The sequence below is a fragment of the Schistocerca americana genome, chromosome 3 (genome assembly GCF_021461395.2).
Source record: "Schistocerca americana isolate TAMUIC-IGC-003095 chromosome 3, iqSchAmer2.1, whole genome shotgun sequence".
NCBI classification, from domain to species: Eukaryota; Metazoa; Arthropoda; class Insecta; order Orthoptera; family Acrididae; genus Schistocerca; species Schistocerca americana.
Window position 1 is genome coordinate 886,650,339 of NC_060121.1, and position 121,896 is coordinate 886,772,234.

The window sequence follows — 121,896 nt, forward strand, 5'->3', positions numbered from 1 at the left end:
GTAAATTTTGTTCCCTCCAAATGGGACAAAGAATTTAAATGACAGATATACCACATTACATAGAATCAAATCATGACATCGAAGTTTTTACAAAGAAAGGAGTATACAGTTTTTTGTTATCGATTCAATCTAACAACAATTACAGAAGCTTAACGATGTAACATCAAATAAAACAATAACAAAATAAATCAGTACAGCACTAGAGTTATGGTTCACAAAATGAACGTTTCAACGCAAATGCAGATGCTAGCCAAGATTGCTTATAGCGCTGTTGTATTTCACTACAAACGGTACCTGTGCTACTTTCTCGTTACATTGCAAGCGTCAGTCGTTGTGGGAACAGTATTATCTGTACTTGTGAATACACTACGTCGGAACCGAGCGAGGTGGCGCAGTGGTTAGCACACTGGACTCGCATTCGGGAGGACGACGGTTCAATCCCGTCTCCGGCCATCCTGATTTAGGTTTTCCGTGATTTCCCTAAATCGTTTCAGGCAAATGCCGGGATGGTACCCTTGAAATGGCACGGCCGATTTCCTTCCCAATCCTTCCCTAACCCGAGCTTGCGCTCCGTCTCTAATGACCTCGTTGTCGACGGGACGTTAAACACTAACCACCACCACCACCACTACGTCGGAACGTGGACAAATTTTTGGTGCTCATGTGGTGGGTGTTTCCGTAACCGACGTAGCTGAACTGTTTTGTGTTCAAGGGGCACCATATTGAAGATTTATACCGCATAGAGAGAAAGCGGAAAAACGTGTTCCGCTAACTCAGAATGTAGACGAAAGTCTGCGTTGAATGATCGTAACAGACGGTCATTGAAAAGGATTGTCGTGGGAAATAAGAGAACGACAGGTACAAAAGTCACTGCAGAACCGAACGTCGCACTCGTGAACCCTATCACCACCAAAACAACATGAAGGGAGCTCCAGAAGCTGGGGATCCGGCGCGAGCAGGAATTCCAAAACCACTCATCGGTGATGAAAATGTCGGTAAGACGTGGTGCCGAAGCTATCAAATCTGGACTATGGAGCAGTGGAAGGAAGTCATTTGGTCGGACTCGTCTTGTCTCACACTGTTTCCAACTTCTGGCCGAGTTTACGTCCCAAGAGTGAAACATTGCGGAGGTACAGTGATGACATGGGCGGCCATTTAGTGGTATTCCATGGGCCCCATCTACATCTACATCTGCATTTATACTCCGCAAGCCACCCAACGGTGTGTGGCGGAGGGCACTTTACGTGCCACTGTCATTACCTTCCTTTCTTGTTCCAGTCGCGTATGGTTCGCGGGAAGAACGACTGCCGGTAAGCATCGGTGCGCGCTCGAATCTCTCTAATTTTACATTCGTTATCTCCTCGGGAGGTATAAGCAGGGGGAAGCAATATATTCGGTACCTCATCCAGAAACGCACCCTCCCGAAATCTGGACAGCAAGCTACACCGCGATGCAGAGCGCCTCTCTTGCAGAGTCTGCAACTTGAGTTTGCTAAACATCTCCGTAACGCTATCACGCTTACCAAATGACCCTCTGACGAAACGCGCCGTTCTTCTTTGGATCTTCTCTATCTCCTCTGTCAACCCGACCTGGTACGCATCCCACACTGATGAGCTATACCCAAGTATAGGTCGAACGAGTGTTTTGTAAACCACATCCTTTTTTGATGGACTACATTTTCTAAGGACTCTCCCAATGAATCTCAACCTGGCACCCGCTTTACCAACAATTAATTTTATATGATCTTTCCACTTCAAATCGTTCTCAGATATTTTCTAGAAGTAACTGCTACCAGTGTTTGTTCCGCTATCATATAATCATACAGTAAATGATCCTTCTTTCTAAGTATTCGCAATACATTACATTTGTCTATGTTAAGGGTCAGTTGCCACTCCCTGCACCAACTGCCTATCCGCTGCAGATCTTCCTGCATTTCGCTGCAATTTTCTAATGCTGCAACTTCTCTGTATACTACAGCATAATTCCGCGAAAAGCCGCATGGAACTTCCGACACTATCTACTAGGTCATTTATACACTCCTGGAAATTGTAATAAGAACACCGTGAATTCATTGTCCCAGGAAGGGGAAACTTTATTGACACATTCCTGGGGTCAGATACATCACATGATCACACTGACAGAACCACAGGCACATAGACACAGGCAACAGAGCATGCACAATGTCGGCACTAGTACAGTGTATATCCACCTTTAGCAGCAATGCAGGCTGCTATTCTCCCATGGAGACGATCGTAGAGATGCTGGATGTAGTCCTGTGGAACGGCTTGCCATGCCATTTCCACCTGGCGCCTCAGTTGGACCAGCGTTCGTGCTGGACGTGCAGACCGCGTGAGACGACGCTTCATCCAGTCCCAAACATGCTCAATGGGGGACAGATCCGGAGATCTCGCTGGCCAGGGTAGTTGACTTACACCTTCTAGAGCACGTTGGGTGGCACGGGATACATGCAGACGTGCATTGTCCTGTTGGAACAGCAAGTTCCCTTGCCGGTCTAGGAATGGTAGAACGATGGGTTCGATGACGGTTTGGATGTACCGTGCACTATTCAGTGTCCCCTCGACGATCACCAGTGGTGTACGGCCAGTGTAGGAGATCGCTCCCCACACCATGATGCTGGGTGTTGGCCCTGTGTGCCTCGGTCGTATGCAGTCCTGATTGTGGCGCTCACCTGCACGGCGCCAAACACGCGTACGACCATCATTGGCACCAAGGCAGAAGCGACTCTCATCGCTGAAGACGACACGTCTCCATTCGTCCCTCCATTCACGCCTGTCGCGACACCGCTGGAGGCGGGCTGCATGATGTTGGGGCGTGAGCGGAAGACGGCCTAACGGTGTGCGGGACCGTAGCCCAGCTTCATGGAGACGGTTGCGAATGGTCCTCGCCGATACCCCAGGAGCAAGTGTCCCTAATTTGCTGGGAAGTGGCGGTGCGGTCCCCTACGGCACTGCGTAGGATCCTACGGTCTTGGCGTGCATCCGTGCGTCGCTGCGGTCCAGTCCCAGGTCGACGGGCACGTGCACCTTCCGCCGACCACTGGCGACAACATCGATGTACTGTGGAGACCTCACGCCCCACGTGTTGAGCAATTCGGCGGTACGTCCACCCGGCCTCCCGCATGCCCACTATACGCCCTCGCTCAAAGTCCGTCAACTGCACATACGGTTCACGTCCACGCTGTCGCGGCATGCTACCAGTGTTAAAGACTGCGATGGAGCTCCGTATGCCACGGCAAACTGGCTGACACTGACGGCGCCGGTGCACAAATGCTGCGCAGCTAGCGCCATTCGACGGCCAACACAGCGGTTCCTGGTGTGTCCGCTGTGCCGTGCGTGTGATCATTGCTTGTACAGCCCTCTCGCAGTGTCCGGAGCAAGTATGGTGGGTCTGACACACCGGTGTCAATGTGTTCTTTTTTCCATTTCCAGGAGTGTATATATTGTGAAAAGCAATGGTCCCATAACACTCCCCTGTGGCACGCCAGAGGTTACTTTAACGTCTGTATACGTCTCTCCATTGAGAACAACATACTGTGTTCTGTTTGTTAAAAACTCTTCAGTCGAGCCACACAACTGGTCTGATATTCCGTAGGCTCTTACTTTGTTTATCAGGCGATAGTGCGGAACTGTATCGAACGCCTTCCGGAAGTCAAGGAAAATGGCATCTACCTGGGAGCCTGTATCTAATATTTTCTGGGTCTCATCAACAAAAAAAGCGAGTTGGGTCTCACACGATCGCTGTTTCCTGAATCCATGTTGATTCCTACAGAGTAGATTCTGGGTTTCCAGAAACGACATGATACGCGAGCAAAAAACATGTTCTAAAATTCTACAACAGATCGATGTCAGATATAGGTCTATAGTTTTGCGCATCTGCTCGACTACCCTTCTTGAAAACTGGAACTACCTGTGCTCTTTTCCAATCATTTGGAACCTTCCGTGCTCCTAGAGACTTGGCAGTACACGGCTGTTAGAAGGGGGCAAGTTCTTTCCCGTACTCTGTGTAGAATCGAATTGGTGTCCCGCCAGGTCCAGTGGACGTTCATCTGTTGAGTGATTTCAGTTGCTTTTCTACTCTGCAAGGTTGTGTTACGGTCAAGGAGTGTGTGACCATTTTGGTGGATCACATCCATCCCGTGGTACAATGTTTGTTTTCCAATGGTGACACTGTATTCCCAGACGACAGGGCCCCCTGTGTCCAGGCTGGTTTTATGAACACGAGGATGGCCTGTCGCATTTCCCCAGGCCACACACTCACCGTATCTCAATATTATTCAGCCCTTATCCTCTATTTTGCGCAGAAAGGTGCATGACCGCTATCCACCTCCATCACCGTTAACTGAACTTGCCACTATTTTGCAGGAAGAACGTTATGTGATTACCATGAACACCATGTTGTTGTTGTCGTCTTCAGTCTTGAGACTGGTTTGATGCTTCTCTATCCTGTGCAAGCTTCTTCATCTCCCAGTACCTACTGCAGCCTACATCCTTCTGAATCTGCTTAGTGTATTCATCTCTTGGTCTCCCTTTACGATTTTTACCCTCCACGCTGCCCTCCAGTACTAAATTGGTGATCCCTTGATGCCTCAGAACATGTCCTACCAACCGGTCCCTTCTGCTAGTCAAGTTGTGCCACAAACTCCTCTTCTCCCCAATTCTATTCAATACATCCTCATTAGTTATGTGATCTACCCATCTAATCTTCAGCATTCTTCTGTAGCACCACATTTCGAAAGCTTCTATTCTCTTCTTGTCTAAACTATTTATCGTCCATGTTTCACTTCCATACATGGCTACACTCCATACAAATACTTTCAGAAACGACTTCCTGACACTTAAATCAATACTGGATGTTAACAAATTTCTCTTCTTCGGAAAAGCTTTCCTTGCCATTGCCAGTCTACATTTTATATCCCCTCTACTTCGACCATCATCAGTTATTTGGCTCCCCAAATAGCAAAACTCCTTTACTACTTTAAGTGTCTCATTTCCTAATCTAATTCCCTCAGCATCACCCGACTTAATTGGACTACATTCCATTACCCTCGTTTTGCTTTTGTTGTTGGTCATCTTATACCCTCCTTTGAAGACACTGTCCATTCCGTTCAACTGCTCTTCCAAGTCCTTTGCTCTTTGCGACAGAATTACAATGTCATCGGCGAACCTCAAAGTTTTTATTTCTTCTCCATGGATTTTAATACCTACTCCGAACTTTTCTTTCGTTTCCTTTACTGCTTGCTCAAAATACAGATTGATTAGCAACGGGGAGAGGCTACAACCCTGTCTCACTCCCTTCCCAACCAATGCTTCCCTTTCATGTCCCTCGGCTCTTATAACTGCCACCTGTCCGCAGCTCGTGGTCGTGCGGTAGCGTTCTCGCTTCCCGCGCCCTGGTTCCCGGGTTCGATTCCCGGCGGGGTCAGGGATTTTCTCTGCCTCGTGATGACTGGGTGTTGTGTGATGTCCTTAGGTTAATTAGGTTTAAGTAGTTCTAAGTTCTAGGGGACTGATAACCATAGATGTTAAGTCCCATAGTGCTCAGAGCCGTAACTGCCATCTGCTTTCTGTACAAATTGTAAATAGTCTTTCGCTCCCTGTATTCTACCCCTGCCACTTTCAGAATTTGAAAGAGAGTAACACCACACAGGATCTGTATTTATCTCTTCCACGAAGATTGGAAGCTGTTCTGGACTCCACCGGGTTTCCTACATGGCATTAGGCATTGTCTTGTATTATGTTTGTAAGTTTCCTATAGTTTTTTCCATCACCTGTGTTAACTTCTGTGGCTTCAATTGTTGTACCGCCTAAGAAACAATTGTTTCGTCGTCTCGACCACGACGTGTTTATCTAAGGCTATGTATTCACTGAGAAACACCGGTTGTGTGGTCTACTTGCAAGACTCAGTGGTATCAGACAGGAAAATTTAATGGTGAATGCCTACTACCATCAATTTTTGCAAATAGAGTGCAAATTTGGCCCCTACAACTGAATACATGGACTCAAATTTTAAAAAAAGCTAAATAATTATTTCACAGCGAGAAAAGAATTTTCGGAGTTACTTTGTCAGTTGAATTAAATTCGCTGACATGAAATGTATCGAATCGATAAGTATGAACGTATTGTGGCTCAGTTTTTCTGACCTAATTTACAATGAAATGAACACCCTTAGCTGCTTACAGGCGTTGATATATGTCAACGGGGACAATGAAAATGTGGGTCCCGACAGGGACTCGAACCCGGGATCTCCTGCTTACATGGCAGACGCTCTATCCATCTGAGCCACCGAGGACATAGAGCATATCGCGACTGCAGGGATTTATCTCTGGCACGCCTCCCGCGAAACCCACATTCTCAACGTATTGTCCCGCACTACATTCGTAGTGCCCCCGCCCATTATACTCATTACTCGAGGCGCGTTGTCGATTCCCGTAAGAGTTCGGGCACTGTTTGTGCATTCGCACAGAAGAAGAAGATGGTCAAGTGGCCGGTGAGCCTTAAATATATACAGGGTGAGTCACCTAACGTTACCGCTGGATATATTTCGTAAACCACATCAAATACTGACGAACCGATTCCACAGACCGAACGTGAGGAGAGAGGCTAGTGTAATTGTTTAATACAAACCATACAAAAATGCACGGAAGTATGTTTTTTAATACAAACCTACGTTTTTTTAAATGGAACCACGTTAGTTTTGTTAGCACATCTGAACATATAAACAAATACGTAATCAGTGACGTTTGTTGCATTGTAAAATGTTAATTACATCCGGAGATATTGTAACCTAAAGTTGACGCTTGAAGCCTCCGACGTTCAGTTGCGTGTTGTAACAAACACGGGCCACGGTCGGCGAGCAGCATCTGCAGGGACATGTTTACGATGACGACCGTGTTTACGAGTGTGGTTGTAGTGCACTGTTGTGGTTTGGTCTAGCTGTCGCAGTGTCCGCATGTAGCGCTTGCTGCTATTGTTATTCTGCATTCGTCTCCGCACGCAGACCAACTGTAGTACACCGTGTTACCAGACGTCTGTGATAGTGTAGTGTTGTAGGAACTGTGACCATGGTGTATTCGAACTCTGAAAAGGCGGAAATGATACTCATCTATGGCGAGTGTCGACGAAATGCAGCTGAAGCCTGCAGGGTGTATGCAGAACGGTACCCGGACAGAGAGCATCCAACGTGCCGCACATTGCAAAACATCTACCGCCAACTGTATGCAACAGGTATGGTCGTAGCACGCAAACGGGTCCGTAACATGCCCGTCACAGGAAAAGCGGGTGCAGTTGGTGTGTTAGCTGCTGTTACCATGAACCCACACATGAGTACACGGGACATTGCGAGAGCCGGTGGACTGAGTCAAAGTAGTGTCATGCGCATACTGCATCGCCACCGCTTTCACCCGTTTCATGTGTCGCTACATCAGCAATTACATGGTCATGACTTTAATCATCGAGTGCAACTCTGGCAATTGGCATTAACAGAGAATGCGTTGCAGTTCTACCTGTTTACCGATGAAGCGGGTTTCACAAACCACGGGGTAGTGAATCTACGGAACATGCATTACTGGTCCGTGGACAATCCTCGCTGGCTCAGACAGGTAGAGCGACAGCGACCGTCGACTGTAAATGTATGGTGTGGAATCATTGGCGACCACCTCATTGGTCCTCACTTCATTGCAGGGGCCCAAACAACTGCAACATACATTGCGTTTCTACAGAATGATCTGCCAACGTTGCTCGAAAATGTCCCACTGGAAACGCGACGACGTATGTGGTATCAGCATGATGGTGCACCTGCACATTCCGCAATTAACACTAGGCTGACCCTTGACAGGATGTTCGACGGGCGTTTCATAGGACGTGGAGTATGCATAAATTGGCCAGCCCGTTCTCCTGATCTTACACCTCTGGACTTCTTTCTGTGGGGTACGTTAAAGGAGAATGTGTACCGTGATGTGCCTACAACCCCAGAGGATATGAAACAACGTATTGTGGCAGCCTGCGGCGACATTACACCAGATGTACTGCGGCGTGTACGACATTCATTACGCCAGAGATTGCAATTGTGTGCGGCAAATGATGGCCACCACATTGAACATCTATTTCCCTGACATGTCGGGACACAATATATTCCACTCCGTAATTGAAAACGGAAACCACGTGTGTACGTGAACCTCACCCCTCATGGTAATGTACATGTGCATCAGTGAAAAAGACCAATAAAAATGTGTTAGGATGTGGACGTAATGTGCTGTTCCAGTATCTTCTGTACCTAAGGTCCATCACCGTTCCCTTTGTATCCTTACGTAATTCGGTGGTCTCCGATACACACGATCGAACAGCGGAGGAGTGGTACTCAAGCGTCAACTTTAGGTTACAATATCTCCGGATGTAATTAACATTTTACAATGCAACAAACGGCACTGATTACGTATTTTTTATATATTCAGATGTGCTAACAAAACTAACGGGGTTCCATTTAAAAAAACATAGGTTTGTGTTAAAAAACATACTTCCGTGCATTTTTTTATGGTTTGTATTAACCAGTTACACTAGCCCCTCTCCTCACGTTCGGTCTGTGGAATCGATTCTCCAGTATTTGATGTGGTTTACGAAATACATCCAGCGGTAATGTTAGGTGACTCACCCTGTATATACTAAGATGGTATCTGTTCTTTCGGACATGTCCGAAAGAACAGATACCATCTTAGTATATATATATCACCTAATTTAGTTCATATTATTTCACAACATTGCATTTGTTACAATTCATTCTCATCGGTTCCATCCACATTTGTTTATTTGTCATATAGAAAACTATGATCTACAATTACAGTAACAAATAAAAAATACTTATCACATATTTTACAAAGAAAAATTAATGATAAAAAATTAAGCAGAGTTTAAAATTGTGCACTTTACAAAACGCAGAAAAGTGGTATTTTGTGACTACAGTGTAAGTGAGCAGCAACTGGAATCAGTCAACTAGTGCGAAAACGTGCATGTAGCAATGGAATGATCATACAGGCTCGAGATAAGTGGCAAACTGCGGATAATTCTTCAGCATCCGCATAAATGTCTCCATCTTGTGGCAAGAGTCTTAAATCGCCATTTTTTGTGTAACTGATTCGCGAAATATTAGTACGTCTTGTATCCCAAAAGTTAATTTGACAGAAAGTACACATAATTTGTCATACCACTATTTTCCACTCAGTTTCTTTTCGAAGATAAGCTTACTTAGACATCGAGTATATACAAAGGAGGCTACATCTTTTGGTGTTATTAATATGAATACTGATTTCACCTTTCTTGTAAAAAAATTTGAAATTGAAATCTGATGTCACTACATCCAGCGTATACAACGAGTTAAGAAATAAAACTAGATAACATTTGCCGAAGATATATTTATTGATATACCAATAATGTTAAGTAGATACTGAGAATTAAAAATCTGAAACAGAACATAAACTCTTGTAAACCGATAAAGATAAGCTTGCAAAAAAGCGCAGGTCATGCTTGTTTTCGAGAAAGTTGGTCGAACATACGCACAAAACTGTAGACCCATATCTCTGATGTGATTTGGTGTAGAATTTTGGAACATGTTATATGCTTGCTTATCATGGCATTTGTAAGAAGGCCGGAGAACTAATCTGTAGGACTGTAGGAATCAATATGGGTACCGGAAAAAACGATCGTGTGAAACCCAGCGTGCTCTGTTCGTCCAGGAGAACCACAAAGCAGTAGACAGAGGCACCCAGGTAGATGCCGTGTTCCTTGACTTCTGTAAGGCATTTGGTGCAGTTCATCACTGGCGCCTAGTGGACAGAGTACGAGCGTGCAGAATATCAGACGAACTATACGACTGGACTGAGGAGTTTCTAGCAAACGGAACTCGCCACATCATTCTCAATGGAGAAAAGTATCCAGACGTAAAACAAATATCGGGCGACCCCAATGAAATATTGTTGGACCATTACTTTTGGCAGTATACACAAACGAAATAGTGAAAAATGCCGGTGGTTCCATAAGGGTGTCGGGGTTGATGCCGTTGTATACCGTGAAGTCGCGACGCTAGGAAATTTTAGCGAAATGCAGAAAGACCTGCAGAGGACAGACGCTTTGTGCAGGAAGTGACAATATTGGCCTTCACCGTAAACAAATGTAACGTACTGCGAATACATAGACGGAAAGACCCATTATTGTTTGATTACACGATTGCCGGACCACCACAGGAAGCAGTTACATCCATTAAACATTTGGGAGTACGCATACGGGGCGGTTTGAACTGGAACGGCCGCATAAAACTAATCGCAGGTATGTCAGGTGCCAAACTGAGATTCATTGGTTCAAATGGCTCTGAGCACTATGGGACTTAACATCTGTGGTCATCAGTCCCCTAGAACTTAGAACTACTTAAACCTAACTAACCTAAGGACATCACACACATCCATGCCCGAGGCAGGATTCGAACCTGCGACCGTAGCAGTCGCGCGGTCCGGACTGAGCGCCTAGAACCGCTAGACCACCGCGGCCGGCGAGATTCATTGGAAGTGTAGTTCACCTACAAAGGAAGTACCTTACCAAACCCTCGTTCGTCCTATTCGTTAATCCCGTTCATCAGTCAGGGATCCGTATGAGGTGAGATTGATAGAAGAAACTGAAATTCGACCAATATATTGCTTCCTCTCGCATATATCTCGCGGAAAGACCACGAAGGTAAAATTAGACAGAGTCGAGCCCACAATGACGTTTACCAACGGTCATTCTTCCCGCGAACCTTTCCCGACTGGAACAGGGGAGGAAGTGACAACGATGAATGAAGTACCCTCGGCCACACACCTTAAGATGGCTTGCGGAGTAGAAACGTAGTTTTAGATAACCAGCAATAAAGCAGATGATCAGTATTGCCCGAAGTGGAGAAACAGGTCATAAACTTATGAAACGGAAGGTTAATTCAGTGACGGTGTCAGGAAAGTAACAAGAGTATAATCCTACAGATATTTGATAATGAAACTGGTATAGGCATTCGTATTCAGATACAGAGATATGGAAACATGCAGAATGCGTCGCTGCGGTCGGCAACGCCTATACAGGGTGGTCCATTGATCGTGGCCGGGCCAAATATCTCACGAAATAAGTGTCAAACGAAAAAACTACAAAGAACGAAACTTTTCTAGCTTGAAGGGGGAAATCAGATGGCGCTATGATTGGCCCGCTAGATGGCGCTGCCATAGGTCAAACGGATATCAACTGCGTTTTTTAAAATAGGAACCCCCATTTTTATTACATATTCGTGTAGTCCCTAAAGAAATATGAATGTTTTAGTTGGACCACTTTTTTCGCTTTGTGACAGATGGCGCTGTAATAGTCACAAACATACGGCTCACAATTTTAGACGAACAGTTGGTAACAGGTAGGTTTTTAAAATTAAAATACGGAACGTAGGTACGTTTGAACATTTTATTTCGGTTGGTCCAATGTGATACATGTACCTTTGTGAACTTATCATTTCTGAGAACGCATGCTGTTGCAGCGTGATTACCTGTAAATACCACATTAATGCAATAAATGTTCAAAATGATATCCGTCAACCTCAGTGCATTTGGCGATACGTGTAACGACATTCTTCTCAACAGCGAGTAGTTCGCCTTCCGTAATGTTCGCACATGCATTGGCAATGCGCTGACGCATGTTGTCAGCGGATCACGATAGCAAATATTCTTCAACTTTCCCCACAAAAGAAATTCGTGACGTCAGATCCGGTGAACGTGCGGGCCATGGTGCTTCGACGACCAATCCACATGTCTTGAAATATGCTATTCAGTACCGCTTCAACCGCTCGCGAGCCATGTGTCGGACATCCATCATGTTGGAAGTACATCGCCATTCTGTCATGCAGTGAAACATCTTGTAGTAACATCGGTATAACATAACGTACGAAATCAGCATACAGTGAACCATTTAGATTGCCATCGATAAAATGGGGGCCAATTATCCTTCCTCCCATAATGCCGCACCATACATTAACCGCCAAGGTCGCTGATGTTTCACTTGTCGCAGCCCTCGTAGATTTTCCGTTGCCCAATAGTGCATATTATGCCGGTTTACGTTACCGCTGTTGGTGAATGACGCTTCGTCGCTAAATAGAACTCGAGCAAAAAATCTGTCATCGTCCCGTTATTTCTCTTGCGCCCAGTGGCAGAACTGTACACGACGTTCAAAGTCGTCGCCATGCAATTCCTGGTGCATAGAAATATGGAACGGGTGGAATCTATGTTGATGTAGCATTCTCAACACCGACGTTTTTGAGATTCCCGATTCTCGCGCAGTTTGTCTCCTGCTGATCTGCGGATTAGCCGCGACAGCAGCTAAAACACCTACTTGGGCATCATCATTTGTTGCAGGTCGTGGTTGACATTTCACAGGTGGCTGAACACCAGCTGTTTCCTTAAATAACGTAACTATCCGGCGAACGGTCCGGACACTTGGATGATGTCGTCCAGGATACCGAGCAGCATACATAGCACACGCCCGTTGGGCATTTTGATCACAATAGCCATACATCAACACGATACTGACCTTTTCCACAATTGGTAAACGGTCCATTTTAACACGGGTAATGTATCACGAAGCAAATACCGTCCGCACTGGCGGAATGTTACGTGATACCATGTACTTATACGTTTGTGACTATTACAGCGCCATCTATCACAAAGCGAAAAAAGTGGTCTAACTAAAACATTCATATTTCTTTATGTACTACAATAAAAATGGGGGTTCCCACTTTTAAAAAACGCAGTTGATAGCCGTTTGACCTATGGCAGCTCCATCTAGCGGGCCAACCATAGCGCCATCTGGTTTCCCCCTTCAAACTAGACGAGTTTCGTTCTTTGTAGTTTTTTCGTTTGTTGCTTATTTCGTGAGATATTTGGCCTGGTCACTATCAGTGGACCACCCTGTATAAGACAGTTCTTTGTATCTGTTACTGTTGCTATAATGGCAGGTTATCAAGATTTAAATGAGTTTGAACGTGGCGTATTACTCCACGCACGAGCGATGGGATACAGCATCTCCGAGGTAGCGATGAAGCAGTGATTTTCCCGTATGAACATTTCACGATTGCACCGTGAGTATCAGGAATCCGGTAAAACATCAAATCTCCGATATCGCTGCGGACGGAAAAAGATTTAGCAAGAACAGGACCAACGACGACTAAAGAGAGTCGTTCAACATGAGAGTAGTGCGATCCTTCCGCAAACTGCTGCAGATTTCAATGCTGGGCCACCAACAAGTGTGAACGTGGGAATCATTCAACGAAACAACATCGATAGGACCTTTCGGGGCCGAAGGCCCACTCGTGTTCCCTTGATGACTGCACGACACAAAGCTTTACGCCGTGCCTGAGCCCGTCAACACCGACAATGGACTGTTGATGAGTAGAAACATGTTTCCTGGTCGGACGAGTCTTGTTTCAATTTTTATCAAGTGGATGGACGTGTACGGATACGAAGACAACCTCATGAATCCATGGAACCTGCATGTGGGCAGGGGAATGTTCAGGCTGGTGGAGGCTCTGTAATAGTGTGCGGTGTTTGCACTTGGAGTAATGTGGGACCCCTGATACGTCAAGATAAGACAGGTGACACGTACGTAAGCATCCTGTCTGATCAACTGCATCTATTCGTGTCCATTGTGCATTCCGACGAATTTGGGCAATTCCAGCAGGACAACGCGACACCCAATACGTCCAGAATTACTACAGAGTGGCTCCAGGAACACTCTTCTGAGTTTAGACTTTACCGCTGGCCACCAAACTCCCCGGACATGAACATTACTGAGCATATCTGGGATGTCTTGCAACGTGCTGTTCAGAGGAGATCTCCAGCCTCTCGCACTCTTACGGATTTATTGACAGCCCTGCAGGATTCCAGGATTCATGGTGTCAATTCCCTCCAGCACTACTTCAGACGTTAGTCGAGTCCATGCGACGATGTGTTGCGACACTTCTGCGTGTTCGCGGGGGCCCTACACGATATGAGGCAGGTGCACCAGTTTCTTTCGCTCTTCAGTGTATATTACACTGTACTGTCGTATTTCATTTGTGTTTTATGGTGTTTAAAACAGTATAAAAATTCATTCATATCTTGTATTGTTTAACAACAATAGTTCAGAAAGCAATGTGTGAATCTGTTTTTACTTTTTATAACATAGATTTTGCGATTTCTATAGAATTCTGAGATTTTTCTCTTCCTAATTGTAAATTAGCTACTACAAATGTGGACTAATGACCAAAAGTTTTCTTTATAATTTTACTAGAACTCCGAAGTTTTGTTTAAGAGGTTAAGATTGTAAAATTTTTGTTATGGTTGAACAAGCAACGAGTTCCCTATATTTGTCGTTCATTCGTATGGTGCTGTCCTGTAATTTCCACTTTCTTATGTTATGTAGACTTGAACTGTATGCAGGAAATCACAGTACATATTTTGTATTGTATATTGTACAAAACGTGATATACATTTTAGAAAAGAGCTACTGTACAAACATGTATCACATCACACTTCGTACTCAATTACTGCAGCCAATGAGGAATACTAACAACTGCAGAAATATTCCTCATGCTAGGTAAGCAAGCTCATATTTTAAGTTAGATAAAAGAACGAGCACTATCAGTATACAAGTAATTTTTTTGAAGCGTCGGGTGAACGTTACAAGGGATGTGCACATGCGCCTATAGTGTTATGACGTGCACGAATCTATCATTTATATTTTCACCGCATGTATTTGAACATATTAACATTTCGATTTTATTTACAAAAGAGATTTAAACACTGTTCCTCAAGAGTATTTTTTGTCAGATCAGTCCCTAACAACTCACTCTACTTCGAAAATGAGACTGACGTTCTGAAATACTGTTCTTCACAAGACAATTGTGTTATTTTTTCACGATTAATTTATTCTGGTCGGATGTGAGTCTAATCCGCAACTGCCAAAATTTGAACTAATTTGAAAGATGGCAACAGGAATGTTTCTAAAACCAAACTAAAATTAATTTATATTTCGTTGCGCAGATATTTTGAAAATCAAGCAGAGGGAAATGAGAGAAAGTGAGGCAGAGAGAAAAAGAGCGAGAGAGAGGCAGGGAAATAAATAGTGTGTGTGTGTGTGTCTTTATAAGCAAGTAAAAGGAAAACGACAGTTTGTTTCCATTCACATTGCGTTGGATATTTTATTCATTTTGCACATTTCATTTCAGGCGGCGTGTTTTCTCAGGATTTCTCGTTGCGCTGGGCTTCAGTCGACAGGCAGTACTGGTACAGAAGAAAACGTGCGTCATACTCTGCTACAGGCGGTCGTGGGATGACTGAATAAACAGTTCGTAGGAAAGCCCGTAAGGTTGGCTCGGTAGGTGGCGGGAAATGCTTTCCATATAGGCGACGAACTGTCATATTTTAAAAACAAATGACCATCACACCGGACAACGGCCGCGTGCAAAGACTGAGATTTCTGTATCATAATACAGGGTTTATCAAAAAGAATCATCTGATTTGGCACATCTGTATTTCTGAAAATAATGATCATATACAATGAATTTTGTTTTTTGATGAACGGGAAACTCAAAACGTTTTTTTTCATATCTTTTCATAGGTGTTCAATATGACCCCGTTAAGATGCACAGCATATTTCAGTGCACACACACACACACACGCACACACACACTCACTGGTCATACCGGACTCGAGAGTCCATTACCGCAGCAACGTATTTTCGCCATCTGTCCCTGTCTTGGGCTATTTCCTTCCATTCACCTTCAATACCTAGGCTCCTCAAATCAGCCTTCACATTGTCCTCCCATCTACGCCTCGGTCTCCCCACAGGACGTTTTCCCTCTATGTGCCCTACCAGTACTCTGCGCGCTGCCGTGTCCTCATCCATTCGAGCTACGTGACCCGCCCATCGCAGCCTACGTGATTTAATAATACTGATTATGTCAGGGCTTGAATAGAGTTCGTGAACCTCTTCATTATGCAGTTTTCACCACTCTCCGCTAATGTAATCCCTTTTTGCTAAGAAAATTTTCCTCACAATTTTGTTTTCAAATACTCGAAACGGCTTTTCATTTTGCACAGTGAGAGACCAAGTCTCACATCCATACAGCATAACTGGTAGAATAATAGTTTTGTATATTCTAATCTTTAAATACCTAGACAACATTCGTGATGAAAGTAATCTATTTAGTGAGAAGTAGACGCATTTCCCGCCTGTAATCTCTTCTTCAGTTCGGATTCAGTCTCATTTCTCGAAGTGATGTCCACGCCTAGATACTTAAATGTGTTCACTTTTTCAAACTGCATGTCTCCAACTCTTAACATTTCCTGATCTACTGTTGTTGGTATTCTAGTAGTAACCAGGTATTTAGTTTTGTCTTCACTTATCCTTAGACCTACATCTTCACTAGCTTTGATTAACGCATTCGCATTTGCTGTTACAGATTCTTTCCTATCGCTAATGATGTTTAGATATCTGTATACCCTAATATCTTAATATTTTCATTTAACTCCACACCCTCTGAATTAGCTGCTGCCATTCGTACAATATATTCTAGGACTAAATTAAAAAGTAGCGGAGACAGGGCATCTCCCTGCTTAAGTCCGTTCTTTAGTACAAATTCTTCTGACTCCAGTTTCCCCACGCGTACTCTACCTTTTGTGTTTTTCAAACTCGCTTCTATACGTCTAACATACTTCTTTGGTATTCCAAGTTCCAAAAGAATTCTGTACAATTTTGATTGCAATACTAAATCATATGCTTTTGTAAAATCTATGAAAAGTTTATGAACTGGTTTATTGTATTCCCATTTCTTTTCCAAAATTTGACGCAGGGTGAATATTTGGTCTATAGTTGATCTGTTCCTCTGAAAGCCAGCTTGGTAATCCCCCACAATTTCATCTGCATATGGTGTAAGCCTGCTTAGCAGAATATTCGAGAAAATTTGGAACATACTGGTAATAGCGATATCCCTCTATAATTACTACAATCCATTTTGTCGCCCTTCTTAAAAATTGGGATCAGAATCGACTCCTGCCACTCTTCAGGTGACATCTTTGAGTTCCATACTTTGGTTATCACTTTGTGAACTACTTCCACCAATTTCTGTCCCCCATTTTCAACTAATTCTGCAGTTATGCAATCTGATCCTGGTGGTTTATGGTTTTTCAATTTGTTGATTGCATCACTTACTTCCTTTAACGTTGGCTCAGGTATCTGGGGTTCTGCCGTATGTATTTCGTACGCCTGCTCATTTCCTGCTTCCTGGTGTACATTTAATAGATGCTCAAAATACGCCCTCCATTTACTTAACATAGCACTGGGGTCTCTCAGTATTCCACCGTCATCCCCTCGAAGTGCATTTGTCCTAGCCTTGAACCCCTTCCTATACCCATTTATGTCTAGGTAAAGTTCCCTAATGTTTTTTTTTGTTTTACTGTTTGTTTCATTTTTTAATTTGATTGTTCAAATAATCCCTCTTCTTTGCCCGTAGCCTACGACCAACTTCCCTTCTCATGTTCAAGAACTCCTCTCGTTTTCTGTCTCCCACTCTATCCCAATCTAATCGCGCTTTTTTCTTTTCCTCTACCAATTTCTAGCATTCCTCATCAAACCACGGTTTTCTCCTGTTCTTCTTAAGTGTACCTATTGTGACCTTCGCTGCCTCTTTGATATTATTCCTCACAGTGATCCACTGTTTATTTACATCCTCGTCTTGATCTTCGTGTGTCCTGAGAGCATCAAACCTATTTGAAATTTTTATCATGTACCTTCTTCTAAAGTTTTCATCATTTAGCTTGTCAGTGTGGAACCTAACAAGTTCTGCATTGTGACACCTTGACGTTGCTATAGGTAGCCGTTGGTGAACTTTGGCAACTACAAGAAAATGATCAGAATCGCAGTCTGCTCCCCTGAAAGTCCTAACATACTCTATGCTAATGTGCCATCTCCAGTCTACAAGAACATGATCAATTTGGTTTCGGGTGTGTCCATCCGGAGAGACCCAAGTTGCTTTATGAATGTCCTTCCTTTTGAAATATGTGCTCTCAACAATCATGTCTTTTGAAACAGCAAAATGAACCACCCTTGTGCCATTATCATTCGAAATGTTATGCAAACTTTCTTTCCCAATTTTAGGCCGCAATGCTTCCTCCTTCCTTATCTTCACATTAAAATCACCTATGATTAATTTTGTATCGTACGAGGAGAACTCATCCCACAGTTGATCTAGTTCTTCATAAAAGCTGTCTTTAATAACCTCTTCGGTGTCCTCAGTTGGTGCGTGTACATTAATTACTACTAGTCTATTCCACCTTCCGGACAACACTATACCTGATAGTCGGTCACTAATGAACCTTATATCTCTGATTGCGTGAGGCACTTTTCTCCGTACTGCGAAACCTGTTCCGAAACTGTGAGCTTCCGCATCTCCATAGAAAAATGTATAGTTACCCCTCTTTATGCTACTCTCCCCCTGCCACCGAGTTTCTTGAATAGCTATAATGTCTACATCGTATGTATCTAATTCGTCTAAAAATGTCTGGAACGTTCCTGGCCTGTTCAAACTTTTAACGTTCCATGTTCCCAACCTGAAAGTTCCTTTCGACCGGAATCTCTTCGAAGTGGGTTCTGCCCGGAGATCCGAATGGGAACCTAGTCTACCTCCGGAATACTCGTATTTTACTTCAAATGGACCCATGCCCATTAATGTTACTGATTCCTGATGAATAGATTTGATAGTAAGAGAAGAAGAAACAGGGATGGTTCATCACGCCATCGCCTGCTCCCCACCGGCTGTCCGCGACTGTTTATTTTTTGTATTCGCAACTACCCTTCATATCTGAAGCCCATATCCCCTATCCACAACCTGGGGACGCGCTGTGCCGTGGTGGTAGGGGCCCACGAGACAGATATTTCAATGCGGTATTCAAATTGTTCCCACACTCCAGCGAACATGTCTTGAGTTACAGCTTCCACAGCTGCTGTTATGCGATGTCTCAGCTCATTCATTGTTGCTGGTAACAGAAGCACATTAACAGAGTGTTTTATAAACCCCCACAAGAAATAATCACATACAATCAGGTCCGGTGACCTCAGAGGCCAGTAATGTAAAGTCATTTGGTCGAGGGCGACCGATCCATCGCCCAGTTATCCTTTGATTTAAAAATTCCCGGACTTCCAGATGCCAGTGTGCCGGTGCCCCACCCTGTTTGAAAATGAAGTCATTCGAATCAGTCTCCAACTGTAGGAAAAGAAAGTTGTCAAGAATGTCGAGATATCTGCTTCCTGTAACAGTGTTCACGGCAAAGAAAAATACACCATAAATCTTAACTCAAATAACTTAATAGTTAAGATTTTTTTTTAAGTTGGATGATTCTTTTTGATGCACCATGTGCAACTCGAGAGTTTGCTCTTTCGAACAGTACGTTGTTCACGCACATATCTGAAATAACACAATAGTTATGATTTTTTTTAATCGGATGATTTCTTTTAATACACCCTGTACTTGGGTATATTACCACTAATTCTACGGGGACGTGCTGAAAAGTAATGCCTCTGGATTCTCTATGTGGAAACTATTAGAATTTTTAAATACATCGAAATTTATTAACATGCAATATCTTTAGCATTCATGTCTACATATTTACTTCTCAGTACAGTCACTTTAACGACGAACACTTTTCTCCCACTGAGAGACCAGTTTGTTGATGCCGTCACTGTAGAATGTTTGACATTGTTGACGGAGCCACAACCTCACCTCTGCTTGCACCGCTTTGTCACTATGAAAGTGAAGTCCTCGAAGGTATTCTTTAAGTTTGAGAAATAGATGAAAATCAGCTAGGGAAAACTGGGACTGTATGGAGGATAGTCGGTGACAATGAATCCAGGACGTCGGATTGTTGTAGATGTCGCAGCGCTCGTGTCTGGCCTCGCATTGTCATGCTGAAGGAGAGGGTGCTCCGTGTGTGGACGGTTGAAGGTCGATCACAGCTTGTGTCATGGTGCAAGGTGGCCTGGTCTCCTGACCTTCATTTCTTACATATTCCGTCCTCACAATCGTATTCTGCACATCAAGACGCTTCATTCGAACCCAAACTCGATAAGGTAGAGTCAGTTTTGTATGAATTCATGTAAGTGATATGCAAATCTAATAAGTAAATCGCAAGTGCGCACCGACGTTGAAAAAGTCGAGGCTGGCGTAAACAACATGACGGCCACAGGACTTTTCATTCTAAAGAGGCAACCAGCCCGCTGGGAGGCCCGTCCCTTCAGAGGGTTGGGTCAACATCATACCTACTTCGTTCTGGAGCGACCGCCCAGAGAGAGGACAGCTTTTGCCAGAGCAAAGGGATAACGATCCCTGTGTTCGACTGAAAAGCAAAGTCCGCTACATTGTGTGGGAGCACCCAGAAGATGCATTTTTTGACAGACTGAGAGCGTAGTTACGTTCTCACAGGAGGACAGTATATCCCAAACGGAGATGCTACGTATTTCCGCATTGGTCGACTAAAACAATACGTCATTCTCCCGTTTAAAAGAGCAACCCTGATTGGCAGAATATTTCTGACACAAAGAGCCAGAGGAGTGAGGGAAGACAGCGAATGATATACCCTTGCAATTTTTCCAGAAAAAGGGGCCATTCCATTGTCACTCTTGGAGCAGGAACACGTAACGAGAGTGAGTGCGCTCGTACGTGTACGCAAAGAGCAAAGAACAAAGTCTCTCCTGAGAGAGCACCTATGTCGTTAGCGAATCGGAGTGATACTCTATATTTAGTCGCTCAGATTAAGCGTTGTTCACTGTGTTGGCTGGCACACTTATTGTGCGGTGTGTGAACATGGACAGAGTACTAGGTAAATGCCTGCAAGGGAATATTGAGTGGCATCGCAGTGGACTGGTTATCTGACTGGGATACCACGCCAATAGTTATACTAGGGGCGGATAGGAGTCCTTGACTTCATCAAGGCGTAGGGAGAGTTTGATTGGCGAAGGTCAATCCAGATAGAAAGAGATAGTTGTGCTATTTGTCAGCAGCGAGCGACGCAGGTAGCAGTCGTTGCAGCTCACAGTATTGTGCGCTGTAGCATATGTGAGCCCCATCTGTCCTCCATAACAGTACACTCTACTACATTTCTCATGTGACAGCCTTGACCGTACCTAGAAAAATTATTCAAATTGTGTAGGCACGGCTCTAAGCCTTCAGCCGAGTAAGTAACATTCTTAAAGGAAAGGAAGAAAAGAACCTTTCCATACTTTGTAAAATAATAGCATTCCTATCCATAAGAGGCAATCTACTGTTCCGAAAAGAACCCGGAAATTTATTATTTTATAAGAAAAAGTTTCACTTGATTTCTCAGAATTTTTTGCAATAAATAATATTTTTCGTTTGTTTAATGTTTTTCTTACACTAACTAGCAATACCCCAGTACCCAAGTATTCCACTAGTTACGTAAGAATATAGAATATTTTTGTGTCTTTTCCTTACAGCGGATGACTCTACAAGATATTTGCTGCTGAATGTTTTTCAAGCAGTTCTTGTTAGTACATTAGGAGCGTCTGTCTGACTTCTGTAGTAGTGTGAGGTGGAAATTGTTTCTTGCAGGAGCCAAAGGGTACTTGTTGGATCAATCCATTGCGCAACTTGACAAAATAAAACCCACACACTTACAACGGGCCAGGAAAATCCACCGAGTAATATGCATGACATGTAATACCTCAAACGGTAAGGAGAACAAAATAAAAAATGTAGAGATTTTACTTTTTAAGCACGTCCTCGTAATTACCAAGACACTGGTATTTTACAGAACTATCGGTGGCATTTTGCGAACCCAGAATAAGTCGAAGATGTCATGAAACCTCTTGAAAACAGGCAGTAGTAGAATTTTGCACAGCACAGGAGCCTTTGGCGATCGGGCCTGCTTGGGGCCACATCTCAGGTACTTGCACGAGTTTATTATTGTAGCTAACATTCGGTTAGAGTGTAGTTAGTGCCCAAGTGTTCTGAATACTGCACCTAATGATATGGACCTTGATCTGTGCAGTTCAGCACACATAGGTGTAGAACAACTGTGCGTAGGTTCTCATACACTATCTGATCAAAAGAATGCAGACACCTATTACTGCACGTTAACACTCTGCCGTCCGCACGTCTCGTACAAATTTATTCGCTTGGCGCCGGCAGCGCCAAGTCGGATTACTTGGCTTGTCGCTGGCCGCTTTTCACCTTTCCGTTGATGACAAGCTTCAAGCACATGGAGTTTTGCGCGCTTTAATTTTCCGAAAATCCTCTATTTTGCCGTATCGTTCCACAAACTCGAATTTTCTTTTCAAGTAACTTCTCTGCAAGTTCTACACTGTTATAATAATTATCCATGCAGAGGTGATGCCACTTTCCATCAGAAGGTGTCAATAGTTCCGTCACTGTTTTTGCTAAAGGCTGTCCAGCGCCGGAATATATCTTGAATGAGGAAATGTATTCCGTACTCGAATCACACAGCATCCGAATGAGTATGCCGTATTTCGCAATTTTCGACGGATTGTGAACTTTAAAATTTAACCGCCCACGCCACGGTAACATTCCTTCATCAATTGAGATGTTTTGACTTGGATTAAACGTTTCTTTAACTTTTTGGAAAAATAATCAATTACGAATTGCACTTTGACAAGCCGGTCGGCACTATCCAGTTTATTATTACTGTCGGAAAAATGTAAAAATGATAATATTTGTCTGAATCGGTTGCGGGACATCGTTTTGCGAAATATCGGTGTGTCTATCAACGGATTCGTTGACCAATAATCATCGATCCTTGTTTTTCTTACAATTCCCATAACGATAGCAAGCACAAACCATTTTCTAAGTTCGGGTCCCGTAACGTCGACAAATTTGGCATTTTTTCAATCCAGTTTCCTTCTACTGCAAATTTGACCGTAATACTTCGTGGTGTCGTTGCTAATACATTCAAATAGATCGTCCCAATCTATTATTGTACGATGTCCTCGACGCTCTGTGTATATTTGGGAAATATGTTTGGACCCGGGGATCCTTCAAATTTATTATTGGTCCTCAATAAATCAAAGTCTGGCCACTGTGTACTGTCTTCTTCGTCTGATTCAGCCGAATGAGTTAGCAATCGTAGCGTTCGCCGAATTCTTCTTGGACGTATTTCACTATCTTCCTATGATTCTCCTTCACTTTTATTTTTTTGATATCCAGTGTCTTCTTCCCAAACAGCCACGTCGTCCGGAACGTCAGACAAGACGTCCGCGCATTCATCGTAAATAATCCTATTGTCTCTTTCGTCCGCCATGATGAAAGGGCACAGGTACTTATGAAAACAAAACACTTGTTGACTTGTGTAACTTATTGTTACCTAAACAAAACACCAACAGAATGCAAAAGATGCTGAAGTGCTGTCGCCGGCCACTGCGCGATATTATGCTCACGACACCACTCCGGTGTCGCCGGACGGTATAGTTTTAATATGGGTCGTGTTCACACTTGGCCTCTATGACGGCTTGACCTCTGCTGGGGACATTTTCAATTACGTCTCTGAATGTGTGTGGAGGAACAGGCAGTCCACTCTTCTTCAAGAGCTGAAACCGGACAATGTACTGCTGATCGACACTGGGGTTCGGAGCGAAGTCGACTTTCTGTTCCATCGCGCTCACGCCGGGACTCTGGGCAGATCAGTCCAATTCAGGAACGTTGTTATTCAGGAACCATTGCATCATAGATGCTGCTTCGTGACAGGGTGCATTGTCATGCTGATACAAACAGTCATCCTACCTCAACTGTTCCTCTACTGTGCACAGCACACAGTGCTCTAAAATTGTTACATGGCAGCTTTTTTTCAAAAAACTGTCGTGTAACGTGTTTATCAATCCTACATACACTATGTGATCAAAAGTATCTGGAAACCGCCAAAAAACATACGTTTTTCATATTAGGTGCATTGTGCTGCCATCTACTGCCAGGTACCCCATATCAGCGACCTCAGTAGTCATCAGACATCGCGAGAGAGCAGAATGGGGCGCTCCGCGGAACTCACGGACTTCGAACGTGGTCAGATGATTGGGTGTCACTTGTGTCATACGTCTGTACGCGAGATTTCCACACTTCTAAACATCCCTAGGTCCACTGTTTCCGATGTGATAGTGAAGTGGAAACGTGAAGGGACAGTTGCAAGTACTATTGTTTACTGTACTGTTGTTTATTTACTGCTGTTTCTTATTTATGTAAATGATATGCCTTCTAGTATTACAGGTGATTCAAAAATATTTCTGTTTGCTGATGACACCACCTTGGTAGTGAAGGATCTTGTGTGTAATATTGAAACATTATCAAATAATGTAGTTCATGATATAAGTTCGTGGCCTGTGGAAAATAATCTGATGCTAAATCACAGTAAGACTCAGTTTTTACAGTTTCTAACCCACAATTCAACAAGAACTGACATTTTAATCAGACAGAATGGGCATGTTATAAGCGAGACGGAACAGTTCAAGTTCCTAGGCGTACAAATAGATAGTAAGCTGTTGTGGAAAGCCCATGTTCAGGATCTTGTTCAGAAACTAAATGCCGCTTTATTTACCATTAGAACAGTATCTGAAATAAGTGACATTTCAACACGAAAAGTAGTATACTTCGCATATTTTCATACACTTATGTCATATGGTATTATTTTTTGGGGTAATTCTTCTGATTCAAAAAGGGTATTTTTGGCTCAAAAACGGGCTGTTCGAGCTATGTATGGTGTAAGTTCGAAAACCTCTTGTCGACCCCTATTCAATAGTCTGGGAATTTTGACATTGCCCTCACAGTATGTATTTTCTTTAATGTCGTTTGTTGTTAGCAATATTAGCTTATTCCCAAGAGTTAGCAGCTTTCACTCAGTTAATACTAGGCAGAAATCAAATCTGCATGTGGAATGCACTTCCTTGACTCTTGTGCAGAAAGGAGTGCAGTATTCTGCTGCATCCATTTTCAATAAGCTACCACAAGAACTCAAAAATCTTAGCAGTAGCCCAAACACTTTTAAGTCTAAACTGAAGAGTTTCCTCATGGCTCACTCCTTCTATTCTGTCGAGGAGCTCCTGGAAGAGCTAAAAAATTAAGCAAATTCCAGTGTTACATTCTTGATTTTCTTTATTTAAACTAACGACATGTCGCCTGAATATGTTTCTTATATTTCATTTTATCTGTTTCTACAATCGTGTTATAATTTCATGTATTGACTCGTTCCATGACCATGGAGACTTCTCCTAAATGAGGTCCCACGGAACAATAAATAAATAAATAAATAAAATAAATAAACTATGACAGTTAGGCAGGAGATGACAAAACTTGGATTTCATGGTCGAGCGGTTGCTCATAAGCCACACATCACGCCGGTAAATGCCAAACGACGCTTCGCTTGGTGGAAGAAGCGTAAACATTGGACGATTGAACAGTGAAAAAAATGTTGTGTTGAGTGACGAATCACGGTACACAATGTGGCGATCCGATGACGGGGTGTGGGTATGGCGAATGCCCGGTGAAAGTCATCTGCCAGCGTGTGTAGTGCCAACAGTACAATTCGGATGCTCTGGTGTTGTGGTGCAGCTGTGGTTTGTTTTGCGTGGCACTATCACAGCACAGACCTACATTGATGTTTTAAGCACCTTCTTGCTTCCCTCTGCTGAAGAGCAATTCGGGGATGGCGATTGCATGTTTCAACACGATCGAGCACCTGTGGTTACACGACAGTAACATCCCAGTAATGGACTAGCCTGCACAGAGTGCTGACCTGAATCCTATAGAACACCTTTGGGATGTTTTGGAATGCCGACTTCCTGCCAGGCCACACTGACCGACATCTATACCACCCATGACTGAAGCTCTTCGTGAGGAAATGGCTGCCGTTCCCCAAGAAAAATTCCAGCACCTGACTGAACTTATGCCTACGAGAGTGGAAGCTGTCATCAAGGCTAATGGTGGGCCAACACCATATTGAATTCCAGCATTACCGATGGAGGTCGCCACGAAGTTGTAAGAAATTTTCAGCCAGGTGTCCGGATACTTTTGATCACATAGTGTACATATCCGTCTGGTAACTCAAGTCAAATCTCTAACGGTGCATGTGAACTACAAGCATAATTAATCCCCATCTCTGTTCATCGTGGTGCAGTGATGGAGTCTTGCAATTATTGCAGCCTTGGGGCTTCTAGCTGGATTACGAAAGCGAAATTTGACTTGTGGGATCGGCAAATCGTAAAAATGCTTTGTACTGGAAGCCAGTTGTACTGTGCCACCCTTTAGATACCGCTGACTGGTCAGAGATATCCCATATGAACAGGATCCAACAATACTGACACATGTAAGTCAAAAGCAACCTCAGACAATGTAGATTACTCTCGGAATACTACATAAGTTGTACTGACAAGACCTTACCTACAATCAACGACGTAATCAGAGTGACTTGAAATAATCGTTTCTATTCACACAACGATATTACGTAAGATTTGATATTCAGCTTCTCACGCTATAAATCACACTATAGGTCCCTACGACATCACTATGTTCAAAGGAATGGGCACAATAACACCTTCGTGGTATAATGGAGGCTGTGGTAGCTATTTGGATGTTACACATCTGGCCATTAAAATTCCTACACTTCGAAGATGACGTGCTACAGACGCGAAATTTAGCCGACAGGAAGAAGATGCTGTGATATGCAAATGATTAGCTTTTCGGAGCATTCACACAAGGTTAGCTCCGGTGGCGACACCTACAACGTGCTGACATGAGGAAAGTTTCCAACCGACTTCTCATACACAAACAGCAGTTGACCGGCACTGCCTGGTGAAACGTTGTTGTGATGCCTCGTGTAACGAGGAGGAATGCGTACCATCACGTTTCCGACTTTGATAAAGGTCGGATTGTAGCCTATCGTGATTGCGGTTTATCGTATCGCGACATTGCTGCTCGCGTTGGTCGAGATCCAATGACTGTTAGCAGAATATGGAATCGGTGGGTTCAGGAGGGTAATACGGAACGCCATGCTGGACCCCAACGGCCTCGTATCACTAGCAGTCGAAATGACAGGCATCTTATCCGCATGACTGTAACGGATCGTGCAGCCACGTCTCGATCCGTGAGTCAACAGATAGGGACGTTTGCAAGACAACAACCATCTGCACGAACAGTTCGACGCCGTTTCCAGCAGCATGGACTATCAGCTCGGAGACCATGGGTGCGGTTACCCTTGACGCTGCATCACAAACAGGAGCACCTGCGATGGTGTACTCAACGTCGAACCTGGGTGCACGAATGGCAAAACGTCATTTTTTCTTATGCATCCAGGTTCTGTTTACAGCATCATGATGGTCGCATCCGTGTTTGGCGACATCGCGGTGAAAGCACATTGGAAGCGTGTTTGCGTCATCGCCATAGTGTGATGATGTTATAGGGTGCCATTGGTTACACGTCTCGGTCACCTCTTGTTCGCATTGACGGCACTTTGAACAGTGGACGTTACATTTCAGATGTGTTACGACCTGTGGCTCTACCCTTCATTCGATCCCTGCGAAACCCTACATTTCAGCAGGATAATGCACGACCGCATGTTGCAGGTCCTGTTCGGGCCTTTCTGGATACAGAAAATGTTCAACTGCTGCCAGCACATTCTCCAGATCTCTCGCCAATTGAAAACGTCTGGTCAATGGCGGTCGAGCAACTGGCTCGTCACAATACGCCAGTGACTACTCTTGATAAACTGTGGTATCGTGTTGAAGCTGCATGTGCAGCTGTACCAGTACACGCCATCCAAGCTCTGTTTGACTCAATGCCCAGGCGTATCGAAGCCATTATTACGGCCAGAGGTGGTTGTTCTGGGTACTGATTCCTCAGGATCTATGCACCCAAACTGCTAGAAAATGTAATCACATGTCAGTTCTAGTATAATATATTTGTCCAATGAATACCCGTTTATCATCTGCATTTCTTCTTGGTGTAGCAATTTTAATGGCCAGTAGTGCACTTCGTGCCACACGGCAGAGCGGTGAGCGCAGGCTACTGCAGGGACGTTCTGGTGCGACAACTACCTCGTGGCGTTAGGGAGAAACGTGCGCGTCTTGTGATTAGCGCAACCTTACTACACGAAAACGCAAAACCGCGCAGAGCAGAATGCTTGTGGCGGCTACTCAGGCGCTGGGGCCGCAGAGAACTGGAGCACCCCTATCGCACTCTCCTGACTATTCGCCCTGTGACGTTTATTCCATACGAGAGGCAAGGAAACCACTACGTAGTAGGCAGTTCACGACACCAGAGGACATTGCCAGTGCTACCCGACAACATATGCCTCAAGTCAGACATGATGCACCAAGTGGCGACGGAGATGGTACTTAGCGCCTCCCACATCTTTGGCAGTGTGTGGTGAATGTTCCAGGGGAACACTTCGATGTTCTTTAGACCGAGCTTTGTCATGTCAGCTGTACGTCTGCCGCGCAATAACCATTTTCCACAATGAAACCAGATTTGTCCTGCACACTACCGTAGTAGTAATGTGATGCACAATGTTCGCGTATTCCTCTGCGTTCAATAAGCAACGCCCCAACTTAAAAAAAAAAAAATCCATTAATATACATAGACAATCGTACTTGTTGATGCTTCACATTTGATGTTTGTTCTGTGCGCCGGTGAAGTTTCGAATCGTTCTGGCAGATGGCAGAGCCGTAGCACAGCGTCAATATCGCGTCTAAATACGACTTACATTACAAGCGTGCTGCTATTGAGTTCTTGCGTGCAGAAAAAGAAAGCGTAGTGAACATCCACAAACATATGTGTGCAGTGTATGGCGATGTTGCAGTTGATAGGCGTACAGTTGGGCGATTGGCAAAGTAAGTTACAGCCTCAGGAAATGCACAAACAGAGCTCCATGATCAGCAACGCTCTGGACGTCCTGTCACAGCCACTGCTCCAGACATGCTGGATCGTGCGGATGCCATTATCCTGCCGACCGGCGCATCAGAACTCGACAATTGGCTCCAGAGCCGTCGGTCAGCACTGGAAGTGCGTGTGTGTGTGTGTGTGTGTGTGTGTGTGTGTGTGTGTGTGTGTTACAGCCTCAGGAAATGCACAAACAGAGCTCCATGATCAGCAACGCTCTGGACGTCCTGTCACAGCCATTGCTCCAGACATGCTGGATCGTGCAGATGCCATTATCCTGCCGACCGGCGCATCAGAACTCGACAATTGGCTCCAGAGCCGTCGGTCAGCACTGGAAGTGCGTGTGTGTGTGTGTGTGTGTGTGTGTGTGTGTGTGTGTGTGTGTGTTACAGCCTCAGGAAATGCACAAACAGAGCTCCATGATCAGCAACGCTCTGGACGTCCTGTCACAGCCACTGCTCCAGACATGCTGGATCGTGCGGATGCCATTATCCTGCCGACCGGCGCATCAGAACTCGACAATTGGCTCCAGAGCCGTCGGTCAGCACTGGAAGTGCGTGTGTGTGTGTGTGTGTGTGTGTGTGTGTGTGTTACAGCCTCAGGAAATGCACAAACAGAGCTCCATGATCAGCAACGCTCTGGACGTCCTGTCACACCCACTGCTCCATACATGCTGGATCGTGCGGATGCCATTATCCTGCCGACCGGCGCATCAGAACTCGACAATTGGCTCCAGAGCCGTCGGTCAGCACTGGAAGTGCGTGTGTGTGTGTGTGTGTGTGTGTGTGTGTGTGTTACAGCCTCAGGAAATGCACAAACAGAGCTCCATGATCAGCAACGCTCTGGACGTCCTGTCACACCCACTGCTCCATACATGCTGGATCGTGCGGATGCCATTATCCTGCCGACCGGCGCATCAGAACTCGACAATTGGCTCCAGAGCCGTCGGTCAGCACTGGAAGTGCGTGTGTGTGTGTGTGTGTGTGTGTGTTACAGCCTCAGGAAATGCACAAACAGAGCTCCACGATCAGCAACGCTCTGGACGTCCTGTCACACCCACTGCTCCATACATGCTGGATCGTGCGGATGCCATTATCCTGCCGACCGGCGCATCAGAACTCGACAATTGGCTCCAGAGCCGTCGGTCAGCACTGGAAGTGCGTGTGTGTGTGTGTGTGTGTGTGTGTGTGTGTGTTACAGCCTCAGGAAATGCACAAACAGAGCTCCATGATCAGCAACGCTCTGGACGTCCTGTCACACCCACTGCTCCATACATGCTGGATCGTGCGGATGCCATTATCCTGCCGACCGGCGCATCAGAACTCGACAATTGGCTCCAGAGCCGTCGGTCAGCACTGGAAGTGCGTGTGTGTGTGTGTGTGTGTGTGTGTGTGTGTGTTACAGCCTCAGGAAATGCACAAACAGAGCTCCATGATCAGCAACGCTCTGGACGTCCTGTCACACCCACTGCTCCATACATGCTGGATCGTGCGGATGCCATTATCCTGCCGACCGGCGCATCAGAACTCGACAATTGGCTCCAGAGCCGTCGGTCAGCACTGGAAGTGCGTGTGTGTGTGTGTGTGTGTGTGTGTGTGTGTGTTACAGCCTCAGGAAATGCACAAACAGAGCTCCATGATCAGCAACGCTCTGGACGTCCTGTCACAGCCATTGCTCCAGACATGCTGGATCGTGCAGATGCCATTATCCTGCCGACCGGCGCATCAGAACTCGACAATTGGCTCCAGAGCCGTCGGTCAGCACTGGAAGTGCGTGTGTGTGTGTGTGTGTGTGTGTGTGTGTGTGTGTGTGTGTGTGTTACAGCCTCAGGAAATGCACAAACAGAGCTCCATGATCAGCAACGCTCTGGACGTCCTGTCACAGCCACTGCTCCAGACATGCTGGATCGTGCGGATGCCATTATCCTGCCGACCGGCGCATCAGAACTCGACAATTGGCTCCAGAGCCGTCGGTCAGCACTGGAAGTGCGTGTGTGTGTGTGTGTGTGTGTGTGTGTGTGTGTTACAGCCTCAGGAAATGCACAAACAGAGCTCCATGATCAGCAACGCTCTGGACGTCCTGTCACACCCACTGCTCCATACATGCTGGATCGTGCGGATGCCATTATCCTGCCGACCGGCGCATCAGAACTCGACAATTGGCTCCAGAGCCGTCGGTCAGCACTGGAAGTGCGTGTGTGTGTGTGTGTGTGTGTGTGTGTGTGTGTTACAGCCTCAGGAAATGCACAAACAGAGCTCCATGATCAGCAACGCTCTGGACGTCCTGTCACACCCACTGCTCCATACATGCTGGATCGTGCGGATGCCATTATCCTGCCGACCGGCGCATCAGAACTCGACAATTGGCTCCAGAGCCGTCGGTCAGCACTGGAAGTGCGTGTGTGTGTGTGTGTGTGTGTGTGTGTGTGTGTTACAGCCTCAGGAAATGCACAAACAGAGCTCCACGATCAGCAACGCTCTGGACGTCCTGTCACACCCACTGCTCCATACATGCTGGATCGTGCGGATGCCATTATCCTGCCGACCGGCGCATCAGAACTCGACAATTGGCTCCAGAGCCGTCGGTCAGCACTGGAAGTGCGTGTGTGTGTGTGTGTGTGTGTGTGTGTGTGTGTTACAGCCTCAGGAAATGCACAAACAGAGCTCCATGATCAGCAACGCTCTGGACGTCCTGTCACACCCACTGCTCCATACATGCTGGATCGTGCGGATGCCATTATCCTGCCGACCGGCGCATCAGAACTCGACAATTGGCTCCAGAGCCGTCGGTCAGCACTGGAAGTGCGTGTGTGTGTGTGTGTGTGTGTGTGTGTGTGTGTGTTACAGCCTCAGGAAATGCACAAACAGAGCTCCATGATCAGCAACGCTCTGGACGTCCTGTCACACCCACTGCTCCATACATGCTGGATCGTGCGGATGCCATTATCCTGCCGACCGGCGCATCAGAACTCGACAATTGGCTCCAGAGCCGTCGGTCAGCACTGGAAGTGCGTGTGTGTGTGTGTGTGTGTGTGTGTGTGTGTGTGTGTGTGTGTGTGTGTTGTGGCTTATGGGCGCTCAACGTCGAGGTCATCAGCGCCCTGACACACATTAAAAGGAACGAATGTGGACAGACCTATTAAAACTGAAGCACACACGCAAAGAAAGCAGGAAAAGAAGGAAAATGCTACATAAGAAAGTAAAACGTAAGGAAAGAATGTCACAGGAAATTGTCATTGGCTGGCCACTTACATAAAATATGGGCGAGCTTTTCGCACAGTGAGCAAATTAAGATCCTCTCCCTAAAATCTTTGTAAAAACTTTTGACATGGCACAGAACTTTAAAACTTTAACCACATTCGTCCGAGTGTTGGCTAAAAGAGATGGCAGGTCCGCTGGCAAGTCAGCCGCGGCCCGCTGGTCAGAAAATAAAACGCAATCCAATAAAACGTGACGCACAGAGACCTGGACGCCACAAGCACCACACATTGGAGGGTCCTCTCGCCGGAGCAGGAAGCCATGCGTCATAAGGCTGTGGCCTATCCAAAGCCGAGTGAGGACAATCTCGTCCCGTCGACGAGGCTGAAAGGAAGTACATCAAAAAAGCGTTGTGGGCTTGACTATACGGAGCTTATTGTCCGTCACTTCCAGCCACTCACCCTCCCACCGACGCATGACTCGTGAACTCAACAGCGAGGTGAGTGCGTGCAGGGGGATAGCACACACTGTATTCTTGCACAACTGCATCAATGGGGCTTTCGTGGCCGCCTCCCCATTTTCGTTCGGTCTTTCCTGTCTCAGCGGTTTTTTCGGACCCGAGTTGGTAACACACTGTCTGATCGCTTCGAGCAAGAGAACGGTGTCCCCCAGGGCAGTGTTTTAAGCGTTACCATCTTTGCCATAGCCATCAACAGTATAATGTCTACAGTGAGGAGTCCAGTACAGTGCTCCTTATTTGTGGACGACTTTTCTGTTTTCTGTTTCTCCTCCAGTGTTGCAACCGTGAGCCGTCAGTTGCAGCTAACAGTGCGGCGGTTAGAGGAGTGGGCTGCAAAGACGGGTTTTCGGTTTTCTGCCGATAAGTGTATGTGTGTTCATTTTAATCGTTCTCGTCGTCTTTTTACTTTGCCTGCCTTGCATATAGGGGATACTGTCCTACATTTTAGAGACTCAGTGCGGTTTCTGGGCCTAATTTTTGACTCCAAGTTGTCATGGCTGCCACACCTACGAGACTTGAAACCCTGAAGACACTGAACATCCTCAAGTGGCTGAGGGCCACAGGTCTTGGGGAGCGGACAGGGCGCGTCTCCTTCAGTTTTATCGGGTTTTTGTGCGTTCACGGCTGAACTACGGGTGCACAGTGTATGGGTCAGTGAGGCCGTCTTATTTGCAGATTCTTGACGCTGTCCACCATGCTGGGATTCGACTGGCCACGGGTGCTTATCGGACCAGTCCCATACCCAGCCTCTGTGCTGAGGCTGGGGAACCGCCACTTGCCATCCGGCGGCAGCTCCTGCTGGTGCGCCAGGCTTGTAAGTTTCTTGCAGCTCCAATCTCGCCTGCTCACCATATTGTTGCTCATCCACCTCTGGACCGCATTTTTTCCCAAGTGCGTCTCCAATGATCGAGACTCTCGGATATTCAAAGAGGTGCTCACAATGGGTTCCAGGAATACTCGCAGGGGACCACAAGATTAAAAGAAACGACATTCCATCTGAGTTGTAGGAGCGTTTTGAGACCAACGGAGAGACCTCTCTGTCGCGGAGCAGCGCGGGGTAGCCGGACGGTCTACGGGCATCTCGCCATGGATCGCGCTGCTCTCCCCGTCGGAGGTTCGAGTCTCCCCTCCGTCATCGGTATGTGTGTTGTCCTTAGCATAAGGTAGTTTAAGTTAGATTTAAGTGTGTAAGCCTAGGGACTAAAGACCTCAGCAGCTTCGTCCCATAGGAACTTAGCACAAACTTCCAAATTTACTCTCACATTTCGTTACGGGGGACGAAACTGGGTGCACCACTTTACGCCGGAAACAAAAAAGGCAGTCCCTGGAGTGGCATCATCCTCATTCACCACAAAAGAAGAAATTCAAGGCAACCCACTCTGCCAGAAAAGTCGCGGTGACAGTCTTCTGGGATTCCATTAATTCAGAGGCATACGTGAAGACTCAAACTCAAGAATCGTTTCTGACGTGTCCGATCGGAACCAGCAGAAATCTTGCTCCAACATGATAATGCACGCCCATACACAAGTCTGAGAACCCGGTAACACATCGCCAAAATGGGTTGGACATAATTGTCTCATCCACACTACAGTCCATACCTGGCACCCTCGGACTTCCATCTCTTTGGGCCGCTTAAAGAATCTCTACAGGGAACACACTTTGAAGATGACGAGAGTGTCAGTCATGCAGCGAAAACAAGAACTTTTACCAGCAGGGAATAAGTGCTCTTCCACAATGTTGGCGTATGGACATAGAACGTGATGAAGACTTCGTAGGAAAATGGAATATGAACAAGACATGTTGATCTATATTTCGCCAAATTCTGATTCTTAACAGTAAATATGTTCTGAGAATAAAATGTGGGGCATTACATATTGAACGACCCTCGTAATTGGTTCAAATGGCTCTGAGCACTATGGGACTTAACATCTGAGGTCATCAGTCCCCTAGAACTTAGAACTACTTAAACCTAACTAACCTAAAGACATCACACACATCCATGCCCAAGGAAGGTTTCGAACCTGCGACCGTAGCAGTCACACGGTTCCGGACTGAATCGCCTAGAACCGCTCGGCCACCGCAGCCGGCTCCTCGTAATTCCCATTTCGTCTTTCATCTGTATACTTTTGCATTTTCCAGCCGCGTTGGGACCTGCAAGGCAAAAAATAGTTGCAGCGAGTTGGACCCCAATCCTTTTTTGACCTCTCTGATGGCCCAGGGACGAGACCGCTGTAGTTGGCTCTGGAGACATTGTCAAGGAATGGAAATGGCTCTAAGCACTATGGGACTTAACATCTGAGGTCATCAGTCCCCTAGACTTAGAACTACTTAAACCTAACTAACATAAGGACATCACACACTTCCAAGCTCGAGGCAGGATTCGAACCTGCGACCGTAGCAGCAGCGCGGTTCCGGACCGAAGCGCCTAGAACCGCTCGTCCACAGCTGTCGGCCATTCTCAAGATCGTTAGCTATCCAAACACTAACCAGTTCTTGCATACATCAATAAACAGTGCGCTGTTGCCAAGCATAATCCACTCCCGCTGTACCTATCCACACTCTCGCAGAGATTTTCTTTTTCCACGATTTGTCATGGTTCTTTCCTTTCTCTGCCCTAAACCGTTGCGCTTTAAAAGCTTTCTCTCTACTATTTCGTAGCTGATACCACATCAACGAGTGTACGCACATGACTTGTGGACAGCATCACAGACCCACATCATGGAATCCTTGATAACAGCTACCTCTGTATGCATAGGTGACAGTGGAACTTCTATGATGATCGCTCTGGAAGTTGAAACGCGTATGTATTTAGTACAGCGATGGCGAGGCATGACAGAATCTCTGACCAGAGAGTTATTTATCGTTGCTAGTCTGCGCTTGACCGCGCGAGAATGCAGTTGCATGTAGGGAGTCGGCAGTAGTAGTCTAGTTGTTGTACGTAGCGAGTCGCGAGAGCATGTGGTTCGTTCGTGCTAGTAGCGCGCACGAGACAGTCGAAGTTGTGTGTGAGGAGTCGGCGGGCGTCGACATGGGTCTCTGGTCAAGATTCGGGATGAGGTATATTTTTAAATAAGGTAATGAAGCAGCATTGCGCACATCAGATAATGTAATGTATATTTATTGTAATTAATTTTCAACAAGTGCCCCAATAATAATTTATTTTTTAAAGCATTCTAACAAAAGAACCATTTAATTGAAAGAATATTTCCCATGCATTTCCTTAAAGAAAAAACTTACTTAAATTCAAAGAATATTTGCGATGCATTTCCTCCAAGCTATGGCGAAAAATAAGAGCAGATGCAGTTTTAGTGAGGTAAGAAATCAATTCTAATATTGCACAGGGCCAAAGATCGACTTTTCGGTCTATTTGCGTTTTCATTGTCACTGAGATTTCATTATCATTAATTTGTCTTTCATTATTTTGTGGGGAGCTTATACTTGGGTCAGATTGCGATTCTTACATTTAATTGTCATTGTCAGTAGATTTCATTGTGGGAAGGTTACACTTGGCTCCATTTTTTATTAACTTTGTTATTTAATAATTTCTGTGGGGAGGTTACACTTAGCACGATGTGTATTCTCATTTAAACATTGTCGTTAGATATCATTGTGGGGAGGTTACACTTGGCGACATCCGGCCAGGATCGTATTTCTTCGAGAATCTTCTAAGAAACAGTCAGACATCTGCTCTTATTTGCTTAAATATAATTAGCATTTGGCGCAACGCTTTTACTAATTTTATCACTTTCTTTCCTCAGATCATCGGCAATTCGTGGCTCTGTTGTATTTGTGGTATTATGAATGAAATTACCGACTTAAGCAACGTGACCGATAGTAATTGTGACACGCGGTGTAATGATGACAATCCTGCTTTCACCGACAATCAGTGCGTTCCAACCTCTAATGATGATTATTATCTTACTGATGAACAAACGAACTCAATTGTCTCCTCTGTTAATTTGACAACAATTGATGACGCGGGGTGTTCTGTTGGAATGAGCGCTGCCCAGCTTAACACACCCGGTTTGGAAAATTCAAATAACGTACAGACAAATTTTTCTAATGAAAATGGACAGTGTACTGAAAGTACGACGGATCCATTTAATTCCGAAATAGTGACCGACAATGTAAATTCGACTGGCAAACCTTTGTGTAAATCTCAGAATAACCAAATGGTTACAGAAAGCGAGACAATTCCAGATCCACCATTAAACAGCACAGAGAATAGAAATGCTAATCTTGTGTCGAATCCAATTATGGCATTGTTGCTACAAATGACTAAGCAGTTTAATGAAAAATTTGATAACAATTCCAAACAACAGAGTGAAAATTCCAAACAAATTAAAGAAGATTTCAAACAACTTAGTGAACAGGTCAGACAACAGAGTGAAGATAACAAACAAGATAACGAAAAACTCAAACAATAGTTCAATGAAAAATTAGACAACAATTCCAGACAGCTTAGTGAACAAATTAGAGACGTTGCTGCGCAATGTCATGATACTAAGGAACAGTTGCGCGAGGAAATTGAGGCTTGTTCAAGAAAAAGTAGCGAAGAAATTAGGTCTGTTGCTCAGGAATTAAGGGAAATGCAAACAGCTGCAACAGATACACTTAGAGACAAAATTAGCGGAGTCGCTAAACAATGCTCTGAAAAAGCTACACAATTACGCGACGAGTTTAAAGCAATAACAGCAGAACTTTCGTGGACAATGGATGCTAAGATAGACGCGAAATTCGACCAACAGAACACTCAGATTGACGAACGTTTTAATCAACACATACAACACAGTGATACGCGTTTCCGTAAATTTATTCAGGATCAAAATAAAGTAAAACGTCAAGTAATGGAAACAATCACAGCACAGAGACAGGAAGACAAACGTAAATTGTTCGCGAAAGCGAAGACATACATAGACAACAATATTGCTTCAGTGTCCGACGAAATTAGTACCATCAAACAGTCGAACACAGAATTAAGTGACGAAATTTCCGATCTTAAATCGAAAACAGACACATACACAACAGATTTTCAAACAGTGACCGACAGACTCGAACAATTAGATCTAACACAGGATTCCGATGTCGTCAAAGCTGACGTTAAAAAACTGAACGAAATTACACGTAAGTTGCAAAAACAGATTAATGCCTCTGATTCTAAAGCCGATGATGAGGTAAAAATACTGACTGAAAAATGTGATGAACTGGCCAGTCGTATTGACGTTATTGAAAGTAATAATGACAGCAAATCAGACGACACTTCACCGGTTTCATTTAACCAAACACCTGAATTCCAAAATTTACAGCAGACAATTAATGAGATCGATTCGTCTAATAACACGTTGCGTAGAAAGTTGTCAAGTTTACAACAAGAAGTAACAGAGATAAGAAATATTTCAGTTAATAACACATCACAGCAGACACCACTTTGCGAACATTTGTCAGACTGGCGCAGCGCGTATAATTTGGGTAATCTACAAAGAGTACCGGACTTAGATTCAGAGCGGACACAGACAAATATATTCTCACACAAACCTGAACGTGTTCTCAAATTCAGTGACGAGAACGTTGATTACGAGCAGTTTTTATCCGTAATAAAATCTAAGGAATTTAATAATGACAGAGCACAGATACACGATTTGCATTGTATAAGACAATTTATTTTTGTACTTTCACCGCTATTGCCTGTAATGCGGAAGCTGGCTTTGAACCCGATAAGACAATTTGCTATTGTACTTTCAACAGCATTACCTGTAATGCAGAAATTGGAATTAGCAAGAATGCAGCAATTTGTCTTTGGAATTTTACCGCTATTGCCTGTAACGCAAAAGCTAAAATTTATTTGCAGTGCGTAATTGACCTCAGGGGATTCATTACGCTTTAATGAATATGTGCCGTAGCGTGCATAGGGCCCTGAGCTGTAGTGGTGCTGTTTCATCTTTAGTTTTCTGCACTGCTGCCTTCTCTTCTACTATCCTTTATATCTATCAAAACAGCTCTTTAACTATTGCTCTATCTAGAATTAAGAATAAGTAATGAAAACCCGATAAGACAAATTTTTACCGAATGTGACAATTCTCATTAGGCACTCCCGTAATGACAACCATGAGATTTTAATAACAGATAAAATAGTAATCATCAGTATGTGTAAAATTATTAGTAACAGGAACCACATTTTTGTAACAATAGATGTTTTCCACCACAACAGCGTGAAAGTCAGCCGCTTAGTATACGTAACCAACAATGCAGTCTACAAGGTCAACCAAACTTTCATGTTCGCCGCGTGCACGTATAGTCTCACCTCCAACAAATAGTAACGCACAGCAGCAAGGAAATAACTACGTATAGAAAACACAGTATTTCAATTCCTATCGCAATGCACCGTCCTAATCATCATCATTTCATCCCCATCGACGCGCAGGTCGCCGAAGTGGCGTCAACTCGAAAGACCTGCACCAGGTGAACGGTCTACCCGACGGGACGCCCTAGCCACACGACATTTCATTTCATTTTTACCGTATAGAAGTGACTATCATGACCAACGTAAAAATAATGAGCACAATTTTCAGCGTACATTTAATAACAGTCGATCTTTTCAGCAGCAAGAACATCAGCAACAACACATTATCATGAATGATCCAGACAATAGGTGTCGTCCATAGCGTAATACGTCAGGAAGAGTTAACAGAACAGTTCAAATACTGGATATGCCACAGCATCCTTCCGTAAAATAAATAACAGCACGTACGATAGAATTTGACCACATACAGTACAGGTTGCATATTCCAGCAATAATTTTGACACGCAGAATCTTGTTCACGAAAAATGTTATTAATTTTGACGCCATCCGACACACGTTTGCATGAAAAATATTATCACGACGTACGTAGACGACATTCTTATTGCAGAAGCTGGTCTGAACACAATATGATTCTTGAACATCTGTTACAAACTTTTCGTGCACAAGGACTCACAGTTAATCTCAGTAAATCGCACTTTGGCAAAACTTCTATAAAATTTCTTGGACACGTAATTTCAGCAGAAGGCATTGCGCCTGACCCGGAAAAACTTCAAGCTCTACGTGACATTACTGTTCCTACGACGAAAAAACAATTACGCAGCTTTTTGGGTTTAGTTAACTTTTTTCGTAAATTTATTCATCACTCTGCTTTAGACACACCTAGATTATGCCAATTAACAGGTAAAAATGCTATTTGGTCCTGGGATAAGCAAGTACATTCTGAATTCATGAACCTGAAACATGCTTTATTGAATGCACCACTTTTATCGAACCCAGACCTTACCAGAAATTTTTCCGTTGCCACAGATAGTTCTAACACCGCTTTAGGCGTACACATTTTTCAGGAAATTGAAGAAGACGGCTCTACAGTAATTGAAAACATCGCATTTGCAAGTCGCATTCTGTCACCTGCTGAACGAAATTATTCCGTTACAGAATTGGAAACATTATGTGTTGTTTGGGCTTTCACGAGATTTAGGCACTTTCTTTATGGCAGACATACCACCGTTCACACAGATCACAGAGCGATACAATTTTTACTTTCGGCTAAATTCACTCACAACAGATTAAGCAGATAGAAACTTTATTTACAGGAATTTAATTTTACAATAGTTCACATTCCCGGCACACAAAATGTTATAGCAGACGCACTTTCTCGTTCTCTCAGCAACAATCAGCAAGACGTCGCAACCAACTTCTGCAAAGCAAATTTCAGCGTTATGTACATTCAGCAAGTTGCATTTGAAAATTTTATTTCGTCGTCATTACAGGACATAGCAAAAGAGTAAAATAAAGACAACGTGTGGAAAGAAATTAAACACTTTTGGCAAGATAAGAATAATGTTACGATTAGGAACCATTACACTGTACGCAATGACATTCTGTTTCGCCGCTCTCACCCTGACAGCAATAATTGGTTACTATGCATTCCTGACGAACTGGTTAACAAATTAATATGGTATACTCATTTAAGTTACGCACATTATGGAGCCAGAAAATGTTTTCTTATACTGAGACAGAACTGTTATTTTACCAACATGGAGAAACGTATACGACGAGTTTTAGCGTCTTGTAAAATTTGCCAGAAAGCTAGATCAGACACGACTTCACATATTCCTCCATTATATCCCATTGTACCTGTTAAATTAAGACATATGGCCGCAGTAGACATTTTTGGTCCAATTCCCAGAACTAATAGAGGTTTTTGCTACATCTTTGTCGCTGTTGAACTCACTTCAAAATTTGTTACTTTCACTCTGTTACGCAAAGCTACTGCTAAAACCGTTTCGAAAGCATTTGTAAAGCATTTTCTATTTCATGTAGGGCATGTGATGAAAGTAATTTCTGACAATGGATCACAATTTCGTTCTGCTATATGGACACGCGTTACGAGCTAGAAACATTTCTCCGATCTATATATCCAAGTACCATGCTTCTTCGAACCCCTGTGAACGATTAGTGAAAGAAATTGGTAAACTGTGTAGAATATACTGCCACAAAAGACATATTGATTGGGACACACACATATTCTCATTCCAAGATGTAATTAATTCCATACCAAATGAATCGACTATGCTATCTCCGTCTGTTATACTGAAGAATACTGAACCACCTAACAAAATTAAAGAATTAGTAACATTTCCTACATCTCGTCGACTACGACACCATGAAATAATTAACATTGCGCTGAACAACATCAAACGTGCCGCAGAGCGCCGGAGAAGACAGCAAAGACAGGTTTGTACACGCCGTGACTTTCACATTGGACAGAAGATATTAGTACGTACACACTATTTATCCAGCAGAATAAAAGGTAAGTGCAATAAATTTGAACTTCTGTACGCAGGTCCATATCGGATTCGCAGTATTCCTCACCCCAGTGTTGTACACGTTGAAACTTTGAGAACCAGAAAAAGTAAGGGGAACCACCATGTATACAATGTTAAACCCTTTATTGAATGAAACCACTTTATGATGTAACGTGCTACGATGCCATTTACTAATCTTTATGACCACTTATGCAATTATAATTATGTGACTAATTACTGATAATTATCGTATTTTTCTTGGCAAGTGCCCGGCAAGGTAAGGTTAGCAGGTCGCTTTTCTTGTCGTTACACATCAGACTGTGCATATTTTCCAGATGAATTTACACATTTTATGAGCACTTATGCAATTATAATTACATGACTAATTACTGATGATTATCGCATTTTTTCTTGGCAAATGCCCGGCAAGGTAAGGTTAGCAGGTCGCTTTTCTTGTCGTTACATATCAGACTGTGCACACTTTTTTTTTTCAGAGACACTTACGTATTTTATGAATAGTTATGCAATGTTATCTAGTGACATGGTAATTGTGTTACACTTTTTTCTCCATTAAAGTCTTTAATTCTCGCCTCTATTAACTACACTACATACAAGCTGCACACAACGAACGTCACATTTTTTTTTTCTTTCTTATGTATATACGATTATTTCATGTTTTGTTTGTATGCACTATGAAATGGTTAAGATATAACACACACCAGTTGACTTTGACATTTTTTGCCCTATGACATCTCAAGATCGTGACTGTTTTACATTTTTTGCTGCTGCATTGTGATATTCTCTGTACATTTTTGCCTTTGAACACTGTCTATGCTTTTGACATATTACGTTTTCTGTCATGTTATGCTGTATGCTTAATTATGTCACTATAAACCAGTCATTATTTAGTAAGTATATGATGTAAATGCACGATATTAATCTTTGTTCATCATTTTCAGAAAGAAATAACGTGTAAAGGAAATAAATTAAACAGAGATGGGAATTTCACCTACGGAATAAACGAAAGAAGATGCAATAACTTTATGAGGAAGAGTAAATGGATCAGAATTAACAAGCATTAACAAGAATATAATGTATACATCGTAAAATAGCAGTCTTAACTAATTTTTTCTTTCAGAATACAAGGTGATTGATGCAGGCTGTCAGACAGAACTACACATCTTAGTTTTAGTGATGAAATATGCTAGAGATAAAGAATAGTTGTATAATGAGTAATGAAGTGATTTTTTGCAGATGATAATGAATGCTGATGAATAATGATGAAGAATATGCTACTATGAACAATGAAGTTTTTTCTTTACAAAAATGGTTCAAATGGCTCTGAGCACTATGGGACTCAACATCTGAGGTCATAAGTCCCCTAGAACTTAGAACTACTTAAACCTAACTAACCTAAGGACAGCACACACACACCCATGCCCGAGGCAGGATTCGAACCTGCGACCGTAGCAGTCCCGCGGTTCCGGACCGCAGCGCCAGAACCGCTAGACCACCGCGGCCGGCCTTTTTCTTTACAGGTGATGATGATAATGGAGTTATGATGATATGGATAATGAAGTTTTCTTTGCAGATGAGGATAATATTGAAGTTATGTATTTATGGTATGTAGTTATTTAAGTATTTGTTGCAGTTCGCTTTGACAGCAGGTGTTATATTGCATAGTATAATGATTGAAGGTTTTGGAAAGGACAGCTATGGAACACATTTTTATACACATTTCACTACCTGTTAATTCGAAGTTCACTACTTTTCAGCGCAAAATGCATTTCTTCTTTCAGCTTAATAATCCATTTTTTTATATATTGTTGCAGGAGAATTAATGTGCTATAAGTAGTTGTTCATTAAATCTATGTCATTTATGAATGTGATTACATGTACTCTACTTGTTTCATAACCTTGCTACAGCTGACTCATGACGAAAGACGTTACACATCTTCATTTGCAGCAATAACTCAAAAGCAAACAAAGTAATTACCAGTCCCAAATAATGCTACTGGTTTAAGAGAGTTCTGAATAATACTGATCAGCTCTGAATAATATGTCACTTCAATGATGACTTTTGATGTTTTGTAACTGGCCAATGAGTGCCAATAATTAGTGTAACTAAATGAATTATGTTAATACTATGCCATTCATTAGCTCCTTTTCAATGATGACTTCTGATGGTTTATAATTGGCCAATAAGTGCCAATGTTCACTATAATCAGTTAATTTTATGAACATTATTCTGTCATACTGAATATGCTTTGTAACTGACCAAGGACTGCCACTGTTTATTGTAATACGATTACCCATGATGCCAATAATTGCTATAATCAGTTAATTTTATGAACATTATTCTGTAATACTAAATACATGGTACAGAAATGTTCAATAAGTGGGCTATGAATGCCGCGAACTACTACTGTAATTCTCAATGAAGACTACTATGTGACTTAATGTCCTTCACCTTCTGAGCTAACTTCCCTGAATTACTGCAATATCCATTTGTCCTGTATATCCTCTTGATCATGGAGCACTATATTTGGTTTTTGCACTAATTCTACGTTGGTGTGCCTCGTAAAAGCATGGTGTTGACACGACATGCTGTCCACCACCGTGAGCGATGGAGACGTTATTATGGTCCCACTGTTTGGTGTACCTAATGTACTACATGGAATATTACTACGACATTTCAGCGTCTTGGGTACGCTGATAAATACTTATGGGAAAAGAACTTCAAATTGTCTCACTTGGTGTTGTACTTCTGTGGAAAGATATGGACTTTCAGTGCAGCTGCGTGCAACCTAAAGTGCTAGAACCATGATGCAATCCTTCCCTTTCCTATCCTAATTCTTGTAACATGGTAAAATTCATTTCTTTTGCTAACTTAATTTCTATTTATATACCTTTTGTGATTTGCTGATATATTCTCAACTGCAGTGCATATGCACTTATGTCACTTGTCAACATGATTTTTTTGCCATTATGTTTATTTGTTGTGAAAATGCTAAAGACATTTTTTTCGATTTGTTGATATATTCTGAAGTACAGTATATGTGCACTCTTGTCATTTATATTGTATATACATTTTGTGATTTGATGATTTTTTTGCCATTACATTTATTTGTTGTGAAAACGTTGAAGAATTTTTCAGTGCATGTGCACTTATATCATGTGTTCATATGTTTTGTGCTGAACGTCAGTAAGTGTGCACTTTTGTCATTTATCAATATGATCTGTATATACATTTTTCTGATTTGCTGATACGTTCTGTACTCATTGTATATATTTTTTGCCACTGTCTGATGTTTTGTACTCGGTGCATGTGCACCACATTTAATTTATGTTCTACATCTGAATATTCTATGAATTGTAAAAGTTAATTAGTTAAGAAAAAATTTGTTGCTCATGGCAAGTCCAAATGACTCACCATCGCTGCCAAATTATTGCCCCCCCCCCCCCCCCCCCCCAGTGGAGGGTTATGAAACGCGTGTGTATTTAGTACAGCGATGGCGAGGCATGACAGAATCTCTGACCAGAGAGTTATTTATCGTTGCTAGTCTGCGCTTGACCGCGCGAGAATGCAGTTGCATGTAGGGAGTCGGCAGTAGTAGTCTAGTTGTTGTACGTAGCGAGTCGCGAGAGCATGTGGTTCGTTCGTGCTAGTAGCGCGCACGAGACAGTCGGAGTTGTGTGTGAGGAGTCGGCGGGCGTCGACATGGGTCTCTGGTCAAGATTCGGGATGAGGTATATTTTTAAATAAGGTAATGAAGCAGCATTGCGCACATCAGATAATGTAATGTATATTTATTGTAATTAATTTTCAACAAGTGCCCCAATAATAATTTATTTTTTAAAGCATTCTAACAAAAGAACCATTTAATTGAAAGAATATTTCCCATGCATTTCCTTGAAGAAAAAACTTACTTAAATTCAAAGAATATTTGCGATGCATTTCCTCCAAGCTATGGCGAAAAATAAGAGCAGATGCAGTTTTAGTGAGGTAAGAAATCAATTCTAATTTTGCACAGGGCCAAAGATAGACTTTTCGGTCTATTTGCGTTTTCATTGTCACTGAGATTTCATTATCATTAATTTGTCTTTCATTATTTTGTGGGGAGCTTATACTTGGGTCAGATTGCGATTCTTACATTTAATTGTCATTGTCAGTAGATTTCATTGTGGGAAGGTTACACTTGGCTCCATTTTTTATTAACTTTGTTATTTAATAATTTCTGTGGGGAGGTTACACTTAGCACGATGTCTATTCTCATTTAAACATTGTCGTTAGATATCATTGTGGGGAGGTTACAAAGTGTAGACGTGCAAAGGATTCATAATTCTCAAAAAAAAAATTGCTCCAGATCCAGTGCCTAAAAAAATATTGTGAAGGACCTGAGGCACCATATTTCGCAAGTCTTAAGAGCTTCGGCAGTACCCCACTGTATTCTGTTTCTCATACATGGCGCACTCCAGATGCCAGCTGGCGATCGTGTCAGTATGAGCGGAACTAGTGCTGTGCGCTCATCCAGAATAACACCCAAGTCTGTTTCTTCCTTCTCCAGGTAACCCTCTGACATGACCGACGCGGAGCAGTACGTGTCGGCGAGCGCCGGGCAGCGCCAGTTCGCAGCCCAGGTGCTGGACCAGCTCTGCTCCAGCCTGGACTGGTCCCACCGGCTGGAGCGTCCAGAGTCCAGCAGTCTCCCTGTGCTGGACGTGGGCTGCGGCCCTGGAGACGCCACGGTGCTGGAACTGCTGCCACGCCTGCCCTTCGGCGTCCGCGTCGTCGCCGCGGACTCTTCCCCTGACATGCTGCGCAAAGCCGCTTCGAAGTTCCCCGAGTCAACAGTCGACTTCCAGCTTCTCGACATCGGCACGCCGTACCTCCGGGAGTCCGAGGTGTGGCGACTGGGGCCCTACTCCAAGGTCTTCTCATTCTTCTGCCTGCACTGGGTGCCAGATCAGAGGTACGCATCTACACACTGAGGTGACAGGTGTCATCGGATACCTCTTAATATCGTGCCGGACCTCCTTTTCCCTGGCGAAGTGCAGCAATTCCACGTGACATGACGTCTAAAAAGCTCACGCTATTCGTTCACGAGACTCAGAGGGCCATAGACACGAGTTCCCAGGTAGTTGCTGTGTTTCTTGACTTCCGCAAGGCATTCGATACAGTTCCCCACAGTCGTTTAATGAACAAAGTAAGAGCATATGGACTATCAGACCAGTTGTGTGATTGGATTGAGGAGTTCCTAGATAACAGAACGCAGCATATCATTCTCAATGGAGAGAAGTCTTCCGAAGTAAGAGTGACTTCAGGTGTGCCCCAGGGGAGTATCGTAGGACCGTTGCTATTCACGATATACATAAATGACCATGTGGATGACATCTGAAGTTCACTGAGGCTTTTTGCGGATGATGCTCTGGTATATCGAGAGGTTGTAACAATGGAAAATTGTACTGAAATGCAGGAGGATCTGCAGCAAATTGACGCATGGTGCATGGAATGGCAATTGAATCTCAATGTAGACAAGTGTAATGTGCTGCGAATACATAGAAAGAAAGATTCCTTATCATTTAGCTACAATATAGCAGGTCAGCAACTGGAAGCAGTTAATTCCATAAATTATCTGGGAGTACGCATTAGGAGTGAATTAAAATGGAATGATCATATCAAGTTGATCGTCGGCAAAGCAGATGCCAGACTGAGATTCATTGGAAGAATCTAAGGCAATGCGATCCGAAAACAAAGGAAGTAGGTTACAGTACGCTTGTTCGCCCACTGCTTGAATACTGCTCAGCAGTGTGGGATCCGTACCAGATAGGGTTGATAGAAGAGATAGAGAAGATCCAACGGAGAGCAGCGTGCTTCGTTACAGGATCATTTAGTAATCGCGAAAGCGTTACGGAGATGATAGGTAAACTCAAGTGGAAGACTCTGTAGGAGAGATGCTCAGTAGCTCGGTACGGGCTTTTGTTGAAGTTTCGAGAACATACCTTCACCGAGGAGTCAAGCAGTATATTGCTCCCTCCTACGTATATCTCGCGAAGAGACCATGAGGATAAAATCAGAGAGATTAGAGCCCACACAGAGGCATACCGACAATCCTTCTTTCCACGAACAATACGAGACTGGAATAGAAGGGAGAACCGATAGAGGTACTCAAGGTACCCTCCGCCACACACCGTCTGGTGGCTTGCAGAGTATGGATGTAGATGTAGATGTAGAAGTCTCTGGAAGTATCCTTCAGAAATGTTGAGTCATGCTGCATCCATAGCTGTCCGTAATTACGAAAGTGTTGCCGGTGCAGGAGGTTATGCACAAACTGACCTCTCGATTGCGTTCCGTAAATCTTCAATGCGATTCATGTTGGACGATCTGTGGAAGACAAATCGTTCGCTCGAATTGTCCAGAATGTCCTTCAAACTAACCGCAAACACTCGTGACCTGGTGACTTGACATCCTTATTTGGGAACATGAATTGCCGAACATAACCGTTTCCAGTCAATGATCGGTTCAGTTGGACCGTAGGACACTGTCCATTTGATGTAAACATAGCCCACACCATCACGCAGCCACTACCAACTTGCACAGTGCCTTGTTTACAACTTGAGTCCTTGGTTTCGTGGAATCTGCGTCACGCTCGAACGCTACCATCTGTTCTGATCAACTGAAATCGGGACTCACCTGACCAGGCCACGGTTTTCTACTTGTCTAGGCTCCAACCAATCTGGTGACGGGCCCAGGAGAGGTATTGCAGGCAATGTCGTACTGTCAGCAAAGGCACTGCTGCCATAGCCCAGTAACGCTAAATTTCACCACATTGTCCTAACGGATATGCTTGTCTTACGTCCCACATTGCTTTCTGCAGCTGTTTCACGATGTGTTGTTTCTCTGTTAGGACTGACAAGTATACGTAGACGCCATGGCTCTCGGTCGTTACCTGAAAGTCGTCGGCCACTACGTTGTCCGTGGTGAGAATTATGCCTGAAATTTCGTATCTTCGGCACACACTTAAAGCTGTGGATCTCGGAATACTGAATTCTCTAACGATTTCCGGAATGGAATGTCCTGTGCATCTAGCTCCAACTACCATTCCCGTCGTGCGCCCATAATCTTGTGAGAAACCTTTTCACACGAATCACCTGAGTATAAATGGCAGCTATATAAGGCAACAAGTGCTTGGTGCAGTTGTTAGATCGGTTGCTGCTACTACAATGGTAGGTTATCAAGATTTAAATGAATTTGAAAGTGATGTCATAGTCGGCGCACGAGCGACAGGACACAGCATCTCCGAGGAAGTGATGGAGTGGGGATACGACCATTTCACGAGTGTACAGCAAACGTCAGGAATCCGGTAAAATATCAAATCTCCTACATCACTGGGGCCGGAAAAAGATCCTGCGAGAACGGTACCAACGACGACTGAAGAGAATCGTTCAATATGACAGAAGTGCAACCCTTCTGCAGATTGCTTCAGTTATCAATGCTGGGCCATCAACAAGTATCAGCGTGTGAACCATTTGTTGTGTACATAGTTCCGCGTAGTCAGCGAGTACACAACTTTCCTACTAGAGCGCGCCCCGCTAAGCACAACAGCGCAGGCGCAGCGTTCGTCCATCTCCACACTACGAGATGGCGCTGCCATAGAGACGGACCAAATTCTGCTTCTGCCGATCCGCGTATTAATAAGTAACGCAGCCAATGAGATTGCTGCTTACGTAGAACCTTTTCTCCTCACAGATCACACTCACGCAGTGATACACGAACGTGCAAGGCATTATAACGAGTATACAGACCTCTGATTAGTCAGTCTGCATTTGTCTGTACCAGTCTGCATTTGTCTGTACCAGTCTGTAGTCAAGTTTCAGTCTGCACCTAATAAGATTACCATATTCCTGTAAATAGCCATGAAGATAAATGCTTAGACACTTTTGCCAAGTATCAAAGATATATGTGAGAATAAGATTAACGTACCAATACCAAAGGAACTCCAGATTGTAAATTGTAAATAGCATCCAGAACCAAGTTAAGTAATTTTTATGCTTGTTATTATTTTAATAAATGTGTGTGAAAATTAATCAATTTCTGTTTAAAGTTGGTCACGGTCAATCTGCTACTCTAAGCATGCAAGTGCCATTTATATCGTCTGACCTAATGGCAGAAGATAAACACGTCACAATAAGACCACAAGACATATTGCTGACACTCGCCTACTTCGTTAGAGCGACAAGTCAAATAATCTGATGGTGTGTGTACTGAAGGTCTTACAGTACGCTCACCACACCATTCAACGAAACATCATCGATATGGGCTTTCCCAGCCGAAGGCCCACTCGCGTACCCTTGAAAACTGCACGACACAAAACTTTACGCCTCGCCTGGGCCTGTCAACACCGACATCAGACTGTTGATGACTGGAAACATGTTATCTGATCGGACGAGTCTCGTTTAAAATTGTGTCGAGCGGATGGACGTATTCGAGTATGGAGAGAACCTCATGAATCCATGGACCCTGCATACCAGCAGGGGACTATACAAGCTAGTGGAGGCTATGTAATGGTGTGGGGCGTGTGCAGTTGGTGTGATATGGGACCCCTAATACGTCTAGATATGACTCTGACAGGTGACAAGTAGGTAAGCATCCCGTCTAATCACCTGCATCCATTCGTGTCCATCGCGCATTCCCACGGAGTTGGGCAATTCCAGCAGGACAATGCGACACCACACACGCCTAGAATTGCTACAGAGTGGCTCCAGGAACACTGTTTTGAGTTTAAACACTTCCGCTCTCCACCAAACCGCCCAGACAGGAACTTTGCTGAGCATATCTGGGATGCTTTTCTACGTGCTGTTCAGAAAAGAACTCCACCCATTCGTACAGTTATTGGTTTATGGACAGCCCTGCAGGATTCGTGGTGTCAGTTCCCTCCAGCACTGCTTATTAGTCGAGTTGTTGTCACGTCGCGTTGCGGCGCTTCTGCGTGCTCACGGGGGCCCTACACGATATTAGGTGGGTATACCAGGTTTCTTTGGCTCTTCAGAGTATATCTTGTGCAAGCAATGCTAACGCCATCTGTGTACATTCATGTAGCTATCCCATGACATTTATCACCTCACTGTATTACTAAGTGGCTAACCTGTTTAATGATTCAGGATGTTAATAGTTTGCCGGCCGGGATGGCCGAGCGGTTCTAGGCGCTACAGTCTGGAACCGCGCGACCGATACGGTCGCAGGTTAGAATCCTGCCTCGGGAATGAATGTGTATGAACCATTTGAACCATGTTAATAGTTTCCGGGGTCAACAGTATTTCATGATTGAAACTGTGGTTAAGTTTATATGAAAATACAGAATCGGGAAAGAAAGGGAAGGGATGGATGGGGATTCGTGACTTCCAGCCGGACAGGGCATTGTGGTAATGCAATACCGAATGCTGAAAATATTGTGTAGGACAGTTATCACAATGCGCTCTGCAGCGGGAAGTCACGAATACCCACCCATCCCTTCCCTTTCTTCCCCTGTTATCCATTTTCATATAAATTTACCATAACTTCAAACATTTACGAAATTTTTCCTCTTTGACCCGCCTTTCTCCTATACAAAATGATGAAAGTATGTAAGTTAATCGCTTACTACATTTTGATGTTCATGAAGTAAAATTTGTGCATGAGGCATGATGTTTTAATTTATTAGTTCTTATCTTATAACTCTATTAGGGGAAGATTTTGTATACGGTATCCACATATGTTGCTGAATGTGCCTACAAAACTGAATCACTGTATGACACACACTTCAGCAGATGTGACATCATAAATACAGAGATGCGTTAAAAACTAGCTGTCGTTTAAAACGGAGCGCAATTTATCCAGACTAGACAGACTTAGCGTTTGGTAATGAGAGCACTTAGTGCCTTCCAACAAAATTTAAACATACAATAATTTCAGACGTTTTCGAAGCTTCTTTTCTCTTACACCTGTAACTTCAAATTTTAACACATTAACTCATAAAGTAAAGTAATCGGAAATTTAAACCAGTTTTATACATGGTAGTTGGATTCTTCGATGAATCTGAGGCTTACACTCGCGAAAACCAAGTCGGCACTCGATGCGGTAGCCGATGGCAACGACAATGAACGCGTTTCATATTTACTGTCGATCCCATCAGTCACCACTCTGACGACGTGGTTTGCGCGAACAGTGCAAGGTTTAGACAAAATAAGTGAACATTAGGCTAACACGGTGCAGAGTCGTCTTTGGCTTTCACAGTAAAGTGAATGTTGCTGGAATATGCACATAGATCCTGAATGTTTTCAATACCGATTTACTACATTCATCATAGACAAACTTTGCCAGCTATTGAGAGATGCTGCTGGACTCTAATGAGTCCTTAGTTCTTATTCCGATACAGTTTATAAATGTGCTTGTGGAGGCGAGAATAGACTTTTATTTCTTTTTCCAAATTACTTACATTCCTCTATACGAGGGGCGGTCGGAAAGTTTCTTGCCCGAGATAGTTACCGTAATGTCTAGCATAAACAGCACCACCTACTTTTACGGTGACCCTTCGTGGGTATGCAAGTCAAATTTCGCGGCTCCAGCCTCGTAGTTTTTGCCGCTAGGATGCGTTGTATACCGTAGTGTAAGCAAAATGGCGAATATCGAGAGAGTCAAGAACCATGATATAATTGAATATCTTCATTTGAAGGGAATAACACGAAAGGAAATTTCGGAGGACATGCGGAATACACTTGAGGACAGTGTTAAGTCTTATGCAACAGTAAAAAACTGGGTGTCCGACTTCAAACGTGGAAGAACGAGTGTGGAAGATGCGCCAAGGAACGGAAGGCCTGTCACCGTTGCCACTGATGTATCAGTGACTGCAATTCACGATACGATTTTTCAGGATCGTCTAACAACGTTGCATCACATTGAAACCACATTTGGAATCTCCCATGGGCGTGCTCATGACATTGTTGTTGGTATTTTGGGAATGTGTAAAGTTTCATCTCGGTACGTTCCGAAAGACTCGAAAGCAGATCAGAGACGGGAGCGTGTGCTGTGTTGTGAAGAAATACTCCTCCAATTTGAAGCGGATGAAGACGGCTTTCTTGCAAGGTATGTGACAATGGACGAAACTTGGGCTCCCCTCTTTGATCCTGCGACAAAACAATAGTCACAACAATGGAAACATCCTTCATCCCCTACCCGTAACAAGTTGCGGGTGCAAAAAATCAGTCGGTAAGGTGATGGTACCGGTCTTCTGGGTTGCAGAAGGGGTAATTATGGTGGATTACTTGGAAAAGGGCGTAACTACCAATGCATCATACTATTGTACCCTCCTGCCCCGTTTGACAGAAGAGATAAAGAAAAAAAGTCGCGGAAAATTGGCGCGCGGAGTTCTTTTGCATCAGGACAACACACCGGCGCACAAACCCTCGCAGCTGCGTGATTGCGGGTTCGAATTGTTATGTCATCCGCCATATTCTCCAGACTTGGGTCCATCAGACTTTTTTCTTTTCCCAAACCTAAAGAAAAAGACCTCAAAGGACGACGATTTGACAGTGGTGATGCTGTGAACACATTTTCGGACTCAAAATCGAAGACCTTTTAGCTGAATGGTTTCCAGAAGTTAAGTGAGCGAGCCCGCTAGTATATTAGTGTACGCGGGTTTTATACTGAAAAATAAACTGGTGTTATGAAATTTCTGCCATTCTTTATTTGTTAGGTTAGAAACATTACGACACCTCTCACCCCCCTCGTACACTGTTGTGCAAAACTTCAGGACGAAAATAATCTTCGCATGACGCGTCACTGGCAACCAACACAGCTCGATGAAACTTGGAGCACACATAGAAAGAAATTATTGTACAGGATATAAGGAACCGGGAAGAAACACGCGGCGAGACAAATAGAAAAGCACTTCTTTATATATATATATTTTATTTATTTTTTTTTTTTTTTTTTTTTTAGTTAAACTCCTTCCTTCCCTATAGCCCTACCCTTTCCTCTCCAAAATTGCCGCCATCCTCTAGTGTCGACGCAGCACGTAAAGCATGGTGCTGTTAGTAGCAAGACTCATTGCCATAAACCGAAAATAAAAGCGGAGGCATATTTTGATAACCATGAACCATTGCAACTTTCAGAAATCTTGCAAAAGTAATGGTATATTTCCGGTCAGATTCCGCCAGGCGATGCTGGCTCCACAGGTAGTCCATGAAAGAGACAGCATCGGTGAGGGAAAGGTCATAGATCGTGAAAATGGTGTGGCCCAAGAGCCACACCATTCCGTTACGTCGTGTTCGGGGGTTGATCTGAATATCAGGTGTAAGGAACCAGTCGATTGACACATTGTCTGGTGTCGTCCCACCGATCAGCGCTAATAGCACACGTGCAAGGTCCCACACTTCTGTGACGTGAGGGCATAAGAGACGATGCTCTCTGGTGTCTACGTTACCACATCGGCCGCAAGCAGCCGAGGGCCGTAGGCGGATGGCCGCCAGGCGATGATTAGTGAGTATTAAATTGTTTACGACACGATACCATAGCGCTGAAAGTTCCGTGGGAAGGGCTGGGTTGTTGATATTAGCCCAAGCTTGGTGCCAGATGACCGACGGTCGTCTGTCCTCTAATTTATGTGGTGTGGGCTGGCTTCGAAGTGCCTGGTAAAGGCGCTTCGACGTGCGTGCCTTGTCAGTGGCCACTGTTATGACGTAACTTTAAGGTAATAGTCCTTGACTGTCGTCATCCGGAACGGAATATGTGTCAAACATACTGGTGCACGCGCCGATTGTGGGCGATAACGGTCGAAAAGAACCGCTGTTGTCCCACCTGGTTCAGTTTCAAGCAAAGTGGCGATACGGTGAATCAGGAGGGCCGCACATTTGCGGGGAAAGTCAATGAGTCCAAGGCCACCATCGACCTTTGGCAGTGTACAAGTCTGTGCATCAACTTTGAACAGTGCATGCCGCCACAAGAGTCAATATACTGTTTGTGAGATGGCTCTGCCGGTTTGTTTCGGTAGCGTAAGGAGTTGTGCTACATACCACGCCCGTGATAGGATGTAAGTATTAATCAGTTGGATTCGTTGATGGAGGTCGAGTCGTCGATCAGCGTGACTCACGCAAAGTCCTCTGATGCGCGTGAGAAGCCGCCTCCACGTGAGTGTTAACATGCGCTGCGGACAGGCAGTCACCTCAAGGCCCAAGATACGTTGTTCCCCCACAACTCGGTACCATGGGCGTTCGATGGTCAATGATCGTGGTCCTAGCGGGATCAGCACCGTTTTGTTGGAATTTAACATGGCACCGGATGCTCGTTCATAAACGGTGAGAACTCGGCGAACTGAATCGATGTCCCTAGCGTTTGCGACGAACACACCGACAACATCCGCGTATGCCGCACTGCGGAAGGTGACGCCTGGGAGAGCGACACCATCGACCATCCGTCCGATGTCACGCAGCATGGGGTCCAGCGCTAAAGCGAACAAATACATTGACAAGGGACACCCTTGTCGAACTGATCGTCTGATGGGAATAGGTCGTGATCGGCAGCCGTTCACAACGATTGTGGAATTTGCTCCATCCAAGAAGTGCCGGATGATTCCTATGAAGCGCTCCCCAAAACCCATCCGCGACACAACGGCCGGCAGGTAAGGGTGAGAGAAATCTAGGGAAAGAATTGCAGCCGGGGTTCGAGTGTCGGCGGTGAGTATGACAGCATCACGGTATATAGAAGCGGCGGTGAAGATGGTTCGATTCGAAACGCCACATGATTGAGTGTGGCAAAGTACCTTATTCATTACCTGTTTAAGACGAGAGGCCACGCTTCGTACCACCAACTTATAATCAGTGTTAAGAACGGTGATAGGACGCAGGTCTTTAGCTCGACAGTGACCTGTGACCTTTGGAATAAGGGCAATACGTCCAGCTAGAAATTCGGCTGGTAGTTCGCAACCAGCAAAAATCTCCTCGCACATTTTGCAGAAGCGGTCTCCGATCAGGTCCCAAAATTGTTGGTAGAATTCATAAGGGAGACCGTCGGGGCCAGGTGATTTTTGTCCCGGACAGGCACGGAGGACAGATGTGAGGTCAGCGAGTGTGAGTGGCTCGGTTAAACAGTCGCGGTCTCGACGATCCAATGAAGTTGGGACCCCACCGATAAGTGCTCGTTGGGCGGCGACGTCTACCGCAACGTCTTGGAAGAGGTGCGTATAATGGTCTGTTAGGTGTTTGAGGACTTCGCGATGGTCTGTGAGGCACGTATCATCGCCTGTTTTAAGGCGTAGAATGGTGTTCTTTGCATGATTCCTTTCAGAGGCAAGGTGATAGATGGATTGCCTCTCGCCCTCAATCAGGGGTGCGGAGCGGCACCTCACCACCATCCCCTCGGCCTTCTCCCGAGAGAAGCGAAGGATTGTCGCTTTAATTTTGTTGAGGCGCATGCGTAGCTGATCATACCTGTCAGCAGCAAGGGTTAGTGTGTCATCTAGACATTGTTGATAGAAGTCTAATGTGCTACGCTTCCAGTGTGCGACTTCGCGACTATGTTGCTGGACAACACGTCGCAGCCGTGGCTTCGCACAGCGGAGCCACCAAACCACGGTGGTAGGGTACTTCGAAGCAGTAGCGATGCAATCCCGCCATGTTTTCGTGACAAGAGTGCGAAGTTCGGACGTTGGGAGATGAAGTGTATTCATCTTCCAATAGGTGCCCCGAGGAACCGGGGTTGGACCCGTGATATGCAAGGAGCAAGAGTATGCACAGTGGTCACTAAAGGCCACGGGAATGACTTGGACGGCACAGAGGGCAGGAATCAGATCAGCAGAGACATAAACACGGTCAATGCGGCTTGCCCCAGTGGGATATATGTGAGTTAATTGTGTGTAGGCGGGATGAAAGTGGCGCCACGTATCATTAAGGTCAGCCGCCCGAAGGAGTGAAGCGAGCGCTTCACACCGCATAGGCGTTGGGACCTGATCAGCATCGGCTACCACACAGTTGAAATCTCCGCCAAGTACGATGGGACGACGAGCTGTCAAGAAAGGGGTGATATCTGACGTAAAAAGTGTTGTTCTGTCATGCCTGTGATTAGCTCCTGAAGGAGCATAGATGTTAATAAAAAATACATCTCGAATGATACATGCAAGAACGCGACCATTGGGTAGTTTTGTAACATCGGATGGAGTTAACTCTGATCTGTATAGCAAAGCAGTGCCCCGCCTGGCGTCAGGGTCGATGTTATATAGTGCCACATAACCAACCAGGTCAGACAGAAAGGGGGCACAAACCTCCTGGAGAAAAACCGCATCAAATGCACCAAGGCGCAGAAAGTCCTTCAGAGAGCGTAGTTTTACTGGGTTGGAGATGGAGTTGATATTTACTGTTAAAAGGGAGAGGGCTCCCAGCTGACGGTCAATTGCAGGCATAAGAAAGCAACACAGAGAAAGTAACGTCAGATGAGGTCATGGTCGCATGTAAGCAGGTGCGTAAATATCGAAACTGTAACCCTGCTACTTCACCCCGGATGTTAAACACAATTACCAGACAGCTCATGTGGGAACGAGCCCACTCAATCTCGCATTTCGTCGTCAGCCCAGTTCAGTCTTCCCCCATCGGCGGGATAGTCCGAACCAGGCGGCGCAGAGGGCTTAGTCGCAGCGGTGTGTGAGAGGGTGCGAGTGCGCTGCAGCGGCTGTTCGCTACCCTGTTCATTTTTAAGTTTTGCGGGGACTGCTCCCTTATCTCGTGATGAACTAATGAGTGCTTCTAATTGGCGAGCAGTTTTCCGCATACCGTCCGAGCGGTCAGCGGAAACAGAGTGTGTAACAGATGAGGCCTGAGATTCAGCCTCACTGCTGCTCTCAGGAGGGGGACGTATGACGCCCTCCTCCTCCGCCTGCTGTTCTTGGCTCGCCTTCTTGCGCCTATGACGACGCCGGGGGGACTTGGCGTCATCTGCCGGTGGGGGTGGGGTAGGAAGAGCTACCTCCATCTGTTCTACAGTGACAACATCACTGGCCACATCAGGCGCACTACGGGCGTCTGGTCCGGGACAATCTCAATAGGGCTGTCAACAGATGCACTAGGTGCCGGTTTCACCTCCCCTGACGGACCCGGGGTCGATTTGTCAGTTCTCTCAGCGGTTCGGTGGGCAGCACCCGCCACTTTCTCGCTGAGAAGAGGCACAAGGTTGTCACCTTCAGTGCGTTACCGCGGCAGTTGCACAGGGCGCCTGCGAAGGCATTCCACGAGTAGATGCTCCGTAGATTGACAGAGGGAGCATGTCTGTGGTTGCCCTATATAAGTACCCTGTGCCCTCGCAATATTTAAATATGACGGTATGTTCAGCTAGAGATTAGTAAGACGCAAGAGTGAAAACCACAAATCAGCACAAGACAGTATTTAAAGCGTACTTGCGCGAAAGTGACTGCGAGCAAGCAGCATTATCGCTGACGCTCCCTCTATTCCTTGAACTAGGAGAGCTTTGCTTCGATGTTAACTATTGTGAAAAGATATAGCCTAGCTTCTGATCTTAATGAGTATGGACGAATTTATTACGGCTTAAGAGAGAAGCGAGACCGCCATCTTTAATTGGAAGGCATTTTCTGATTTTGTGCGAGAATAATAAACCAATAAAACAATTTGTCGGCAGCATAAACAAGGTGTGTATTGCGTAAATTATTCTCCATCTTATGATTTCACATTTTCAAATATTTGTGCATGCCTACGAAACATTTCTTTGGACTGTGGAAGCTCTAACCTGCAAATTCTACATGTAAAGACTCTTAAACAAATCCACTTCGACGGACAGGCTTCCATAGAAAGGAAATTTGGACCGTAGTTAACGTAGACAAAGATTCCAATAGATTCAGCACACAGTTCGACGACTGGCAGAGACATCGAGTACCGCTTACAGCCGGCGTGCAGTGCCAGATCTCTAATCTACTGTGGACAATCCCCTGAACATGAACGTCGTCTAGTGAGATCTGTTGGGTTATTTATTCATTGCAAGGACCTAAACTCTTTTCTAAAAGAGACTGAATACTAAAGACCTAATTCCTTTAATCATTAATAATAATAACTCATTAAGTCCTTTCTGGTTCTGCCTTGCTCTGAACCCACTATCCAACATGCTAAATAATACAAATTATGGATACAATATTACTGGAACATACCAACACAAAATCACACATTTGCTATACATGGATGATCTAAAACTACTGGCAGCAACAAATCAACAACTCAACCAATTACTAAATATAACAGAAGTATTCAGCAATGATATAAATATGGCTTTTGGAACAGACAAATGTAAGAAAAATAGCATAGTCAAGGGCAAACACACTAAACAAGAAGATTACATATTGGATAACCACAGCGACTGCATAGAAGCGATGAAAAAAAACAGATGCCTATAAATGTCTAGGATACAGACAAAAAATAGGAATAGATAATACAAATATTAAAGAAGAACTAAAAGAAAAATATAGACAAAGACTAACAAAAATACTGAAAACAGAGTTGACAGCAAGAAACAAGACAAAAGCTATAAATACTTATGCTATACCAACACTGACCTACTCATTTGGAATAGTGAAATGGAGTAACACAGACCTAGAAGCACTCAATACACTTACACGATCACAATGCCACAAATATAGAATACATCACATACATGCAGCAACAGAAAGATTCACATTAAGCAGAAAGGAAGGAGGAAGGGGATTTAACGACATAAAAAACCTACATTATGGACAGGTAGACAATTTAAGAAAATTCTTTCTAGAACGAGCAGAAACTAGCAAAATACACAAAGCAATCACTCATATAAATACATCGGCTACACCATTGCAATTTCATAACCATTTCTACAACCCTCTAGATCACATAACATCAACAGATACGAAGAAAGTAAATTGGAAAAAGAAAACACTACATGGCAAGCACCCGTATCATCTAACACAGCCACACATCGATCAAGACGCATCCAACACATGGCTAAGAAAAGGCAATATATACAGTGAGACGGAAGGATTCATGATTGCAATACAGGATCAAACAATAAACACCAGATATTACAGCAAGCATATTATTAAAGATCCCAATACCACAACAGATAAATGCAGACTTTGCAAACAACAAATAGAAACAGTAGATCACATCACAAGCGGATGTACAACACTAGCAAATACAGAATACCCCAGAAGACATGACGATGTAGCAAAAATAATACATCAACAGCTTGCCTTACAACATAAACTTTTAAAACAACACGTTCCCACATACAAGTATGCACCACAAAATGTACTGGAGAATGATGAATACAAATTATACTGGAAAAGAACCATTATAACAGATAAAACAACACCACATAACAAACCTGACATCAAACTCACCAATAAAAAGAAGAAATTAACACAACTAATCGAAATATCCATACCCAATACAACAAATATACAAAAGAAAACAGGAGAAAAAATTGAAAAATACATCAAACTGGCTGAGGAAGTCAAGGACATGTGGCGTCAGGATGAAGTTGTCATTATACCAATTATACTATCAACTACAGGAGTCTTACCACACAATATCCATCAGTATATCAATGCAACACAGCTACATCCAAAATTATATATACAACTACAGAAATCCGTAATTATTGATACATGTTCAATTACCCGAAAGTTCCTAAATGCAATGTAACATATACCGTACAGTTAAAAGGAAGTCACGCTTGATCAAAGTCCGCGTCAATTTCCATTTTTAACCAGACATAACGTCTGAGAGAAGAAAGAATAATAATAATAATAATAATAATAATAATAAAATGAAAGCAGTAATTAATAATAATAATAATAATAATAATAATAATAGCAGTTCACCGAGGTTACTTTTTGTCTCTGAAAGGAAATTTTCAACACAGAACTTCATACAATAACTGGGTTCAGGGCGAAATATGACTCCTCTCATGAATCATTTCATCTCAGTAAAATTATAACAATTTACCTTTCACGCGAGAGGGAGTTACACACTGAAGTCACCGCGATTTGTTACGATCCCCTGGACTTTACAAAAGGCGGGACACAATTTTTAAGAGGCTGTGTGATCGTCACAGATGGCAACTGCAGCGTGCTCCCATGCTGGTCAGGAGGTTGGTTAGCAGTTCCTGTGGTAGGGCGATCCATTCCCCCAACTGCTGGGTGGTCTTTGGTGCCTGTGGACGTGCTGCAACCCGTCTCTCCAACTCATTCGACACGTGCTCGATGGGATTTCAGTCGGTGGGACGGGCGGGCCAGTTCGTTCGCCAAATATCTTTTTCGAGAGCTCCTTGACGTGCTCTGTTGGAGCCGGTAGCGCACTGCCATCCATAAAAATAAAGTCATGGCGGAATGCACCCCCCCCCCCCCCCCCGCCCCAAAACGCGCATGAGGAAGGAGTACAGTGTGACAATAACGTTGATTTCTTGCCGTGTTTAAAGATTCGTAGGTCAGTGCGCCCGTACGACATTATGCTTCTTGAAAGACTCCAGCTCAAGGAGGCTTGCGTCCTATCATTTTTAATTAAATCAGTCATCAGTACATACGAGTCTGATGCAGGATTATCGAAATATGAAGGCAGAAGGACAGTATGATATTTAATAAAGTGGTCGAAGGTGGTAGTAAAGCGCTTAGTTTTCCTGGGTCATTAGAAGTGACTGCTCTTTCTCTCTGTCGAGCAATTTTGAGAACTGTTTGTATTGGCACCGTGCGGGGACAAACACGCTGCTCGGAGAGTGCCTGTGTTAGCAGGCTGCAGTTCTGGGCAGGCGGAAACGAGGAGACGCTGGTACAGCTGCAGAGTAGGAGGGGGGGAGGGGGGGCAGTGCGGGGGGAACCGGTCGCTGTTTTCGCATCACGGGGCGGCTAACACAGTACCCCACCATGGCGCATTTTTCCCATTGCCGCACGCCTTTTGTTTTTTTACGTCTTTCAGGCCATGACGCACGACGAGCCGGCGACCATGAAATTGATTTCTGTGAGCAGAAAAAATGTCATAAGAATTTCCACGTGTTTCCGGGACGGCCTTATAATCAACTTTCTTTGAGACAAGTGTACCTGATCGCCTTGTACAATGTATCTCCTCAGAGTCTGAAATAGCACCGCACTTCTGGGTGCCAGACGCAGTGCCGCCAGCACACTCGGAGTGTTTTTGAGAGCTCTTTAGTTTTTCCCACGCCAAGCGGTTTCCTCTGTGCGCAAAAAAAAAGCGTCGTGATAGGAAATGAGGCGATGACGTCAGTAGACGTACCGTGGGCGACTGTAACTTTAGGCGGCAAGCCTCTCTCTTGAGGGAAATGCTTTCTCCCCCTCACGGAGGCAGGCTGCGTGTTGGAATATGTTTATCCGATTAGCGAAGAGTGTGCCTGTCGCACGTCAGTCGGTAGTGAGCATTTTCTGTGGTACTTACTCGTGGAGCGTATTTTGGGTGAGTAGCTTTTCCGGGATAATTTTGAGGGGAGTTCGTTTCGGAGATGGGAGAGAGGATGGAAATAGCAGAGGTCGCGGCGGAGTCCGTCGTTCGAGGCCAACCAATGCCACACTAGTCTCACAGTTTCAGATTTGGGGTGGCGAGCACGGAACTGTTCACGGGAGACAGTAGTATATGGTGATCATCTATGTTGCCTCGCACGCGAGGAAGTTTCCAGATTTTGCATCACTCTCCAAAGCTGGTTCTTTCGATCTACAGCAGCAGTAGCCATTTGTTTAATTTATGTACCGTACTCTTACAGTTTAGTGCTTTGCACTTGCTGTTACTCAATGTGGAACCAATCATACAGCATTAACGTTGGTGCTAAAGAAAAGGGAAAGCGTCATGCAGAGAATTCCATCCCTTCATGCCAACTTGGTCAACCTCATTAGTGCTTATAAAATTTTGATATATGCACTGAAGAGCCAAAGAAACTGTACACCTACCTAACATCGTGTAGGGCCACCGCGAGCACGCAGAAGTGCCGCAACACGACGTGGCATGGACTCGACTAATGTCTGTACTGAAGGGAACTGACGCCACGAATCCTGCAGGGCTGACCATAAATCCGTGAGACTACGAGGGACTGGAGATCCCTTCTGAACAGTATGTTGCAAGGCATCCCTCACATGTCAATAATGTTCGTGCCTGGCGAGTTTGGCGGTCAGCGGAAGTGTTTAAACTGAGAACAGTGTTTCTGGAGCCACTCTGTACCAATTCTGTACGTGTGGGGTGTGGCATTGTCCTGCTGGAATTGCCCAAGACCGTCGAAAAGCACAGTGGACACGAATGGACGCAGGTGATCAGACAGGATGCTCACGTACGTGCCACCTGTCATAGTCGTATCTAGACGTATAACGAGTCCCATATCGCTTGAACTCCACACGCCCTACAAGATTACAGAGCCTCCACCACCTTGAACAGTCCCTTGCTGATATGCAAGGTCCTTGGATTCGTGAGATCGTCTCTGTACACGTACACATCCATCCGGTCGGTACAATTTGAAACGAGACTCGACCGATCAGCAAACATGTTTCCAGTCATCAACAGTCCAATGTCAGTGTTGACGAGCCCAGACGAGGCGTAAAGCTTTGCGTCGTGCAGTCATCAAGGGTACACGACTGGACCTTCGGCTCCAAATGCCCATGCCGATGGTGTTTCGTTGAATGGTTCACACGCTGACACTTACTGATGGCCAAACATTGAAATCTGCAGCAATTTGCGGAAGGGTTATACTTTCGTCACGTCGAACGATTCTCTACAGTCGTCGTTGGTCTCTTTCTTGCAGGATCTTTTTCCGGCAGCAGCGATGTCAGAGATTTGATGTTTTACCGGATTCCTGATATTCACACTACACTCGTGAAATGGTCGTACGGGAAAATACCCACTTCATCGCTACCTGGGAAATGCTGTGTCTCATCGCTCGGTTCAAATGGTTCAAATGGCTCTGAGCACTATGGGACTCAACTGCTGAGGTCATTAGTCCCCTAGAACTTAGAACTAGTTAAACCTAACTAACCTAAGGACATCACAAACATCCATGCCCGAGGCAGGATTCGAACCTGCGACCGTAGCGGCCTTGCAGTTCCAGACTGCAGCGCCTTTAACCGCACGGCCACTTCGGCCGGCCTCATCGCTCGTGCGCCGACTATAACATCACGTTCAAACTCATTTAATCCTTGATAACCTGTCATTGTAGGAGCAGTAACCGATCAAACAACTGCGCCACTCACTTTTTGTCTTATATACAGTAGGCGTTGCCGACAACAGAGCCGTATTCTGCCTGTTTACATATATCTGTATTTGAATACTCACGTCTATACCAGTTTCTTTGGCGTTTGAGTGTACGTCGCCATCGTCATTAGTGAGACAGGCAGACGAGGTGTGGTCCGTTAGTTTTTTACCATGCAATGTTCAAACAATGTCCTTTGGCCTACGAATATAGTTGGCTCAGTAATGCGGACATGTCGTCCGATCGGGACAAGTGGCCAAAGTGTTTACCCCAATAAGATTTACCTCCGAAAAACACATGCTTTACAACATATAAATCTGACATCTAAACCTTTTTATATACAAAGCTAGCATCCACCTCTCTGTCCCCTTTGTGACAAATTTGAATTAATTAAGTTCAATTATTTTTACCATCTCTGTCATATTTGGCCCATTACAAACGGCCGATTGTAAACGGTCTGCTGCAGGCTCTTGGTATTCTTTCAGACAGTAGGGCGTGAAGATAACTAGAAAGTGTGCCCCGAAGCCAGAAAACCGAATATGGGATCCTGTTGTGATGGCGCTGGCCACAGTACCCGCCTAGGCACAGAAAATGAGTCACTTCGTAAGCCTTCATGAAAATGCATGTAGTTCCAGTATATTGTTTTCTTTTTCACTTAAAAATATTTCATGTGATACTTTATAATATGTTGAATCAAAGCGTGTAAGCGGTAAGTGTCTATCAGTAGCCATGGGTTGGCGGAAATTGAATTTCTTTCTTTGAGTGATCGCTTTACCACCCCTACCCCTATCGTAAGCGGCCAGAGGTGTCGCCCTTCAGTATTAATATTGGCTCTTAAGCAGAACTACTGTTTTAAAACACCTTCTGTAGTGGGGGTAAGTGAGAAGTGCGTGCTACTAACGTGGAGCTTCTGCTCTGCAACCCTCGTCGCCTGATGTAGTTTCTAATCTCTCCGCAGGACTGCGCTGTCCAACATTTGCGACCTGCTTGCCCCTGGAGGTGACGCCGTGCTGGTCATGGTCGGCCGTTGCTCGATCTTCGACGCGTACGAGCAGTTCTCCAAAATGCCGCAGTGGGCCGAATACATGCAGGTGAGCCGTTAACGACACTGAGCATTACTCTCTCTGTTAGGGTACTCACCCGTCTGCTGAACTGGAACTGTGTGCCTCACACAGTCCCAGACCAAAACTGTTGCTTCTGTGAAATTTAAAATTCTCCCGGCGAATCAAATGATCGAAGAGATTTCAGGATTGCAATCGATCGTCGTAAACTTCACTACACGATTTTTCGAGTGGACACCTGCCAGTCATCTTCAGGTGAGCCGTCAGTCTTCGATATTTCAACTGGACACCTGCCAGTCATCTTCAGGTGAGCCATCAGTCTCTGATATTTCAACTGGACACCTGACAGTCATCTTCAGCTGAGCTGTCAGTGTTCAATATTTCAACAGTACACCTGCCAGTCATCTTCAGGTGAGCCATCAGTCTTACGTATTTCAACTGAACACCTGCCAGTCATCTTCAGGTGAGCCATCAGTCTTCGATATTTCAGCTGGACACCTGATAGTCATCTTCAGGTGAGTCTTTAGTCTTCGGTATTTCAACTGGACACCTGACAGTCATCTTCAGGTGAGCCATCAGTCTTCGATATTTCAGCCAGACACCTGACAGTCATCTCCAGGTGAGCCATCAGTCTTCGATATTTTAACTGGACACCTGCCAGTCATCTTCAGGTGAGCCATCAGTCTTCGATATTTCAACTGGACACCTGACAGTCATCTGCAGATGAGCCATCAGTCTTCGATATTTCAACTGGACACCTGACAGTCATCTTCAGGTGAGCCATCAGTCTTCGACATTTCAACTGGACACCTGACAGTCATCTTCAGGTGAGCCATCAGTCTTCGATATTTCAACCGGACACCTGACAGTCATCTTCAGGTGAGCCATTAGTCTTCAATATTTCATCTGGACACCTGACAGTCATCTGCAGGTGAGCCATCAGTCTTCGATATTTCAACTGGACACCTGACAATCATCTTTAGGTGAGCCATTAGTCTTCAATATTTCATCTGGACACCTGACAGTCATCTGCAGGTGAGCCATCAGTCTTCGATATTTCAACTGGACACCTGACAGTCATCTTCAGGTGAGCCATCAGTCTTCGATATTTCAACTGGACACCTGACAGTCATCTTCAGGCGAGCCATCAGTCTTCGACATTTTACTGGACACCTGACATTCATCTTCAGGTGAGCCATCAGTCTTCGATATTTCAACTGGACACCTGACAGTCATCTTCAGGTGAGCCATCAGTCTTCGATATTTCAACTGGACACCTGACAGTCATCTTCAGGTGAGCCATCAGTCTTCGATATTTCAACTGGACACCTGACAGTCATGTTCAGGTGAGCCATTAGTCTTCAATATTTCATCTGGACACCTGATAGTCATCTTCAGGTGAGCCATCAGTCTTCGATATTTCAACCAGACACCTGACAGTCATCTTCAGGTGAGCCATTAGTCTTCAATATTTCATCTGGACACCTGACAGTCATCTGCAGGTGAGCCATCAGTCTTCGATGGCTCACCTGAAGATGATTGGCAGGTGTCCAGTTGAAATATCGTGGAATGAAGTTTACGTCGACCGGCTGCATTCCAGAAATCTCTTCATACTCTTGCTTCTCATGGGCAACACTCTTACCGATGAACCCAACTACAAATGGAGCTTCCATCTACAGACTTTTTTGTTGTTGTGATCCTCAGTCTGAAGATTGGTGATGTGCCATTCTCCATACTAACATATCCTGTGTGAGCCTCTTCATCTCTAACTAACCGCTACAATCTGCTAGTGTTTGAACCTGCTTGCTGTACTCGTCTTTCCGTCTCCCTCTACAGTTTTCACCTCCCACACTTCTGTCCAGTTCTAAATCGATGATATCTTGATGTCTCAGAATGTCTTCTATCTTCCAATCCCTTTTGTTAGTCAAGTTGTACAACAAATTTCTTTGCTCCCCAGTTCTGCCTTAGTACAATTGCTCCGGCTTTATTTACGACCAAGAGCTGGTTAATTAGGGCAATAATGATCGGATAAAAACTAGAAAGGAAAGACCATGCAAAAGCGGGGCAAATTTTCAAACGACAGCTATTGTCTTAGTATAATACTACTGCCTATATTTATGCCCAAAGAGCCGACCGAGTAGAACCATGAGGGTTGGGTACAAACGAGAAAATAATAAGGAGGGCAGGTTGAAAATGAAACAAATCACCACGAGGATTACAGAATGTTACTCCCCTTTATCAGCAAGCAGTTCCATGGATCCACGGTGCGTCGCAGCGGTTACTGAGTGGTGCCGATGAAAGCCAGGTAGAAGAGGCCCGACAGGCCACGAGCGGTCGTCCGACACGAATGTTGCCAACCAGCCGACGGGATGACGGCCTGCTGCTTGTAGTCGACTCTGACCGACTGAAGTACTCCGTTATCTTCGCTGTGCGCTGGCCCTTCTTGCACAGCTCGTGGCTTCGGCCGCTCGGACCTCGTGACCACCTCTTACAGCGATGCTACCGCCAATCCGCAAACTCTTGCCTCACTCTCGGGTCAGAGAACCCGTATATACAGGGTGGTCCATTGATCGTGACCGGGCCAAATATCTCACGAAATAAGCATCAAACGAAAAAACTACAAAGAACGAAACTCGTCTAGCTTGAAGGGGGAAACCAGATGGCGCTATGGTTGGCCCACTAGATGGCGCTGCCATAGGTCAAACGGATATCAACTGCGTTTTTTAAGGAGGAACTCTCATTTTTATTACATATTCGTGTAGTACGTCAGGAAATATGAATGTTTCAGTTGGACCACTTTTTTCGCTATGTGATAGATGGCGATGTAATAGTCACAAACGTATAAGTACGTGGTATCACGTAGCATCCCGCCAGTGCGGACGATATTTGGTTCGTGATACATTCCCGTGTTAAAATGGACCGTTTACCAATTGCGGATAAGGTCAATATCGTGTTGATGTACGGCTATTGTGATCAAAATGCCCAAAGGGCGTGTGCTATGTATGATGTTCGGTATCCTGGACGTCATCATCTAAGTGTCCGGACCGTTCGCCGGATAGTTTCGTTATTCAAGGAAGCGGGAAGTGTTCAGCCACATGTGAAACGTCAACCACGACCTGCAACGAATGATGATGCCCAAGTAGGTGTTTTAGCTGCTGTCGCGGCTAATCCGCACATTAGTAGCAGACAAATTGCGCGAGAATCGAGAATCTCAAAATCGTCGGTGTTGAGAATGCTACATCAACATCGATTCCACCCGTACGATATTGCTATGCACCAGGAATTGCATGGCGACGACTCTGAACGTCGTGTACAGTTCTGTCACTGGGCACAAGAGAAATAACGGGACGATGACAGATTTTTTGCGCGCGTTCTATTTAGCGACGAAGCGTCATTCGACCAACAGCGGTGACGTAAACCGGCATAATATGGACTATTGGGCAACGGAAAATCCACGATGGCTGCGACAAGTGGAACATCAGCGGCCTTCGCGGGTTAATGTATGGTGCGGTATTATGGGAGGAAGGATAATTGGCCCCCATTTTATCGATGGCAATCTAAATGGTCCAATGTATGCTGATTTCGTACGTAATGTTCTACCGATGTTACTACAAGATGTTTCACTGCATGACAGAATGGCGATGTACTTCCAACATGATGGATGTCCGGCACATAGCTCGCGTGCGGTTAAAGCGGTATTGAATATTATTTTTCATGACATGTGGTTCAAATGGCTCTGAGCACTATGGGACTCAACTGCTGTGGTCATAAGTCCCCTAGAACTCAGAACTACTTAAACCTAACTAACCTAAGGACATCACCGAGGCAGGATTCGAACCTGCGACCGTAGCGGTCGTGCGGTTCCAGACTGTAGCGCCTTTAACCGCTCGGCCACTCCGGCCGGCTCATGACATGTGGATTGGTCGTCTAAGCACCATACCATGGTTCGTACTTTCACCGGATCTGACGTCCCCGGATTTCTTTGTGTGGGGAAAGTTGAAAGATATTTGCTATTGTGATCCACCGACAACGCCCGACAACATGCCTCACCGCATTGTCAATGCATGTGCGAACATTACGGAAGCCGAACTACTCGCTGTTGAGAGGAATGTCGTTACACGTATTGCCAAATGCATTGAGGTTGACGGACATCATTTTGAGCATTTATTGCATTAATGTGGTATTTACAGGTAATCACGCTGCAACAGCATGCGTTCTCAGAAACGATAAGTTCACAAAGGTACATGTATCACATTGGACCAACCGAAATAAAATGTTCAAACGTACCTACGTTCCGTATTTTAATTTTAAAAACCTACCTGTTACCAACTGTTCGTCTAAAATTGTGAGCCATATGTTTGTGACTGTTACAGCGCCATCTATCAGAAAGCGAAAAATTGGTCCAACTAAAACATTCGTATTTCTTTACGTACTACACGAATATGTAATAAGAAATTAGGTTTCCTCCTTAAAAAAACGCAGTTGATATCAGTTTGGCCTATGGCAGCGCCATCTAGCGGGCCAACCACAGCGGCGTCTGGTTTCCCCCTTCAAGCTAGACAAGTTTCGTACTTTGTGGTTTTTTCGTTTGACGCTTATTTCGTGAGATATTTGACCCGGTCCCGATCAATGGACCATCCTGTATATATCGGCAAGCAGAGACGTTCTAAGGGCACAACCCACAGCTACCAAATCTTCCTCGTAGGTGTTCGCAATGGGGCTGCAGGAGGGATAGTCGATACTACCTTTGAGCCAGTGCCACCAGACAGAACAGTGTACTAACTCAATGGCGCCGCGGCTCACACACAACCAGATAATCGACCCAGCAGTAAAATACGTAATACGATACATGCCATAAAATAATAAATATATCTTTTGAGATTGTATTCCATTGGGAAGTTTGAGCACCACGACCACACAACAAGTATTGCAAAGAATGGATAATTCTTCTATTGGAAATACCCAGCAATTAAGCTAGTTGGCATGTTCCTCACTTTGAGCAGCTATGTCTGAAGTCATATTTTGTGGATGATTACGTGAATCCATTGGGCATAGTCGTGTACTGAAAATGATCACTGTGTGATTGAAATCTATATCCAACAATAAAATAAATAGGTTTCAAATTTATACAACCAATGCTGGAGTTTCCCTTGTTTGCAATGATTTCAATTTGTGTATAAGGCCAGCAATTGATCTGTCTTGTACAGTATCTTTCACTTCTACACCCTTATACGGTAGGGAATGTGGAGGTCGTAGGCTTGGCTGCTCTGTGAAGCAGGATAGGCGGCGGTCTGTGGCAGACCTGATGACAGAATACCGTGCTGGGGCAGGCACAAGTTATTCGGAGCACGCACTGTTGAAAACGGGGCTCAGCAGCAGACGAATCTTGCGTGTTGTCACATTGACCGAGCTACAGCGTCAATTACGAGTCCTGAGGGCACGGGATGATCGAGACTGGACCGTGGATTGAAGGAATCGCGCCGCGCGATCGAATGAATCACGTTTCTTGCCCATGGTTCATGGTAGTGTCTGGATACTCTGTAATTGAAGCGAACGGCAGCTCCAAACATGCGTCGTGCCACCAGCCTTGGTGGAGGCAGTACTGTACTTTTTACGTCATGTGACGAATGTTGATGCCCATTTTTTATTTTATTTATTTATTTATTTATTTATTTATTTATTTTATTTTTTTTATTTTTTATTTTTTTTTTTTTTTTTGAGTCGTCAGTGTTCTGACTGGGTTTATGCTTCCCGCCACTGTGGCAGCCTCTTCATCTCAGAGTAGCACTTGCAACCTTCGTCCTCACTTATTTTCTGGATGTGTTTCAATCTCTGTCGTTCACTACAGTTTTTGCCCTCTACGGCTCCCTCCAATACCATGGAAGTCACTCCCTGATGTTTTAAAGCGTGTGCTATCACCCTTTCCCTTCTCCTTGTCATGTTTTGCACACATTCCTTTCTTCGCCGATTCTACTCAGAACCTCCTCATTCCTTACCTTATCAGTCCACCTAACTTTCAACATTCGCCTGTAGCACCACATCTCAAGCACTTCGTTTCTCCTCTGTTCCGGCATTCCCACAGTCCATGTTTCACTACCATACAATGCTGTGCTCCGGACATGCATTCTCAGAAATTACTTCCTCTAATTAAGGCCCATGTTTGATATTAGTAGACGTCTCTTGGCCAGGAACGCCCTTTTTGCCTGTGCTAGTCTGCTTTTTTATATCCTCCTTACCCCGTCATGCATTATTTTGCTGCCTAGGTAGCAGAATTCGTTAACTTCAACAACGTCGTGATCACTAATTATGATGTTAAGCTTCTCACTGTTGTCATTTCTGCTACTTCTCATCACTTTCGCCTTTTTTCGATTTACTCTGTCCTCTAAATCTTGTTTACTTTCACTCAGGATAGTAATGTCATCAGCGATTCTTATCCCTTTCAGCTTGAATTTTAACCCCACTCTTGAAACTTTCTATTATTTCCGTCATTGCTTCTTCGATGTGTAGATTGAGCAGTACGGGCGAAAGACTACATCCCTAGCTTACACCCTTTTTAGTACGAGCACTTGGTTCTTGGTCGTCCAATCTTATTATTCCCTCTTGACCGTTGTACATATTGTATATGACCCATCTCTCCCTATTTTTCAGAATTTCGAACATCTTGCACTATTTTACATTGTCGAATGCTTTCTTCCTATGAAGGTGTCTTGATTTTTCTTTAGTCTTGCTTCCATTATTACCCGCAACGTCAGAATTGCCTCTCTCGTGCCTTTATCTTTCCTAAATCCAGACTGATCGTCATCTAGCGCATCCTCAATTTTCTTTTCCGTTCTTCTATTTATTATTCTTGTAAGCAACTTGGATGCATGAGCTGTTAAGCTGATTGTGTAATAATTCTCGCACTTGTCAGCTCTAGCCTTCTTTGGAACTGCGTGGGTGATGCTTTTCCGAAAGTCAGATGGAATGTCGCCAGAGTCATACATTCTACACATCAACGTCAATAGTCGTTTTGTTGCCACTTCTCCCAATGATTTTAGAAATTCTGATAGAATGTTGTCTTTCGCTTCTGCCTTATTTGATCTTAAGTCCCCCAAATCTCTTTTAAATTCTGAGTCTAATACTAGATCCCCTATCTCTTCTAAATCGACTCCTGTTTCTTCTTCTATCACATCAGACAAGTCTAATTTCCGTTGCACTTTTAATGTTATCACCCTAACTTTTAATGTCACCGAATGTTGTTTTGTCCTTCCGCCAATCATTTCTTTTTCGGTGTCTTCACATTTTTCCTGCAGCCATTTTGTCTTAGCTTCCCTGCACTTCCTATTTATTTCATTCCTCAGCGATTTTTATTTCTGTATTCCTGAGTTTAACGGAACATTTTTTTACTTCCTCCTTTCATCGATCAATTTAAGTATTTCTTCTGTTACCCATGGTTTCTTCGCAGTCACCTCCTTTGTGCCTATGTTTTCCTTCCCAACTTCTGTGATGGCTCTTTTTAGAGATCTCCATTCCTCTTCAACTGTACTGCCTACTGATATATTCCTTATTGCTGTATCTATAGCATTAGAGAACTTCAACCGTATCTCGTCATTCCTCAGTGCTTCCGTATCCCACTTCTTTGCGTATTGATTCTTCCTGACTAATGTCTTACACTTCAACGTACTCTTCATCACTACTATATTGTGATCTGAGTCTATGTCTGCTCCTGGGTACGCCTAACAAACCAGTATCTGATTTCAGAATCTCTGTCTGACCACAACGTAATCTAACTGAAATCTTCCCGTATCACTCGGTCTTTTCCAAGTATACCTCCTCCTCTTGTGCTCCTTGAACAGAATATTCGCTATTACTAGCTGAAATTTATTATAGAACTCAATTAGTCTTTCTTCTCCCTCATTCCTTGTCCCAAGCCCATATTGTCCTATAACATTTTCTTCTACTCCTTCCCCTACATCTGCATTCCAGTCGCGAATGACTATTAGATTTTCATCCCCCTTTACATACTGTATTATCCTTTCAATATCCCCATACACTTTCCCCCTCTCTTCATCTTCATCTTGCGACGTCGGCATGTATACCTGAACTATCGCCGGCCGCGGTGGTCTCGCGGTTCTAAGCGCGCAGTCCGGAACCGCGCGACTGCTACTGTCGCAGGTGCGAATCCTGCCTCGGGCATGGATGTGTGTGATGTCCTTAGGTTAGTTAGGTTTAAGTAGTTCTAAGTTCTATGGGACTGATGACCGCAGCTGTTAAGTCCCATAGTGCTCAGAGCCATTTGAACCATTTGAACCTGAACTATCGTCGCCGGTGTTGGCATACCACGGCATAAAATCTTTGCGAACGTCGTTCTGCGAACACAGTTTGACAGTAACTATGCCTGACAGACATATGCTTGAAAATACACTCCTGGAAATTGAAATAAGAACACCGTGAATTCATTGTCCCAGGAAGGGGAAACTTTATTGACACATTCCTGGGGTCAGATACATCACATGATCACACTGACAGAACCACAGGCACATAGACACAGGCAACAGAGCATGCACAATGTCGGCACTAATACAGTGTATATCCACCTTTCGCAGCAATGCAGGCTGCTATTCTCCCATGGAGACGATCGTAGAGATGCTGGATGTAGTCCTGTGGAACGGCTTGCCATGCCATTTCCACCTGGCGCCTCAGTTGGACCAGCGTTCGTGCTGGACGTGCAGACCGCGTGAGACGACGCTTCATCCAGTCCCAAACATGCTCAATGGGGGACAGATCCGGAGATCTTGCTGGCCAGGGTAGTTGACTTACACCTTCTAGAGCACGTTGGGTGGCACGGGATACATGCGGACGTGCATTGTCCTGTTGGAACAGCAAGTTCCCTTGCCGGTCTAGGAATGGGAGAACGATGGGTTCGATGACGGTTTGGATGTACCGTGCACTATTCAGTGTCCCCTCGACGATCACCAGTGGTGTACGGCCAGTGTAGGAGATCGCTCCCCACACCATGATGCCGGGTGTTGGCCCTGTGTGCCTCGATCGTATGCAGTCCTGATTGTGGCGCTCACCTGCACGGCGGCAAACACGCATACGACCATCATTGGCACCAAGGCAGAAGCGCCTCTCATCGCTGAAGACGACACGTCTCCATTCGTCCCTCCATTCACGCCTGTCGCGACACCACTGGAGGCGGGCTGCACGATGTTGGGGCGTGAGCGGAAGACGGCCTAACGGTGTGCGGGACCGTAGCCCAGCTTCATGGAGACGGTTGCGAATGGTCCTCGCCGATACCCCAGGAGTAACAGTGTTCCTAATTTGCTGGGAAGTGGCGGTGCGGTCCCCTACGGCACTGCGTAGGATCCTACGGTCTTGGCGTGCATCCGTGCGTCGCTGCGGTCCGGTCCCAGGTCGACGGGCACGTGCACCTTCCGCCGACCACTGGCGACAACATCGATGTACTGTGGAGACCTCACGCCCCACGTGTTGAGCAATTCGGCGGTACATCCACCCGGCCTCCCGCATGCCCACTATACGCCCTCGCTCAAAGTCCGTCAACTGCACATACGGTTCACGTCCACGCTGTCGCGGCATGCTACCAGTGTTAAAGACTGCGATGGAGCTCCGTATGCCACGGCAAACTGGCTGACACTGACGGCGGCGGTGCACAAATGCTGCGCAGCTAGCGCCATTCGACGGCCAACACCGCGGTTCCTGGTGTGTCCGCTGTGCCGTGCGTGTGATCATTGCTTGTACAGCCCTCTCGCAGTGTCCGGAGCAAGTATGGTGGGTCTGACACACCGGTGTCAATGTGTTCTTTTTTCCATTTCCAGGAGTGTATAAGCAGATGTCAGCATCTGAGAGAGACGTGTAATTTGGCTCAAGGAAGTCATTTTAAGTAATCGGAAAATCAGTCGACATTTGAATAGGAGCGATGTGACTATTTAATGGTGTTGGCGGAATGAGTGAATCATAGCCAAACACATCGTCAGGAAGGAAGCAGTCACCCTACGGAGACGGAAGAATGTGAGGTCCGAGATATCATCAGAGAGGCACTCAGAGCCCTGGGTTCATCATTATCATCGATCCGATGTACAACTGGTGCTCGAGTGACCAGAAGGGCCATTAGCATGTGGCTCACATGTAGGGGGCAGAGCGCAATCTCATTGACTGGAGCAGAATTATCTCCAGTGATAAGTTCCACATCGAACTGAGTCCCAATAACCAGGGAAGATGTGTATGAAGACATCCCAAACAGCAGTGGCATGCCAATCTGAGTGTCGTCCATCATACGGCCCAGTGCCCAACATCCAGCAGTGATGGTCTGGGGTGTCATTTCATTCCACAGCAGGACCCATTTAGTTGTCATCCGCGACACCCTTACAGCACCCTTACAGCACAGCGGTACGCCGACGATATTCTTCGCCCCGTTTTGTTGCCCATCACAGCAAGCCATCTCGGGCTTAAATTTCAGTAAGATAATGACGGGAGTTTCAGCTGGTTGTCTTCGTGGTTGCTAAACCCTATCTCAGACAGCGAGATCACCAGATCTCTCCCCAACTGAGAACCATTTGAGTATTATGAGCAGAGCTCTCAAACCAGCTTGGGAATTTGACGATCTAACGCGCCAGTTGGGTTGAATTTTTCACGATATCCCTCAGGAGAACATCCAGTAAATACATCAGTAAGAGCAAAGCAGATTAACTGCTTGCTTAAGGGCGTTATTGACTTGCTCAGTCGAATGTTTCTGAAATTGTTATCACTTGTTTGTCTGTACACATACATCACATCTACCGGCTATCTTTCGTGGTGAGACTGTACTTGGGATATTCTATATAGGTCTTCTGAGCTTAAACAGGAAACAGTTTTCTGGCTTGTCATAAGATATAATTGCTAAGTAACGACAAGTTTCAATTACTTCATTTTACATCAAGACATTTTTCTAATTTGCAACCTTTAGAACACGTTATAGTTACAGGTAACAATACCAGCTTACCAATCAGTCTCTCCAGAATCTTTATTGAAACAGTCTCTATAGACAGGACATGCGGGCTCTGTTAGTTTAGTTCAGTTTCTTTTTCGGAAAGGTCACCTAACGACTGGAAAAAAGCGCAGGTCATTCCCGTTTTTAAGAAAGGCCGTAAGACAGATCCATACAATTACAATTGACGTCAATCTGTTGTAAAATTTATGAATATGTGCTATGTTCAAGAATTATGACGTTTTAGGAAAATGAACATCTCCTATGTAAAAATCAACATGGATTCCGCAAACAGAGATCCTGCGAAACTCAGCTCGCTCTGTTCCTCCATGAGGTCCACAGCGCAGTGGACAACGGCGCTCAGGTTGATGCCCTGTTCCTTGATTTTAGTGAGGCATTTGACACCGTCCCGCATTGCTGTTTAATGAAAAACATAAAATACGACCTTACCACGGAGTATCGGAGCAGACATGCGATTGGATTCAAGACTTTCTTGCAGATAGCACTCAACTAAATGGACAAATGTAAAGGTAATATCCGGAGTACCACAGGGAAGTATTATAAGATCATTGCTGTTTACAGTATTTATAAATGATCTAGTAGAAATCGTCGGATGCTCTTTAAGGCTATTCGCAGATGACGCAGTAGTCTGTACCGAAGTAGCAACGCCAGAATATAGTAAGAATTTGCAGAATGACCTGCGGAGAACTGATGGCTGGTGCAGGCTCTGGCAGTTGACCCTGAACGTAAATAAATGTAACATATTGCGCATACATAGGAAAAGACATCCACTACTGTACAGCTACACTGTTCGTGACAAACTGCTGGAGACAGCGTCTGCCCTAAAATATCCAGGCGTAACTATCCAGAGCGCCCTTACGTGGAATGACCACATCAAACATGCAGTGGGAAAAGCAGATGCCAGATTCAGATTCATAGGAAGACTCTTAAGGAAATGTAACTCATCCACGAAAGAAGTGGCTTACAAGGCGCTTGTTCGCCCGATTTTGAGTATTGTTCATCTATCTGGGATCCCTATCAGGTAGGACTGACAGAGGAGATAGAGAAGATCCAACGAAGAGTGGTGCGTTTCATCATGGGATCGTTTAGCTGACGAGAGAGCGTTACGGAGATGCTAAACAAATTCCACTGGCAGACAAGAGAGGTGTTGTGCGTCACATAGAGATTTACTATTAAAATTTCGGGACAACACTTTTCAGGAGGAGTCGGACAACTTATTACTTCCCCCCACATACATCTCGTGTATTGACCACCAGGAGAAAATTCGGGAAATTAGAGCCAATACAGAGGCTTACCGACAATCATTCTTCGTACGCACTATTCGCAACTGGAACAGGGTTGGAGGGATCAGATAGTGGTCTTCCAGTCTTATTGTTGCCTCCTGGTTCTTACAAATATTGTATTTATCCGCCTTTCCCTATTGCTTGTCCCTATTTTTCTCAGAATTTCTACCATCTTGTACCATCTTACATTGCCAGACGCTCTTTCCAGGTGAGAAATCCTATAAACATGTCTTGAGTTACCTTCATTCTTGTTTCCATTATCAGCTGCAACGTCAGAACTGCCTCTCTGGTGCCTTTACCTTTCCTAAACTCAAACTGATGGTCATCTAACAGAGCCTCAATTTTCTTTTCCATTCTTGTGTTATGTTATTCCTGTCAGCATCTTGGGTGCATGAGCTGTTAAGATGATTGTGCGATAATTCTCGCACTTGGAGCTAACCCCCTCAGTGTCAGTTACGGCCTGAAGATGATGCACTGAAACACCGGAACTGGTAACCATACAATAAATAACATCGTAAGTACGGCTGTAAGTGTTCCACTTTATTACATAAGTGAACGGCCAAAGTCCACAAAACCTCCAATCACGAGGACGGACGTACAAAAAATAAGAGGTTGGTTTGATAAGTCTGTTATGTTTCCATGAAGGAATGGAATATTTCTGTTTCGCTTTCATGGCTGGTAAGCTTGATTATTCCAAGGGTCGTGTAAAGAATTACAACAATGTACAGACAGCCATCTGGCTTTGTCAGTGAGTCGACTGCAATTGAAAATGGAGAAAATCGAGTTTCATGCTGTTATGAAACATTTTAATTTGTAGGGTTCGACTACAGAACGAATCAAAACACAACTAGATGAAGTTCATTGAAGGCCATTTACTTTTGGATTAATGGATTTAAACGTGGTCGGACAAGCACCGAAGGAGGAGCGCGGTCCGGAAGTCTAATCCAGGTCACCACAAGGGAAGCCGTTGACAAAATGCATGAGATGGTAATGCAAGACGGCCGAATATAAATTCGTGAGACTGCTGAGACTGTAGGCATCTCAAATGAGCTAGTGCGTAACATCCTGCACGGAAAACTGGCTACGAAGAAGCTGCGTGAGAGGTGGATTCCGCGATTACTGGCAGTCGACCAAAAGCGCATTAGCCACAACATTTCAACACAATGTCTTTCGATGTTTGGTCGCAATGTGCAAGATATTCTGCGTCGATGTGTGACTGTTGATGATACATGGATCCATCACTACACACCAGAGTCAAAACGGCAGTCAAAAGAATGGACAAGCCTGGTGAAAGGATGCCGAAGAAGGAAAAGACCATTTCGTAAGCTGGTAAGGTGATGGCCAATGTTTTTTGGGATTCCCAAGGACTAATCCTCATGGATTACTTGCAAAAAGGCAGAACCGTGACTTGACCCTGTTGTGCTTCATTGTTGGAACGTTTGAAATTTGCATTAGCTGAAAAGAAGATCAAGTTTGGCACGCAAAAAAATACTATTTCGCCAGGATAATGCACCATCTCACACATCAGCGATAACAATGGCGAAAGTGCATGAAATTGGCTTCGAATATGTTACTCATCCACCCTACTCTGCTGACTTAGCCTAAAATGACTTCTTCCTGTTCCCTACCATGAAACTTTGGCTTACTGGGAAGAAGTTGTCATCAAATGAGGAAGCGATAGTTGTAGTCAAAAAGCATTTTACAGAATTTGACACAACCTTTTTTTCCGATGGGATGAAAAATGTGGAGGGTCAACAGAGTAAGTGTATATCCCTGAAAGGAGAGTATGTCGAGAACTAATATGAGCTGTTTACGAAACAAACAGTTTTTTTTACTAGACTTATCAAATCACCCTCATACTTTCAGAAAAGACTTCCTGAAACTTAAATTTATACGTGATGTTAACAAATGCCTCTTTTTTCAGAAATGCTTCTCTTGCTATAGACAGTTTACATTTTTTATCCTCTCTATATCGTCCAAATACCAAAACTCATCTATTTCTTCTAGTGTACTCATCTATTTCTTTTAGTGTCTCATAACCTAGTCTGATCCCCACATTATGATCTGATTTAGTTCAACTACATTTCATTACTCTTATTTTACTTTTGTTGATGCACATGTTATATCCTCCATTCAAGACATTTGCCATTCCATTCAACTCCTCTTCCAAGTCCTTTACTGTCTCTGCCAGTACTACAATGCGGTCGGCAAACCTGGAAGCTTTTGCTGCTTCTCCCTAAACTCTAATTCATTCTAAAAAAAATTCTATGGTTTCCTTTACTGCTTGGTGAACGTACAGATTGCCTAACACCGTGGATAGGCTACAACCCAACCTCGTTCTCTTCTAAATTGCTGCTTTTCTTTCATTTCCCTTGACTCTTGTAACTGCCATCTGGTTGTCTTCCTATATTTTATCCGTGTTACCTTCAACATTTCAAACAGGGTAGTCCAACGAACATTTCAAATGCTCTCTCTAAATCTACAAATGCTATAAATGTAAGTTTGCCTTTCTTTAGTCTGTCTTCTAAGATAAGATGTAACTTCAGTATTGCCTCGCTTGTTCCTACATTTCCGCGGAACCAAAACTGACCTTCCCCGAAGTCGGCTTCTAACAGCTTTTCCATTCTTCTGCAAATAATACGGGTCAGTGTTTGACAACCATGACTTATTAAGCTGATAGTCCGGTTATATAACCCTACGAATGAGCGTACGAATGACCGGCTTGCCTTCGAGAGGAATAAGAGCTGTATCTTTCGCTTGCTTTCAGTCGCTTGCAGTTCCATCACAGCAAGGCCAGGGTGGCTATCTTTGTAAGGACAGACCATTGTTTTTCTTACTACTGCTCTTCCCGAACCCACATGAGTCTTTCTCTTCCATATTCCCCTGCATATTTGTTCATATTTGCCATGATGTCGGCGTAGAGCACACTAAATTTGACTACAAAGATTACCCGTCAATTGTCTAATGAATACTGTTTATTGGCTAGAACGGTTTCGATACTTTCCTCGATTTCAATAATTACCTCCTAGGCGGTGACTCCGTCAGTACGTAGCAGCAGTAAACATTTTCCCCCAGTCTCGTATTAGACGAAACACATTCACTAACGGTCTCCTCAAACCACTGTAACACAATTTATCTTTTTGATACGGATAATTATCCTGTTGGAAGATGCCATCGGCAACGGGAAGAATAAAGCATGAAGCGGTTCAGGTGGTCTCTAATGATGTTCACGTAGTACATACAGGTCACTGTGCCTCCGATTACTGCACCACAGGTTCAATGGAAGCCCAGGTCAATGTCCCCTATAGCTTGAAGAAATCTAGAAGGAAGTGACTGTCGAAAGGACTGACTCAGCATACAGAAAAGTCGAAACAACCACTGGTGAAATTAAAAACAAGGTCGGTAACATTCAGAGTGCACTGGGAATTCTACAGTTTTCAGAAGATAGAGCAGATAGGTGGAGAGAGTACATTGAAGACCTCTGTGAGGGGTGGCGTGATACAAGAAGAAAAAGGAGCCGATAGGAAAAAGATAGTGGATCCAATATTAGAATCAGAATTTAAAAAGAGCTCTGGAAGCCTTAAAATCAAATGAGGCAGAAGGATAGATAACATTCCGTAAGAATATCTAAAATCATTGGCGGAAGTGGCAACAAAATGATTATTCACGTTGGTGTGTAGAATGTATGAGACTGGTGAAATACCATCGGACTTTCGAAAAAGCATCATCCAGACAATTCCGGATGCTGCAAGAGCCGAGTTGCCACAAATTTCTTGCCTCCTCCTTAGTTATGTGATTACCCACGTAATCTTCAACATTCATCTGTAGCACCACATTTCGAAAGCTTCTATTCTCTTCTTGCCTAAACTGTTTATCGTCCATATTTTACTTCCATTCATAGCTACACTCCAGACAAATACCTTCAGGAAAGACTTCCTAAAGCTTAAATCCATACCCGATCTTAACAGACTTCTGTTCATCAGAAATGTTTTTCTCTCCATTGCCAATCTACATTTATATCCTCTCTACTTCGGCCATCATCAGTTATTTTGTTGCCCAAATAACAAAACTCATCTAACACTAAGTGTCTCGTTTTCCAATCTGATTCCCTTAGCATCATCTGATTTAATTCGGCTACATTTCATTATCCTTGTTTTGCTTTTGTTGATGTTCATCTTATATCTTTCTTTCAAGACACTGTCCATTCCGTTTAACTGCTTTTCCAAGTCCTTTGCTGTCCCTAATAAAATTACGTCATCGGCTAATCTGAAACTTTTTATTTCTTTTCACTGAACTTTAATTCCTACTCCGAATTTTTCTTTTGTTTCCTTTACTGCTTGCTCAATATACAGATTGAATAACATCGTGGATAGGCGACAACCCTGTCTCACTCCCTTCCCAACCACTGCTTCTCTTTCATGCCCCTCGACTCTTCTAACTGCCGTCTGATTTCTGTACAAGTTGTAAATAGCCTTTCGCTCCCTGTATTTTACTCCTACTACCTTCAGAATTTGAAAGCGAGTATTCCAGTCAACATTGTCAAAAGCGTTATCTAAGTCTACAAATACTGTAAACGTAGGTTTGTCTTTCCTTAACCTGTCTTCTAAGATAAGTAGTAGGGTCAGTATTGCCTCATGTGTCCCTATCTTTCTCGGAATCCAAACTGTTCTTCCCAGAGGTCGGCTTCTACCAGATTTCTTCTGTAAAAACTTCCTGTCAGTATTTTGCAGCCGTGTCTTATCGAACTGATAGTTCGGTAATTTTCAGACTTGTCAGCAACTGCTTTCCTCCGAATTGGAATTATTAGCTATTCTTAAAGTCTGAGGGTATTTCGCCTGCATCTTACATCTTTAATTTCACCTGGAAGAGTTTTGTCACGGCTGGATCTCACAAGACTATCGATAGTACTGACGGAAAAATGTCTACTCCCGGGACCTTGTTTCGACTTAGGTCTTTCAGTGCTCGGTCAAGTTCTTCTCACAGTGTCGTCTCTCATCTCATCTTCATCCACGTCCACTTTCCTTTCTATAATATTACCATCAAGTTCATCTCCCTTGTACAGACCCTCTATATATAGTTCCAACTTCCAGCTTTCCCTTCTTTGCTTTGGCCCGGTTTCCCATCCGACCTTTTGATGTCCATGCAGCTGCTTCTCTTTTCCGCAAATGTCTCTCTAATTTTTCTGTAACCAGTATCTCTCTTTCGTTTAGAGATACATACTTCTAAATCTTTACATTTGCCCTCTAGTCAGTCCTGCTTAGCCACTTTGCGCTTCCTGTCAATCTCAGTTTTAAACGTTTGTATTCCCTTTCGTCTGCATCATTTACTGCATTTTTATATTTTCTTCTTTCATCAGTTAAATTCATTACCTCTTATCCTATCCAAGGGTTTCTACTGGGCCTTGTCTTTTTTTTCTTTTTTTTTTATCTTCTGCTGCCTTCGCTATTTCATCTCTTAAAGCTAGCCGCTCATCCTTTACTGCATTCTTTTTCCATGTTCTAGTCAACCATTGTTAACGCCCCCTCTGAAACCCTCAGCAGTTTCTCGTTCTTTCAACTTATCCAGGTACAACCTCCTTAACTTCCTGCGTTTTCAAATTTATTCAGTTCTAATCTACAGTTCATTACCAATGAATTGTGGTCAGAGTCCACGTCTGCTCCTGGAAATGTCGTACAATTTAAAATCTGATTTCGAAATCTCTGTCTTACCATCGTATAATGAATCTGAAATCTTTCGGTATCTCCTGGCCTCTTCCACGTATTCAGTCTTCTTTTATGATTCTTAAACCAAGCATTAGCAGTGATTAAATTATGCTCTGTGCAAAACTCTACCAGGCGGCTTCTTCTTTCATTCCTTTTCCGGAGTCCATATTCACCTATTATTTTTCCCTCTCTTCCTTTTCCTACTATCGAATTCCAATCCCCCGTCACAATTACATTTTCTACTCCTTCAACTATCTGAATAACTTCTTTTGTCGCATCATACATTTCTTCAGTCTCTCCATCATCTGCAGAGTTAGTTGCCATATAAACTTGTACTACTGTGATAGGCGTGGGCTTGGTATTTATTTTGGATACAATAATGCGTTCAGTATGTTCTTCATGGTAGCTTAGCGGCGTTCCTAGTTCCTTATTCAATGTTAAACCCACTCCTGCATCACCCCTATTTGATTTTGTATTTATAAAACTGTATTCACCTGACCAGACGTCCTTTTCTTTGTATTCCCCTTTTTAAATTTTCTAATCTACCTGCACGATTAAGGGATCTGACATTCCACTCTCCGATCCGTAGAACGCCCGCTCGGAGATCCGAATGAGGGACAATTTTACTTCCGGAATATTTTACCCAAGAGGATGCCATCATCATTTAACATACAGTTAAGTTTCAAGCTCTCGGGAAAATTTACGGCCGTAGTTTCTTTCCCCTTGCTTTCAGCCGTTCGCAGTACCAGCACAGCAAGGCCGTTTTGGTTGATGTTGCAAGACCAGATCAGTCAATCATCCAGACCGTTGCCCCTGCAGCTACTGAAAAGGCTGCTGCCCCTCTTCAGGAACCACACGTTTGTCTGGTTTCTCAACAGATACCCCTCCGTTGTGGTTGCACCTACGGTACAGCTATCTTCTGTATCGCTGAGGCACGCAAGCCTCCCAACCAACGGCAAGGTCAATAGTTTAAAGGAGGGGGGGGGGGGCTAAAAACTGATTGAGGATATACACTCCTGGAAATGGAAAAAAGAACACATTGACACCGGTGTGTCAGACCCACCATACTTGCTCCGGACACTGCGAGAGGGCTGTACAAGAAATGATCACACGCACGGCACAGCGGACACACCAGGAACCGCGGTGTTGGCCGTCGAATGGCGCTAGCTGCGCAGCATTTGTGCACCGCCGCCGTCAGTGTCAGCCAGTTTGCCGTGGCATACGGAGCTCAAAAAAAATGGTTCAAATGGCTCTGAGCACTATGGGACTCAACTGCTGAGGTCATTAGTCCCCTAGAACTTAGAACTACTTAAACCTAACTAACCTAAGGACATCACAAACATCCAAGCCCGAGGCAGGATTCGAACCTGCGACCGTAGCGGTCCCGCGGTTCCAGACTGCAGCGCCTTTAACCGCACGGCCACTTCGGCCGGCTACGGAGCTCCATCGCAGTCTTTAACACTGGTACATGCCGCGACAGCGTGGACGTGAACCGTATGTGCAGCTGACGGACTTTGAGCGAGGGCGTATAGTGGGCATGCGGGAGGCCGGGTGGACGTACCGCCGAATTGCTCAACACGTGGGGCGTGAGGTCTCCACAGTACATCGATGTTGTCGCCAGTGGTCGGCGGAAGGTGCACGTGCCCGTCGACCTGGGACCGGACCGCAGCGACGCACGGATGCACGCCAAGACCGTAGGATCCTACGCAGTTCCGTAGGGGACCGCACCGCCACTTCCCAGCAAATTAGGGACACTGTTGCTCCTGGGGTATCGGCGAGGACCATTCGCAACCGTCTCCATGAAGCTGGGCTACGGTCCCGCACACCGTTAGGCCGTCTTCCGCTCACGCCCCAACATCGTGCAGCCCGCCTCCAGTGGTGTCGCGACAGGCGTGAATGGAGGGACGAATGGAGACGTGTCGTCTTCAGCGATGAGAGTCGCTTCTGCCTTGGTGCCAATGATGGTCGTATGCGTGTTTGGCGCCGTGCAGGTGAGCGCCACAATCAGGACTGCATACGACCGAGGCACACAGGGCCAACACCCGGCATCATGGTGTGGGGAGCGATCTCCTACACTGGCCGTACACCACTGGTGATCGTCGAGGGGACACTGAATAGTGCACGGTACATCCAAACCGTCATCGAACCCATCGTTCTACCATTCCTAGACCGGCAAGGGAACTTGCTGTTCCAACAGGACAATGCACGTCCGCATGTATCCCGTGCCACCCAACGTGCTCTAGAAGGTGTAAGTCAACTACCCTGGCCAGCAAGATCTCCGGATCTGTCCCCCATTGAGCATGTTTGGGACTGGATGAAGCGTCGTCTCACGCGGTCTGCACGTCCAGCACGAACGCTGGTCCAACTGAGGCGCCAGGTGGAAATGGCATGGCAAGCCGTTCCACAGGACTACATCCAGCATCTCTACGATCGTCTCCATGGGAGAATAGCAGCCTGCATTGCTGCGAAAGGTGGATATACACTGTACTAGTGCCGACATTGTGCATGCTCTGTTGCCTGTGTCTATGTGGCTGTGGTTCTGTCAGTGTGATCATGTGATGTATCTGACCCCAGGAATGTGTCAATAAAGTTTCCCCTTCCTGGGACAATGAATTCACGGTGTTCTTATTTCAATTTCCAGGAGTGTATAAAGGGCTATATAACGTAGAGAACATTTTTGTTCTACATAGTTATCCTACCGTCTGTTACTTACAAACAAACAGTATTTATAGCAAAATGAAAATTGCCAATGTTTAATAGAGGCTTTATTTGTAATGTTTTTCGTCGAGTTTATATAAAACATGTTTCTGTTACCCATAATGAACTTCCGCATTTATCAATAATAACAGGAAACTCTTGCCTTTGATCGTAATGCAAAACATTCTATTAAGTACAAAATGACAACAATAATTATATACATTTTGTTTGTTTGTGCATTTAAACTGTATTTGCGTCAAACGTATTTGCTTTGGTTACATAAAAACGGAAAAGTTAGGCGATCAGTTTCATTTTATTATTTATAAATTGCAATTTATATCCTGTGAGTATATAAGATACAGAATGGACTAACACTGATTTTATGCGGTTCTGATTATGTGCAAAACAATTAGCCAACAAACAAAAAGACAAAGAGAAATCGTCGGCTCCCAGTTCCTCTCTTACACATACATTTACGTTTCTACGCTACTAGTGCTACCAATACTACCGGTAATGCTAACATTAATTACGTCATTTATGTCCTCTACCAAAACTATCGAATCGCAGTTTTGGTAGAGCGCTACTCTACTTGTAAGCAATATGCCTTGTCGCCTGACTGCGTTTTTCCAGTATCGGGCCAATGAACCGAATTTTGTGTCCTGGTTTAGCTGTGACTGAGCCTGCATGATCATTCCATTTCATATCCCTTCAAATTGTTACATTTAGCTATTTGTATAAGTCGACTTAACCGTACTATGACTTTTTGATATTGCAGTCATAGTATACTACGTGCATAAATACGCATTTGTGAACACTTAAAACACAGTCGCCTAATAGGTAATAGTTGAGTTTTTTCCACACAGTACTTCTCGATCTTAGTTAAACCTTCTCTGTGTGTTTCTAACCGTGTTTCAACTAGTTCGAAGTGTAAAAAAGAATATTTACAGCACTGGACAGAATTTCTCTCATGTCGCAATTACCGTGCTTGAGAAAAATGGCAGATTTGTGTTGTTACTTCAGTACGGACCACCTGCCACACGAGGCTGTCAACAGAACTGAATTCTAAATTACTGTTTTGACACGTTCTGAGATTCCCACCGTTGTGTATCCGTACATTCAAGTTTTTACTGCGCTTGCAGACGTCCCCCAGCGGTTTTCTACGATCGACTGGGATGTTGCATGTACGTTCGCATTCTAACTCTTTAACGCCGTTACCCGATTGCCTACACAATGCACGGACAATTAAAAAGCCTATTAGAGCGGTAAAAACATGGAATCACATCGCATTTGTCGACGCGAATTAGGAGGTGCGCTACAAATCGACAGATTCACAGTTAACGCCAAGATATGTCCCAGATGTAACCGAAAACTTGAGAAAAAACTCACTTCGTCAAGACGTACGTTCCACAATCGTACTGTCATCACCAAAGAAGGCTTTAGTCGTCCGACAATTATCTGGCATCACAGTTTTGTGAAACAATTACTGTATTCTTTCTTCGAAAACTAGCTAGAGCAGATAGTTCTGGAGCCCTCTCATGGGGGAAATGTGTTTGAGTTAACGGCAGGAAATAAACTTAACCAGGCTCAGGATGTCCATGTTGAAACTGATGTCAGTGACCATGAGGCGGCTGTAGAATAAAGATTACAAAGTACAGAAAACAGCTAAAACAAACATGAAGATTCACCTGTTCAGTAAACCAGAGGAGCTGTGTCACATCCCAGTGAGAAACTTGAAACATTTAGTTGTGGGTAGGACCATAAAGAGGAACTGCAACTGAAGTTCAGAAGAATACTTGACCAAACACTGGATACACATGTACCTAGCAGTACACGTCGTTATGGGAGGAACCGTCCATGACACACAGTCTCTGTAAAGAAACTTCTGAAGAAACGGACTAATACACAATAGGTGTAAAACAAAGTGTAGAACTGTAGATACAGAAATGTTAGTTGCAACACGTTCGACTGTTAGAAAAGAGCAATTTCTGAAGCCTTCAATGACGAACGTAGTAGAATATTATCGCAAGATATCTTGGAAAACAAAAGAAATTCCAGTCACATTCATATGTAAAGATTCTCAGTGGCACACAGGAACTGAAATTGAGTGTAACAAAGCAAAAGCAGGAAGGCTGAACTCCGCTTTCAAAACTTTCTTTGCAAAGGAAAATCCAGGAGCAATTCTTCAGTTTAATTCCAATCAAAAATGAGTGATATCGATGTACACTCCTGGAAATGGAAAAAAGAACACATTGACACCGGTGTGTCAGACCCACCATACTTGCTCCGGACACTGCGAGAGGGCTGTACAAGCAATGATCACACGCACGGCACAGCGGACACACCAGGAACCGCGGTGTTGGCCGTCGAATGGCGCTAGCTGCGCAGCATTTGTGCACCGCCGCCGTCAGTGTCAGCCAGTTTGCCGTGGCATACGGAGCTCAAAAAAAATGGTTCAAATGGCTCTGAGCACTATGGGACTCAACTGCTGAGGTCATTAGTCCCCTAGAACTTAGAACTACTTAAACCTAACTAACCTAAGGACATCACAAACATCCAAGCCCGAGGCAGGATTCGAACCTGCGACCGTAGCGGTCCCGCGGTTCCAGACTGCAGCGCCTTTAACCGCACGGCCACTTCGGCCGGCTACGGAGCTCCATCGCAGTCTTTAACACTGGTACATGCCGCGACAGCGTGGACGTGAACCGTATGTGCAGCTGACGGACTTTGAGCGAGGGCGTATAGTGGGCATGCGGGAGGCCGGGTGGACGTACCGCCGAATTGCTCAACACGTGGGGCGTGAGGTCTCCACAGTACATCGATGTTGTCGCCAGTGGTCGGCGGAAGGTGCACGTGCCCGTCGACCTGGGACCGGACCGCAGCGACGCACGGATGCACGCCAAGACCGTAGGATCCTACGCAGTTCCGTAGGGGACCGCACCGCCACTTCCCAGCAAATTAGGGACACTGTTGCTCCTGGGGTATCGGCGAGGACCATTCGCAACCGTCTCCATGAAGCTGGGCTACGGTCCCGCACACCGTTAGGCCGTCTTCCGCTCACGCCCCAACATCGTGCAGCCCGCCTCCAGTGGTGTCGCGACAGGCGTGAATGGAGGGACGAATGGAGACGTGTCGTCTTCAGCGATGAGAGTCGCTTCTGCCTTGGTGCCAATGATGGTCGTATGCGTGTTTGGCGCCGTGCAGGTGAGCGCCACAATCAGGACTGCATACGACCGAGGCACACAGGGCCAACACCCGGCATCATGGTGTGGGGAGCGATCTCCTACACTGGCCGTACACCACTGGTGATCGTCGAGGGGACACTGAATAGTGCACGGTACATCCAAACCGTCATCGAATCCATCGTTCTACCATTCCTAGACCGGCAAGGGAACTTGCTGTTCCAACAGGACAATGCACGTCCGCATGTATACCGTGCCACCCAACGTGCTCTAGAAGGTGTAAGTCAACTACCCTGGCCAGCAAGATCTCCGGATCCGTCCCCCATTGAGCATGTTTGGGACTGGATGAAGCGTCGTCTCACGCGGTCTGCACGTCCAGCACGAACGCTGGTCCAACTGAGGCGCCAGGAGGAAATGGCATGGCAAGCCGTTCCACAGGACTACATCAAGCATCTCTACGTTCGTCTCCATGGGAGAATAGCAGCCTGCATTGCTGCGAAAGGTGGATATACACTGTACTAGTGCCGACATTGTGCATGCTCTGTTGCCTGTGTCTATGTGGCTGTGGTTCTGTCAGTGTGATCATGTGATGTATCTGACCCCAGGAATGTGTCAATAAAGTTTCCCCTTCCTGGGACAATGAATTCACGGTGTTCTTATTTCAATTTCCAGGAGTGTATGTTTCAGTGGCGTTGAGAAACAACTGAAAAAGCTTCTGATTTTGATAAAAAAAACCATTAATTTGCGGCTAGTTAGCTTCTTTTTTAGTCATGATATACAGTAGATCTCAATAACAAAAAACAACGCTTAGTGATTGGAACGAAACACATGTCACGCCTGTCTACAGGAAGAGTAACAGGAGTGATCCACTAAACTACCGCCCAATATACTTGACATCCATTTGACATATTCTGAGCTGAAACGTAATCAGGTATTCCCCATGTCAACCAGCATGGATTCCGAAAAGTCTACAATGTGAAACACAACTTGTGATTTTCTCAGAAGACATCTAGAAAGCCACTGATCAAGGGAGTCAGGCGGATGCAAAATTTCTTGATCTCGCAGAAGTATTTGACTCAGTACCACAGTTACGTTCATTAACGATATTACTATTATACTGAGTACCAAAAGAAATTCGTGACTGGATTGGATATTTCATGGACAGGGAGGACACTACGTGCTGTCTTGAATAGGAAATCATCCACAGATGTAGAGACAACTTCAGGCGTGCTCCAGGAATTTGTGTTGGGACTGTTGTTGTTCATCTACATCTACATTACTACTCTACAATCCTCCTGGCACAGGGTTCATCGAACCACTTTCACAGAATTTGTCTACCGTTAAACTCTCGAACAGCACGCTGGTGAAAAGAACAGTTAATTCTTTCCGTGCGAGCTCTGTTTCTGTTACTTTTTACGATGATAATTTCTCCCTGTGTACTGGATGAAAAAAAAAAATATTTTTACAGTTGAAGGAGAAAGTTGGAGGCCGAAATTCCGTTACAGTATCGCGGCAGAAGGAAAAAAGCCTTTGTTTTAATGATTGCCACCCCAATTCGCGTATCATATCTGTAACACACTCTCCCCTGTTTTACGATAACACGAAACGAGCTGCCCTTCTTTGAAGTTTTTCGATGTCATCTGTCAATTTTATCGGCAAGGATAGCATATCTCGCAGAAATACTACAGAAAAGGAAGGAGAAGCGTAGTCTCTGTAGTAGATTTGATACGTCTTCTAAGCGTTCTGCCAACAAAACGCCCTCTTTGGTCCATCTTTCCTACGACATTATCTAAATGATCGTTCCAATTTAAGTTGTTCGTAATTGACATCTATAATTTAATTGACGGCCTTTAAGTTTGTGAGATTTATCGTGTAACCGAACTTTGGCTGGTGCCTTTCAGTACTCATGTGGATGACCCCACACTTTTCATTACTTAGAGTTAATTGCCACCTTCCGCACCTTACAGATATCTTTCCTAAATACTTTTCTTGTTGTTTTTGCTCTCCTGATGACTTTTCTGGACAGTAAATGATCTAAGACAGCTGCTCAGATTGTCTCCTAAATCTTTTAGGAACATTAGGAATAGTGTTGGACCTACAACATTTCCTTGGGGAACGTCCGATATCACTTCATCTGCTTAATGTTAGGAACATGGCATACTGTATCAATAGTAACCTCAGATATTTCGTAAATTACGTTGTTATCTGTAATGAAACACTACCTAAAAGGAGCTGTATAAATATTACATCTCTATGAGATTTCTAAGTGGTACAAAGATTGGAAACTTGCTTCAAGTGTAGTCAAACCTATAACTGTGTACTTCACAAAATTAGAAGGAAAATGTATACGCTAACTACACCAGTAAGTAGTAATTAAAATCATTTAATTCATGCAAACTCCTAAATATAACAATACGGGGAGACATGATATAAAACGATCATAAACTCCCGCTCGTAGGTAATGCCGGTACCAGACTTCTGTTCATTCGTGTTGCTGTTGCTGTTGTTGTGTTCTTCAGTCCAAAGACTGGTTTGATGCAGCTAAGCCTCTTCGTCTCCGAGAAACCACTGCAACCTACATCCCTCTGAATCTGTTTACTGTATTCATCTTTTGCTCTCTCTCTCTACGATTTTTACCCCCCCCCCCCCCCCCCCCCATGCCTCTTTCCGCTACTGACTAGGTGATCGCTTGATGCCTCAGAATGTGTCCTACCAACCGATCCCTTCTTTCAGTAAGGTTGTACCAAAACTTTCTATCCTCCCCAATTCTATACAGTACCTCCTCATTAGTTACGTGATCTACCCATCTAATCTTCAGCATTCTTCTGTAGCACCACATTTCAAAAGCGTCTATTCTCCTCTTGTCTAAAGCGTTTATCGTCTAGGTTTCTCTTCCTTATATGGCTACAACTCCACACAAACACTTTCAGAAAGGACTCCCTGACACTAAAATTTATACTCGATGTTAACAACTTTGTCTTCTTCAGAAACCTTTTCCTTGACGTTGCCAATCTGCATTTTATGTCCTCCCTACTTCGACCATCGTCAGTTATTTTGCGTTCCAAATAGTAAAAAAAATCATCTGTTAGTTTAAGTGTCTCATTTCCTAATCTAATTCCCTTGGAATCACGAGATTTAATTCGACTACGTTCCATTATTCTCGTTTTGATATTGTTGAAGTTCATTTCATATCGTCCTTTCAAGACACTGTCCATTCCGTTCATCTTCTCAATTACAATGTCATCTGCAAACGTCAGAGTTTTTATTTTTTCTCCGTGGAGTTTAATTCCTGCTCCAAATCTTCCTTTTGTTTCCTTTATTGCTTGCTCAATATACAGATTGAATAACACAGGCGATAGGCTACAAACCTGTCTCACTCCCTTCTCAACCACCGCTTCCCTTTCGTACTCCTCGACTCTTATACGAGTAATTGCAATCTGGTTTCTGCACAAATTGTAAATAGCCTTTCGCTTCCTTTATTTTACCCCTTCACCTTTAGAGTTTGAAAGAGAGCATTCCAGTCAACATTGTCAAAGCTTTATCTAAATCTACAAATGCTAGAAACGTAGTTTGCCTTTGCTTAACCTATCTGTTATGAGAAGTCGTAGGGTCAGTATTGCCTCGCGTGTTCCTACATTTCTGCGGAATCATTGGTAGGACAGAGAAAAAAAAAACAGTGCATCTACAGTAGAGATGGATTACAAAACAACTGAGTGACCCATAATAGAATATCGCTCAGGTGTGTGGCACCCATACCAGATAGGGCTAGTAGGGTATACTGACTGTATACGGATAAGGGCAGCGCGTATTGTCTCTGGTTGGTTTTACACACGATGCAGCGAGAACACAGAATGGCACACGCTTCAAGGTAGATGTCAAGAATCTTGGGAAGCCGATAGTCGGTGTTTCAAGAGCCAGTATAAAGTGAGGAATATAGGATTATACTACAATCCCGCACGCGTCGATCCCGTAAGGACTGCGAATACAAGATCAGACAAACTACGGTGCTCACAGAGTAATTTAAGCAGTCATTCTTCACACACTCCATACATTACGGAATGGGATGGAACCCCAACAAGTGGGGCCGGCCGCGGTGGTCTAGTGGTTCTAGGCGCGCAGTCCGGAACCGCGCTACTGCTACGGTCGCAGGTTCGAATCCTGCCTCGGGCATGGATGTGTGTGATGTCCTTAGGTTAGTTAGGTTTAAGTAGTTCTACGTTCTAGGGGACTGATGACCACAGATGTTAAGTCCTATAGTGCTCAGAGCCAGCCCAATAAGTGGCACAGCGGTAGGTACCCTGTTCCATGCATTCCACTGTGATTTGCAGGGTATAGACGGAGGTGTAGATGTATGTGTAGATGCATAATGGAGACTCCCAAGGCACACCAATGAGACACGTTGTAGCACCGATATATTGTGATATCCTGCCACAGAACACGTGGAGGCAAAGCAGCAACCAGTGCAACCCTCTGACAAAGGAAGGGCGCCCTAATAAAATTTAACCATTACTTTTGGTACCACATTAGCTTCGTCTTTAGATTACGAGTCGACTGATATTAGTCACGAGCTGATCGGCCGAGTAGATTACAAGTCGAGTTAATTAACTGCCTATTAAATCATATGAAATGAATTTTCCCCAGCAATTACGTACCTCCGTGGCCTTGGCTAAACAACATGACTCCGGGCTCGTGAATATATTATAATTTTCTGACCCCTAGTTTTATTAATATAAAATTGGTACAACATGGCATATTTCTAGGAGGCTAAAGGAGTCGTTAGTTCGAATCTCAGATCTTCCTCGCCGCCGGCAGGGCCACACGCCGTTTTTGCGGAAGACTTTCTATTCCAGGTGCACCAACTGTGAGGACGCCAAGAGTGCTTTCACGGGTCTGAACGAATACGCGAGAGGCACACCTATTAGGCTGGTCAAGGAGCATCTCTCCTTGTCGGCGGAGGTGGACGGTGCCGTAGGTCTTGGAACCCTAAAATGACGGGACGCGCTCTCGACACCCCAGTCGAAGCCAGTTCTTACAAGGAAACCCTTTAAGTGCGAGGTCGCAAGTTCAATCTTTACTAAGGCTCATTTGAAAGAGTTGTGTTAATGATCATGCGAGGAAAAATATTAGCTGCTAGTGACTCACCTCGTGCGTCAGGAGGGCGACACAAAATGAGTGTCCGAGAGACGAAGAGATTAACCTTCCACGGAATGTATGTGTTACACTACACAAAATGGACATCGTCGACATTCAAGAAATCTTCAAAACAAACCATTAATTTGCACCATGAACACCGGTCAAACAATGTAGCGCCGCAGTGATCTCAAAGATTCGCTCCATCAAGATCGAAATGATAATTAAGTCAAGACCCTAAGCTGTCGACAGGCGTTGATATACATCAGCGGGGACAGTTAAAAATGTGTGTCCCGACCGGGATTCGAACCTGGGATCTCCTGCTTACATGGTAGACGCTCTATCCATCTTTTTTTATCTCATTTAGTTCTATATTGTCAGTTCAATTTGTTCGGTGCTGACGTCATATGACACCCGTTCAGGTTCTTCGTTTATCCGTTCACTCAGTTTTTTATTACAGAGGGTAGCTAAACCTCTGACCGAGTATGCTGAGCTGCCGTGCCGGCTTTTTTTTTTTTTTTTTTCATTATAGCCATCTGAGCCACGGAGGACACAGAGGATAGTGCGACACTGCAGGGATTTGTCCCTTGCACGCTCCCCGTGAGACCCCCATTCCCAACTTAATGTCCACACACTACATTCGTAGTGGCCCTGCCCATTACACTCATTACTCGCGGCAGACAATCTTACCGAGTCTCGTAAGAGTTCGGGCAATGCATGTGCATGCAGCACATAAGAAGGGCAATGAACAGTTAGCCTTAACTATATGAAAATGGTATCTGTTCTTTAGGGCATTAGTGTAATGGGCAGGGGCACTACGAATGTAGTGTGTGGACATTAAGTTGGGAATGTGGGTCTCACGGGGAGCGTGCAAGGGGTGTGCTCGGTAGCTCAGATGGACAGACCATCTGCCATGTAATTGTATTACACTTCTGGCCATTACAATTGCTACACCACTAAGATGACGTGTTACAGACGCGAAATTTAACCGACAAGAAGAAGATGCTGTGATATGCAAATGATTAGCTTTTCACAGCATTCACACAAGGCTGGCGCCGGTGGCGACACCTATAACGTGCTCACATGAGGAAAGTTTTCAACAGATTTCTCAAACACAAACACCAGTTGACCGGCGTTGCCTGGTGAAACGTTGTTGTGATGCCTCGTGTAACGAGGAGAAATGCCTACCATCACGTTTCCGACTTTCATAAACGTCGGATTGTAGCCTATCGCAATTGCGGTTTATCTTATTGCGACATTGCTGCTCGCGTTGGTCGAGATCGAATGACTGTTAGTAGAATATGGAATCGGTGGGTTCAGGAGGGTAATACGGAACGCCGTGCTGGATCCCAACGGCCTCGTATCACTAGCAGTCGAGATGACAGGCATCTTATCCGCATCTTATCCGCAACGGATCGTGCAGCCACGTCTCGATCCCTGAGTCAACAGATGGGGACGTGTGCAAGACAACAACCATCTGCACGAAAAGTTCGACGACGTTTGCAGCAGCATGCACTATCAGCTCGTAGACCATGGCTGCGGTTACCCTTGACGCCGCATCACACACAGGAGCGCCTGCGATGGTGTACTTAACGACGAACCCAGGTGCACGAATGGCAAAACGTCATTTTTTTGGATGAATCCAGGTTCTGTTTACAGCATCATGATGGTCGCATCCGTGTTTGGCGACATCGCGGTGAACGCACATTGGGAGCATGTATTCGTCATCGCCATACTGGCGTATCACCTGGCCTGATGGAATGGGGTGCCATTGGTTACACTTCTCGGTCACCTCTTGGTCGCATTGACGGCACTTTAACAGTAGGCGCTACATTTCGGATGTGTTACGACCCGTGGCTCTACCCTTCATTCGATCCCTGTGAAACCCTACATTTCAGCAGGATAATGCACGACCACATGTTGCAGGTCCTGTACGGGCCTTTCTGGCTACAGAAAATGTTCGACTGCTGCCCTGGCCAGCACATTCTCCACATCTCTCACCAATTGAAAACGTGTGGTCAATGGTGGGCGAGCAACTGGCTCGTCACAATACGCCAGTCACTACTCTTGATGAACTGTGGTATCGTGTTGAAGCAGCACGGGCAGCTGTACTTGTACACGCCATCCAAGCTCTGTTTGCCTCAATGCCCAGGCGTATCAAGGCCGTTATTATGGCCAGAGGTGGTTGTTCTGTGTACTGATTTCTCAGGATCTATGCACCCAAATTGCGTGAAATTGTAATCACATGTCAGTTCTAGTATAACATATTTGTCTAGTGAATACACGTTTATCATCTGCATTTCTTCTTGGAGTAGCAATTTTGATGGCCAGTTGTGTATTTGATTATTATTGTGTCTTGATCTGCAGCAAGACGAGTCTTCGCAGTTTCTTAACATAGTTTCTTAACTTTTTCGGCGAGCAGTTACCGTTATTCACGTGTAACATCCTACCTGTCATTTAACGTGTTGCCTTCAAACACTATGTGCAACATCGTATCAGATTTGCCTGTTTGTTTTCTTCGTTTGTGGCTTCCCCTGTTGTCTCTTTCTTGATCAGTTAATCACTAAAACCAAGCCAGACGTGATGGAGCCTGACGGCGGCCGCGGCCGGGACAACAGAAGAATCACAGGTGAGATTTAATTTCACCAGTTCAGAGGGGCATAAGAAAAACGGACAACTAAATTGTTCATTGACCTTCGTAAACCCCCACCACCAGCCACAATGTGAAGATGCGTGACTTCTACCAGCTGTAAGTAAGACAGGTTCATGACGAAGACGTGACTAGTGCGTACACTTACTGAAAGCACGGTTACAAACAGCGCTTTTTCAACACGCCTGTTTCGTTACGTTTGCAGGACTACAAGAATTTCGTGTCGCCGTACCATCTCCAGCTCGACCGCGTGCAGCACCTGAGGAGCTTGCTGATTGAGAGCGGCCTCACAGTGAAGACGTGTCGTGAGGAGAATGACTTCGCCTTCTCCTCCCCACACCAGCACGAGATTATAGGTACCATCTACACCTGCTTGTGTCGATCAGTCTATTTCTAAACGTTTTTCCTTGGCGCTGCATGCACTCTTCTCTATATTGTTTTTTCCTCTTCATTTCTTGATAGCTGTGACATTGCATTAACGCTAGTTGATCATCAAGTATTTTCTTTCCTGGCCTGCCCTTGCTTTTCTCACCCAAAAAGTTTACTTCCAACTAATTTTTTTAAAAATGAATTCCTATCAGCAACCATCTGAGACCTACAGCTGAATGGAGGGCTACTCTAGGGTTACCCACACATCACAATCTTTGTCTGCTAGCGAATAACGTCACTCCTGCATTTTTTCTTATGTCATCTATCCGCCTTCCATTAGGTTTTCACATCGGAATTTTTGTAGGTCTTGCAATTAAGCATGATTAACCTTGGTCTGTCTACCATAACTCGCCTCACTACATGTTGCTCACAGTCATAGCCACATCTTACATTCCACTTTCTTTTTGTGTGGATTCTGGATGGTACTTACCGTTGTACCACGACAATGCAACCCATCAGTCATCTGTGCCAACTTGTTTCAGAAGTGTGCAAACGTTCAACTCGCCAGTCTTCTCTTTTCTTTCAAAATGTACTTGTAAAATGACTCTGCCTAGCTCTTTGCCACATTAATTCTGTGTAGCCGCACATAGTATGTCTCTCGGAGGACGAGGACTTTGCCTCGTCAGAGTCAATCAGCGACCTTAGCGCAGATTACAGTTTGAGAGAGATTAGTGTGTCGAAGGGACGCCATTCTGAGCTAACTTTTTGTGTTTTACGGACATTGGTCTAGTGTTTCACTTATTTATGTGACATGGCTACATGCTCCTTGCGTGAACCACGTTTTCGACTCAAACGTAGCTTACATTTCTTGCAGAATATATTAATTTTTAATTATGTTTCACTTGGAGCAATTTCTAGCCTTGCATGTTTATTTAAATTCCAATGGACCACAGTATTCCTTTGTCTTAGGATCGGAAAAATGGGCCCACGTGGATAGAGATACCCAGTTGTGGATCTCACATACGTGAACCCTTGTGCAAATCAGTCCCTCTTTCTCTCTCAGCTGTTGATAACAACATTATCTTGCTCATACTATTTCTTTGCTAGTGCAATAAAATTACGAACTTGATGGATTTTGAGTACCTTCTGAAGTTTGCACTCATTGATTGAGACTTGCCTTGCATGTGACCAAAATACTTGCATATTAGATCGTCTTTATAGGAAATGTCAGCATTTGTCTACTCACTATGTTTAAGGTTCCCTTTGTGCGAGCATGAAACAATGTGGTTTTGCTTATTCTCGAATCCGTAGTCAGTAACTCATGACACTTTGTCCCATTTGACGGATTTCTTGCTACATTTGCTTCACGTAATGCGCGCTCTTTCTTACCGCCACTCACTACGCTTTGTTCTACGTAATATTTTCAGCTCCACGCTAAGTACTGCTGGTGCAGCTGGTTTCTGAAAGTAGTTCCGCCGGCAGCAACGACTACAGATCGGCCATCTGTGTAATTTCATCGATGATTTTTAGGGTTTAAAAATTCATTTACTTCGTTACTTAGATTCAGATCGCACAAACCGCACTGCACGAGTCTTCATCTACAAATGCTTCAAATGGCTCTGAGCACTATGGGGCTTAACATCTGAGGTCATCAGTCCCCTAGAACTCAGAACTACTTAAACCTAACTAACCTAAGGACATCACACATATCCATGCCCGAGGCAGGATCTGAGCATGCGACAGTAGTGGGTGTAACCACTAGAGACAGTTCGAAAGCATTCGACGAAATTGGAACATGTACACAGCGACAACGGATGTTTATGATTTTTCGGCCCTCCCATATCGCGCGCACCCTCCTTTGGCCCGATCTTGTAGGGGTTCAACACTGACACATGCGTGAATAAATCATCAAAGGGTCCGTCTAAGACCCGCGAGTTTGGCAACAACCTCGGTATCACTCTAGTATCTTTGCTGAGCGCTTTGAAAATCTACCAGTCAGTCTTCGACAACCGTTCGTTGGTTAGTTGATCTGGGAGAGGCGACCAGACAGCGAGGTCATTGTGCGGTGCGGCATGTTACTTTTTACCGCCCTGCCAGTGTCCAGCAATGTTCATTTGTCTAGCTAAAATCTGTAGTAGAAAATACTAGACCACTACTGTCTATTGTAGGTCGGAACATACATAGAATTGTCCGGTAAACGGGATTTGTTGGCTACCTACTGAAATAAAAGTTTTAACTTGGCAATGTAAATTTTCAGGTGTATTTTTATGATAAAGATCACAGTTAATACTGCCATGTCCGTACTAAGTGGCAACACAATGTAAAGTTCACACACACACCACAATCACACACGTAGCCAGTTTATGGTATTTACACCCGTTGCTGAAGTTAATAGAGTTCACCAGATCGTTTAGTTATGAAAATGCTCGCTCATATGTTGTGCACTCTGCTCTACACGTAACATCTGTTCCAGTCTTAGATCGCACAACACGCCACGCGGCTTTAACTAACAGTCAAGAGCAATAATTTTGATATTCCATCCGAAATTCCACACGACTTCCACTATATCATTCACTTAAATACACTTTGTACTACTTCGCGAACTCGTAATTAGCATTTTTCCGCGATTTTACAGTACTTTCGTCGGAGCTGCTTTGAATGAGATGTTACTAGTTCTAACCCTCAGCCTCGACCCCCCCCCCCCCCCCTAGATCACACCAAAGGCTTTGTTCCCATCATAGATTGGCGCGAGCCTGCATTTTTCTGATTGGCTGATATCACAAACAGCAAATCAGGTTGCAGTATTATCCCGCGCTAACCCGCGCTTTACTTCAATGACCAATCATAGTAAAACATTTCTTTTTATGGCAATTGCTAAATAAATAAATTTAGAAAAGTATCAAATATAAAATTACTCCTACTGAAATTATCGATTAATTTGTGTTCTACACACGATTTATTAGTACCATAAACTGACTGCACATTCAATTTTAGTAAATCCCCAGTATAGTTTAACTGGCACTTCGTGAATAAACAAAACAATTTTCATTTACTTCTGTTCTTCGTCACTCATACAACACTCACACTGCTAACTACTACACATATAAAACAATTATAATTATGCAAATACATTAAATATTAATCAAACATAACTTTACAACATTGTTTTGACTACGACTGCTAGCACTGTCCGTCAACTGCTGACCTCTACCGCCGATATTAGTACAACTACGTGCAGCTCTGTAACTCACGTCCATGTCAGCTGGTGACATCTGTCGATGACTCATGCCTATAACGATATCGTCCGACACATGTGACAGGAGCGATGCGAAGGCGCTACGCCTCAATTGGTCCTTTCGGATTAGGGAAGGATGGGGAAGGAAGTCAGCTGTGCCCTCCTTTCTGTAGTGTCCTCGGTCAGCAGGAAGGAACTAACGATCACGTTTGAGGTCACTTTATTAAACTAAAACGCCTTCTTCGCGAGCACTAAGTTCCAAACTCTAGAACAGCAAGAAACAATAATTCTGGTGGTGGCAAAAGCCAACTAAGAGTACAAGACAATGAAAAGAAATAATAACCAAAATACTACGCTACACAATTTACAAAGTGGCGTTACGCCCAACAAGATACAACTTTCCATGGAACACTACGGCGAGTGTCTACTGGGCAAGAGCCGGCGTAGGTATTGGTCGGAACTGTTTTGACTGAATGTACACGCTGCCGATCTGACTATGCTGGCGTGCTTACATCACTGATTCCGCGGAGTGCTACTCTTATTTACATTAGATCCAACTGGTTGATCTGTGTCACATGCCTTTGCACGAAGTAGTGCCGTGTTTATGCGGAAAGTCTGTTGAGGTTTACATCCACTGGCGATATTCTAATCTGAGCTCTTGAAGAGAGCCGGCCGCGGCGGACGAGCGGTTCTAGGCGCTTCAGTCCGGGACCGCGCGACTGCTACGGTCACAGGTTCGAATCCTGCCTCGGGGATGGATGTGTGTGATGTCCTTAGGTTAGTTAGCTTTAAGTAGTTCTAAGTTCTAAGGGACTTATGACCTCAGATGTTATGTCCCATAGTGCTCAGAGCCTTTTGAACCATCTTGAAGGGAGGTCAGTAGCCCACCTTGCTTGTTTGTTGTGCGGGGCATCTAACTGATAAGGGGCCGAAATGGCACTTTCAAAGGAACCATTTGCTTGAAGCGACTTAGGGAAATCATGGAAATCCTAAATCAGGATGGCTGGACCCAGATTTGAACTGTCGTCCTCCCAAATACGAGTACCTCGCTTGGTCGACAACCGTTCAGCAGAGTGGTGCTACACTGCTGTTCTAGCGCCTGGGGGCAGGCAAAACCACCTGAGGTGTGACGAAAGGGTTGTCTGCCCTCAGGCGATAGAACAGCAATGCAGCACCACTCTGCTGAATGGTTGTCGAAGACTCTGACAGGTACATTTTTAAAGCACTAACAAAGGCGTATGGGTGCCACTGAGGGTGTTGACGTTCTGGAGGGAGGGGGGGAGGTCTTTGAGGGAGTCTTTGCTGCTTTATTCACGCATGTGTCAATATTGGAACCCACTGTGATCACGCCGCTGGAGGGCTAGAAATATGAGGGCTGAAACAGATTAAACACCCTTTCCTGCTTCGGATCACGTCCGAACTTTGTCGAATTGTTTTGAATGGTCCCTAGTGGTTCCATCCTGTATGCCAGAGCAAAAACTGCAATCGCACTACACTCCAAAGCGGTTAGATGACGTTCAACGGGGTTGCAGCCCCAAGATGTTCTTAGATTGGGATTGAATCGTCTTGGGGGGGGGGGGGGGGGGGGCGGGGGTGGTCAGCAATGTCGAATTTGTCAAGAACGCCCTCCTGTTGCTCATCACACTGCAAACAGTCGTTTTCGACTGCGATATCTGAGGGAGTCAATGCCCTGAATGAAGGGGTGTTAAGCGTTCTCGCTTCCCGCGCCCGGGTTCCCGGGTTCGATTCCCGGCGGGGCAGGGATTTTCTCTGCCTCGTGATGGCTGGGTGTTGTGTGATGTCCTTAGGTTAGTTAGGTTTAAGTAGTTCTAAGTTCTAGGGGACTGATGACCATAGATGTTAAGTCCCATAGTGCTCAGAGCCATTTGAACCATTTTGAAGGGGTGTTTGACTGATGCCCTTTATGCCACCTCTTAGGGCCTTTTCGTATGGATTCTGAGCGGCAGTGTGTCTGACATGTTTTCCTCGTCTACCCACAAGAAAACCGCCTGATTTCAACCCTGGGTGTCGCTATTCTGATCTCTATCGCGGAGGCCTCAAAAGAAGGGGTGAAATGTGGGTAGGAGGAAATGTGACGACCTTCCCATCGTGTGACTCGTCCACCATCACAGAAGAAGGCTACAGTCACTTTTGAGCCAAATACGGAACGTATGCGTCGCAACGGGACACAAAAAGTGATATTTTAACTGCGGTGCACAGTGTTTTTATCGTGAATCTCTCGCTCATTGCAAGTCCCAAGCAACAGGGGAAAAGTCAAGTGATTCCTGTATAGAAGAATGTAAAAAGAATAGACCCGCAAAATTACTGACCATTATCCTTAACATGGTTTTGCTGCAGAATTGTTGAACATATTCTCAGTCTGAATGTAATAAATACCCTTGACACAGAAAAGTTCCTGTCCACAAATGAGCACAGTCTGTCAAAGCATCAATCGAGTGAAACTCAGCTTTATTTGTAAAGGTCTGTCTTGATCACACAAATTTTACAGCTCATAATTACCGGTGTCAGGTATTGCCATCTTCAGATCATAAAATATTCTGATGTAGGTATGAACGTCAAAATCTGTATATGTAGGCACATAGTAAAAACACTTACTGTGTAGCTACATATATAGATTTTGACATTGATACCTATATCAGAATATTTTATGATCTAAAGATAGGACTAGCCGAAACCGGTAACTGTGAATAATAAAATTTATGTGACCAAGACGGGCCTTTACAAATAAAGTGCAATAAAATGATTGCGGACTCATTTGCAGACTTTATGTCTTCCATTGAGAAACTCAGTTTGCCCTTTTCTCGCAGGATATACTGCGAAGCCTAGATGAAGGGCAACAAGAAGATAGCATATTCGTAGATTTCAGAGAAGCGTTTGACATAGTGCCCCATAGCAGACTGTTAACAAAGGTACGAGCATGCCGAATAGGCTCCCTGATATGTGACTGGCTCGAAGACTCCTTAAGTAATGGAACCCAATATGTTGTCCTCGACGGCAAGTATTAATGAGAGACAAGAGTATCGTCAGGAGTGCTATTATTCTATGTATAACAGGTGTAAAAGTATGAAAACGGAATTCCCCTGCAGATGGTGCTAGCCGTCAGTGTAGGGCCCGTGAGACCGCGTCTGCAGCGCCATCTGCTTCCTGTAACGGCTGACGATGAATGTCAACAGACAGGAACCCAAGTTGCATACATCGGTATCTATTTCAAACCCGTAAACATGTCGGGTTTTGTGCTTACGAACTACGGTTTGCGGACAGCATTGGTTTTCTGTTACCATTTGAAGAAAACTACTGCAGAATCCCATCGAATGCTTGTCGAAGCTTTCGGCGAACATGCTCTTGAGAAAACATAGTGTTTCGAGTGGTTCAAAAAATTCTAAAGTGGTGATTTTGATGTGAGAAACGACGAGCATGGGAAACCACTGAAAAAGTTCTAAGACAACGAATTGCAGTCTTTATTGGATGAAGATGATATAACTCAACAGGAACTCGCGGAACAATTAAATGTGACGCAGAAAGCCTTTTCTCTTCGATTGAAAGATATGGGAAAGGTGCAGAAAGTGAGAAAATGGGCTCTGCATGAACTGAATGAAAGACAGCAAGCAAATCGAAAGACCACTTGTGAAATGCTGCTCGCCAGATACATAAAAAAGTCGTTTCTCCATCGAATAGCGACAGGTGATCAAAAATGGATATCTTTTGAGGATCCTAAGTGTGGTAATTATGGGTGAATCCACGAAAACCATCGATATCCACTGCAAGACCAAATCACTTTGGAAAGAAGACAATGCTCTGTGTCTGGTGGGATCAGAAGGACGTCATCTATTATGAGCTGCTAAAACTTGGTGAAACCATTAACACTTATCCCTACCAACAGCAAACTATCGATTCAGATCGAGCATTTCGTGAAAAACGATCGGAATCTGGAAAAAGGCAACACAAAGTAATATTGCTCCATGATAACGACCCATCACACACAGCAAAACGGGTCAGGTAAACGATCGAGGCGTTAGATTGGGAAGTACTCAGCCATGCGGCTTGTTCTCCAGACTTGTTGGCTCTGTCCGATTGTCATCTGTTTGCATCACTGGGACACTAGCGCCCCAAGCGGCGAGAAAGCAGCCATAAAATTAAAGTTCGTTTTTAATTATTTTTCTAGCTAATAAGTGAAATAGTTATTAAATTTTTGCGTTCCAAGCATTATTAAATTATCAAGAGACATGAATGATCATGAAATACATGTAAAGACAGCTTAATATCCCTGACTCAGTGATGTTAGCAACAACTTAATTATGAAGAAATACTTTCGAATATGTGTATAACTGCAGCTTACTCCACTGACAACAAAAAAATATAAAAAACGTATTTCACACATGACAGGAATATATTTCTTTTGTTGTCCGTTCTCATTATGACAGGCATTTTCCTTGACATGCAATAACTTTTTAGGGAGTTAGTGTTTCGCACAGTCTTACACTTCATTCTACGTTCTAATAGATAAATATTTTTGTAAATGTTATTAATTTTGTTTCAAAAGCGAATGTGTTGAAGATTCTTGCCGTTTGTGACTCAAATGCACCAAAAATTGGGGAATTGGTTTCTTCTGCGTTGGGAAACAGTTTTATTGCTTTTGTTCTTTTATTATCACGACTGTGGCTTTTTTCTTCAGCTACAGTTACAGTGCCTTGTCTGCTACGTTAAATAATATAGGTATTGCATTCCATACACGTTACCTATATTCCATATTCACTGATTTGGCTGGAATCGTATCGAAGGAAATTTCACGTTTTTGAGTGGATCCACGACGCCTTTCTGCAAAAGGTCAAGTCCTCTCCTGTTTATTAACACATTTTTTGTTCTTAAAGAACATGACATTCTCCAGTAAATATGTATAGGTTACAAGAAAATAGTATATAAACTATCCTAGTGTCGTTAGAAAACCTAAAAAAAGCTAATGTAGTGCCTTCTTCTTGATGGTGCAGGTTATTGCGCTACAGACACTCCTGTTTGTAAAAACCATTCTACGGACCAATATTCTAACATTCTGCGTGGTGTCTGTTGTTCTATGTCGTGTCTCCCTACCACTTTCACGCAACGACGCTCTGAGCGTGTTTTTTAGGGAATTGACTAGTTTGAACCTGGGACCTGTTGCTGGTAAGGAGACGCCAGACCACACATGACATGTAGAGTTCAGAAGAGTTCCTCGTCAGTATTCTCCCAATTAATTTCGTCCCAACACGATATTGTTATTTTCCTGTCTTCGTTTTCATCTGGCCCCTGTGGATTTGTTTCTTCCTTCTTCTCTTCTTGTGATAAAGTATTTACTTCTCTCTTCAAGGTGCTGCAATTGTCCTGGGTCGGTGCGTCATTCCCTTTGGCATGGGCGCTTAGCTGTCAATTCGAACGTTTATCGGGGTTTGGTGGTCTTACCTCCACCTCTTCTATCTGTATTCTCTTTTCTTGCTCCGCTTGTTGATATTCGTTTCTTTGTTGATAATTTGTCGGTCTATTGGCACTCCAATACCCGTTCCGGTTGTCGTTATTCCCTCTGTAATAGTTGTTGCCGTTCCTGGGTGAATTATAGTTATTGCCATATTCTCTTCTAAATCCATAACCGGTTCTTTTTTGAGATCTATTGTCGTTTCTTGGCGCGAAGTTATCACGTTGTTCGTAATTATTGTTTCTTCGTACTCTGTCTTGTGGACTCCACTGCTTTTGCTTTCGTTTTCACGTGCGCTTCGTCTTTTTCTTGCGTCATCTTCCGAAAATATGAACTCTAGTTCCCTTAGAATACCTTTAAATGTTTCGACGTCATTGCTCCGGGACCTACTAATGATTGCTGGCATTTCAATGGTAACTTCATCGCGCATAATTTAATCAACTCTCCGTCACTGTATGGTACATATAAACATTGATTTTTCTTTGCCATTAATTCGAAAAATTTCACGGGACTCTTCTCTCCTGAATTTTCAAAATATGGATTCTGTAATAATTCGTACTTCACTCTGTTCTGTGCTTCGCTGGACCAATATCGTGAGAGAAACTTCTCTCTGAAATCTTCGTACGATCGGCATGTCGCTGCAACATTCTGCATGGTTTCTGCGACTGTTCCTGACATGTGTGCACATATAAAGTCTAATTTGTGTGCTAGCGTCCAGTGTTCTGGTAATCCTACTCGGAATTGATCAATAAAAGTTCGTGGATGTAATAAGTTTCCTTCTCGAAAGTGTTGAAATTTTCTGACTGTGAGGAAATGATCGTTGTCGTACTTCGTCATAGTTCCATATGAAATTCGCGATTCTTTGCCACTTTCGTTTCTGATCATTTCTCTCGTCGTTCTTTCCGGTTGTGGTAGATCCATTTGATATTGTCCACTGTAACTTTCGCCTACCCTTGCGTAGTATCGTTGGAGTGGTACACAGTAATTTTCTTCCATCGGTTGTGAACGTGTAGCTGAATGCTACTCTTCGCGACCTGGCTTTCCATTATCAGGTATTGGTTCGGTATCTTGTCTGGCTAACCTTGCTGCTTCATTGCACGATCCAGACTGTCTTAGAATTTCGAAACGTGTTTGTTGCTGTGCAGGCTGTCTGATTTCACGTATGTTACTTTCCGCCTGTGATTGGAATCGCAAATGCGTAATATCTTCGTTAATTGCTTGTTTTTCCGGTGCTGTTACAAATACGGATGTGGTTGCAGACTCAGTGCTTGTTAGATCCTACTCACTACGCCCTTTAATAATTATGCAACAACTCTGTTCGCAATTTCTGAAATTGTTGCTTCGTTTGCGCTTCTATTTTGACTATGCGGTTATCATATCTTTTCAGCGCTGCTTTTGTGATACGTTTGTGTAACACACTGTTTTCAACAATTTCACACGCTGTACCTGCTGCTTGTCTAGTAATTACGTTTATCTGTTTCTCTAGTTTCTTGACTTGTTCCTGGGAATTGTTGTTACGTAATGTTTTGATCTCGTCCTGAGTGTCATTACGCTTCTACCTTGTCAATGTCTGTTCTCAATTGATTGTGACCTGTTACTAAGTTTCCTATCACTACTCGAGATTCTTTTGCCTCGCCTTCAATATGACTTAGGTGTAACTAAATTTTTTTGTTTTGTTCTTTAATCTCACGCATTTGTCTCGTGGTTTCTGCAATTTGTTTCGTCGTTTCTGCATTCTGAATTTTAATTTGGTTCGCAATTTCTTTATTTTGTCTTGTCATGGGTTCCGTCATTAATTGTAATAATTCTGCCATATTGGTGGGTCCTATTGCGTTTTCTTCCGACGTCCTACGCTCTGTGTTTTCGCCCAAGTGTTGGTTTGCAACCGATTGCATTAAACTGTGCGGTGACACGTTTCTGCTCGAATTTCTTGTACTCTGTGGTGAGGGAGCTCTGATTACTTGTACTATGGGTTCTACTTATTCAAGACGCAAGTTAGAATCCTCATCGGCTGTCTCTCTACTTTCCTGCTCCTCTGTCGTATGCTGACCTAGGTTTTCTGTGCCTTGGCGTACATTATCCTCGTTATGGTGCGTTATCTGTCCTATTTCTCGCGATACTGCATCATCTGTTGTACTGTCCTCTATTGTCTATCCATCTTCATGTTGGGTCTCTACCTCAATTCGGTCAAGGTCTCGATCTGCCATAGCTAATCTTTCCGAATCCCTTATTTTCTGTTTTAAAAGCAATTCACGCGCCCCACTTCGCGTCAACATGCGCTCATACGATCTCACGCGTTTCATAAACGTTTTGCACACACGACTTAACAATCCATTCACTTACTTGTTGGGTCAGAACCAACTTGTCAACGATGTATCCGCCAATTGTGCGCTTGCATTGGAGAGAGAACTTAATTATGCTATTGTCTCTGCTAGAATGTCTCACAGTCTATTGAACACTTTCTTACTATCTACCGCTGCAGCTACTGTTTTCGACTGTTTATAACTTTAGGAAAACATTTTGTTACAAAAATTTTTCAACAAGATATTATTCTGACCTAGTTAGGCATGTGGTCGACCTTCAATCATTGTATTTTACCATCCTGGCAGGGTCGCCATTCTCTAACATTCTGCATGGTGTCTGTTGTTCTATGTCGTGTCTCCCTACCACTTTCGCGCAACGACGCTCTGAGCATGTGTTTTAGGGAATTGACAAGTTTGAACCTGGGACCTGTTGCTGGTAAGGAGACGCCAGACCACACATGACATGTAGAGTTCAGAAGAGTTCAGTGAGACTAGCGATGATATAACCAAATACTTAATGATTTCAGCGTCAGCTCCACTGCACTCCCTGTAAAAGAATCTTAATACTAACTAAATCTAGTGGAAGGGGTTCAAGGCTTTCCTATTTTTAGTTAGCTGGTAAAATAACGTCGAAAAAGCAGTTAAGTTTACCACTGGAAATTTTATTCTACTCACAAAACATTGTTTATAAATTGCACTATTGATAAAAGGAAATGTTTTAATACAGGATGATAAAAACCAACTGCGTTCAACAAAAATGTGAACAAATATTCCCTGAATGGGTCTCCAAGTTCTACAATGGATCGAAGGATGACCTATGCCATATCACATCTATAATCTAGGTTTAAATTAAGTTTCACAAAAGAGAAAACTATCAAAATGGTCTACAGTGACCCTCAATTATCTTTAATTACTTATCTAATTTGTCGTAAATTACAGTGGCTGATGTGGCTTCTCAATAATTATATAACAGAGAAATCATCGCGTTTCAGATTTTAACGTACGTAGCAAATGTGAATACCATGAGATTTAATTGACGATCGACACTAGTATTACGTAAAAAGGGGATGTAACAGATGAGACTTCTGCAGTTCTGAGTGAAGCCTTATGCACTCAAAAATGCGGCATCGCGTGCGTTCATTACCTTGTCGGTGTTCGTCATGGGGTGGCGGCCGGCACAGCTCCACGCATCTCGCCGTCTCGGAAGTAACTCTTTCCTAACTTCTCCTTACTACAATTTACCGAAGTTGGTTTTTAAAAAAAAAAACTGTCTGGCTGTGTTTTCATCTGACCAATCAGGGTCTCAATGTTAACCTTAAGCTCCGCCTACAAAAATTCTGTCTATCCAATGAGAAACGTTATACCTTTCGTGGTGGGGCAATGTTTTTAAAGTTTGCAACGTAACAGAGACGCGAAAAAGTCTCACACTAAAACTTGCAGCTGGTGTGGCCCCATTTAGTGTTATCGTAAGATCTATACTGTTCTTCTGGAGGGCTCTGTCTTTTAACATGGGCTGGGGGATAGTCCTGGCGCTTACTTTTCGTGGTGGGGCAATGTTTTTTAGGTTTGCAACGTAACAGAGACGCGAGAAAGTCTCACGCTAAAACTTGCTGCTGGTGTGGGCCTTTTAGTGTTATCGTAATATCTATACTGTTCTTCTGGAGGGCTCTTGCTTTTAAAATGGGCTGGGGGGGGGGGGGGTGGTCCTAGCGGTTACTTTTCGTGGTGGGGCAATGTTTTTTAGGTTTGCAGTGTAACAGAGACGCGAAAAAGTCTCACGCTAAAACTTGTGGCTGGTGTGGCCCTTTTAGTGTTATCATAAGATCTATACTGTTCTTCTGGAGGGCTCTAGCTTTTAACATGGGCTGGGGGGTGGTCCTGGTGGTTAGCTGGCAACGTGGGTGTCCGTCCCTTACTGTAGGGCCTTCTAGCTTAACACAGTTCTGCTCTCGGCTTCTGTTCTCCTTTCTCCCCTCGGAACTGCGTCTGTCTCACGGTGGGAAGGTATGACATGCATTTAGGCATTCTTGTGTTAGTCTGTGGTATTCCATTTGCTCACTCGTTACTCGTATTACTTTGGTTAATTTAATGTCACGATTTATTCGGAGCTATGTGACATACTACTGGATTTGCTTATCATGTCAGGGTTTTCATGGAAGGTGTTGGATTTGCCTGACACCTTACAATATAAAGAATTACGATTCGCTTTCGCTTTCACAAGATCTCGCCGAACTCAATGATAAACTTCCTGGCGCAATGGGTAACAAAAAAGAGATCGCGGCTGAATGTGATAATTCTGCGATGTTCCTTAACAATGGCGCAATTTTGAGTACATATTACTGATGTGTAATGATCTGGTCTCACATTAAACAACAACTTTTAACGTGTCTCAGTTGATAGACACAATAACACAGAAATAGGATTATGAATTAAGCAAAGAAAAGATAGTCTGAAATATACAGGGTGAGTCAGGAGGAAAGGTTCATGCTTTGAGGGGTGATAGTATTAGTGATACTGAATAAAAGCTTCATATGAACTTAATTAAGCCCTACTCCGAATGGTTTCCGAGATAGAACTCACTTAACATTCATTGTTATTTATTTTCTGTACTATCAAGCATTGTCACTGTTTACAATGAGCCACAGTAGTGTAGAGCAAGTTGAGACGAACAGTTTGAAACGTGAGTCGGGAAACTACCTCAAATTGGCCTATAAAAACTATGTAAGCTACAGAATTTGCGCGTCGAGCGAGTTTTTCAACATTCTCGAGCTCTCTTTGCACAAATCATTAATTCTAGAGAAAAAAATGAATAGGACCTTTTTTGTTAGAAATTTAATATAGTTTTCACTGGAGGGTGTGATTTTAGAGTTATTCAAGGAAAACGTAAAAAAGTGATATAAAATGTGTTCTATCTCGAAAACCATTCGGAATAGGGCACATGTCCATATGAAGTTCTTTGTTCACAATCACTAATCCTATACCATCACCCCTCGAAGCATGTACCTTTCCTCCGGACTCACACTGCGTTTATTATAAAACACTTGACTACCCTCATAACAAAAGGTATATTTGTTGAAACAAGTAACTGAAAAAGATATCTTTGTATTGACTTTAGTCCGACTGACATTAAACCGAACAGTCTTTTTAAATTGTTCCAAGAAAGGACAGGAAGAAAATAAACTTAAAGCTATATTGGAAAATGATCATACAGAGTAACTGAAATGAAAATTTACAACGTGGTGGTTGGACTCACGAAATTTGGACGATCGAACTGCGGATCCGATTCTGCCACTGCTAACATTCCCAACAAGTACCCACGATCTTAAGGAATTCCTCTAAATTCATACCAGCTGCGGGAAATGCAACAAATCAATGCACTTGTATTCGTAAACGATCTATAGATCTATGAGTCTGGAATGTCAGCTTGTGACTGTGACGTAATTGATGGCATTTCCCACACACCTTTCAATGCCTTTTCCTTTAGGTATTTCTTTACTTTAGAACTTGCTTACGAAAAAACGAAAGCAAGTAAATAACAAGGTCACATACTAGGTTGACGGATACTCAAAATAATTATTCTTAATTTCGTTCTTATAAACCACAACAGTCCAGTACTCCCTGTCTTCTTTGCTACACGCAGCGATAGTAGTGCCCCAAAATGACGGAAAATGACAATTACGAATAGGATATCGGGTGAGTGCGAACACTAACATTTAAACTGAATTGTAACGTTGTATTTACAACAGGCAGTGTGTGTAATGCCATGAAAAACTAAAATAAGTAAAAAATGAAACCACATTTGTCATTATTTAGTTTCCTCAGGATCCAGGGAGATATAAAACGACACTTTAGATGACAGCTTACTTGGGATTCTCTTGCAACGTACAGACGTTTGCTGAATAATGCTGTTTTCCTTTAATAAGATAAACTTTCTAGTAATTAATTACAAGAGGACCCAACCTTTTGCAGAAACGTGCCGAATGTCTACCCAACAAAGCGAAGTTTTGTTCGCTGCCCTTTCAGCCAAAATAGTGAATGTGGAAAGTGAGAAACCTATATGGAGTGTAAGACCTACATTATTTAACGTACCAAACAAGCCTTCACAGATGTATCTTAAGGAAATATCACGTAGACGAGATAATAAATTGCCAAAGGGAATAAAACTGTTTCCCAGCACATAAGAAATCAATTCCACAATTGTTGCTGATCTGACTACAAACAGCAAGAATCTTCAACACATTCGCTTTTGAAGCAGAGGTAATATCATGTGCGAAAATACTGGTGCATTAGAAGGTCAAGTAAAATGTAATAAAGCGCGAATTATTAGACTCCATAAAAAAATTTAAGTGTCAATGTTAATAACAACAGACAACAACAGAAATATATGCTCCTCGTGCAAGAAATACATGTTTATATTCTCTTGCTTTCAGCAAGAATCAGTGTGGTTAGGCTGTTTTTAAATGTATTTCGTGATAATCCATGTCTCTTCGTAATTTACTAACGCGTGGAACACATAAATATGAGAACTAATTCGTTAATAAAGTAGAAAATAATTATAAACAAACATTATCATTACGGCGCATATGACTGTTTTCTCATCGCCTGGAGCGCTAGCGGCGCCCAGCCGTCAAACAGTAACAACTTTCACACCATAGACTGTGCAGACTATATCTATATCTACATCTGCATCTACATGGATTCTCTACAAATCACATTTAAGTGCCTGGCAAAGGGTTCATCGAACCACCTTCACAGTTCTCTATTATTCCTATCTCGTATAGCGCGCGGAAGTAACAAACATCTATATCCTTCAGTGCGAGCACTGATTTCTCCTATTTTATAATGGTGATCGTTTCTCCCTATATAGGTCAGCGTCACCAAAATGTTGGTTGGTGACTGAAATTTGGTGAGAAGATTCCTCCTCAATGAAAAACGCCTTTGTTTTAATGATGTCCTCGTTTTCTATTATCGCGAAATGTGGGAGATAGTGCCACAGACATGATACGTGAACTTGAGTGGTAATCATTAAAACAAAGACGTTTTTCTTTGGGATAGGATCTTCTCATGAAATTACAGTCACCAGTTTTCTCCTCCGATTACGAAAACATTCTGTTGGCACCCACCTACGAAGGGAGAAATAATAAGCACGATAAAATAAGAGAAATCGGGGCTCGCACAGAAAAATTTAAATGCTCGTTTTTCACACGCGCCGTTCGAGAGTGGAACGCCAGAGAGACAGCTTGAATGTGGTTCATTAAACCTTCTGCCAGGCACTTTACTGTGAGTAGCAGAGTAATCACGATAATGCAGATGTACAAACCCTGTATCATATCAGTGACACTTTCTCCCCTATTTCGCGATAATACAAAACGTGTTGCCCTTCTTTGAACTTTAATGATATACTCCATCAGTCCTGTCTAGTAAGAACCCCACACCGCGAAGCAGTGTTCTAAAAAAGGAATGAACAAGCGTAATGTAGACAGCCTCTTTAATAGATCTGTCACATTTTCTAAGTGTCCTGCCAATAAAACGCAGTCTTTGGTCAACATTGCCTACGTCTTCCTTCCAATTTAAGTTCTTTGTAATTGTAGTTCCGAGATATTTGGTTAAATTTATTTCCTTTAGATTTAGTTTAACGGGTTCCTTTTAGCACCCATGTGGATGGCCTCACACTTTCCGTTATTTAGAGTCAATTGCCAATTTTCGCACCATACAGATATCTGTTTTAAATCGTTTTGCAATTTATTTTGCTCTTCTGATGACTTTACTAGTCGATAAACGACAGCGTCATCTGCAAACAGCCTAAGACGGCTGCTCAGATTGTCTTCCAAATCGTTTATATAGATAAGGAACATCAAACGGCCTATAACACTACCTTGTGGAACGCCAGAAATCACTTCTGTTTTACTCGATGGCTTTCCGTCAGTTGCTACCAACTGCGACCTGTCTGATAGGAAATCACGAATCCAGTCACATAACTGAGACGATATTCCATAAGCACGTAATTTCACTACAAGCCGCTTGTGTGGTACAGTGTCAAAATTCTTTCGCAAACCGGAAATACGGAATCCATTTAAAATCCCTTGTCAGTAGTACCCAACATTTCGTGCGAGTAAAGAGCTTGTTGTTTTTCACAAGGACGATGTTTTCTGAATCCGTGTTGACTGTGTGTCAATAGACCATCTTCTTCGAGGTAATTCATAATGTTCGAACACAATGTATGTTCCGGAATCCTGCTGCTTATCGACGTTAATGATATGGGCCTGTAATTTAGTTGGCGACACCTACAACGTGCTAACATGAGGAAAGTTTCCAACCGATTTCTCATGCACAAACAGCAGTTGACCGGCGTTGCCTGGTGAAACGTTGTTGTGATGCCTCGTGTAAGGAGGAGAAATGCGTACCATCACGTTTCCGACTTTGATAAAGGTCGGATTGTAGCCTATCGCGATTGTGGTTTATCGTATTGCGACATTTCTGCTCGCGTTGGTCGAGATCCAATGACTGTTAGTAGAATATGGAATCGGTGGGTTCAGGAGGGTAATACAGAACGCCGTGCTGGATCCCAACGGCCTCGTATCACTAGCAGTCGAGATGACAGGCATCTTATCCGCGTTGCTGCAACGGATCGTGCAGCCACGTCTCGATCCCTGAGTCAACAGATAGGGACGTTTGCAAACAACCACCATCTGCACGAACAGTTCGACGACGTTTGCAGCATCATGGACTATCAGCTCGGAGCCCATGGCTGCGATTACCCTTGACGCTGCACCACAGACAGGAGCGTCTGCGATGGTGTACTCAACGACGAACCTGGGTGCACGAATGGCAAAACGCCATTTTTTCGGATGAATCCAGGTTCTGTTTACAGCATCATGATGTTCGCATCCGTGTTTGGCGACATCGCGGTGAACGCACATTGGAAGCGTGTATTCGTCATCGCCATACTGGCGTATCACCTGTTGTGATGGTATGGGTTGCCATTCGTTACACGTCTCGGTTACCTCTTGTTCGCATTCACGGCACTTTGAACAGTGGACGTTACATTTCAGATGTGTTACGACCCGCGGCTCTACCCTTCATTCGATCCCTGCGAAACCCTACATTTCAGCAGGAGAATGCACGACCGCATGTTGTACGTCCTGTACGGGCCTTTCTGGATATTGAAAATGTTCGACTGCTGTCCTGGCCAGCACATTCTCCAGATCTCTCACCAATTGAAAACGTCTAGTCAATGGTGGGCGAGCAACTGGCTCGTCACAATACGCCAGTCACTACTCTTGATGAACTGTGGTATCGTGTTGAAGCTGCATGGGCAGCTGTACCTGTACACGACATCCAAGCTCTGTTTGACTCAATGCCCAGGCGTATCAAGACAGTTATTGCGGCCAGAGGTGGTTGTTCTAGGTATTGATTTGTCAGGATCTATGCACCCAAATTGCGTGAAAATGTAATCACATGTCAGTTCTAGTATAATATATTTGTCCAATGAATACTCGTCTATCATCTGCATTTCTTCTTGGTGTAGCAATTTTAATGGCCAGTATATATATATATATATATATATATATATATATATATATATATATATATATATATATATATATGGTCCGGCAGAAAACTTTACGAGACTACCAACAATTATTAGGCTGAGAAAGCCTACAGTCACATTATGATATATAATTTTCTGCACAAGTTAGAAAGTCGCCCTGTATACTAGCCCATATGCATCTGAGCACGACTTATTTGCCTTGGCCACAGAGGTTCTCGGTGTTATGACTGTATGCTCTTTATGTTGACAGACTCCTTGAAGGCGGTGATTCCGTTCACGGTGAGAATGCCTGCAGCAGTGCGAGAGACCTACCTCCAGGAGATGGTTAGTGCTTGCTACGCCAACGGGACCCTCAGCGTCGAACGTGGGGTCGGTACCGGTGGAGCAGACCTGCATCGTTGGAACTTCAGCGTATTGGTAGCGCACGCCGTGAAAACTGACTAGCAAAGGCACCAAAGTGCCTAGGTGGGCTCGGGTAGAGAACATTTTACTGTTCTGTACCCTGTATAGCACAAGTGTGTCAAGGGTATTTACACGTACTGGTATTTGGGTAATCTGTGTCTTTCACAGTATACTAAACTTGCATTTAAACTTTTTAGATTTAGGTTCTGGTATTACTAATACATCTGCATCCTACCCACTGATCGTCTTCCGAAAGCTGTATGGTATACAACTCGTTGGAAGCCTACTCTCCGACAAACCCAAAACACATCGCTTCCATCGTTTTTGTGCTGTGCAACTTTCCCTATTGTAGATTCGACATCTAATTCTGCCCATAAGTAAATAGTTTACCTTCTGTGCTACAACCAACTCCAGATCTGAGGAATGTCATTTGTGATATTCCCAATTGCAAGAAATCTTTTTTTCTTGGAGCACAACATTTTGCTCCATACAGGTTGCAAACTACTGTTACTTTAAAAGATTTCACATGTGTCTCGTTCTTTGCTTTCCCCTTGAGTATTCTTGCAATTGTTCCTCATATTAGCTGACAGGTGTATGTTTGAATTTTTCTCTTCATAGATTATGTCACAGCCAAAGTACTGGAAATCATAGGTATGTTCCAATGTTCTGCCTACTGATGCAGGTTTTTGATCTCATTGATTTTCTTCCTACAAAGACCATAACCTTAATTTCAGTTGTTCAAATCTTTTAATTATATGTAGGGCTAAGGCATGTAGCTTACATTGGGCCCTCTTTAGTTTGTCTTCACATTCTTGAATGATTACTTGGCCTTCAGCATTAATTATTCGTGTATCATTGCTTCCTAATTTGATTCCCAAAGGAACATACATGTCTGTTGATGTTCTGGGTATTTCTCCAAGTTAAAATCTCTTTTCTTTAAATTATCTGTTTTATTATAGTGCTGTGACCCGCTCATTAGCTCCCATGCACCAACGCAAAGTTCAGTGATGTGTAGTGTATGACATGGTACAGTGTTCTTAACCAGCAAATCGCAGCTCTCTGAGCAGTTCTACGCCCAGCCGCCAGGAATGCTGTGTTCTTTATGCCTTTATATGTTTTCTATGCATTCTGTTTATTTTCTGTTTTTGTGAACTTGTTGGTAGTATATGCTCCTTTCCAACTTTCTGTTACGTAATACCGAGTTGTAGGCTGTAATCAACTCCTTTTTATGACAAGAATTAGAGTTAGAATTATGGCATTTCTGTTCTGTCTACGTTTAAGAGGGATGTCTGACGGGCGCTTCTAATAACGTTACAAAGAATTGGTTGAAGCGTCATTCACTTAGTCGCTACAAACACGTCAAGCAAATGTTGATTAGCCAGAAGTAGAGCTGAATTCAACAGTAAAAATATTCTCACTATGAATTCTCCTTTCCAGAAACTTGTTTGTTCTTCAGTAATTTTTTCAATGCATGTTGCAATCAGTATTTGAAAAACTACGTTAATACTTTTATCAGTATTGGGATCATGTCTCTTTCCATTCTTGAAAACAGAAATTAATTTTGCTACACCCTATTTGTCTCCTATACACGCTATCCCTAGCATGTACTGAAATTACATAAACTTTAAATTCAAGTAATCTCTATGAGTCTTATAGGACAACCTTCATCTTTGGCTGAGGACACCAGATTCTTGTTTATCAGCAAAGATCTTAGGAGCCCAACATCATTATGAGTTGTTATTTTCTCACTTTTGTAAGCCTACTGGATTTAGTAGCCACAATGCAGTTTTGACTTCAACTTCAACAATGAAGACAGTAATGTATTTTATTTCTTATATTGTATATTCACAGCAGACTTAATAAATGAGTTTTTAATATTTGGAAATGATGTTGAAATGTAACTCCTTAAAACCTATTAGCACAATTTCTTGTCTCATTAGCAAATTACAATGGTCTATTCACTAGGCACGTTATACAGAAGTAATGGACACATTAAAACAGAATAATATAATGGTTGTCTCTGTTGCATCACAGCAAATATTTAAATAAATTAGGACACAAATGTGACCACACTACACTAAATATATAACACAGATCATAGATATTCATTACTGTTATTACTATTATGATTTTTTTCCTTTCTCAGACGTTATGTCTGGTCAAAAATGGATAGTGAGGCGGACCTTGATCAAGCATGACTTCCTTTTAACTGTACAGTATATGTTACATTGCATTTAGGAACTTTCTGGTAATTGAATGTGTATCAATAATACAAGATTTCTGTAGTTGTATATATACGTTTCGGTGTAGCTGTATTGCATTGATGTGCTGGTGGATATTGTGTGGTATGAGTCCTGTAGTTGATAGTATAATTGGTATAATGTCAACTTTATCTTGATGCCGCATGTCCTTGACTTCCTCAGCCAGTTGGATGTATTTTTCAATTTTTTCTCCTGTTTTCTTCTGTATATTTGTTGTATTGGGTATGGATATTTTGACTAGTTGTGTTAATTTCTTCTTTTTATTGGTGAGTATGATGTCAGGTTTGTTATGTGGTGTTGTATTATCTGTTATAATGGTTCTGTTCCAGTATAATTTGTATTCGTCATTCTCCAGTACATTTTGTGGTGCATACTTGTATGTGGGAACGTGTTGTTTTATTAGTTTATGTTGTATGGAAAGTTGTTGATGTATTATTTTTGCTACATTGTCATGTCTTCTGCGGTATTCTGTATTTGCTAGTATTGTACATCCGCTTGTGATGTGATCTACTGTTTCTATTTGTTGTTTGCAAAGTCTGCATTAATCTGTTGTGGTATTGGGATCTTTGATAATGTGCTTGCTGAATATCTGTTGTTTATTGTTTGATCCTGTATTGCAATCATGAATCCTTCCGTCTCACTGTATATATTGCCTTTTCTTAGCCATGTGTTGGATGCGTCTTGATCGATGTTTGGCTGTGTTAGATGATACGGACGCTTGCCATGTAGTGTTTTCTTTTTCCAATTTACTTTCTTTGTTTCTGTTGATGTTATGTGATCTAAAGGGTTGTAGAAGTGGTTATGAAATTGCAATGGTGTAGCTGATGTATTTATATGAGTGATTGCTTTGTGTATTTTGCTAGTTTCTGCTCGTTCTAGGAAGAATTCTCTTAAATTCTCTACCTGTCCATAATGTAGGTTTTTTATGTCGATAAATCCCCTTCCTCCTTTCTTTCTGCTTAATGTGAATCTTTCTGTTGCTGAATGTATGTGATGTATTCTATATTTGTGGCATTGTGATCGTGTAAGTGTGTTGAGTGCTTCTAGGTCTGTGTTACTCCATTTCACTACTCCAAATGAGTAGGTCAATATTGGTATAGCATAAGTATTTATAGCTTTTGTCTTGTTTCTTGCTGTCAATTCTGTTTTCATTCTTTTTGTTAGTCTTTGTCTATATTTTTCTTTTAGTTCTTCTTCAATATTCGTATTATCTATTCCTATTTTTTGTCTGTATCCTAGATATTTATAGGCATCCGTTTTTTCCATCGCTTCTTTGCAGTCGCTGTGGTTATCCAATATGTAATCTTCTTGTTTAGTGTGTTTTTCCCTTGACTATGCTATTTTTCTTACATTTGTCTGTTCCAAAAGCCATATTTATATCATTGCTGAATACTTCTGTTATCTTTAGTAATTGGTTGAGTTGTTAATTTGTTGCTGCCAGTAGTTTTAGAACATCCATGTATAGCAAATGTGTGATTTTGTGTTGGTATGCTCCAGTAATATTATATCTATAATTTGTATTATTTAGCATGTTGGTTCAGAGCAAAGCAAAACCAGAAAGGACTTAATGAGTCTCCTTGGTATATTCCACACTTAATCTGTATTGGCTGTGATATGATATTATTTGAATTTGTTTGGATATTAAGTGTGGTTTTCCAATTTTTCATTACTATGTTTAGGAACTGTATCAGTTTGGGAATCTACATTGTATATTTCCAATATTTGTAGTAACCATGAGTGGAGTACACTATCAAAAGCTTTTTGGTAATCAATGTATGCATAGTGTAGTGACCTTTGTTTAGTTTTAGCTTGATATGTCACCTCTGCGTCTATTATCAGTTGCTCTTTACATCCTCGTGCTATTTTGCAGCAGCCTTTTTTTTCTTCACTTATAATTTTGTTCTGTGTTGTATGTGTCATTAATTTCTGTGTAATGACTGAAGTTAATATTTTGCATACTGTTGGTAGGCAGGTTATGGGGCGATATTTAGCTGGGTTTGCTGTGTCTGCTTGATCTTTAGGTTTCAGATAAGTTATTCCATGTGTAAGTGTATCAGGGAATGTGTATGGGTCTGCAATGTAACTGTTAAATAATTTAGTTAGATGTGAATGTGTTGAGGTGAACTTCTTTAGCCAAAAATTTGCTATTTTATCTTTTCCACGCACTTTCCAATTGTACGTAGAATTAATTGCTCGGGTGACGTCATGTTGTAAAATTATCACTCCAGGCATTTGTGGTACCTTCTTGAATGTGTCTGTTTCTGCTTGAATCCGCCGTGCATGTCTGTTATGTTGTACCGGGTTTGACCATATGTTGCTCCAGAAGTGTTCAATGTCTGTTGTGTTTGGTGGATTGTCTATTTTAAAGTGTGTGTTATCTATTGTCTGGTAAAATTTCTTTTGGTTTGTGTCTAATGTTTGGTTTTGTTTCCTTCTATTTTCACTTTCTTTGTATCTTCTAAGTCGTTTGGCCAATGCTTGTAATTTCTGCTTCTTTTCCTCTAATTGCTCTATCGCTTCTTGTTGTGAGATTTTACCTAACCTTTTTCGTTTTTTGTCTGATACTCCATTTATTACAAATTTTGTTAGCTGTCCGATGTCTTTTCTCGGTTTTTCTATTCTGATCTGTAGCCTGTGTTGCCATGCTGGTTTTGTGGGTTTCTTCTGTGTGTTGGTTGGTTCTGATCTCTGCCTAGTGTGTATATTTAGTGTAATGAGTGCTCCTATATAAACCAGTAGTTGTAACTCTTCCATAGTTGTATTTTCATTTATTTTATTGTGCATGATTGTGTTGATAGTTGTTATTGTTGTTTCGACTTGTGGGTTATTTGGTGGACTATGCAAGAATGGTCTAATGTCTGTATTTGTGTCTATCTATTCTATATATGTCAGCTGAAATTTTTTTTCTATATCTAACATGTGTGTCACTTCGTGTTCTATTTGTGCTTGTTCTGGTGGCTGTCTTAAGACTTCGTTTTCCTCTGATTGTTTAATTGATGCATGTTGTTCTTTGTTTGTTTGCTCTGGGATGTTTGAGTCCATTACTGTATTTTCTTCTTCTTCTGATTGCACATTATTTTGTTCCAGTATTTGTTGTACTTGTTGTTTGATGTTTTCTAATTCTGACTGGGGTATTCTGTTATTTATTATTATTACACAGATCTGATCAGCTAGTCGTTGTTCTGTTAAAAAATTTTAATTCTGGGTATCTGGTAATAAATGTTGTGTATACTTGTGATCTGTATCCAGTTGTGTTGGTCCCTAAGTTTGTTGCTTGGTAATAACAGAACATGAGGTGTCAGTTAACTTTATCAGACCATCTCATCCTCTGTCTTTATTTTCCTTCTAGAGTGGTTGCAGGAAGCATATCCTGCAAAACACCTCTATTGGGATTTAAATCTTTCCCATGTGGCTAGAAGTGTCGTTACCATTGTGGATGGGCATATGGTTCAAGTGTCATCCCCGACCATGACAGCTTTTGTCCGAGGCTTCATTAGTGCTGCCCTGAACCAACTAATCACACTAAAATGGGGGTTAGCCGTATTAGTGGTTTGTTCTTTTCATCGCCTTTTAAGACTGGCAGAACATACCGTTGGCCTATTCTTTTCCCGGGCCTCCACGGAGTCTGTTATTATTATTATTATTATTATTATTATTAAGCTCCACAAGACCTGAAGTTCCTTTGCCATGAATAATGTTGAGCCATTTTGCTTTCTCCTGACAATAATTTTCCATTATTTACTTTGTCCCAATTACTTTTTTTGCCACTTTGAATATTGTCCTAGAATCTTGTACATGGATCTTAAAAAGATCAACTTCCAATTAGAAATTCTTCTGTCACAT

General features: G+C 43.7%; 1 protein-coding gene across 1 annotated transcript; it reads left to right on the forward strand.

Annotated features, from left to right (window-relative positions):
- The first annotated feature begins 46,119 nt into the window (after positions 1 to 46,119).
- Positions 46,120 to 115,834, forward strand: LOC124606468 (juvenile hormone acid O-methyltransferase-like). The gene is made up of 4 exons (XM_047138450.1): positions 46,120 to 46,511; positions 64,737 to 64,869; positions 96,673 to 96,823; positions 115,641 to 115,834. Exons 1-4 carry the CDS (start codon positions 46,120 to 46,122, stop codon positions 115,832 to 115,834), a joined length of 870 nt encoding a protein of 289 aa, XP_046994406.1.
- Positions 115,835 to 121,896: the final 6,062 nt, after the last annotated feature.

What these genes read in the sequence shown, in the direction of transcription:
- LOC124606468 (XM_047138450.1), top strand. Translation starts at nt 46,120, where the DNA reads ATGACCGACGCGGAGCAGTACGTGTCGGCGAGCGCCGGGCAGCGCCAG. An exon ending in AGTGGGCCGAATACATGCAG is followed by an intron (nt 64,870 to 96,672) that starts GTGAGCCGTTAA and finishes TTACGTTTGCAG; the next exon opens with GACTACAAGAATTTCGTGTC. An exon ending in ACACCAGCACGAGATTATAG is followed by an intron (nt 96,824 to 115,640) that starts GTACCATCTACA and finishes TTATGTTGACAG; the next exon opens with ACTCCTTGAAGGCGGTGATT.